Raw genomic sequence first — 144179 nt, 5'->3', positions numbered from 1 at the left:
ACAGAACACACAGAAGTTTCCAAGAAAGCTTCTTTCTCTTTGTTATCGGAGGATATTTCCTTTGGCCCTATAGTCTTCAATGGGATCCGAAATATCTGTTCTCAGATTCCACAGAAATAAGGCTAGCAAAGTGATCCACGAAATACAGATGTAACTCTCTGAGATGAATTAACAGAACACTAAGCAGTTTCTCAGAAAGCTTCTTTCCAGATTTCATCTGAGGATATTTCCTTTTTCACCATAGCCCTCTATGGGCTTCCAAATATCACTTTGCCAATTCCACAAGAATTGTCTTAGCGAAAGGCTTCTTGAGGGGAAAGCTGTAACTCTGTGAGATGATTTCACAGAACACAAAGAAGTTTCTCAGAAACCTTCTTTCTCTTTGTTATTAGAAGACATTTCCTTTGGCCCTATAGTCTTCAAAGGGATCCGAAATATCTGTTCTCAGATTCCACAGAAATAAGGCTAGCAAAGAGATCCACGAAATACAGATGTAACTCTGTGAGATGAATTAACAGAACACTAAGCAGTTTCTCAGAAAGCTTCTTTACAGATTTCATCTGATGATATTTCCTTTTTCACCATTGCCCTGTAAGGGCTTCCAAATATCACTTTGCCAATTCCACAAGAACTGTCCTAGCGAAAGGCTTCTTGAGGGGAAAGCTGTAACTCTGTGAGATGATTTCACAGAACACAAAGAAGTTTCTAAAAAAGCTTCTTTCTCTTTGAAATCGGAGGATATTTCCTTTGTCCCTATAGTCTTCAAAGGGATCTGATATACCTGTTCTCAGATTCCACAGAAATAAGGCTAGCAAAGAGATCCACGAAATACAGATGTAACTCTGTGAGATGAATGAACAGAACACTAAGCAGTTTCTCAGAAAACTTCTTTCCAGGTACATCTGAGGATATTTCCTTTTTCACCATAGCCCTCTATGGGCTTCCAAATTTCACTTTGCCAATTCCACAAGAAGTGTCTTAGCGAAAGGCTTCTTGAGGGGAAAGCTGTAACTGTGAGATGATTTCACAGAACACAAAGAAGTTTCTCAGAAAGCTTCTTTCTCTTTGTTAACGGAAGACATTTCCTTTGGCCCTATAGTCTTCAAAGGGATCCGAAATATCTGTTCTCAGATTCCACAGAAATAAGGCTAGCAAAGAGATCCACGAAATACAGATGTAACTCTGTGAGATGAATGAACAGAACACTAAGCAGTTTCTCAGAAAGCTTTTTTCCAGATTTCATCTGAGGATATTTCCTTTTTCACCGTACCCCTCTATCGGCTTCCAAATATCACTTTGCCAATTCCACAAGAACTGTCTTAGCGAAAGTCTTCTTGAGGGGAAAGTTGTAACTCTATGAGATGATTTCACAGAACACAAAGAAATTTCTCAGAAAGCTTCTTTCTCTTTGTTATCGGAGGATATTTCCTTTGGCCCTATACACTCCAAAGGGATTGGAAATATCTGTTCTCAGATTCCACAGAAATAAGGCTAGCAAAGAGATCCACGAAATACAGATGTAACTCTGTGAGATGAATTAACAAAACACTAAGCAGTTTCTCAGAAAGCTTCTTTCCAGATATCGTCTGAGGATATTACCTTTTTCACCATAGCCCTCTATGGGCTTCCAAATATCACTTTGCCAATTCCACAAGAACTGTCTTAGCCAAAGGCTTCTTGAGGGGAAAGCTGTAACTCTGTGAGATGATTTCACAGAACACAAAGAAGTTTCTCAGAAAGCTTCTTTCTCTTTGTTATCGGAGGATATTTCCTTTGGCCCTATAGACTTCAAAGGGATCCGAAATATCTGTTCTCAGTTTCCTCAGAAATAAGGCTAGCAAACAGATCCACAAAATACAGATGTAACTCTGTGAGATGAATTAACAGAACACTAAGCCGTTTCTCAGAAAGCTTCTTTCCAGATTTCATCTGAGGATATTTCCTTTTTCACCGTAGCCCTCTATGGGCTTCCAAATATCACTTTGCCAATTCCACAAGAACTGTCTTAGCGAAAGGCTTCTTGAGGGGAAAGCTGTAACTCTGTGAGATGATTTCTCAGAACGCAAAGAAGTTTCTCAGAAAGCTTCTTTCTCTTTGTTATCGGAGGATATTTCCTTTGGCCCTATAGTCTTCAATGGGATCCGAAATATCTGTTCTCAGATTCCACAGAAATAAGGCTAGCAAAGAGATCCACGAAATACAGATGTAACTCTGTGACATGAATTAACAGAACACTAAGCAGTTTCTCAGAAAGCTTCTTTCCAGATTTCATCTGAGGATATTTCCTTTTTCACCATAGCCCTCTATGGGCTTCCAAATATCACTTTGCCAATTCCACAGGAACTGTCGTAGCGAATGGCTTCTTGAGGGGAAAGCTGTAACTCTGTGAGATGATTTCACAGAACACAAAGAAGTTTCTAAAAAAGCTTCTTTCTCTTTGTAATCGGAGGATATTTCCTTTGGCCCTATAGTCTTCAAAGGGATCTGAAATACCTGTTCTCAGCTTCCACAGAAATAAGGCTAGCAAAGAGATCCACGAAATACAGATGTAACTCTCTGAGACGAATTAACAGAACACTAAGCAGTTTCTCAGAAAGCTTCTTTCCAGATTTAATCTGAGGATATTTCCTTTTTCACCATAGCCCACTATGGGCTTCCAAATATCACTTTGGCAATTCCACAAGAACTGTCTTAGCGAAAGGCTTCTTGAGGGGAAAGCTGTAACTCTGTGAGATGATTTCACAGAACACAAAGAAGTTTCTCAGAAAGCTTCTTTCTCTTTGTTATCGGAGGATATTTCCTTTGGCCGTATACTCTTCAAAGGGATCCGAAATATCTGTTCTCAGATTCCACAGAAATAAGGCTAGCAAAGATATCCACGAAATACAGATGTAACTCTGTGAGATGAATTAACAGAACACTAAGCAGTTTCTTAGAAAGCTTCTTTACAGATTTCATCTGATGATATTTCCTTTTTCACCATTGCCCTCTATGGGCTTCCAAATATCACTTTGCCAATTCCACAAGAACTGTCGTAGCGAAAGGCTTCTTGAGAGGAAAACTGTAACTCTTTGAGATGATTTCACAGAACACAAAGAAGTTTCTAAAAAAGATTCTTTCTCTTTGTAATCGGAGGATATTTCCTTTGTCCCTATAGTCTTCGAAGGGATCTGAAATACCTGTTCTCAGATTCCACAGAAATAAGGCTAGCAACGAGATCCACGACATACAGATGTAACTCTGTGAGATGAATGAACAGAACACTAAGCAGTTTCTCAGAAAGCTTCTTTCCAGATTTCATCTGAGGATATTTCCTTTTTCACCATAGCCCTCTATGGGCTTCCAAATATCACTTTGCCAATTCCACAAGAACTGTCTTAGTGAAAGTCTTCTTGAGGGGAAAGCTGTAACTCTGTGAGATGATTTCACAGAACACAAAGAAGTTTCTCAGAAAGCTTCTTTCTCTTTGTTATCGGAGGTTATTTCCTTTGGCCCTATAGTCTTCAAAGGGATCCGAAATATCTGTTCTCAGATTCCACAGAAATAAGGCTAGCAAAGATATCCACGAAATACAGATGTAACTCTGGGAGATGAATTAACAGAACACTAAGCAGTTTCTCAGAAAGCTTCTTTCCAGATTTCATCTGAGGATATTTCCTTTTTCACCATAGCCCTCTATGGGATTCCAAATATCACTTTGCCAATTCCCCAAGAACTGTCTTAGCGAAAGGCTTCTTGAGGGGAAAGCTGTAACTCTGTGAGATGATTTCACAGAACACAAAGAAGTTTCTGAGAAAGCTTCTTTCTCTTTGTAATCGGAGGATATTTCCTTTGGCCCTATAGTCTTCAAAGGGATCTGAAATACCTGTTCTCAGCTTCCACAGAAATAAGGCTACCAAAGATATCGTCGAAGTACAGATGTAACTCTGTGAGATGAATTAACAGAACACTAAGCAGTTTCTCAGAAAGCTTCTTTCCAGATTTCATCTGATGATATTTCCTTTTTCACCATAGCCCTCTATGGGCTTCCAAATATCACTTTGCCAATTCCACAAGAACTGTCTTAGCGAAAGGCTTCTTGAGGTGAAAGCTGTAACTGTGTGAGATGATTTCACAGAACACAAAGAAGTTTCTCAGAAAGCTTCTTTCTCTTTGTTATCGGAGGATATTTCCTTTGGCCCTATAGTCTTCAAAGGAATCCGAAATATCTCTTCTCAGATTCCACAAAAATAAGGCTAGCAAAGAGATCGACGAAATACAGATGTAACTCTGTGAGATGAATTAACAGAGCACGAAGCAGTTTCTCAGAAAGCTTCTTTCCAGATTTCATTGGAGGATATTTCCTTTTTCACCATAGCCCTATATGGGCTTCCAAATATCACTTTGCCAATTCCACAAGAACTGTCTTAGCGAAAGGCTACTTGAGGTGAAAGCTGTAACTCTGTGAGATGATTTCACAGAACACAAAGAAGTTTCTCAGAAAGCTTCTTTCTCTTTGTTATCGGATGATATTTCCTTTGGCCCTATAGTCTTCAAAGGGATCCGAAATATGTGTTCTCAGATTCCACAGAAATAAGGCTAGCAAAGAGATCCACGAAATACAGATGTAACTCTGTGAGATGAATTAACAGAACACCAAGCAGTTTCTCAGAAAGCTTCTTTCCAGATTTCATCTGAGGATATTTCCTTTTTCACCATAGCCCTCTATGGGCTTCCAAATATCACTTTGCCAATTCCACAAGAACTGTCTCAGCGAAAGGCTTCTTGAGGGGAAAGCTGTAACTCTTTGAGATGATTTCACAGAACACAAAGAAATTTCTCAGAAAGCTTCTTTCTGTTTGTTATCGGAGGATATTTCCTTTGGCCCTATAGTCTTCAAAGGGATCCGAAATATCTGTTCTCAGATTAAACAGAAATAAGGCTACCAAAGAGATCGTCGAAGTACAGATGTAACTCTGTGAGATGAATTAACAGAACACTAAGCAGTTTCTCAGAAAGCTTCTTTCCAGATTTCATCTGAGGATATTTCCTTTTTCACCATAGCCCTCTATGGGCTTCCAAATGTCACTTTGCCAATTCCACAAGAACTGTCTTAGCGAAAGGCTACTTGAGGTGAAAGCTGTAACTCTGTGAGATGATTTCACAGAACACAAAGAAGTTTCTCAGAAAGCTTCGTTCTTTTTGTTATCGTAGGATATTTCCTTTGGCCCTATAGTCTTCAAGGGAATCCGAAATATCTGTTCTCAGATTCCACAGAAATAAGGCTAGCAAAGGGATCGACGAAATACAGATGTAACTCTGTGAGATGAATTAACAGAACACGAAGCAGTTTCTCAGAAAGCTTCTTTCCAGATTTCATCTGAGGATATTTCCTTTTTCACCGTACCCCTCTATGGGCTTCCAAATATCACTTTGCCAATTCCACAAGAACTGTCTTAGCGAAAGGCTTCTTGAGGAGAAAGCTGTAACTCTGTGAGATGATTTCACAGAACACAAAGAAGTTTCTCGGAAAGCTTCTTTCTCTTTGTTATCGGAGGATATTTCCTTTGGCCCTATAGTCTTCAAAGGGATCCGAAATATCTGTTCTCAGATTCCACAGAAATAAAGCTAGCAAAGAGATTCACGAAATACAGATGTAACTCTGTGAGATTAATTAACAGAACATCAAGCAGTTTCTCAGAAAGCTTCTTTCCAGATTTCATCTGAGGACATTTCTATTTTCACCGTAGCCCTCTATGGGCTTCCAAATATCACTTTGCCAATTCCACATGAACTGTCTTAGCGAAAGGCTTCTTGAGGGGAAAGCTGTAACTCTGTGAGATGATTTCACAGAACACAAAGAAGTTTCTCGGAAAGCTTCTTTCTCTTTGTTATCGGAGGATATTTCCTTTGGCCCTATAGTCTTCAAAGGGATCCGAAATATCTGTTCTCAGATTCCACAGAAATAAAGCTAGCAAAGAGATTCACGAAATACAGATGTAACTCTGTGAGATGAATTAACAGAACACTAAGCAGTTTCTCAGAAAGCTTCTTTCCAGATTTCTACTGAGGATATTTCCCTTTTCACCATAGTCGTCTACGGGCTTCAAATATCACTTTGTCAATTCCACAAGAACTGTCTTAGCAAAAGGCTTCTTGAGGGGAAAGCTGTAACTCTGTGAGATGATTTCACAGAACAAAAAGAAGTTTCTCTGAAAGCTTCTTTCTCTTTGTTATCGGAGGATATTTCCTTTGGCCCTATAGTCTTCAAAGGGATCCGAAATACGTGTTCTCAGATTCCACAGAAATAGGCTAGCAAAGAGATCCACGAAATACAGATGTAACTCTGTGAGATGAATTAACAGAACACCAAGCAGTTTCTCAGAAAGCTTCTTTCCAGATTTCATCTGAGGATATTTCCTTTTTCACCATAGCCCTCTATGGGCTTCCAAATATCACTTTGCCAATTCCACAAGAACTGTCTTAGCGAAAGGCTACTTGAGGTGAAAGCTGTAACTCTGTGAGATGATTTCACAGAACACAAAGAAGTTTCTCAGATAGCTTCTTTCTCTTTGTTTTTTTTTTTTTTTGTTTTTTTTTGGTTTTTTTTTTTTTTTTGAGACGGATTCTGGCTCTGTCACCCGGGCTGGAGTGCAGTGGCCGGATCTCAGCTCACTGCAAGCTCCGCCTCCCACGTTCATGACATTCTCCTGCCTCAGCCTCCCGAGTAGCTGGGATTACAGGCGCCTGCCACCTCGCCTGGATAGCTTTTTGTATTTTTTAGTAGAGACGGGGTTTCACCGTGTTAGCCAGGATGCTCTCGATCTCCTGACCTTGCAATCCGTCCGTCTCAGCTTCCCAAAGTGCTGGGATTAGAGGCTTGAGCCACCACCCCCAGCTTTCATTCTCATTGTTATCGGAGGATATTTCCTTTGGCCCTATAGTCTTCAAAGGGATCCGAAATATCTGTTCTCAGATTCCACAGAAATAAGGCTAGCAAAGAGATCGACGAAATACAGATGTAACTCTGTGAGATGAATTAAAAGAACACTAAGCAGTTTCTCAGAAAGCTTCTTTCCAGATTTCATCTGAGGATATTTCCTTTTTCACCATAGCCCTCTATGGGCTTCCAAATATCACTTTGCCAATTCCACAAGAACTGTCTTAGCGAAAGGCTTCTTGAGGGGAAAGCTGTAACTCTGTGAGATGATTTCACAGAACACAAAGAAGTTTCTCGGAAAGCTTCTTTCTCTTTGTTATCGGAGGATATTTCCTTTGGCCCTATAGTCTTCAAAGGGATCCGAAATATCTGTTCTCAGATTCCACAGAAATAAAGCTAGCAAAGAGATTCACGAAATACACATGTAACTCTGTGAGATTAATTAACAAAACATCAAGCAGTTTCTCAGAAAGCTTCTTTCCAGATTTCATCTGAGGACATTTCTATTTTCACCGTAGCCCACTATGGGCTTCCAAATATCACTTTGCCAATTCCACAAGAACTGTCTTAGCGAAAGGCTTCTTGAGGGGAAAGCTGTAACTCTGTGAGATGATTTCACAGAACACAAAGTAGTTTCTCAGAAAGCTTCTTTCTCTTTGTTATCGGAGGATATTTCCTTTGGCCCTATAGTCTTCAAAGGGATCCGAAATATCTTTTCTCAGACTCCACAGAAATAAGGCTAGCAAAGAGATCCACGAAATACAGATGTAACTCTGTGAGATGAATGAACAGAACACTAAGCAGTTTCTCAGAAAGCTTCTTTCCAGATTTCATCTGAGGATATTTCCTTTTTCACCATAGCCCTCTATGGGCTTCCAAATATCACTTTGCCAATTCCACAAGAACTGTCTTAGCGAAAGGCTTCTTGAGGTGAAAGCTGTAACTCTGTGAGATGATTTCACAGAACACAAAGAATTTTCTCAGATAGCTTCTTTCTCTTTTTTTTTTTTTTTTTTTTTTTTTTTTTTTTTTTTCTTTTTTTGAGACGGATTCTCGCTCTGTCACCCGGGCTGGAGTGCAGTGGCCGGATCTCAGCTCACTGCAAGCTCCGCCTCCCACGTTCATGACATTCTCCTGCCTCAGCCTCCCGAGTAGCTGGGATTACAGGCACCCGCCACCTCGCCTGGCTAGCTTTTTGTATTTTTTAGTAGAGACGGGGTTTCACCGTGTTAGCCAGGATGGTCTCGATCTCCTGACCTTGTAATCCGCCCGTCTCAGCTTCCCAAAGTGCTGGGATTAGAGGCTTGAGCCACCGCCCCCAGCTTTCTTTCTCATTGTTATCGGAGGATATTTCCTTTGGCCCTATAGTCTTCAAAGGGATCCGAAATATCAGTTCTCAGATTCCACAGAAATAAGGCTAGGAAAGAGATCCACGAAATACAGATGCAACACCGTGAGGTGAATTAACAGAACACCAAGCAGTTTCTCAGAAAGCTTCTTTCCAGATTTCATCTGAGGATATTTCCTTTTTCACCATAGCCCTCTATAGGCTTCCAAATATGACTTTGCCAATTCCACAAGAACTGTCTTAGCGAAAGGCGTCTTGAGGAGAAAGCTGTAACTCTGGGAGATGATTTCACAGAACACAAAGAAGTTTCTCAGAAAGCTACTTTCTCTTTGTTATCGGAGGATATTTCCTTTGGCCCTATAGACTTCAAAGGGATCCGAAATATCTGTTCTCAGTTTCCACAGAAATAAGGCTAGCAAACAGATCCACAAAATACAGATGTAACTCTGTGAGATGAATTAACAGAACACTAAGCCGTTTCTCAGAAAGCTTCTTTCCAGATTTCATCTGAGGATATTTCCTTTTTCACCGTAGCCCTCTATGGGCTTCCAAATATCACTTTGCCAATTCCACAAGAACTGTCTTAGCGAAAGGCTTCTTGAGGGGAAAGCTGTAACTCTGTGAGATGATTTCTCAGAACGCAAAGAAGTTTCTCAGAAAGCTTCTTTCTCTTTGTTATCGGAGGATATTTCCTTTGGCCCTATAGTCTTCAATGGGATCCGAAATATCTGTTCTCAGATTCCACAGAAATAAGGCTAGCAAAGAGATCCACGAAATACAGATGTAACTCTGTGAGATGAATTAACAGAACACTAAGCAGTTTCTCAGAAAGCTTCTTTCCAGATTTCATCTGAGGATATTTCCTTTTTCACCATAGCCCTCTATGTGCTTCCAAATATCACTTTGCCAATTCCACAAGAACTGTCTTAGTGAAAGGCTTCTTGAGGGGAAAGCTGTAACTCTGTGAGATGATTTCTCAGAACGCAAAGAAGTTTCTCAGAAAGCTTCTTTCTCTTTGTTATGGGAGGATATTTCCTTTGGCCCTATAGTCTTCAATGGGATCCGAAATATCTGTTCTCAGATTCCACAGAAATAAGGCTAGCAAAGAGATCCACGAAATACAGATGTAACTCTGTGAGATGAATTAACAGAACACTAAGCAGTTTCTCAGAAAGCTTCTTTCCAGATTCATCTGAGGATATTTCCTTTTTCACCATAGCCCTCTATGGGCTTCCAAATATCACTTTGCCAATTCCACAAGAAGTGTCTTAGCGAAAGGCTTCTTGAGGGGAAAGCTGTAACTCTGTGAGATGATTTCACAGAACACAAAGAAGTTTCTCAGAAAGCATCTTTCTCTTTGTTAACGGAAGGCATTTCCTTTGGCCCTATAGTCTTCAAGGGGATCCGAAATATCTGTTCTCAGATTCCACAGAAATAAGGCTAGCAAAGAGATCCACGAAATACAGATGTAACTCTGTGAGATGAATTAACAGAACACTAAGCAGTTCCTCAGAAAGCTTCTTTCCAGATTTCATCTGTGGATATTTCCTTTTTCACCATAGCCCTCTATGGGCTTCCAAATATCACTTTGCCAATTCCACAAGAACTGTCTTAACGAAAGGCTTCTTGAGGGGAAAGCTGTATCTCTGTGAGATGATTTCACAGAACACACAGAAGTTTCCAAGAAAGCTTCTTTCTCTTTGTTATCGGAGGATATTTCCTTTGGCCCTATAGTCTTCAAAGGGATCCGAAATATCTGTTCTCAGATTCCACAGAAATAAGGCTAGCAAAGAGATCCACGAAATACAGATGTAACTCTGTGAGATGAATGAACAGAACACTAAGCAGTTTCTCAGAAATCTTCTTTCCAGATTTCATCTGAGGATATTTCCTTTTTCACCATAGCCCTCTATGGGCTTCCAAATATCACTTTGCCAATTCCACAAGAACTGTCTTAGCGAAAGGCTTCTTGAGGGGAAAGCTGTAACTCTGTGAGATGATTTCTCAGAACGCAAAGAAGTTTCTCAGAAAGCTTCTTTCTCTTTCTTATCGGAGGATATCTCCTTTGGCCCTATAGTCTTCAATGGGATGTGAAATATCTGTTCTCAGATTCCACAGAAATAAGGCTTGCAAAGAGATCCACGAAATACAGATGTAACTCTGTGAGATGACTTAACAGAACACTAAGCAGTTTCTCAGAAAGCTTCTTTCCAGATTTCATCTGAGGATATTTCCTTTTTCACCATAGCCCTCTATGGGCTTCCAAATATCACTTTGCCAATTCCACAAGAACTGTTTTAGCGAAAGCCTTCTTGAGGAGAATGCTGTAACTCTGTGAGATGATTTCACAGAACACAAAGAAGTTTCTCAGAAACCTTCTTTCTCTTTGTTATTAGAAGACATTTCCTTTGGCCCTATAGTCTTCAAAGGGATCCGAAATATCTGTTCTCAGATTCCACAGAAATAAGGCTAGCAAAGAGATCCACGAAGTACAGATGTAACTCTGTGAGATGAATTAACAGAACACTAAGCAGTTTCTCAGAAAGCTTCTTTACAGATTTCATCTGATGATATTTCCTTTTTCACCATTGCCCTGTAAGGGCTTCCAAATATCACTTTGCCAATTCCACAAGAACTGTCCTAGCGAAAGGCTTCTTGAGGGGAAAACTGTAACTGTGAGGTGATTTCACAGAACACAAAGAAGTTTCTCAGAAAGCTTCTTTATCTTTGTTAACGGAAGACATTTCCTTTGGCCCTATAGTCTTCAAAGGGATCCGAAATATCTGTTCTCAGATTCCACAGAAATAAGGCTAGCAAAGAGATCCACGAAATACAGATGTAACTCTGTGAGCTGAATGAACAGAACACTAAGCAGTTTCTCAGAAAGCTTTTTTCCAGATTTCATCTGAGGATATTTCCTTTTTCACCGTACCCCTCTATCGGCTTCCAAATATCACTTTGCCAATTCCACAAGAACTGTCTTAGCGAAAGTCTTCTTGAGGGGAAAGCTGTAACTCTATGAGATGATTTCACAGAACACAAAGAAATTTCTCAGAAAGCTTCTTTCTCTTTGTTATCGGAGGATATTTCCTTTGGCCCTATACACTCCAAAGGGATTGGAAATATCTGTTCTCAGATTCCACAGAAATAAGGCTAGCAAAGAGATCCACGAAATACAGATGTAACTCTGTGAGATGAATTAACAAAACACTAAGCAGTTTCTCAGAAGGCTTCTTTCCAGATTTCATCTGAGGATATTTCCTTTTTCACCGTAGCCCTCTATGGGCTTCCAAATATCACTTTGCCAATTCCACAAGAACTGTCTTAGCGAAAGGCTTCTTGAGGGGAAAGCTGTAACTCTGTGAGATGATTTCTCAGAACGCAAAGAAGTTTCTCAGAAAGCTTCTTTCTCTTTGTTATCGGAGGATATTTCCTTTGGCCCTATAGTCTTCAAAGGGATCCGAAATATCTGTTCTCAGATTCCACAGAAATAAGGCTTGCAAAGAGATCCACGAAATACAGATGTAACTCTGTGAGATGAATTAACAGAACACTAAGCAGTTTCTCAGAAAGCTTCTTTCCATATTTCATCTGAGGATATTTCCTTTTTCACCATAGCCCTCTATGGGCTTCCAAATATCACTTTGCCAATTCCACAAGAACTGTCTTAGCGAAAGGCTTCTTGAGGGGAAAGCTGTAACTCTGTGAGATGATTTCTCAGAACGCAAAGAAGTTTCTCAGAAAGCTTCTTTCTCTTTGTTATCGGAGGATATTTCCTTTGGCCCTATAGTCTTCAATGGGATCCGAAATATCTGTTCTCAGATTCCACAGAAATAAGGCTAGCAAAGAGATCCACGAAATACAGATGTAACACTGTGAGATGAATTAACAGAACACTAAGCAGTTTCTCAGAAAGCTTCTTTCCAGATTTCATCTGAGGATATTTCCTTTTTCACCATAGCCCTCTATGTGCTTCCAAATATCACTTTGCCAATTGCACAAGAACTGTCTTAGTGAAAGGCTTCTTGAGGGGAAAGCTGTAACTCTGTGAGATGATTTCTCAGAACGCAAAGAAGTTTCTCAGAAAGCTTCTTTCTCTTTGTTATGGGAGGATATTTCCTTTGGCCCTCTAGTCTTCAATGGGATCCGAAATATCTGTTCTCAGATTCCACAGAAATAAGGCTAGCAAAGAGATCCACGAAATACAGATGTAACTCTGTGAGATGAATTAACAGAACACTAAGCAGTTTCTCAGAAAGCTTCTTTCCAGATTCATCTGAGGATATTTCCTTTTTCACCATAGCCCTCTATGGGCTTCCAAATATCACTTTGCCAATTCAACAAGAAGTGTCTTAGCGAAAGGCTTCTTGAGGGGAAAGCTGTAACTCTGTGAGATGATTTCTCAGAACGCAAAGAAGTTTCTCAGAAAGCTTCTTTCTCTTTGTTATCGGAGGATATTTCCTTTGGCCCTATAGTCTTCAATGGGATCCGAAATATCTGTTCTCAGATTCCACAGAAATAAGGCTAGCAAAGAGATTCACGAAATACAGATGTAACTCTGTGACATGAATTAACAGAACACTAAGCAGTTTCTCAGAAAGCTTCTTTACAGATTTCATCTGATGATATTTCCTTTTTCACCATTGCCCTCTATGGGCTTCCAAATATCACTTTGCCAATTCCACAAGAACTGTCTTAGGGAAAGGCTTCTTGAGGGGAAAGCTGTAACTCTGTGAGATGATTTCACAGAACACAAAGAAGTTTCTAAAAAAGCTTCTTTCTCTTTGAAATCGGAGGATATTTCCTTTGTCCCTATAGAATTCAAATGGATCTGAAATACCTGTTCTCAGATTCCACAGAAATAAGGCTAGCAAAGAGATCCACGAAATACAGATGTAACTCTGTGAGATGAATTAACAGAACACTAAGCAGTTTCTCAGAAAGCTTCTTTCCAGATTTCATCTGAGGATATTTCCTTTTTCACCATAGCCCTCTATGGGCTTCCAAATATCACTTTGCCAATTCCACAAGAACTGTCTTAGCGAAAGGCTTCTTGAAGGGAAAGCTGTAACTCTGTGAGATGATTTCACAGAACACACAGAAGTTTCCAAGAAAGCTTCTTTCTCTTTGTTATCGGAGGATATTTCCTTTGGCCCTATAGTCTTCAATGGGATCCGAAATATCTGTTCTCAGATTCCACAGAAATAAGGCTAGCAAAGAGATCCACGAAATACAGATGTAACTCTGTGAGATGAATTAACAGAACACTAAGCAGTTTCTCAGAAAGCTTCTTTCCAGATTTCATCTGAGGATATTTCCTTTTTCACCATAGCCCTCTATGGGCTTCCAAATATCACTTTGCCAATTCCACAAGAACTGTCTTAGCGAAAGGCTTCTTGAGGGGAAAGCTGTAACTCTGTGAGATGATTTCACAGAACACAAAGAAGTTTCTCAGAAACCTTCTTTCTCTTTGTTATTAGAAGACATTTCCTTTGGCCCTATAGTCTTCAAAGGGATCCGAAATATCTGTTCTCAGATTCCACAGAAATAAGGCTAGCAAAGAGATCCACGAAATACAGATGTAACTCTGTGAGATGAATTAACAGAACACTAAGCAGTTTCTCAGAAAGCTTCTTTACAGATTTCATCTGATGATATTTCCTTTTTCACCATTGCCCTGTAAGGGCTTCCAAATATCACTTTGCCAATTCCACAAGAACTGTCCTAGCGAAAGGCTTCTTCAGGGGAAAGCTGTAACTCTGTGAGATGATTTCACAGAACACAAAGAAGTTTCTAAGAAAGCTTCTTTCTCTTTGAAATCGGAGGATATTTCCTTTGGCCCTATAGTCTTCAAAGGGATCTGATATACCTGTTCTCAGATTCCACAGAAATAAGGCTAGCAAAGAGATCCACGAAATACAGATGTAACTCTGTGAGATGAATGAACAGAACACAAAGCAGTTTCTCAGAAAACTTCTTTCCAGATTCATCTGAGGATATTTCCTTTTTCACCATAGCCCTCTATGGGCTTCCAAATATCACTTTGCCAATTCCACAAGAAGTGTCTTAGCGAAAGGCTTCTTGAGGGGAAAGCTGTAACTCTGAGATGATTTCACAGAACACAAAGAAGTTTCTCAGAAAGCTTCTTTCTCTTTGTTAACGGAAGACATTTCCTTTGTCCCTATAATCTTCAATGGGATCCGAAATATCTGTTCTCAGATTCCACAGAAATAAGGCTAGCAAAGAGATCCACGAAATACAGATGTAACTCTGTGACATGAATTAACAGAACACTAAGCAGTTTCTCAGAAAGCTTCTTTACAGATTTCATCTGTTGATATTTCCTTTTTCACCATAGCCCTCTATGGGCTTCCAAATATCACTTTGCCAATTCCACAAGAACTGTCTTAGGGAAAGCCTTCTTGAGGGGAAAGCTGTAACTCTGTGAGATGATTTCACAGAACAGAAAGAAGTTTCTAAAAAACTTCTTTCTCTTTGTAATCGGAGGATATTTCCTTTGTCCCTATAGTCTTCAAAGGGATTTGAAATACCTGTTCTCAGATTCCACAGAAATAAGGCTAGCAAAGAGATCCACGAAATACAGATGTAACTCTGTGAGATGAATGAACAGAACACTAAGCAGTTTCTCAGAAAGCTTCTTTCCAGATTTCATCTGAGGATATTTCCTTTTTCACCATAGCCCTCTTTGGGCTTCCAAATATCACTTTGCCAATTACACAAGAACTGTCTTAGTGAAAGGCTTCTTGAGGGGAAAGCTGTAACTCTGTGAGATGATTTCACAGAACACAAAGAAGTTTCTCAGAAAGCTTCTTTCTCTTTGTTATCGGAGGTTATTTCCTTTGGCCCTATAGTCTTCAAAGGGATCCGAAATATCCGTTCTCAGATTCCACAGAAATAAGGCTAGCAAAGAGATCCACGAAATACAGATGTAACTCTGTGAGATGAATAAACAGAACACTAAGCAGTTTCTCAGAAAGCTTCTTTCCAGATTTCATCTGAGGATATTTCCTTTTTCACCATAGCCCTCTATGGGATTCCAAATATCACTTTGCCAATTACAGAAGAACTGTCCTAGCGAAAGGCTTCTTGAGTGGAAAGCTGTAACTCTGTGAGATGATTTCTCAGAACGCAAAGAAGTTTCTGAGAAAGCTTCTTTCTCTCTGTTATGGGAGGGTATTTGCTTTGGCCCCATAGTCTTCAATGGGATCCGAAATATCTGTTCTCAGATTCCACAGAAATAAAGCTAGCAAAGAGATCCACGAAATACAGATGTAACTCTGTGACATGAATTAACAGAACACTAAGCAGTTTCTCAGAAAGCTTCTTTACAGATTTCATCTGATGATATTTCCTTTTTCACCATTGCCCTTATGGGCTTCCAAATATCACTTTGCCAATTCCACAAGAACTGTCTTAGGGATAGGCTTCTTGAGGGGAAAGCTGTAACTCTGTGAGATGATTTCACAGAACACAAAGAAGTTTCTAAAAAAGCTTCTTTCTCTTTGTAATCGGAGGATATTTCCTTTGTCCCTATAGAATTCAAAGGGATCTGAAATACCTGTTCTCAGATTCCACAGAAATAAGGCTAGCAAAGAGATCCCCGAAATACAGATGTAATTCTGTGAGATGAATTAACAGAACACTAAGCAGTTTCTCAGAAATCTTCTTTCCAGATTTCATCTGAGGATATTTCCTTTTTCACCATAGCCCTCTATGGGCTTCCAAATATCACTTTTCCAATTCCACAAGAACTGTCTTAGTGAAAGGCTTCTTGAGGGGAAAGCTGTAACACTGTGAGATGATTTCTCAGAACGCAAAGAAGTTTCTCAGAAAGCTTCTTTCTATTTGTTTTGGGAGGATATTTCCTTTGGCCCTATAGTCTTCAATGGGATCCGAAATATCTGTTCTCAGATTCCACAAAAATAAGGCTAGCAAAGAGATCCACGAAATACAGATGTAACTCTGCGACATGAATTAACAGAACACTAAGCAGTTTCTCAGAAAACTTCTTTACAGATTTCATCTGATGATAATTCCTTTTTCACCATTGCCCTCTATGGGCTTCCAAATATCACTTTGCCAATTCCACAAGAACTGTCTTAGGGAAAGGCTTCTTGAGGGGAAAGCTGTAACTCTGTGAGATGATTTCACAGAACACAAAGAAGTTTCTTAAAAAGCTTCTTTCTCTTTGTAATCGGAGGATATTTCCTTTGTCCCTATAGTCTTAAAAGGGATCTGACATACCTGTTCTCAGATTCCACAGAAATAAGGCTATCAAAGAGATCCACGAAATACAGATGTAACTCTGTGACATGAATGAACAGAACACTAAGCAGTTTCTCAGAAAGCTTCTTTCCAGATTTCATCTGAGGATATTTACTTTTTCACCATAGCCCTCTAGGGGCTTCCAAATATAACTTTGCCAATTCCACAAGAACTGTCTCAGCGAATGGCTTCTTGATGGGAAAGCTGTAACTCTGTGAGATGATTTCTCAGAACACACAGAAGTTTCCAAGAAAGCTTCTTTCTCTTTGTTATGGGAGGATATTTCCTTTGGCCCTATAGTCTTCAATGGGATCCGAAATATCTGTTCTCAGATTCCACAGAAATAAGGCTAGCAAAGAGATCCACGAAATACAGATGTAACTCTGTGAGATGAATTAACAGAACACCAAGCAGTTTCTCAGAAAACTTCTTTCAGGATTCATCTGAGGATATTTCCTTTTTCACCATTGCCCTCTATGGGCTTCCAAATATCTCTTTGCCAATTCCACAAGAAGTGTCTTAGCGAAAGGCTTCTTGAGGGGAAAGCTGTAACTCTGTGAGATGATTTCACAGAACACAAAGAAGTTTCTCAGAAAGCTTCTTTCTCTTTGTTAACGGAAGACATTTCCTTTGGCCCTATAGTCTTCAATGGGATCCGAAATATCTGTTCTCAGATTCCACAGAAATAAGGCTAGCAAAGAGATACAAGAAATACAGATGTAACTCTGTGACATGAATTAACAGAACACTAAGCAGTTTCTCAGAAAGCTTCTTTACAGATTTCATCTGATGATATTTCCTTTTTCACCATTGCCCTCTATGGGCTTCCAAATATCACTTTGCCAATTCCACAAGAACTGTCTTAGGGAAAGGCTTCTTGAGGGGAAAGCTGTAACTCTGTGAGATGATTTCACAGAACACAAAGAAGTTTCTAAAAAAGCTTCTTTCTCTTTGTAATCGGAGGATATTTCCTTTGTCCCTATAGTCTTCAAAGGGATCTGAAATACCTGTTCTCAGATTCCACAGAAATAAGGCTAGCAAAGAGATCCACGAAATACAGATGTAACTCTGTGAGATGAATGAACAGAACACTAAGCAGTTTCTCAGAAAGCTTCTTTCCAGATTTCATCTGAGGATATTTCCTTTTTCACCATAGCCCTCTATGGGCTTCCAAATATCACTTTGCCAATTCCACAAGAACTGTCCTAGCGAAAGGCTTCTTGAGGGGAAAGCTGTAACTCTGTGAGATGATTTCTCAGAACGCAAAGAAGTTTCTCAGAAAGCTTCTTTCTCTTTGTTATCGGAGGATATTTCCTTTGGCCCTATAGTCTTCAATGGGATCCGAAATATCTGTTCTCAGATTCCACAGAAATAAGGCTAGCAAAGAGATCCACGAAATACAGATGTAACTCTGTGAGATGAATTAACAGAACACTAAGCAGTTTCTCAGAAAGCTTCTTTCCAGATTTCATCTGAGGATATTTCCTTTTTCACCAAAGCCCTCTATGGGCTTCCAAATATCACTTTGCCAATTCCACAGGAACTGTCTTAGCGAAAGTCTTCTTGAGGGGAAAGCTGTAACTCTGTGAGATGATTTCACAGAACACACAGAAGTTTCCAAGAAAGCTTCTTTCTCTTTGTTATCGGAGGATATTTCCTTTGGCCCTATAGTCTTCATTGGGATCCGAAATATCTGTTCTCAGATTCCACAGAAATAAAGCTAGCAAAGAGATCCACGAAATACAGATATTACTCTGTGAGATGCATTAACAGAACACTAAGCAGTTTCTCAGAGAGCTTCTTTCCAGATTTCATCTGAGGATATTTCCTTTTTCACCATAGCCCTCTATGGGCTTCCAAATATCACTTTGCCAATTCCACAAGAAGTGTCTTAGGGAAAGGCTTCTTGAGGGGAAAGCTGTAACTCTGTGAGATGATTTCACAGAACACAAAGAAGTTTCTCAGAAACCTTCTTTCTCTTTGTTAACGGAAGACATTTCCTTTGTCCGTATAGTCTTCAATGGGATCCGAAATATCTGTTCTCAGATTCCACAGAAATAAGGCTAGCAAAGAGATCCACGAAATACAGATGTAACTCTGTGACATGAATTAACAGAACACTAAGCAGTTTCTCAGAAAGCTTCTTTACAGATTTCATCTGATGATAATTCCTTTTTCACCATTGCCCTCTATGGGCTTCCAAATATCACTTTGCCAATTCCACAAGAACTGTCTTAGGGAAAGGCTTCTTGAGGGGAAAGCTGTAACTCTGTGAGATGATTTCACAGAACACAAAGAAGTTTCTAAAAAAGCTTCTTTCTCTTTGTAATCGGAGGATATTTCCTTTGTCCCTATAGTCTTCAAAGGGATCTGAAATACCTGTTCTCAGATTCCACAGAAATAAGGCTAGCAAAGAGATCCACGAAATACAGATGTAACTCTGTGAGATGAATTAACAGAACACTAAGCAGTTTCTCAGAAAGCTTCTTTCCAGATTTCATCTGAGGATATTTCCTTTTTCACCATAGCCCTCTATGGGATTCCAAATATCACTTTGCCAGTTCCACAAGAACTGTCCTAGCGAAAGGCTTCTTGAGGGGAAAGCTGTAACTCTGTGAGATGATTTCTCAGAACGCAAAGAAGTTTCTCAGAAAGCTTCTTTCTCTTTGTTATCGGAGGATATTTCCTTTGGCCCTATAGTCTTCAATGGGATCCGAAATATCTGTTCCCAGATTCCACAGAAATAAGGCTAGCAAAGAGATCCACGAAATACAGATGTAACTCTGTGAGATGAATTAACAGAACACTAAGCAGTTTCTCAGAAATATTCTTTCCAGATTTCATCTGAGGATATTTCCTTTTTCACCATAGCCCTCTATGGGCTTCCAAATATCACTTTGCCAATTCCACAAGAAGTGTCTTAGCGAAAGGCTTCTTGAGGGGAAAGCTGTAGCTCTGTGAGATGATTTCACAGAACACACAGAAGTTTCCAAGAAAGCTTCTTTCTCTTTGTTATGGGAGGGTATTTCCTTTGGCCCTGTAGTCTTCAATGGGATCCGAAATATCTCTTCTCAGATTCCACAGAAATAAGGCTAGCAAAGAGATCCACGAAATACAGATATAACTCTGTGACATGAATTAACAGAACACTAAGCAGTTTCTCAGAAAGCTTCTTTCGAAATTCATCTGAGGATATTTCCTTTTTCACAATAGCCCTCTATGGGCTTCCAAATATCACTTTGCCAATTCCACAAGAAGTGTCTTAGCGAAAGGCTTCTTGAGGGGAAAGCTGTAATTCTGTGAGATGATTTCACAGAACACAAAGAAGTTTCTCAGAAAGCTTCTTTCTCTTTGTTAACGGAAGACATTTCCTTTGGCCCTATAGTCTTCAATGGGATCCGAAATATCTGTTCTCAGATTCCACAGAAATAAGGCTAGCAAAGAGATCCACGAAATACAGATGTTACTCTGTGACATGAATTAACAGAACACTAAGCAGTTTCTCAGAAAGCTTCTTTTCAGATTTCATCTGATGATAATTCCTTTTTCACCATTGCCCTCTATGGGCTTCCAAATATCACTTTGCCAATTCCACAAGAACTGTCCTAGCGAAAGGCTTCTTGAGGGGAAAGCTGTAACTCTGTGAGATGATTTCACAGAACACAAAGAAGTTTCTAAGAAAGCTTCTTTCTCTTTGTAATCGGAGGATATTTCCTTTGTCCCTATAGTCTTCAAAGAGATCTGATATACCTGTTCTCAGATTCCACAGAAATAAGGCTAGCAAAGAGATCCACGAAATACAGATGTAACTCTGTGAGATGAATGAACAGAACACTAAGCAGTTTCTCAGAAAGCTTCTTTCCAGATTTCATCTGAGGATATTTCCTTTTTCACCATAGCCCTCTATGGGCTTCCAAATATCACTTTGCCAATTCCACAAGAACTGTCTTAGCGAAAGGCTTCTTGAGGGGAAAGCTGTAACTCTGTGAGATGATTTCTCAGAACGCAAAGAAGTTTCTCAGAAAGCTTCTTTCTCTTTGTTATTGGAGGATATTTCCTTTGGCCCAATAGTCTTCAGTGGGATCCGAAATATCTGTTCTCAGATTCCACAGAAATAAGGCTAGCAAAGAGATCCACGAAATACAGATGTAACTCTGTGAGATGAATTAACAGAACACTAAGCAGTTTCTCAGAAAACTTCTTTCCAGATTCATCTGAGGATATTTCCTTTTTCACCATAGCCCTCTATGGGCTTCCAAATATCACTTTGCCAATTCCACAAGAAGTGTCTTAGCGAAAGGCTTCTTGAGGGGAAAGCTGTAACTCTGTGAGATGACTTCACAGAACACAAAGAAGTTTCTCAGAAAGCATCTTTCTCTTTGTTAACGGAAGGCATTTCCTTTGGCCCTATAGTCTTCAATGGGATCCGAAATATCTGTTCTCAGATTCCACAGAAATAAGGCTACCAAAGAGATCCACGAAATACAGATGTAATTCTGTGACATGAATTAACAGAACACTAAGCAGTTTCTCAGAAAGCTTCTTTACACATTTCATCTGATGATATTTCCTTTTTCACCATTGCCCTCTAAGGGCTTCCAAATATCACTTTGCCAATTCCACAAGAACTGTCTTAGGGAAAGGCTTCTTGAGGGGAAAGCTGTAACTCTGTGAGATGATTTCACCGAACACAAAGAAGTTTCTAAAAAAGCTTCTTTCTCTTTGTAATCGGAGGATATTTCCTTTGTCCCTATAGAATTCAAAGGGATCTGAAATACCTGTTCTCAGATTCCACAGAAATAAGGCTAGCAAAGAGATCCACGAAATACAGATGTAACTGTGTGAGATGAATTAACAGAACACTAAGCAGTTTCTCACAAAGCTTCTTTCCAGATTTCATCTGAGGATATTTCCTTTTTCAGCATAGCCCTCTATGGGCTTCCAAATATCACTTTGCCAATTCCACAAGAACTGTCTTAGTGAAAGGCTTCTTGAGGGGAAAGCTGTAACTCTGTGAGATGATTTCTCAGAACGCAAAGAAGTTTCTCAGAAAGCTTCTTTCTCTTTGTTATGGGAGGATATTTCCTTTGGCCCTATAGTCTTCAATGGGATCCGAAATATCTGTTCTCAGATTCCACGGAAATAAGGCTAGCAAAGAGATCCACGAAATACAGATGTAACTCTGTGAGATGAATTAACAGAACACTAAGCAGTTTCTCAGAAAGCTTCTTTCCAGATTTCATCTGAGGATATTTCCTTTTTCACCATAGCCCTCTATGGGCTTCCAAATATCACTTTGCCAATTCCACAATAACTGTCTTAGCGAAAGGCTTCTTGGGAAGAAAGCTGTAACTCTGTGAGATGATTTCACAGAACACACAGAAGTTTCCATGAAAGCTTCTTTCTCTTTGTTATGGGAGGGTATTTCCTTTGGCCCTATAGTCTTCAATGGGATCCGAAATATCTGTTCTCAGATTCCACAGAAATAAGGCTAGCAAAGAGATCCACGAAATACAGATGTAACTCTGTGACATGAATTAACAGAACACTAAGCAGTTTCTCAGAAAGCTTCTTTCCAGATTTCATCTGAGGATAATTCCTTTTTCACCATAGCTCTCTATGGGCTTCCAAATATCACTTTGCCAATTCCACAAGAAATGTCTTAGCGAAAGGCTTCTTGAGGGGAAAACTGTAACTCTGTGAGATGATTTCACGGAACACAAAGAAGTTTCTCAGAAAGCTTCTTTCTCTTTGTTATCGGAGGATATTTCCTTTGGCCGTATAGTCTTCAAAGGGAACCGAAATATCTGTTCTCAGATTCCACAGAAATAAGGCTAGCAAAGAGATCCACGAAATACAGATGTAACTCTGTGAGATGAATTAACAGAACACTAAGCAGTTTCTCAGAAAGCTTCTTTCCAGATTCATCTGAGGATATTTCCTTTTTCACCATAGCCCTCTATGGGCTTCCAAATATCACTTTGCCAATTCCACAAGAAGTGTCTTAGCGAAAGGCTTCTTGAGGGGAAAGCTGTAACTCTGTGAGATGATTTCACAGAACACAAAGAAGTTTCTCAGAAAGCATCTTTCTCTTTGTTAACGGAAGGCATTTCCTTTGGCCCTCTAGTCTTCAATGGGATCAGAAATATCTGTTCTCAGATTCCACAGAAATAAGGCTAGCAAAGAGATCCACGAAATACAGATGTAACTCTGTGAGATGAATTAACAGAACACTAAGCAGTTTCTCAGAAAGCTTCTTTCCAGATTTCATCTGAGGATATTTCCTTTTTCACCATAGCCCTCTATGGGCTTCCAAATATCACTTTGCCAATTCCACAAGAACTGTCTTAACGAAAGGCTTCTTGAGGGGAAAGCTGTAACTCTGTGAGATGATTTCACAGAACACACAGAAGTTTCCAAAAGCTTCTTTCTCTTTGTTATCGGAGGATATTTCCTTTGGCCCTATAGTCTTCAAAGGGATCCGAAATATCTGTTCTCAGATTCCACAGAAATAAGGCTAGCAAAGAGATCCACGAAATACAGATGTAACTCTGTGAGATGAATGAACAGAACACTAAGCAGTTTCTCAGAAAGCTTCTTTCCAGATTTCATCTGAGGATATTTCCTTTTTCACCATAGCCCGCTATGGGCTTCCAAATATCACTTTGCCAATTCCACAAGAACTGTCTTAGCGAAAGGCTTCTTGAGGGGAAAGCTGTAACTCTGTGAGATGATTTCTCAGAACGCAAAGAAGTTTCTCAGAGAGCTTCTTTCTCTTTGTTATCGGAGGATATTTCCTTTGGCCCTATAGTCTTCAAAGGGATCCGAAATATCTGTTCTCAGATTCCACAGAAATAAGGCTAGCAAAGAGATCCACGAAATACAGATGTAACTCTGTGAGATGAATTAACAGAACACTAAGCAGTTTCTCAGAAAGCTTCTTTACAGATTTCATCTGATGATATTTCCTTTTTCACCATTGCCCTGTAAGGGCTTCCAAATATCACTTTGCCAATTCCACAAGAACTGTCCTAGCGAAAGGCTTCTTGAGGGGAAAGCTGTAACTCTGTGAGATGATTTCACAGAACACAAAGAAGTTTCTAAGAAAGCTTCTTTCTCTTTGTAATCGGAGGATATTTCCTTTGTCCCTATAGTCTTCATAGGGATCTGATATACCTCTTCTCAGATTCCAGAGAAATAAGGCTAGCAAAGTGATCCACGAAATACAGATGTAACTCTGTGAGATGAATTAACAGAACACTAAGCAGTTTCTCAGAAAGCTTCTTTCCAGATTTCATCTGAGGATATTTCCTTTTTCACCATAGCCTTCTATGGGCTTCCAAATATCACTTTGCCAATTCCACAAGAACTGTCTTAGCGAAAGGCTTCTTGAGGGGAAAGCTGTAACTCTGTGAGATGATTTCACAGAACACAAAGAAGTTTCTCAGAAAGCTTCTTTCTCTTTGTTATCGGTGGTTATTTCCTTTGGCCCTGTAGTCTTCAAAGGTATCCGAAATATCAGTTCTCAGATACCACAGAAATAAGGCTAGCAAAGAGATCCACGAAATACAGATGTAACTCTGTGAGATGAATTAACAGAACACTAAGCAGTTTCTCAGAAAGCTTCTTTCCAGATTTCATCTGAGGATATTTCCTTTTTCACCATAGCCCTCTAAGGAATTCCAAATATCACTTTGCCAATTCCACAAGAACTGTCCTAGCGAAAGGCTACTTGAGGGGAAAGCTGTAACTCTGTGAGATGATTTCTCAGAACGCAAAGAAGTTTCTCAGAAAGCTTCTTTCTCTTTGTTATCGGAGGATATTTCCTTTGGCCCTATAGTCTTCAAAGGGATCCGAAATATCTGTTCTCAGATTCCACAGAAATAAGGCTTGCAAAGAGATCCACGAAATACAGATGTAACTCTGTGAGATGAGTTAACAGAACTCTAAGCAGTTTCTCAGAAAGCTTCTTTCCAGATTTCATCTGAGGATATTTCCTTTTTCACCATAGCTCTCTATGGGCTTCGAAATATCACTTTGACAATTCCACAAAAACTGTCTTAGCGAAAGGCTTCTTGAGGGGAAAGCTGTAACTCTGTGAGATGATTTCACAGAACACACAGAAGTTTCCAAGAAAGCTTCTTTCTCTTTGTTATGGGAGGGTATTTTCTTTGGCCCTATAGTCTTCAATGGGATCCGAAATATCTGTTCTCAGATTCCACAGAAATAAGGCTAGCAAAGAGATCCACGAAATACAGATATCACTCTGTGACATGAATTAACAGAACACTAAGCAGTTTCTCAGAAAGCTTCTTTCCAGATTCATCTGAGGATATTTACTTTTTCACAATAGCCCTCTATGGGCTTCCAAATATCACTTTGCCAATTTCACAAGAAGTGTCTTAGCGAAAGGCTTCTTGAGGGGAAAGCTGTAACTCTGTGAGATGATTTCACAGAACACAAAGAAGTTTCTCAGAAAGCTTCTTTCTCTTTGTTAACGGAAGACATTTCCTTTGGCCCTATAGTCTTCAATGGGATCCGAAATATCTGTTCTCAGATTCCACAAAAATAAGGCTAGCGAAGAGATCCACGAAATACAGATGTAACTCTGCGACATGAATTAACAGAACACTAAGCAGTTTCTCAGAAAGCTTCTTTCCAGATTTCATCTGAGGATATTTCCTTTTTCACCATAGCCCTCTATGGGCTTCCAAATATCACTTTGCCAATTCCACAAGAACTGTCTTAGCGAAAGGCTTCTTGAGGAGAAAGCTGTAACTCTGTGAGATGATTTCACAGAACACACAGAAGTTTCCAAGAAAGCTTCTTTCTCTTTGTTATGGGAGGATATTTTATTTGGCCCTATAGTCTTCAATGGGATCCGAAATATCTGTTCTCAGATTCCACAGAAATAAGGCTAGCAAAGAGATCCACGAAATACAGATGTAACTCTGTGACATGAATTAACAGAACACTAAGCAGTTTCTCAGAAAGCTTCTTTCCAGATTTCATCTGAGGATATTTCCTTTTTCACCATAGCCCTCTATGGGCTTCCAAATATCACTTTTCCAATTCCACAAGAACTGTCTTAGCGAAAGGCTTCTTGAGGGGAAAGCTGTAACTCTGTGAGATGATTTCACGGAACACAAAGAAGTTTCTCAGAAAGCTTCTTTCTCTTTGTTATCGGAGGATATTTCCTTTGGCCGTATAGTCTTCAAAGGGAACCGAAATATCTGTTCTCAGATTCCACAGAAATAAGGCTAGCAAAGAGATCCACGAAATACAGATGTAACTCTGTGAGATGAATTAACGGAACACTAAGCAGTTTCTCAGAAAGATTCTTTCCAGATTCATCTGAGGATATTTCCTTTTTCACCATAGCCCTCTATGGGCTTCCAAATATCACTTTGCCAATTCCACAAGAACTGTCTTAGCGAAAGGCTTCTTGAGGGGAAAGCTGTAACTCTGTGAGATGATTTCTCAGAATGCAAAGAAGTTTCTCAGAAAGCTTCTTTATCTTTGTTATTGGAGGATATTTCCTTTGGCCCTATAGTCTTCAAAGGGAACCAAAATATCTGTTCTCAGATTCCACATAAATAAGGCTAGCAAAGAGATCCACGAAATACAGATGTAACTCTGTGAGATGAATTAACAGAACACTAAGCAGTTTCTCAGAAAACTTCTTTCCAGATTCATCTGAGGATATTTCTTTTTTCACCATAGCCCTCTGTGGGCTTCCAAATATCACTTTGCCAATTCCACAAGAAGTGTCTTAGCGAAAGGCTTCTTGAGGGGAAAGCTGTAACTCTGTGAGATGATTTCACAGAACACAAAGAAGTTTCTCAGAAAGCATCTTTCTCTTTGTTAACGGAAGGCATTTCCTTTGGCCCTCTAGTCTTCAATGGGATCAGAAATATCTGTTCTCAGATTCCACAGAAATAAGGCTAGCAAAGAGATCCACGAAATACAGATGTAACTCTGTGAGATGAATTAACAGAACACTAAGCAGTTTCTCAGAAAGCTTCTTTCCAGATTCATCTGAGGATATTTCCTTTTTCACCATAGCCCTCTATGGGCTTCCAAATATCACTTTGCCAATTCCACAAGAAGTGTCTTAGCGAAAGGCTTCTTGAGGGGAAAGCTGTAACTCTGTGAGATGATTTCACAGAACACAAAGAAGTTTCTCAGAAAGCATCTTTCTCTTTGTTAACGGAAGGCATTTCCTTTGGCCCTCTAGTCTTCAATGGGATCAGAAATATCTGTTCTCAGATTCCACAGAAATAAGGCTAGCAAAGAGATCCACGAAATACAGATGTAACTCTGTGAGATGAATTAACAGAACACTAAGCAGTTTCTCAGAAAGCTTCTTTCCAGATTTCATCTGAGGATATTTCCTTTTTCACCATAGCCCTCTATGGGCTTCCAAATATCACTTTGCCAATTCCACAAGAACTGTCTTAACGAAAGGCTTCTTGAGGGGAAAGCTGTAACTCTGTGAGATGATTTCACAGAACACACAGAAGTTTCCAAAAGCTTCTTTCTCTTTGTTATCGGAGGATATTTCCTTTGGCCCTAAAGTCTTCAAAGGGATCCGAAATATCTGTTCTCAGATTCCACAGAAATAAGGCTAGCAAAGAGATCCACGAAATACAGATGTAACTCTGTGAGATGAATGAACAGAACACTAAGCAGTTTCTCAGAAAGCTTCTTTCCAGATTTCATCTGAGGATATTTCCTTTTTCACCATAGCCCGCTATGGGCTTCCAAATATCACTTTGCCAATTCCACAAGAACTGTCTTAGCGAAAGGCTTCTTGAGGGGAAAGCTGTAACTCTGTGAGATGATTTCTCAGAACGCAAAGAAGTTTCTCAGAGAGCTTCTTTCTCTTTGTTATCGGAGGATATTTCCTTTGGCCCTATAGTCTTCAAAGGGATCCGAAATATCTGTTCTCAGATTCCACAGAAATAAGGCTAGCAAAGAGATCCACGAAATACAGATGTAACTCTGTGAGATGAATTAACAGAACACTAAGCAGTTTCTCAGAAAGCTTCTTTACAGATTTCATCTGATGATATTTCCTTTTTCACCATTGCCCTGTAAGGGCTTCCAAATATCACTTTGCCAATTCCACAAGAACTGTCCTAGCGAAAGGCTTCTTGAGGGGAAAGCTGTAACTCTGTGAGATGATTTCACAGAACACAAAGAAGTTTCTAAGAAAGCTTCTTTCTCTTTGTAATCGGAGGATATTTCCTTTGTCCCTATAGTCTTCATAGGGATCTGATATACCTCTTCTCAGATTCCAGAGAAATAAGGCTAGCAAAGTGATCCACGAAATACAGATGTAACTCTGTGAGATGAATTAACAGAACACTAAGCAGTTTCTCAGAAAGCTTCTTTCCAGATTTCATCTGAGGATATTTCCTTTTTCACCATAGCCTTCTATGGGCTTCCAAATATCACTTTGCCAATTCCACAAGAACTGTCTTAGCGAAAGGCTTCTTGAGGGGAAAGCTGTAACTCTGTGAGATGATTTCACAGAACACAAAGAAGTTTCTCAGAAAGCTTCTTTCTCTTTGTTATCGGTGGTTATTTCCTTTGGCCCTGTAGTCTTCAAAGGTATCCGAAATATCAGTTCTCAGATACCACAGAAATAAGGCTAGCAAAGAGATCCACGAAATACAGATGTAACTCTGTGAGATGAATTAACAGAACACTAAGCAGTTTCTCAGAAAGCTTCTTTCCAGATTTCATCTGAGGATATTTCCTTTTTCACCATAGCCCTCTAAGGAATTCCAAATATCACTTTGCCAATTCCACAAGAACTGTCCTAGCGAAAGGCTACTTGAGGGGAAAGCTGTAACTCTGTGAGATGATTTCTCAGAACGCAAAGAAGTTTCTCAGAAAGCTTCTTTCTCTTTGTTATCGGAGGATATTTCCTTTGGCCCTATAGTCTTCAAAGGGATCCGAAATATCTGTTCTCAGATTCCACAGAAATAAGGCTTGCAAAGAGATCCACGAAATACAGATGTAACTCTGTGAGATGAGTTAACAGAACTCTAAGCAGTTTCTCAGAAAGCTTCTTTCCAGATTTCATCTGAGGATATTTCCTTTTTCACCATAGCTCTCTATGGGCTTCGAAATATCACTTTGACAATTCCACAAAAACTGTCTTAGCGAAAGGCTTCTTGAGGGGAAAGCTGTAACTCTGTGAGATGATTTCACAGAACACACAGAAGTTTCCAAGAAAGCTTCTTTCTCTTTGTTATGGGAGGGTATTTTCTTTGGCCCTATAGTCTTCAATGGGATCCGAAATATCTGTTCTCAGATTCCACAGAAATAAGGCTAGCAAAGAGATCCACGAAATACAGATATCACTCTGTGACATGAATTAACAGAACACTAAGCAGTTTCTCAGAAAGCTTCTTTCCAGATTCATCTGAGGATATTTACTTTTTCACAATAGCCCTCTATGGGCTTTCAAATATCACTTTGCCAATTTCACAAGAAGTGTCTTAGCGAAAGGCTTCTTGAGGGGAAAGCTGTAACTCTGTGAGATGATTTCACAGAACACAAAGAAGTTTCTCAGAAAGCTTCTTTCTCTTTGTTAACGGAAGACATTTCCTTTGGCCCTATAGTCTTCAATGGGATCCGAAATATCTGTTCTCAGATTCCACAAAAATAAGGCTAGCGAAGAGATCCACGAAATACAGATGTAACTCTGCGACATGAATTAACAGAACACTAAGCAGTTTCTCAGAAAGCTTCTTTCCAGATTTCATCTGAGGATATTTCCTTTTTCACCATAGCCCTCTATGGGCTTCCAAATATCACTTTGCCAATTCCACAAGAACTGTCTTAGCGAAAGGCTTCTTGAGGAGAAAGCTGTAACTCTGTGAGATGATTTCACAGAACACACAGAAGTTTCCAAGAAAGCTTCTTTCTCTTTGTTATGGGAGGATATTTTATTTGGCCCTATAGTCTTCAATGGGATCCGAAATATCTGTTCTCAGATTCCACAGAAATAAGGCTAGCAAAGAGATCCACGAAATACAGATGTAACTCTGTGACATGAATTAACAGAACACTAAGCAGTTTCTCAGAAAGCTTCTTTCCAGATTTCATCTGAGGATATTTCCTTTTTCACCATAGCCCTCTATGGGCTTCCAAATATCACTTTTCCAATTCCACAAGAACTGTCTTAGCGAAAGGCTTCTTGAGGGGAAAGCTGTAACTCTGTGAGATGATTTCACGGAACACAAAGAAGTTTCTCAGAAAGCTTCTTTCTCTTTGTTATCGGAGGATATTTCCTTTGGCCGTATAGTCTTCAAAGGGAACCGAAATATCTGTTCTCAGATTCCACAGAAATAAGGCTAGCAAAGAGATCCACGAAATACAGATGTAACTCTGTGAGATGAATTAACGGAACACTAAGCAGTTTCTCAGAAAGATTCTTTCCAGATTCATCTGAGGATATTTCCTTTTTCACCATAGCCCTCTATGGGCTTCCAAATATCACTTTGCCAATTCCACAAGAACTGTCTTAGCGAAAGGCTTCTTGAGGGGAAAGCTGTAACTCTGTGAGATGATTTCTCAGAATGCAAAGAAGTTTCTCAGAAAGCTTCTTTATCTTTGTTATTGGAGGATATTTCCTTTGGCCCTGTAGTCTTCAAAGGGAACCAAAATATCTGTTCTCAGATTCCACATAAATAAGGCTAGCAAAGAGATCCACGAAATACAGATGTAACTCTGTGAGATGAATTAACAGAACACTAAGCAGTTTCTCAGAAAACTTCTTTCCAGATTCATCTGAGGATATTTCTTTTTTCACCATAGCCCTCTGTGGGCTTCCAAATATCACTTTGCCAATTCCACAAGAAGTGTCTTAGCGAAAGGCTTCTTGAGGGGAAAGCTGTAACTCTGTGAGATGATTTCACAGAACACAAAGAAGTTTCTCAGAAAGCTTCTTTCTCTTTGTTAACGGAAGACATTTCTTTGGCCCTATAATCTTCAATGGGATCCGAAATATCTGTTCTCAGATTCCACAGAAATAAGGCTATCAAAGAGATCCAAGAAATACAGATGTAACTCTGTGACATGAATTAACAGAACACTAAGCAGTTTCTCAGAAAGCTTCTTTACAGATTTCATCTGATGATATTTCCTTTTTCACCATTGCCCTGTAAGGGCTTCCAAATATCACTTTGCCAATTCCACAACAACTGTCTTAGGGAAAGGGTTCTTGTGGGGAAAGCTGTAACTCTGTGAGATGATTTCACAGAACATAAAGAAGTTTCTAAAAAAGCTTCTTTCTCTTTGTAATCGGAGGATATTTCCTTTGTCCCTATAGTCTTCAAAGGGATCTGAAATACCTGTTCTCAGATTCCACAGAAATAAGGCTAGCAAAGAGATCCACGAAATACAGATGTAACTCTGTGAGGTGAATGAACAGAACACTAAGCAGTTTCTCAGAAAGCTTCTTTCCAGATTTCATCTGAGGATATTTCCTTTTTCACCATAGCCCTCTATGGGCTTCCAAATATCACTTTGCCAATTCCACAAGAACTGTCTTAGTGAAAGGCTTCTTGAGGGGAAAGCTGTAACTCTGTGAGATGATTTCACAGAACACAAAGAAGTTTCTCAGAAAGCTTCTTTCTCTTTGTTATCGGAGGTTATTTCCTTTGGCCCTGTAGTCTTAAAAGGGATCCGAAATATCAGTTCTCAGATACCACAGAAATAAGGCTAGCAAAGAGATCCACGAAATACAGATGTAACTCTGTGAGATGAATTAACAGAACACTAATCAGTTTCTCAGAAAGCTTCTTTCCAGATTTCATCTGAGGATATTTCCTTTTTCACCATAGCCCTCTATGGGCTTCCAAATATCACTTTGACAATTCCAAAAGAACTGTCTTAGCGAAAGGCTTCTTGAGGGGAAAGCTGTAACTCTGTGAGATGATTTCACAGAACACACAGAAGTTTCCAAGAAAGCTTCTTTCTCTTTGTTATGGGAGGGTATTTCCTTTGGCCCTATAGTCTTCAATGGGATCCGAAATATCTGTTCTCAGATTCCACAGAAATAAGGCTAGCAAAGAGATCCACGAAATACAGATATAACTCTGTGACATGAATTAACAGAACACTAAGGAGTTTCTCAGAAAGCTTCTTTCCAGATTCATCTGAGGATATTTCCTTTTTCACCATAGCCCTCAATGGGCTTCCAAATATCACTTTGCCAATTCCACAAGAAGTGTCTTAGCGAAAGGCTTCTTGAGGGGAAAGCTGTAACTCTGTGAGATGATTTCTCAGAACGCAAAGAAGTTTCTCAGAAAGCTTCTTTCTCTTTGTTATTGGAGGATATTTCCTTTGGCCCTATAGTCTTCAAAGGGAACCAAAATATCTGTTCTCAGATTCCACAGAAATAAGGCTAGCAAAGAGATCCACGAAATACAGATGTAACTCTGTGAGATGAATTAACAGAACACTAAGCAGTTTCTCAGAAAACTTCTTTCCAGATTCATCTGAGGATATTTCCTTTTTCACCATAGCCCTCTGTGGGCTTCCAAATATCACTTTGCCAATTCCACAAGAAGTGTCTTAGCGAAAGGCTTCTTGAGGGGAAAGCTGTAACTCTGTGAGATGATTTCACAGAACACAAAGAAGTTTCTCAGAAAGCTTCTTTCTCTTTGTTAACGGAAAACATTTCTTTGGCCCTATAATCTTCAATGGGATCCGAAATATCTGTTCTCAGATTCCACAGAAATAAGGCTAGCAAAGAGATCCAAGAAATACAGATGTAACTCTGTGACATGAATTAACAGAACACTAAGCAGTTTCTCAGAAAGCTTCTTTACAGATTTCATCTGATGATATTTCCTTTTTCACCATTGCCCTGTAAGGGCTTCCAAATATCACTTTGCCAATTCCACAAGAACTGTCTTAGGGAAAGGCTTCTTGTGGGGAAAGCTGTAACTCTGTGAGATGATTTCACAGAACATAAAGAAGTTTCTAAAAAAGCTTCTTTCTCTTTGTAATCGGAGGATATTTCCTTTGTCCCTATAGTCTTCAAAGGGATCTGAAATACCTGTTCTCAGATTCCACAGAAATAAGGCTAGCAAAGAGATCCACGAAATACAGATGTAACTCTGTGAGGTGAATGAACAGAACACTAAGCAGTTTCTCAGAAAGCTTCTTTCCAGATTTCATCTGAGGATATTTCCTTTTTCAGCATAGCCCTCTATGGGCTTCCAAATATCACTTTGCCAATTCCACAAGAACTGTCTTAGTGAAAGGCTTCTTGAGGGGAAAGCTGTAACTCTGTGAGATGATTTCACAGAACACAAAGAAGTTTCTCAGAAAGCTTCTTTCTCTTTGTTATCGGAGGTTATTTCCTTTGGCCCTGTAGTCTTAAAAGGGATCCGAAATATCAGTTCTCAGATACCACAGAAATAAGGCTAGCAAAGAGATCCACGAAATACAGATGTAACTCTGTGAGATGAATTAACAGAACACTAATCAGTTTCTCAGAAAGCTTCTTTCCAGATTTCATCTGAGGATATTTCCTTTTTCACCATAGCCCTCTATGGGCTTCCAAATATCACTTTGACAATTCCAAAAGAACTGTCTTAGCGAAAGGCTTCTTGAGGGGAAAGCTGTAACTCTGTGAGATGATTTCACAGAACACACAGAAGTTTCCAAGAAAGCTTCTTTCTCTTTGTTATGGGAGGGTATTTCCTTTGGCCCTATAGTCTTCAATGGGATCCGAAATATCTGTTCTCAGATTCCACAGAAATAAGGCTAGCAAAGAGATCCACGAAATACAGATATAACTCTGTGACATGAATTAACAGAACACTAAGCAGTTTCTCAGAAAGCTTCTTTCCAGATTCATCTGAGGATATTTCCTTTTTCACCATAGCCCTCTATGGGCTTCCAAATATCACTTTGCCAATTCCACAAGAAGTGTCTTAGCGAAAGGCTTCTTGAGGGGAAAGCTGTAACTCTGTGAGATGATTTCACAGAACACAAAGAAGTTTCTCAGAAAGCTTCTTTCTCTTTGTTAACGGAAGACATTTCCTTTGGCCCTATAGTCTTCAATGGGATCCGAAATATCTGTTCTCAGATTCCACAAAAATAAGGCTAGCGAAGAGATCCACGAAATACAGATGTAACTCTGCGACATGAATTAACAGAACACTAAGCAGTTTCTCAGAAAGCTTCTTTCCAGATTTCATCTGAGGATATTTCCTTTTTCACCATAGCCCTCTAGGGGATTCCAAATATCACTTTGCCAATTCCACAAGAACTGTCTTAGCGAAAGGCTTCTTGAGGAGAAAGCTGTAACTCTGTGAGATGATTTCACAGAACACACAGAAGTTTCCAAGAAAGCTTCTTTCTCTTTGTTATGGGAGGATATTTCCTTTGGCCCTATAGTCTTCAAAGGGATCCGAAATATCTGTTCTCAGATTCCACAGAAATAAGGCTAGCAAAGAGATTCACGAAATACAGATGTAACTCTGTGAGATGAATTAACAGAACACTAAGCAGTTTCTCAGAAAGCTTCTTTCCAGATTCATCTGAGGATATTTCCTTTTTCACCATAGCCCTCTATGGGCTTCCAAATATCACTTTGCCAATTCCACAAGAACTGTCTTAGCGAAAGGCTTCTTGAGGGGAAAGCTGTAACTCTGTGAGATGATTTCACGGAACACAAAGAAGTTTCTCAGAAAGCTTCTTTCTCTTTGTTATCGGAGGATATTTCCTTTGGCCGTATAGTCTTCAAAGGGAACCGAAATATCTGTTCTCAGATTCCACAGAAATAAGGCTAGCAAAGAGATCCACGAAATACAGATGTAACTCTGTGAGATGAATTAACGGAACACTAAGCAGTTTCTCAGAAAGATTCTTTCCAGATTCATCTGAGGATATTTCCTTTTTCACCATAGCCCTCTATGGGCTTCCAAATATCACTTTGCCAATTCCACAAGAACTGTCTTAGCGAAAGGCTTCTTGAGGGGAAAGCTGTAACTCTGTGAGATGATTTCTCAGAATGCAAAGAAGTTTCTCAGAAAGCTTCTTTATCTTTGTTATTGGAGGATATTTCCTTTGGCCCTATAGTCTTCAAAGGGAACCAAAATATCTGTTCTCAGATTCCACATAAATAAGGCTAGCAAAGAGATCCACGAAATACAGATGTAACTCTGTGAGATGAATTAACAGAACACTAAGCAGTTTCTCAGAAAACTTCTTTCCAGATTCATCTGAGGATATTTCTTTTTTCACCATAGCCCTCTGTGGGCTTCCAAATATCACTTTGCCAATTCCACAAGAAGTGTCTTAGCGAAAGGCTTCTTGAGGGGAAAGCTGTAACTCTGTGAGATGATTTCACAGAACACAAAGAAGTTTCTCAGAAAGCTTCTTTCTCGTTGTTAACGGAAGACATTTCTTTGGCCCTATAATCTTCAATGGGATCCGATATATCTGTTCTCAGATTCCACAGAAATAAGGCTAACAAAGAGATCCAAGAAATACAGATGTAACTCTGTGACATGAATTAACAGAACACTAAGCAGTTTCTCAGAAAGCTTCTTTACAGATTTCATCTGATGATATTTCCTTTTTCACCATTGCCCTGTAAGGGCTTCCAAATATCACTTTGCCAATTCCACAACAACTGTCTTAGGGAAAGGGTTCTTGTGGGGAAAGCTGTAACTCTGTGAGATGATTTCACAGAACATAAAGAAGTTTCTAAAAAAGCTTCTTTCTCTTTGTAATCGGAGGATATTTCCTTTGTCCCTATAGTCTTCAAAGGGATCTGAAATACCTGTTCTCAGATTCCACAGAAATAAGGCTAGCAAAGAGATCCACGAAATACAGATGTAACTCTGTGAGGTGAATGAACAGAACACTAAGCAGTTTCTCAGAAAGCTTCTTTCCAGATTTCATCTGAGGATATTTCCTTTTTCACCATAGCCCTCTATGGGCTTCCAAATATCACTTTGCCAATTCCACAAGAACTGTCTTAGTGAAAGGCTTCTTGAGGGGAAAGCTGTAACTCTGTGAGATGATTTCACAGAACACAAAGAAGTTTCTCAGAAAGCTTCTTTCTCTTTGTTATCGGAGGTTAATTCCTTTGGCCCTGTAGTCTTAAAAGGGATCCGAAATATCAGTTCTCAGATACCACAGAAATAAGGCTAGCAAAGAGATCCACGAAATACAGATGTAACTCTGTGAGATGAATTAACAGAACACTAATCAGTTTCTCAGAAAGCTTCTTTCCAGATTTCATCTGAGGATATTTCCTTTTTCACCATAGCCCTCTATGGGCTTCCAAATATCACTTTGACAATTCCAAAAGAACTGTCTTAGCGAAAGGCTTCTTGAGGGGAAAGCTGTAACTCTGTGAGATGATTTCACAGAACACACAGAAGTTTCCAAGAAAGCTTCTTTCTCTTTGTTATGGGAGGGTATTTCCTTTGGCCCTATAGTCTTCAATGGGATCCGAAATATCTGTTCTCAGATTCCACAGAAATAAGGCTAGCAAAGAGATCCACGAAATACAGATATAACTCTATGACATGAATTAACAGAACACTAAGGAGTTTCTCAGAAAGCTTCTTTCCAGATTCATCTGAGGATATTTCCTTTTTCACCATAGCCCTCAATGGGCTTCCAAATATCACTTTGCCAATTCCACAAGAAGTGTCTTAGCGAAAGGCTTCTTGAGGGGAAAGCTGTAACTCTGTGAGATGATTTCTCAGAACGCAAAGAAGTTTCTCAGAAAGCTTCTTTCTCTTTGTTATTGGAGGATATTTCCTTTGGCCCTATAGTCTTCAAAGGGAACCAAAATATCAGTTCTCAGATTCCACAGAAATAAGGCTAGCAAAGAGATCCACGAAATACAGATGTAACTCTGTGAGATGAATTAACAGAACACTAAGCAGTTTCTCAGAAAACTTCTTTCCAGATTCATCTGAGGATATTTCCCTTTTCACCATAGCCCTCTGTGGGCTTCCAAATATCACTTTGCCAATTCCACAAGAAGTGTCTTAGCGAAAGGCTTCTTGAGGGGAAAGCTGTAACTCTGTGAGATGATTTCACAGAACACAAAGAAGTTTCTCAGAAAGCTTCTTTCTCTTTGTTAACGGAAAACATTTCTTTGGCCCTATAATCTTCAATGGGATCCGAAATATCTGTTCTCAGATTCCACAGAAATAAGGCTAGCAAAGAGATCCAAGAAATACAGATGTAACTCTGTGACATGAATTAACAGAACACTAAGCAGTTTCTCAGAAAGCTTCTTTACAGATTTCATCTGATGATATTTCCTTTTTCACCATTGCCCTGTAAGGGCTTCCAAATATCACTTTGCCAATTCCACAAGAACTGTCTTAGGGAAAGGCTTCTTGTGGGGAAAGCTGTAACTCTGTGAGATGATTTCACAGAACATAAAGAAGTTTCTAAAAAAGCTTCTTTCTCTTTGTAATCGGAGGATATTTCCTTTGTCCCTATAGTCTTCAAAGGGATCTGAGATACCTGTTCTCAGATTCCACAGAAATAAGGCTAGCAAAGAGATCCAAGAAATACAGATGTAACTCTGTGAGGTGAATGAACAGAACACTAAGCAGTTTCTCAGAAAGCTTCTTTCCAGATTTCATCTGAGGATATTTCCTTTTTCAGCATAGCCCTCTATGGGCTTCCAAATATCACTTTGCCAATTCCACAAGAACTGTCTTAGTGAAAGGCTTCTTGAGGGGAAAGCTGTAACTCTGTGAGATGATTTCACAGAACACAAAGAAGTTTCTCAGAAAGCTTCTTTCTCTTTGTTATCGGAGGTTATTTCCTTTGGCCCTGTAGTCTTAAAAGGGATCCGAAATATCAGTTCTCAGATACCACAGAAATAAGGCTAGCAAACAGATCCACGAAATACAGATGTAACTCTGTGAGATGAATTAACAGAACACTAATCAGTTTCTCAGAAAGCTTCTTTCCAGATTTCATCTGAGGATATTTCCTTTTTCACCATAGCCCTCTATGGGCTTCCAAATATCACTTTGACAATTCCAAAAGAACTGTCTTAGCGAAAGGCTTCTTGAGGGGAAAGCTGTAACTCTGTGAGATGATTTCACAGAACACACAGAAGTTTCCAAGAAAGCTTCTTTCTCTTTGTTATGGGAGGGTATTTCCTTTGGCCCTATAGTCTTCAATGGGATCCGAAATATCTGTTCTCAGATTCCACAGAAATAAGGCTAGCAAAGAGATCCACGAAATACAGATATAACTCTGTGACATGAATTAACAGAACACTAAGCAGTTTCTCAGAAAGCTTCTTTCCAGATTCATCTGAGGATATTTCCTTTTTCACCATAGCCCTCTATGGGCTTCCAAATATCACTTTGCCAATTCCACAAGAAGTGTCTTAGCGAAAGGCTTCTTGAGGGGAAAGCTGTAACTCTGTGAGATGATTTCACAGAACACAAAGAAGTTTCTCAGAAAGCTTCTTTCTCTTTGTTAACGGAAGACATTTCCTTTGGCCCTATAGTCTTCAATGGGATCCGAAATATCTGTTCTCAGATTCCACAAAAATAAGGCTAGCGAAGAGATCCACGAAATACAGATGTAACTCTGCGACATGAATTAACAGAACACTAAGCAGTTTCTCAGAAAGCTTATTTCCAGATTTCATCTGAGGATATTTCCTTTTTCACCATAGCCCTCTAGGGGATTCCAAATATCACTTTGCCAATTCCACAAGAACTGTCTTAGCGAAAGGCTTCTTGAGGAGAAAGCTGTAACTCTGTGAGATGATTTCACAGAACACACAGAAGTTTCCAAGAAAGCTTCTTTCTCTTTGTTATGGGAGGATATTTCCTTTGGCCCTATAGTCTTCAAAGGGATCCGAAATATCTGTTCTCAGATTCCACAGAAATAAGGCTAGCAAAGAGATCCACGAAATACAGATGTAACTCTGTGAGATGAATTAACAGAACACTAAGCAGTTTCTCAGAAAGCTTCTTTCCAGATTCATCTGAGGATATTTCCTTTTTCACCATAGCCCTCTATGGGCTTCCAAATATCACTTTGCCAATTCCACAAGAAGTGTCTTAGCGAAAGGCTTCTTGAGGGGAAAGCTGTAACTCTGTGAGATGATTTCACAGAACACAAAGAAGTTTCTCAGAAAGCATCTTTCTCTTTGTTAACGGAAGGCATTTCCTTTGGCCCTATAGTCTTCAATGGGATCCGAAATATCTGTTCTCAGATTCCACAGAAATAAGGCTAGCAAAGAGATCCACGAAATACAGATGTAACTCTGTGGGATGAATTAACAGAACACTAAGCAGTTTCTCAGAAAGCTTCTTTCCAGATTTCATCTGAGGATATTTCCTTTTTCACCATAGCCCACTATGGGCTTCCAAATATCACTTTGCCAATTCCACAGGAACTGTCTTAGCGAAAGGCTTCTTGAGGGGAAAGCTGTAACTCTGTGAGATGATTTCTCAGACGCAAAGAAGTTTCTCAGAAACCTTCTTTCTCTTTGTTATTGGAAGACATTTCCTTTGGCCCTATAGTCTTCAAAGGGATGCGAAATATCTGTTCTCAGATTCCACAGAAATAAGTCTAGCAAAGAGATCCACGAAATACAGATGTTACTCTGTGAGATGAATTAACAGAACACTAAGCAGTTTCTCAGAAAGCTTCTTTCCAGATTTCATCTGAGGATATTTCCTTTTTCACCATAGCCCTCTATGGGCTTCCAAATATCACTTTGCCAATTCCACAAGAAGTGTCTTAGCGAAAGGCTTCCTGAGGGGAAAGCTGTAACTCTGTGAGATGATTTCACCGAACACAAAGAAGTTTCTCAGAAACCTTCTTTCTCTTTGTTATTGGAAGACATTTCCTTTGGCCCTATAGTCTTCAATGGGATCCGAAATATCTGTTCTCAGATTCCACAGAAATAAGGCTAGCAAAGAGATCCACGAAATACAGATGTAACTCTGTGAGGGGAATTAACAGAACACTAAGCAGTTTCTCAGAAAGCTTCTTTACAGATTTCATCTGATGATATTTCCTTTTTCACCATTGCCCTGTAAGGGCTTCCAAATATCACTTTGCCAATTCCACAAGAACTGTCCTAGCGAAAGGCTTCTTGAGGGGAAAGCTGTAACTCTGTGAGATGATTTCCCAGAACACAAAGAAGTTTCTAAGAAAGCTTCTTTCTCTTTATAATGGAAGGATATTTCCTTTGTCCCTATAGTCTTCAAAGGTATCTGATATACCTGTTCTCAGATTCCACAGAAATAAGGCTAGCAAAGAGATCCACGAAATACAGATGTAACTCTGTGAGATGAATGAACAGAACACTAAGCAGTTTCTCAGAAAGCTTCTTTCCAGATTTCATCTGAGGATATTTCCTTTTTCACCATAGCCCTCTATGGGCTTCCAAATATCACTTTGCCAATTCCACAAGAACAGTCTTAGCGAAAGGCTTCTTGAGGGGAAAGCTGTAACTCTGTGAGATGATTTCTCAGAACGCAAAGAAGTTTCTCAGAAAGCTTCTTTCTCTTTGTTATTGGAGGATATTTCCTTTGGCCCTATAGTCTTCAAAGGGAACCGAAATATCTGTTCTCAGATTCCACAGAAATAAGGCTAGCAAAGAGATCCACGAAATACAGATGTAACTCTGTGAGATGAATTAACAGAACACTAAGCAGTTTCTCAGAAAGCTTCTTTCCAGATTCATCTGAGGATATTTCCTTTTTCACCATAGCCCTCTATGGGCTTCCAAATATCACTTTGCCAATTCCACAAGAAGTGTCTTAGCGAAAGGCTTCTTGAGGGGAAAGCTGTAACTCTGTGAGATGATTTCACAGAACACAAAGAAGTTTCTCAGAAAGCTTCTTTCTCTTTGTTAACGGAAGACATTTCCTTTGGCCCTATAGTCTTCAATGGGATCCGAAATATCTGTTCTCAGATTCCACAAAAATAAAGCTAGCAAAGAGATCCACGAAATACAGATGTAACTCTGTGACATGAATTAACAGAACACTAAGCAGTTTCTCAGAAAACTTCTTTACAGATTTCATCTGATGATAATTACTTTTTCACCATTGCCCTCTATGGGCTTCCAAGTATCACTTTGCCAATTCCACAAGAACTGTCTTAGGGAAAGGCTTCTTGAGGGGAAAGCTGTAACTCTGTGAGATGATTTCACAGAACACAAAGAAGTTTCTAAAAAAGCTTCTTTCTCTTTGTATTCGGAGGTTATTTCCTTTGTCCCTATAGTCTTCAAAGGGATCTGAAATACCTGTTCTCAGATTCCACAGAAATAAGGCTAGCAAAGAGATCCACGAAATACAGATGTAACTCTGTGAGATGAATTAACAGAACACTAAGCAGTTTCTCAGAAAGCTTCTTTCCAGATTTCATCTGAGGATATTTCCTTTTTCACCATAGCCCTCTATGGTATTCCAAATATCACTTTGCCAATTCCACAAGAACTGTCCTAGCGAAAGGCTTCTTGAGGGGAAAGCTGTAACTCTGTGAGATGATTTCTCAGAACGCAAAGAAGTTTCTCAGAAAGCTTCTTTCTCTTTGCTTTCGGAGGATATTTCCTTTGGCCCTATAGTCTTCAATGGGATCCGAAATATCTGTTCTCAGATTCCACAGAAATAAGGCTAGCAAAGAGATCCACGAAATACAGATGTAACTCTGTGAGATGAATTAACAGAACACTAAGCAGTTTCTCAGAAAGCTTCTTTCCAGATTTCATCTGAGGATATTTCCTTTTTCACCATAGCCCTCTATGGGCTTCCAAATATCACTTTGCCAATTCCACAAGAACTGTCTTAGCGAAAGGCTTCTTGAGGAAAAAGCTGTAACTCTGTGAGATGATTTCACAGAACACACAGAAGTTTCCAAGAAAGCTTCTTTCTCTTTGTTATGGGAGGATATTTCCTTTGGCCCTATAGTCTTCAAAGGGATCCGAAATATCTGTTCTCAGATTCCACAGAAATAAGGCTAGCAAAGAGATCCACGAAATACAGATGTAACTCTGTGAGATAAATTAACAGAACACTAAGCAGTTTCTCAGAAAGCTTCTTTCCAGATTCATCTGAGGATATTTCCTTTTTCACCATAGCCCTCTATGGGCTTCCAAATATCACTTTGCCAATTCCACAAGAAGTGTCTTAGCGAAAGGCTTCTTGAGGGGAAAGCTGTAACTCTGTGAGATGATTTCACAGAACACAAAGAAGTTTCTCTGAAAGCATCTTTCTCTTTGTTAACGGAAGGCATTTCCTTTGGCTGTATAGTCTTCAATGGGATCCGAAATATCTGTTCTCAGATTCCACAGAAATAAGGCTAGCAAAGAGATCCACGAAATACAGATGTAACTCTGTGAGATGAATTAACAGAACACTAAGCAGTTTCTCAGAAAGCTTCTTTCCAGATTTCATCTGAGGATATTTCCTTTTTCACCATAGCCCTCTATGGGCTTCCAAATATCACTTTGCCAATTCCACAAGAAGTGTCTTAGCGAAAGGCTTCTTGAGGGGAAAGCTGTAACTCTGTGAGATGATTTCACAGAACACAAAGAAGTTTCTCAGAAACCTTCTTTCTCTTTGTTATTGGAAGACATTTCCTTTGGCCCTATAGTCTTCAATGGGATCCGAAATATCTGTTCTCAGATTACACAGAAATAAGGCTAGCAAAGAGATCCACGAAATACAGATGTAACTCTGTGAGATGATTTAACAGAACACTAAGCAGTTTCTAAGAAAGCTTCTTTACAGATTTCATCTGATGATATTTCCTTTTTCACCATTGCCCTGTAAGGTCTTCCAAATATCACTTTGCCAATTCCACAAGAACTGTCCTAGCGAAAGGCTTCTTGAGGGGAAAGCTGTAACTCTGTGAGATGATTTCACAGAACACAAAGAAGTTTCTAAGAAAGCTTCTTTCTCTTTATAATCGAAGGATATTTCCTTTGTCCCTATAGTCTTCAAAGGGATCTGATATACCTGTTCTCAGATTCCACAGAAATAAGGCTAGCAAAGAGATCCACGAAATACAGATGTAACTCTGTGAGATGAATGAACAGAACACTAAGCAGTTTCTCAGAAAGCTTCTTTCCAGATTTCATCTGAGGATATTTCCTTTTTCACCATAGCCCTCTATGGGCTTCCAAATATCACTTTGCCAATTCCACAAGAACTGTCTTAGCGAAAGGCTTCTTGAGGGGAAAGCTGTAACTCTGTGTGATGATTTCTCAGAACGCAAAGAAGTTTCTCAGAAAGCTTCTTTCTCTTTGTTATTGGAGGGTATTTCCTTTGGCCCTATAGTCTTCAAAGGGAACCGAAATATCTGTTCTCAGATTCCACAGAAATAAGGCTAGCAAAGAGATCCACGAAATACAGATGTAACTCTGTGACATGAATTAACAGAACAATAAGCAGTTTCTCAGAAAACTTCTTTCCAGATTCATCTGAGGATATTTCCTTTTTCACCATAGCCCTCTATGGGCTTCCAAATATCACTTTGCCAATTCCACAAGAAGTGTCTTAGCGAAAGGCTCCTTGAGGGGAAAGCTGTAACTCTGTGAGATGATTTCACAGAACACCAAGAAGTTTCTCAGAAAGCTTCTTTCTCTTTGTTAACGGAAGACATTTCCTTTGGCCCTATAATCTTCAATGGGATCCGAAATATCTGTTCTCAAATTCCACAGAAATAAGGCTAGCAAAGAGATCCACGAAATACAGATGTAACTCTGTGAGTTGAATGAACAGAACACTAAGCAGTTTCTCAGAAAGCTTCTTTCCAGATTTCATCTGAGGATATTTCCTTTTTCACCATAGCCCACTATGGGCTTCCAAATATTACTTTTCCAATTCCACAAGAACTGTCTTAGTGAAAGGCTTCTTGAGGGGAAAGCTGTAACTCTGTGAGATGATTTCTCAGAACCCAAAGAAGTTTCTCAGAAAGCTTCTTTCTCTTTGTTATGGGAGGATATTTCCTTTGGCCCTATAGTCTTCAATGGGATCCGAAATATCTGTTCTCAGATTCCACAGAAATAAGGCTAGCAAAGAGATCCACGAAATACAGATGTAACTCTGTGAGATGAATTAACAGAACACTAAGCAGTTTCTCAGAAAGCTTCTTTCCAGATTTCATCTGAGGATATTTCCTTTTTCACCATAGCCCTCTATGGGCTTCCAAATATCACTTTGCCAATTCCACAAGAACTGTCTTAGCGAAAGGCTTCTTGAGGAAAAAGCTGTAACTCTGTGAGATGATTTCACAGAACACACAGAAGTTTCCAAGAAAGCTTCTTTCTCTTTGTTATGGGAGGATATTTCCTTTGGCCCTATAGTCTTCAATGGCATCCGAAATATCTGTTCTCAGATTCCACAGAAATAAGGCTAGCAAAGAGATCCACGAAATACAGATGTAACTCTGTGACATGAATTAACAGAACACTAAGCAGTTTCTCAGAAAGCTTCTTTCCAGATTCATCTGAGGATATTTCCTTTTTCACCATAGCCCTCTATGGGCTTCCAAATATCACTTTGCCAATTCCACAAGAAGTGTCTTAGCGAAAGGCTTCTTGAGGGGAAAGCTGTAACTCTGTGAGATGATTTCACAGAACACAAAGAAGTTTCTCTGAAAGCATCTTTCTCTTTGTTAACGGAAGGCATTTCCTTTGTCCCTATAGTCTTCAAAGGGATCTGAAATACCTGTTCTCAGATTCCACAGAAATAAGGCTAGCAAAGAGATCCACGAAATACAGATGTAACTCTGTGACATGAATTAACAGAACACTAAGCAGTTTCTCAGAAAGCTTCTTTCCAGATTTCATCTGAGGATATTTCCTTTTTCACAATAGCCCTCTATGGGCTTCCAAATATCACTTTGCCAATTCCACAAGAAGTGTCTTAGCGAAAGGCTCCTTGAGGGGAAAGCTGTAACTCTGTGAGATGATTTCACAGAACACAAAGAAGTTTCTCAGAAAGCATCTTTCTCTTTGTTAACGGAAGGCATTTCCTTTGACCCTATATTCTTCAATGGGATCCGAAATATCTGTTCTCAGATTCCACAGAAATAAGGCTAGCAAAGAGATCCACGAAATGCAGATGTAACTCTGTGGAATGAATTAACAGAACACTAAGCAGTTTCTCAGAAAGCTTCTTTCCAGATTTCATCTGAGGATATTTCCTTTTTCACCATAGCCCTCTATGGGCTAACAAGTATCACTTTGCCAATTCCACAAGAACTGTCTTAACGAAAGGCTTCTTGAGGAGAAAGCTGTAACTCTGTGAGATGATTTCACAGAACACACAGAAGTTTCCAAGAAAGCTTCTTTCTCTTTGTTATCGGAGGATATTTCCTTTGGCCCTATAGTCTTCAAATGGATCCGAAATATCTGTTCTCAGATTCCACAGAAATACGGCTAGCAAAGAGATCCACGAAATACAGATGTAACTCTCTGAGATGAATGAACAGAACACTAAGCAGTTTCTCAGAAAGCTTCTTTCCAGATTTCATCTGAGGATATTTCCTTTTTCACCATAGCCCTCTATGGGCTTCCAAATATCACTTTGCCAATTCCACAAGAACTGTCTTAGCGAAAGGCTTCTTGAGGGGAAAGCTGTAACCCTGTGAGATGATTTCTCAGAACGAAAAGTAGTTTCTCAGAAAGCTTCTCTCTCTTTGTTATCGGAGGATATTTCCTTTGGCCCTATAGTCTTCAATGGGATGTGAAATATCTGTTCTCAGATTCCACAGAAATAAGGCTTGCACAGAGATCCACGAAATACAGATGTAACTCTGTGAGATGAATTAACAGAACACTAAGCAGTTTCTCAGAAAGCTTCTTTCCAGATTTCATCTGAGGATATTTCCTTTTTCACCATAGCCCTCTGTGGGCTTCCAAATATCACTTTGCCAATTCCACAAGAACTGTTTTAGCGAAAGGCTTCTTGAGGGGAATGCTTTAACTCTGTGAGATGATTTCACAGAACACACAGAAGTTTCCAAGAAAACTTCTTTCTCTTTGTTATGGGAGGATATTTCCTTTGGCCCTATAGTCTTCAATGGGATCCGAAATATCTGTTCTCAGATTCCACAGAAATAAGGCTAGCAAAGAGATCCACGAAATACAGATATAACTCTGTGACATGAATTAACAGAACACTAAGCAGTTTCTCAGAAAGCTTCTTTCCAGATTCATCTGAGGATATTTCCTTTTTCACCATAGCCCTCTATGGGCTTCCAAATATCACTTTGCCTATTCCACAAGAAGTGTCTTAGCGAAAGGCTTCTTGAGGGGAAAGCTGTAACTCTGTGAGATGATTTCACAGAACACAAAGAAGTTTCTCTGAAAGCATCTTTCTTTTTGTTAACGGAAGGCATTTCCTTTGGCCCTATATTCTTCAATGGGATCCGAAATATCTGTTCTCAGATTCCACAGAAATAAGGCTAGCAAAGAGATCCACGAAATACAGATGTAACTCTGTGACATGAATTAACAGAACACTAAGCAGTTTCTCAGAAAGCTTCTTTACAGATTTCATCTGATGATATTTCCTTTTTCACCATTGCCCTCTATGGGCTTCCAAATATCACTTTGCCAATTCCACAAAACTGTCTTAGGAAAAGGCTTCTTGAGGGGAAAGCTGTAACTCTGTGAGATGATTTCACAGAACACAAAGAAGTTTCTAAAAAAGCTTCTTTCTCTTTGTAATCGGAGGATATTTCCTTTGTCCCTATAGAATTCAAAGGGATCTGAAATACCTGTTCTCAGATTCCACAGAAATAAGGCTAGGAAAGAGATCCACGAAATACAGATGTAACTCTGTCAGATGAATGAACAGAACACTAAGCAGTTTCTCAGAAAGCTTCCTTCCAGATTTCATCTGAGGATATTTCCTTTTTCACCATAGCCCTCTATGGGCTTCCAAATATCACTTTGCCAATTCCACAAGAACTGTCTTAGTGAAAGTCTTCTTGAGGGGAAAGCTGTAACTCTGTGAGATGATTTCACAGAACACAAAGAAGTTTCTCAGAAAGCTTCTTTCTCTTTGTTATCGGAGGTTATTTCCTTTGGCCCTATAGTCTTCAAAGGGATCAGAAATATCTGTTCTCAGATTCCACAGAAATAAGGCTAGCAAAGAGATCTACGAAATACAGATGTAACTCTGTGAGATGAATTAACAGAACACTAAGCAGTTTCTCAGAAAGCTTCTTTCCAGATTTCATCTGAGGATATTTCCTTTTTCATCATAGCCCTCTATGGGCTTCCAAATATCACTTTGCCAATTCCACAAGAAGTGTCTTAGCGAAAGGCTTCTTGAGGGGAAAGCTGTAACTCTGTGAGATGATTTCACAGAACACAAAGAAGTTTCTCAGACACCTTCTTTCTCTTTGTTATTGGAAGACATTTCCTTTGGCCCTATACTCTTCAATGGGATCCGAAATATCTGTTCTCAGATTCCACAGAAATAAGGCTAGCAAAGCGATCCACGAAATACAGATGTAACTCTGTGATATGAATTAACAGAACACTAAGCAGTTTCTCAGAAAGCTTCTTTCCAGATTTCATCTGAGGATATTTCCTTTTTCACCATAGCCCTCTGTGGCTTCCAAATATCACTTTGCCAATTCCACAAGAACTGTTTTAGCGAAAGGCTTCTTGAGGGGAATGCTGTAACTCTGTGAGATGATTTCACAGAACACACAGAAGTTTCCAAGAAAACTTCTTTCTCTTTGTTATGGGAGGATATTTCCTTTGGCCCTATAGTCTTCAATGGGATCCGAAATATCTGTTCTCAGATTCCACAGAAATAAGGCTAGCAAAGAGATCCACGAAATACAGATATAACTTTGTGACATGAATTAACAGAACACTAAGCAGTTTCTCAGAAAGCTTCTTTCCAGATTCATCTGAGGATATTTCCTTTTTCACCATAGCCCTCTATGGGCTTCCAAATATCACTTTGCCTATTCCACAAGAAGTGTCTTAGCGAAAGGCTTCTTGAGGGGAAAGCTGTAACTCTGTGAGATGATTTCACAGAACACAAAGAAGTTTCTCTGAAAGCATCTTTCTCTTTGTTAACGGAAGGCATTTCCTTTGGCCCTATATTCTTCAATGGGATCCGAAATATCTGTTCTCAGATTCCACAGAAATAAGGCTAGCAAAGACATCCACGAAATACAGATGTAACTCTGTGACATGAATTAACAGAACACTAAGCAGTTTCTCAGAAAGCTTCTTTACAGATTTCATCTGATGATATTTCCTTTTTCACCATTGCCCTCTAAGGGCTTCCAAATATCACTTTGCCAATTCCACAAAACTGTCTTAGGAAAAGGCTTCTTGAGGGGAAAGCTGTAACTCTGTGAGATGATTTCACAGAACACAAAGAAGTTTCTAAAAAAGCTTCTTTCTCTTTGTAATCGGAGGATATTTCCTTTGTCCCTATAGAATTCAAAGGGATCTGAAATACCTGTTCTCAGATTCCACAGAAATAAGGCTAGCAAAGAGATCCACGAAATACAGATGTAACTCTGTCAGATGAATGAACAGAACACTAAGCAGTTTCTCAGAAAGCTTCTTTCCAGATTTCATCTGAGGATATTTCCTTTTTCACCATAGCCCTCTATGGGCTTCCAAATATCACTTTGCCAATTCCACAAGAACTGTCTTAGTGAAAGTCTTCTTTAGGGGAAAGCTGTAACTCTGTGAGATGATTTCACAGAACACAAAGAAGTTTCTCAGAAAGCTTCTTTCTCTTTGTTATCGGAGGTTATTTCCTTTGGCCCTATAGTCTTCAAAGGGATCAGAAATATCTGTTCTCAGATTCCACAGAAATAAGGCTAGCAAAGAGATCTACGAAATACAGATGTAACTCTGTGAGATGAATTAACAGAACACTAAGCAGTTTCTCAGAAAGCTTCTTTCCAGATTTCATCTGAGGATATTTCCTTTTTCATCATAGCCCTCTATGGGCTTCCAAATATCACTTTGCCAATTCCACAAGAAGTGTCTTAGCGAAAGGCTTCTTGAGGGGAAAGCTGTAACTCTGTGAGATGATTTCACAGAACACAAAGAAGTTTCTCAGACACCTTCTTTCTCTTTGTTATTGGAAGACATTTCCTTTGGCCCTATACTCTTCAATGGGATCCGAAATATCTGTTCTCAGATTCCACAGAAATAAGGCTAGCAAAGCGATCCACGAAATACAGATGTAACTCTGTGATATGAATTAACAGAACACTAAGCAGTTTCTCAGAAAGCTTCTTTCCAGATTTCATCTGATTATATTTCCTTTTTCACCATAGCCCTCCATGGGCTTCCAAATATCACTTTGCCAATTCCACAAGAACTGTCTTAGCGAAAGGCTTCTTGAGGGGAAAGCTGTAACTCTGTGAGATGATTTCTCAGAACACAAAGAAGTTTCTAAGAAAGCTTCTTTCTCTTTGTAATCGGAGGATATTTCCTTTGTCCCTATAGTTTTTAAAGGGATCTGATATACCTGTTCTCAGATTCCACAGAAATAAGGCTAGCAAAGAGATCCACGAAATACAGATGTAACTCTGTGAGATGAATTAAGAGAACACTAAGCAGTTTCTCAGAAAGCTTCTTTCCAGATTTCATCGGAGGATATCTCCTTTTTCACCATAGCCCTCTATGGGCCCCCAAATATCACTTTGCCAATTCCACAAGAACTGTCTTAGCGAAAGACTTCTTGATGGGAAAGCTGTAACTCTGTGAGATGATTTCTCAGAACACAAAGAAGTTTCTCAGAAAGCTTCTTTCTCTTTGTTATCGGAGGATATTTCCTTTGGCCCTATAGTCTTCAAAGGGATCCGAAATATCTGTTCTCAGATTCCACAGAAATAAGGCTTGCAAAGAGATCCACGAAATACAGATGTAACTCTGTGAGATGAATTAACAGAACACTAAGCATTTTCTCAGAAAGCTTCTTTCCAGATTCATCTGAGGATATTTCCTTTTTCACCTTAGCCCTCTATGGGCTTCCAAATATCACTTTGCCAATTCCACAAGAAGTGTCTTCGCGAAAGGCTTCTTGAGGGGAAAGCTGTAATTCTGTGAGATGATTTCTCAGAACGCAAAGAAGTTTCTCAGAAAGCTTCTTTCTCTTTGTTATCGGAGGATATTTCCTTTGGCCCTATAGTCTTCAATGGGATCCGAAATATCTGTTCTCAGATTCCACAGAAATAAGGCTAGCAAAGAGATCCACGAAATACAGATGTAATTCTGTGAGATGAATGAACAGAATACTAAGCAGTTTCTCAGAAAGCTTCTTTCCAGATTTCATCTGAGGATATTTCCTTTTTCACCATAGCCCTCTATGGGCTTTCAAATATCACTTTGCCAATTCCACAACAACTGTCCTAGCGAAAGGCTTCTTGAGGGGAAAGCTGTAACTCTGTGAGATGATTTCACAGAACGCAAAGAAGTTTCTCAGTAAGCTTCTTTCTCTTTGTTATCGGAGGATATTTCCTTTGGCCCTATAGTCTTCAATGGGATCCGAAATATCTGTTCTCAGATTCCACAGAAATAAGGCTAGCAAAGAGATCCACGAAATACAGATGTAACTCTGTGAGATGAATTAACAGAACACTAAGCAGTTTCTCAGAAAGCTTCTTTCCAGATTTCATCTGAGGATATTTCCTTTTTCACCATAGCCCTCTATGGGCTTCCAAATATCACTTTGCCAATTCCACAAGAACTGTCTTAGCGAAAGACTTCTTGAGGGGAAAGCTGTAACTCTGTGAGATGATTTCACAGAACACACAGAGGTTTCCAGGAAAGCTTCTTTCTCTTTGTTATCGGAGGATATTTCCTTTGGCCCTATAGTCTTCAATGGGATCCGAAATATCTGTTCTCAGATTCCACAGATAAGGCTAGCAAAGAGATCCACGAAATACAGATGTAACTCAGTGAGATGAATGAACAGAACACTAAGCAGTTTCTCAGAAAGCTTCTTTCCAGATTTCATGTGAGTATATTTCCTTTTTCACCATAGCCCTCTATGGGCTTCCAAATATCACTTTGCCAATTCCACAAGAAGTGTCTTAGCGAAAGGCTTCTTGAGGGGAAAGCTGTAACTCTGTGAGATGATTTCACAGAACACAAAGAAGTTTCTCAGAAACCTTCTTTCTCTTTGTTATGGGAAGACATTTCCTTTGGCACTATAGTCTTCAAAGGGATCCGAAATATCTGTTCTCAGATTCCACAGAAATAAGGCTAGCAAAGAGATCCACGAAATACAGATGTAACTCTGTGAGATGAATTAACAGAACACTAAGCAGTTTCTCAGAAAGCTTCTTTCCAGATTTCATCTGATGATATTTCCTTTTTCACCATTGCCCTCTATGGGCTTCCAAATATCACTTTGCCAATTCCACAAGAACCGTCTTAGCGAAAGGCTTCTTGAGGGGAAAGCTGTAACTCTGTGAGATGATTTCACAGAACACAAAGAAGTTTCTAAGAAAGCTTCTTTCTCTTTGTAATCGGAGGATATTTCCTTTGTCCCTATAGTACTCAAAGGGATCTGATATACCTGTTCTCAGATTCCCCAGAAATAAGGCTAGCAAAGAGATCCACGAAATACAGATGTAACTCTGTGAGATGAATGAACAGAACACTAAGCAGTTTCTCAGAAAGCTTCTTTCCAGATTTCATCGGAGGATATCTCCTTTTTCACCATAGCCCTCTATGGGCCCCCAAATATCACTTTGCCAATTCCACAAGAACTGTCTTAGCGAAAGACTTCTTGATGGGAAAGCTGTAACTCTGTGAGATGATTTCTCAGAACACAAAGAAGTTTCTCAGAAAGCTTCTTTCTCTTTGTTATCGGAGGATATTTCCTTTGGCCCTATAGTCTTCAAAGGGATCCGAAATATCTGTTCTCAGATTCCACAGAAATAAGGCTTGCAAAGAGATCCACGAAATACAGATGTAACTCTGTGAGATGAATTAACAGAACACTAAGCATTTTCTCAGAAAGCTTCTTTCCAGATTCATCTGAGGATATTTCCTTTTTCACCTTAGCCCTCTATGGGCTTCCAAATATCACTTTGCCAATTCCACAAGAAGTGTCTTCGCGAAAGGCTTCTTGAGGGGAAAGCTGTAATTCTGTGAGATGATTTCTCAGAACGCAAAGAAGTTTCTCAGAAAGCTTCTTTCTCTTTGTTATCGGAGGATATTTCCTTTGGCCCTATAGTCTTCAATGGGATCCGAAATATCTGTTCTCAGATTCCACAGAAATAAGGCTAGCAAAGAGATCCACGAAATACAGATGTAATTCTGTGAGATGAATGAACAGAATACTAAGCAGTTTCTCAGAAAGCTTCTTTCCAGATTTCATCTGAGGATATTTCCTTTTTCACCATAGCCCTCTATGGGCTTTCAAATATCACTTTGCCAATTCCACAACAACTGTCCTAGCGAAAGGCTTCTTGAGGGGAAAGCTGTAACTCAGTGAGATGATTTCACAGAACGCAAAGAAGTTTCTCAGTAAGCTTCTTTCTCTTTGTTATCGGAGGATATTTCCTTTGGCCCTATAGTCTTCAATGGGATCCGAAATATCTGTTCTCAGATTCCACAGAAATAAGGCTAGCAAAGAGATCCACGAAATACAGATGTAACTCTGTGAGATGAATTAACAGAACACTAAGCAGTTTCTCAGAAAGCTTCTTTCCAGATTTCATCTGAGGATATTTCCTTTTTCACCATAGCCCTCTATGGGCTTCCAAATATCACTTTGCCAATTCCACAAGAACTGTCTTAGCGAAAGACTTCTTGAGGGGAAAGCTGTAACTCTGTGAGATGATTTCACAGAACACACAGAGGTTTCCAGGAAAGCTTCTTTCTCTTTGTTATCGGAGGATATTTCCTTTGGCCCTATAGTCTTCAATGGGATCCGAAATATCTGTTCTCAGATTCCACAGATAAGGCTAGCAAAGAGATCCACGAAATACAGATGTAACTCAGTGAGATGAATGAACAGAACACTAAGCAGTTTCTCAGAAAGCTTCTTTCCAGATTTCATGTGAGTATATTTCCTTTTTCACCATAGCCCTCTATGGGCTTCCAAATATCACTTTGCCAATTCCACAAGAAGTGTCTTAGCGAAAGGCTTCTTGAGGGGAAAGCTGTAACTCTGTGAGATGATTTCACAGAACACAAAGAAGTTTCTCAGAAACCTTCTTTCTCTTTGTTATGGGAAGACATTTCCTTTGGCACTATAGTCTTCAAAGGGATCCGAAATATCTGTTCTCAGATTCCACAGAAATAAGGCTAGCAAAGAGATCCACGAAATACAGATGTAACTCTGTGAGATGAATTAACAGAACACTAAGCAGTTTCTCAGAAAGCTTCTTTCCAGATTTCATCTGATGATATTTCCTTTTTCACCATTGCCCTCTATGGGCTTCCAAATATCACTTTGCCAATTCCACAAGAACCGTCTTAGCGAAAGGCTTCTTGAGGGGAAAGCTGTAACTCTGTGAGATGATTTCACAGAACACAAAGAAGTTTCTAAGAAAGCTTCTTTCTCTTTGTAATCGGAGGATATTTCCTTTGTCCCTATAGTACTCAAAGGGATCTGATATACCTGTTCTCAGATTCCCCAGAAATAAGGCTAGCAAAGAGATCCACGAAATACAGATGTAACTCTGTGAGATGAATGAACAGAACACTAAGCAGTTTCTCAGAAAGCTTCTTTCCAGATTTCATCGGAGGATATCTCCTTTTTCACCATAGCCCTCTATGGGCCCCCAAATATCACTTTGCCAATTCCACAAGAACTGTCTTAGCGAAAGACTTCTTGATGGGAAAGCTGTAACTCTGTGAGATGATTTCTCAGAACACAAAGAAGTTTCTCAGAAAGCTTCTTTCTCTTTGTTATCGGAGGATATTTCCTTTGGCCCTATAGTCTTCAAAGGGATCCGAAATATCTGTTCTCAGATTCCACAGAAATAAGGCTTGCAAAGAGATCCACGAAATACAGATGTAACTCTGTGAGATGAATTAACAGAACACTAAGCATTTTCTCAGAAAGCTTCTTTCCAGATTCATCTGAGGATATTTCCTTTTTCACCTTAGCCCTCTATGGGCTTCCAAATATCACTTTGCCAATTCCACAAGAAGTGTCTTCGCGAAAGGCTTCTTGAGGGGAAAGCTGTAATTCTGTGAGATGATTTCTCAGAACGCAAAGAAGTTTCTCAGAAAGCTTCTTTCTCTTTGTTATCGGAGGATATTTCCTTTGGCCCTATAGTCTTCAATGGGATCCGAAATATCTGTTCTCAGATTCCACAGAAATAAGGCTAGCAAAGAGATCCACGAAATACAGATGTAATTCTGTGAGATGAATGAACAGAATACTAAGCAGTTTCTCAGAAAGCTTCTTTCCAGATTTCATCTGAGGATATTTCCTTTTTCACCATAGCCCTCTATGGGCTTTCAAATATCACTTTGCCAATTCCACAACAACTGTCCTAGCGAAAGGCTTCTTGAGGGGAAAGCTGTAACTCTGTGAGATGATTTCACAGAACGCAAAGAAGTTTCTCAGTAAGCTTCTTTCTCTTTGTTATCGGAGGATATTTCCTTTGGCCCTATAGTCTTCAATGGGATCCGAAATATCTGTTCTCAGATTCCACAGAAATAAGGCTAGCAAAGAGATCCACGAAATACAGATGTAACTCTGTGAGATGAATTAACAGAACACTAAGCAGTTTCTCAGAAAGCTTCTTTCCAGATTTCATCTGAGGATATTTCCTTTTTCACCATAGCCCTCTATGGGCTTCCAAATATCACTTTGCCAATTCCACAAGAACTGTCTTAGCGAAAGACTTCTTGAGGGGAAAGCTGTAACTCTGTGAGATGATTTCACAGAACACACAGAGGTTTCCAGGAAAGCTTCTTTCTCTTTGTTATCGGAGGATATTTCCTTTGGCCCTATAGTCTTCAATGGGATCCGAAATATCTGTTCTCAGATTCCACAGATAAGGCTAGCAAAGAGATCCACGAAATACAGATGTAACTCAGTGAGATGAATGAACAGAACACTAAGCAGTTTCTCAGAAAGCTTCTTTCCAGATTTCATGTGAGTATATTTCCTTTTTCACCATAGCCCTCTATGGGCTTCCAAATATCACTTTGCCAATTCCACAAGAAGTGTCTTAGCGAAAGGCTTCTTGAGGGGAAAGCTGTAACTCTGTGAGATGATTTCACAGAACACAAAGAAGTTTCTCAGAAACCTTCTTTCTCTTTGTTATGGGAAGACATTTCCTTTGGCACTATAGTCTTCAAAGGGATCCGAAATATCTGTTCTCAGATTCCACAGAAATAAGGCTAGCAAAGAGATCCACGAAATACAGATGTAACTCTGTGAGATGAATTAACAGAACACTAAGCAGTTTCTCAGAAAGCTTCTTTCCAGATTTCATCTGATGATATTTCCTTTTTCACTATTGCCCTCTATGGGCTTCCAAATATCACTTTGCCAATTCCACAAGAACCGTCTTAGCGAAAGGCTTCTTGAGGGGAAAGCTGTAACTCTGTGAGATGATTTCACAGAACACAAAGAAGTTTCTAAGAAAGCTTCTTTCTCTTTGTAATCGGAGGATATTTCCTTTGTCCCTATAGTACTCAAAGGGATCTGATATACCTGTTCTCAGATTCCCCAGAAATAAGGCTAGCAAAGAGATCCACGAAATACAGATGTAACTCTGTGAGATGAATGAACAGAACACTAAGCAGTTTCTCAGAAAGCTTCTTTCCAGATTTCATCTGAGGATATTTCCTTTTTCATCATTGCCCTCTATGGTCTTCCAAATATCAATTTGCCAATTCCACAAGAACTGTCTTAGCGAAAGGCTTCTTGAGGGGAAAGCTGTAACTCTGTGAGATTATTTCTCAGAACGCAAAGAAGTTTCTCAGAAAGCTTCTTTCTCTTTGTTATCAGAGGATATTTCCTTTGGCCCTATAGTCTTCAATGGGATCCGAAATATCTGTTCTCAGATTCCACAGAAATAAGGCTTGCAAAGAGATCCACGAAATACAGATGTAACTCTGTGAGATGAATTAACAGAACACTAAGCAGGTTCTCAGAAAGCTTCTTTCCAGATTTCATCTCAGGATATTTCCTTTTTCACCATAGCCCTCTATGGGCTTCCAAATATCACTTTGCCAATTCCACAAGAAGTGTCTTAGCGAAAGGCTTCTTGAGGGGAAAGCTGTAACTCTGTGAGATGATTTCACAGAACACAAAGAAGTTTCTCAGAAACCTTCTTTCTCTTTGTTAACGGAAGACATTTCCTTTGGCCCTATAGTCTTCAAAGGGATCCGAAATATCTGTTCTCAGATTCCACAGAAATAAGGCTAGCAAAGAGATCCACGAAATACAGATGTAACTCTGTGAGATGAATTAAGAGAACACTAAGCAGTTTCTCAGAAAGCTTCTTTCCAGATTTCATCGGAGGATATCTCCTTTTTCACCATAGCCCTCTATGGGCCCCCAAATATCACTTTGCCAATTCCACAAGAACTGTCTTAGCGAAAGACTTCTTGATGGGAAAGCTGTAACTCTGTGAGATGATTTCTCAGAACACAAAGAAGTTTCTCAGAAAGCTTCTTTCTCTTTGTTATCGGAGGATATTTCCTTTGGCCCTATAGTCTTCAAAGGGATCCGAAATATCTGTTCTCAGATTCCACAGAAATAAGGCTTGTAAAGAGATCCACGAAATACAGATGTAACTCTGTGAGGTGAATTAACAGAACACTAAGCATTTTCTCAGAAAGCTTCTTTCCAGATTCATCTGAGGATATTTCCTTTTTCACCTTAGCCCTCTATGGGCTTCCAAATATCACTTTGCCAATTCCACAAGAAGTGTCTTCGCGAAAGGCTTCTTGAGGGGAAAGCTGTAATTCTGTGAGATGATTTCTCAGAACGCAAGGAAGTTTCTCAGAAAGCTTCTTTCTCTTTGTTATCGGAGGATATTTCCTTTGGCCCTATAGTCTTCAATGGGATCCGAAATATCTGTTCTCAGATTCCACAGAAATAAGGCTAGCAAAGAGATCCACGAAATACAGATGTAATTCTGTGAGATGAATGAACAGAATACTAAGCAGTTTCTCAGAAAGCTTCTTTCCAGATTTCATCTGAGGATATTTCCTTTTTCACCATAGCCCTCTATGGGCTTTCAAATATCACTTTGCCAATTCCACAACAACTGTCCTAGCGAAAGGCTTCTTGAGGGGAAAGCTGTAACTCTGTGAGATGATTTCACAGAACGCAAAGAAGTTTCTCAGTAAGCTTCTTTCTCTTTGTTATCGGAGGATATTTCCTTTGGCCCTATAGTCTTCAATGGGATCCGAAATATCTGTTCTCAGATTCCACAGAAATAAGGCTAGCAAAGAGATCCACGAAATACAGATGTAACTCTGTGAGATGAATTAACAGAACACTAAGCAGTTTCTCAGAAAGCTTCTTTCCAGATTTCATCTGAGGATATTTCCTTTTTCACCATAGCCCTCTATGGGCTTCCAAATATCACTTTGCCAATTCCACAAGAAGTGTCTTAGCGAAAGGCTTCTTGAGGGGAAAGCTGTAACTCTGTGAGATGATTTCACAGAACACAAAGAAGTTTCTCAGAAACCTTCTTTCTCTTTGTTATGGGAAGGCATTTCCTTTGGCACTATAGTCTTCAAAGGGATCCGAAATATCTGTTCTCAGATTCCACAGAAATAAGGCTAGCAAAGAGATCCACGAAATACAGATGTAACTCTGTGAGATGAATTAACAGAACACTAAGCAGTTTCTCAGAAAGCTTCTTTCCAGATTTCATCTGATGATATTTCCTTTTTCACCATTGCCCTCTATGGGCTTCCAAATATCACTTTGCCAATTCCACAAGAACCGTCTTAGCGAAAGGCTTCTTGAGGGGAAAGCTGTAACTCTGTGAGATGATTTCACAGAACACAAAGAAGTTTCTAAGAAAGCTTCTTTCTCTTTGTAATCGGAGGATATTTCCTTTGTCCCTGTAGTCCTCAAAGGGATCTGATATACCTGTTCTCAGATTCCCCAGAAATAAGGCTAGCAAAGAGATCCACGAAATACAGATGTAACTCTGTGAGATGAATGAACAGAACACTAAGCAGTTTCTCAGAAAGCTTCTTTCCAGATTTCATCTGAGGATATTTCCTTTTTCATCATAGCCCTCAATGGGCTTCCAAATATCACTTTGCCAATTCCACAAGAACTGTCTTAGCGAAAGGCTTCTTGAGGGGAAAGCTGTAACTCTGTGAGATGATTTCTCAGAACGCAAAGAAGTTTCTCAGAAAGCTTCTTTCTCTTTGTTATCGGAGGATATTTCCTTTGGCCCTATAGTCTTCAATGGGATCCGAAATATCTGTTCTCAGATTCCACAGAAATAAGGCTTGCAAAGAGATCCACGAAATACAGATGTAACTCTGTGAGATGAATTAACAGAACACTAAGCAGGTTCTCAGAAAGCTTCTTTCCAGATTTCATCTGAGGATATTTCCTTTTTCACCATAGCCCTCTACGGGCTTCCAAATATCACTTTGCCAATTCCACAAGAACTGTCTTAGCGAAAGGCTTCTTGAGGGGAAAGCTGTAACTCTGTGAGATGATTTCACAGAACACACAGAAGTTTCCAAGAAAGCTTCTTTCTCTTTGTTATGGGAGGATATTTCCTTTGGCCCTATAGTCTTCAATGGGATCCGAAATATCTGTTCTCAGATTCCACAGAAATAAGGCTAGCAAAGAGATCCACGAAATACAGATGTAACTCTGTGAGATGAATTAACAGAACACTAAGCAGTTTCTCAGAAAGCTTCTTTCCAGATTTCATCTGAGGATATTTCCTTTTTCACCATAGCCCTCTATGGGCTTCCAAATATCACTTTGCCAATTCCACAAGAACTGTCTTAGCGAAAGGCTTCTTGAGGGGAAAGCTGTAACTCTGTGAGATGATTTCACAGAACACAAAGAAGTTTCTCAAAAAGCTTCTTTCTCTTTGTAATCGGAGGATATTTCCTTTGTCCCTATAGTCTTCAAAGGGATCTGATATACCTGTTCTCAGATTCCACAGAAATAAGGCTAGCAAAGAGATCCATGAAATACAGATGTAACTCTGTGAGATGAATGAACAGAACACTAAGCAGTTTCTCAGAAAGCTTCTTTCAAGATTTCATCTGAAGATATTTCCTTTTTCACCATAGCCCTCTATGGGCTTCCAAATATCACTATGCTAATTCCACAACACCTGTCCTAGCGAAAGGCTTCTTGAGGGGAAAGCTGTAACTCTGTGAGATGATTTCTCAGAACGCAAAGAAGTTTCTCAGAATGCTTCTTTCTCTTTGTTATCGGAGGATATTTCCTTTGGCCCTATAGTCTTCAATGGGATCCGAAATATCTGTTCTCAGATTCCACAGAAATAAGGCTAGCAAAGAGATCCACGAAATACAGATGTAACTCTGTGAGATGAATGAACAGAACACTAAGCAGTTTCTCAGAGAGCTTCTTTCCAGATTTCATCTGAGGATATTTCCTTTTTCACCATAGCCCTCTATGGGTTTCCAAATATCACTTTGCCAATTCCACAAGAACTGTCTTAGCGAAAGGCTTCTTGAGGGGAAAGCTGTAACTCTGTGAGATGATTTCACAGAACACACAGAAGTTTCCCGGAAAGCTTCTTTCTCTTTGTTATCGGAGGATATTTCCTTTGGCCCTATAGTCTTCATTGGGATCCGAAATATCTGTTCTCAGATTCCACAGAAATAAGGCTAGCAAAAAGATCCACGAAATACAGATGTAACTCTGTGAGATGAATGAACAGAACACTAAGCAGTTTCTCAGAAAGCTTCTTTCCAGATTTCATCTGAGGATATTTCCTTTTTCACCATAGCCCTCTATGGGCTTCCAAATATCACTTTGCCAATTCCACAAGAAGTGTCTTAGCGAAAGGCTTCTTGAGGGGAAAGCTGTAACTCTGTGAGATGATTTCACAGAACACAAAGAAGTTTCTCAGAAACCTTCTTTCTCTTTGTTAACGGAAGACATTTCCTTTGGCCCTATAGTCTTCAAAGGGATCCGAAATATCTGTTCTCAGATTCCACAGAAATAAGGCTAGCAAAGAGATCCACGAAATACAGATGTAACTCTGTGAGATGAATTAACAGAACACTAAGCAGTTTCTCAGAAAGCTTCTTTACAGATTTCATCTGATGATATTTCCTTTTTCACCATTGCCCTCTTTGGGCTTCCAAATATCACTTTGCCAATTCCACAAGAACCGTCTTAGCAAAAGGCTTCTTGAGGGGAAAGCTGTAACTCTTTGAGATGATTTCACAGAACACAAAGAAGTTTCTAAGAAAGCTTCTTTCTCTTTGTAATCGGAGGATATTTCCTTTGTCCCTATAGTCCTCAAAGGGATCTGATATACCTGTTCTCAGATTCCCCAGAAATAAGGCTAGCAAAGAGATCCACGAAATACAGATGTAACTCTGTGAGATGAATGAACAGAACACTAAGCAGTTTCTCAGAAAGCTTCTTTCCAGATTTCATCTGAGGATATTTCCTTTTTCATCATAGCCCTCTATGGGATTCCAAATATCACTTTGCCAATTCCACAAGAACTGTCCTAGCGAAAGGCTTCTTGAGGGGAAAGCTGTAACTCTGTGAGATGATTTCTCAGAATGCAAAGAAGTTTCTCAGAAAGCTTCTTTCTCTTTGTTATCGGAGGATACTTCCTTTGGCCCTATAGTCTTCAATGGGATCCGAAATATCTGTTCTCAGATTCCACAGAAATAAGGCTAGCAAAGAGATCCACGAAATACAGATGTAACTCTGTGAGATGAATTAACAGAACACTAAGCAGTTTCTCAGAAAGCTTCTTTCCAGATTTCATCTGAGGATATTTCCTTTTTCACCATAGCCCTCTATGGGCTTCCAAATATCACTTTGCCAATTCCACAAGAACTGTCTTAGCGAAAGGCTTCTTGAGGTGAAACCTGTAACTCTGTGAGATGATTTCACAGAACACAAAGAAGTTTCTAAAAAAGCTTCTTTCTCTTTGTAAGCGGAGGATATTTCCTTTGTCCCTAGAGTCTTCAAAGGGATCTGAAATACCTGTTCTCAGATTCCACAGAAATAAGGCTAGCAAAGAGATCCACGAAATACAGATGTAACTCTGTGAGATGAATTAAGAGAACACTAAGCAGTTTCTCAGAAAGCTTCTTTCCAGATTTCATCTGAGGATATTTCCTTTTTCACCATAGCCCTCTATGGGCTTCCAAATATCACTTTGCCAATTCCACAAGAAGTGTCTTAGCGAAAGGCTTCTTGAGGGGAAAGCTGTAACTCTGTGAGATGATTTCACAGAACACAAAGAAGTTTCTCAGAAAGCTTCTTTCTCTTTGTTAACGGAACACATTTCCTTTGGCCCTATAGTCTTCAATGGGATCCGAAATATCTGTTCTCAGATTCCACAGAAAAAAGGCTAGCAAAGAGATCCACGAAACACAGATGTAACTCTGTGACATGAATTAACAGAACACTAAGCAGTTTCTCAGAAAGCTTCTTTACAGATTTCATCTGACGATATTTCCTTTTTCACCGTAGCCCTCTATGGGCTTCCAAATATCACTTTGCCAATTCCACAAGAACTGTCTTAGCGAAAGGCTTCTTGAGAGGAAAGCTCTAACTCTGTGAGATGATGTCACAGAACACAAAGAAGTTTCTAAAAAAGCTTCTTTCCCTTTGTAAGCGGAGGATATTTCCTTTGTCCCTAGAGTCTTCAAAGGGATCTGAAATACCTGTTCTCAGATTCCACAGAAATAAGGCTAGCAAAGAGATCCACGAAATACAGATGTAACTCTGTGAGATGAATTAACAGAACACTAAGCAGTTTCTCAGAAAGCTTCTTTCCAGATTTCATCTGAGGATATTTCCTTTTTCACCATAGCCCTCTAGGGGTTCCAGATATCACTTTGCCAATTCCACAAGAAGGGTCTTAGCGAAAGGATTCTTGAGGGGAAAGCTGTAACACTGTGAGATGATTTCTCAGAACGCAAAGAAGTTTCTCAGAAAGCTTCTTTCTCTTTGTTATCGGAGGATATTTCCTTTGGCCCTATAGTCTTCAATGGGATCCGAAATATCTGTTCTCAGATTCCACAGAAATAAGGCTAGCAAAGAGATCCACGAAATACAGATGTAACTCTCTGAGATGAATTAACAGAACACTAAGCAGTTTCTCAGAAAGCTTCTTTCCAGATTTCATCTGAGGATATTTCCTTTTTCACCATAGCCCTCTAGGGGTTCCAAATATCACCTTGCCAATTCCACAAGAAGGGTCTTAGCGAAAGGATTCTTGAGGGGAAAGCTGTAACTCTGTGAGATGATTTCACAGAACACAAAGAAGTTTCTCAGAAACCTTCTTTCTCTTTGTTATTGGAAGACATTTCCTTTGGCCCTATAGTCTTCAATGGGATCCGAATTATCTGTTTTCAGATTCCACAGAAATAAGGCTACCAACGAGATCCACGAAATACAGATGTAACTCTGTGAGATGAATTAACCGAACACTAAGCAGTTTCTCAGAAAGCTTCTTTCCAGATTTCATCTGAGGATATTTCCTTTTTCACCATAGCCCTCTATGGGCTTCCAAATATCACTTTGCCAGTTCCACAAGAACTGTCTTAGCGAAAGGCTTCTTGAGGGGAAAGCTGTAACTCTGTGAGATGATTTCACGGAACACAAAGAAGTTTCTCAGAAAGCTTCTTTCTCTTTGTTATCGGAGGATATTTCCTTTGGCCGTATAGTCTTCAAAGGGAACCGAAATATCTGTTCTCAGATTCCACAGAAATAAGGCTAGCAAAGAGATCCACGAAATACGGATGTAACTCTGTGTGATGAATTAACAGAACACTAAGCAGTTTCTCAGAAAGCTTCTTTCCAGATTTCATCTGAGGATATTTCCTTTTTCACCATAGCCCTCTATGGGCTTCCAAATATCACTTTGCCAGTTCCCCAAGAACTGTCTTAGCGAAAGGCATCTTGAGGGGAAAGCTGTAACTCTGTGAGATGATTTCACAGAACACAAAGAAGTTTCTGAGAAAGCTTCTTTCTCTTTGTAATCGGAGGATATTTCCTTTCTCCCTATATTCTTCAAAGGGATCTGAAATACCTGTTCTCAGCTTCCACAGAAATAAGGCTACCAAAAGAGATCCACGAAATACAGATGTAACTCTGTGAGATGAATGAACAGAACACTAAGCAGTTTCTCAGAAAGCTTCTTTCCAGATTTCATCTGAGGATATTTCCTTTTTCACCATAGCCCACTAAGGGCTTCCAAATATCACTTTGCTAATTCCACAAGAACTGTCTTAGGGAAAGGCTTCTTGAGGGGAAAGCTGTAACTCTGTGAGATGATTTTACAGAACACAAAGAAGTTTCTCAGAAAGCTTCTTTCTCTTTGTTATCGGAGGATAATTCCTTTGGCCCTATACACTTCAAAGGGATCCGAAATATCTGTTCTCAGATTCCACAGAAATAAGGCTAGCAAAGATATTCACGAAATACAGATGTAACTCGGTGAGATGAATTAACAGAACACTAAGCAGTTTCTCAGAAAGCTTCTTTCCAGATTTCATCTGAGGATATTTCCTTTTTCACCGTAGCCCTCTACGGGCTTCCAAATATCACTTTGCCAATTCCACAAGAACTGTCTTAGCGAAAGGCTTCTTGAGGGGAAAGCTGTAACTCTGTGAGATGAGTTCACAGAACACAAAGAAGTTTCTCAGAAAGCTTCTTTCTCTTTGTTATCGGAAGATATTTCCTTTGGCCCTATAGTCTTCAAAGGGATCCGAAATATCTGTTCTCAGATTCCACAGAAATAAGGCTAGCAAAGAGATCCACGAAATACAGATGTAACTCTGTGAGATGAATGAACAGAACACTAAGCAGTTTCTCAGAAAGCTTCTTTACAGATTTCATCTGATGATATTTCCTTTTTCACCATTGCCCTCTATGGGCTTCCAAATATCAATTTGCCAATTCCACAAGAACTGTCTTAGCGAAAGTCTTCTTGAGGGGAAAGCTGTAACTCTGTGAGATGATTTCACAGAACACAAAGAAGTTTCTAAGAAAGCTTCTTTCTCTTTGTAATCGGAGGATATTTCCTTTGTCCTTATAGTCTTCAAAGGGATCTGAAATTCCTGTTCTCAGATTCCACAGAAATAAGGCTAGCAAAGAGATCCACGAAATACAGATGTAACTCTGTGTGATGAATGAACAGAACACTAAGCAGTTTCTCAGAAAGCTTCTTTCCAGATTTCATCTGAGGATATTTCCTTTTTCACCACAGCCCTCTAGGGGCTTCCAAATATCACTTTGCCAATTCCACAAGAACTGTCTTAGCGAAAGGCTTCTTGAGGGGAATGCTGTAACTCTGTGAGATGATTTCACAGAACACAAAGAAGTTTCTCAGAAAGCTTCTTTCTCTTTGTTATCGGAGGTTATTTCCTTTGGCCCTATAGTCTTCAAAGGGATCCGAAATATCTGTTCTCAGATTCCACAGAAATAAGGCTAGCAAAGATATCCACGAAATACAGATGTAACTCTGTGAGATGAATTAAAAGAACACTAAGCAGTTTCTCAGAAACCTTCTTTCCAGATTTCATCTGAGGATATTTCCTTTTTCACCATAGCCCTCTATGGGATTCCAAATATCACTTTGCCAATTCCACAAGAAGTGTCCTAGCGAAAGGCTTCTTGAGGCGAAAGCTGTAACTCTGTGAGATGATTTCTCAGAACGCAAAGAAGTTTCTCAGAAAGCTTCTTTCTCTTTGTTATCGGAGGATATTTCCTTTGGCCCTATAGTCTTCAAAGGGATCAGAAATATCTGTTCTCAGATTCCACAGAAATAAGGCTAGCAAAGAGATCTACGAAATACAGATGTAACTCTGTGAGATGAATTAACAGAACACTAAGCAGTTTCTCAGAAAGCTTCTTTCCAGATTTCATCTGAGGATATTTCCTTTTTCATCATAGCCCTCTATGGGCTTCCAAATATCACTTTGCCAATTCCACAAGAAGTGTCTTAGCGAAAGGCTTCTTGAGGGGAAAGCTCTAACTCTGTGAGATGATTTCACAGAACACAAAGAAGTTTCTCAGACACCTTCTTTCTCTTTGTTATTGGAAGACATTTCCTTTGGCCCTATACTCTTCAATGGGATCCGAAATATCTGTTCTCAGATTCCACAGAAATAAGGCTAGCAAAGCGATCCAAGAAATACAGATGTAACTCTGTGATATGAATTAACAGAACACTAAGCAGTTTCTCAGAAAGCTTCTTTCCAGATTTCATCTGATTATATTTCCTTTTTCACCATAGCCCTCTATGGGCTTCCAAATATCACTTTGCCAATTCCACAAGAACTGTCTTAGCGAAAGGCTTCTTGAGGGGAAAGCTGTAACTCTGTGAGATGATTTCTCAGAACACAAAGAAGTTTCTAAGAAAGCTTCTTTCTCTTTGTAATCGGAGGATATTTCCTTTGTCCCTATAGTTTTTAAAGGGATCTGATATACCTGTTCTCAGATTCCACAGAAATAAGGCTAGCAAAGAGATCCACGAAATACAGATGTAACTCTGTGAGATGAATTAAGAGAACACTAAGCAGTTTCTCAGAAAGCTTCTTTCCAGATTTCATCGGAGGATATCTCCTTTTTCACCATAGCCCTCTATGGGCCCCCAAATATCACTTTGCCAATTCCACAAGAACTGTCTTAGCGAAAGACTTCTTGATGGGAAAGCTGTAACTCTGTGAGATGATTTCTCAGAACACAAAGAAGTTTCTCAGAAAGCTTCTTTCTCTTTGTTATCGGAGGATATTTCCTTTGGCCCTATAGTCTTCAAAGGGATCCGAAATATCTGTTCTCAGATTACACAGAAATAAGGCTTGCAAAGAGATCCACGAAATACAGATGTAACTCTGTGAGATGAATTAACAGAACACTAAGCATTTTCTCAGAAAGCTTCTTTCCAGATTCATCTGAGGATATTTCCTTTTTCACCTTAGCCCTCTATGGGCTTCCAAATATCACTTTGCCAATTCCACAAGAAGTGTCTTCGCGAAAGGCTTCTTGAGGGGAAAGCTGTAATTCTGTGAGATGATTTCTCAGAACGCAAAGAAGTTTCTCAGAAAGCTTCTTTCTCTTTGTTATCGGAGGATATTTCCTTTGGCCCTATAGTCTTCAATGGGATCCGAAATATCTGTTCTCAGATTCCACAGAAATAAGGCTAGCAAAGAGATCCACGAAATACAGATGTAATTCTGTGAGATGAATGAACAGAATACTAAGCAGTTTCTCAGAAAGCTTCTTTCCAGATTTCATCTGAGGATATTTCCTTTTTCACCATAGCCCTCTATGGGCTTTCAAATATCACTTTGTCAATTCCACAACAACTGTCCTAGCGAAAGGCTTCTTGAGGGGAAAGCTGTAACTCTGTGAGATGATTTCACAGAACGCAAAGAAGTTTCTCAGTAAGCTTCTTTCTCTTTGTTATCGGAGGATATTTCCTTTGGCCCTATAGTCTTCAATGGGATCCGAAATATCTGTTCTCAGATTCCACAGAAATAAGGCTAGCAAAGAGATTGACGAAATACAGATGTAACTCTGTGAGATGAATTAACAGAACACTAAGCAGTTTCTCAGAAAGCTTCTTTCCAGATTTCATCTGAGGATATTTCCTTTTTCACCATAGCCCTCTATGGGCTTCCAAATATCACTTTGCCAATTCCACAAGAACTGTCTTAGCGAAAGACTTCTTGAGGGGAAAGCTGTAACTCTGTGAGATGATTTCACAGAACACACAGAGGTTTCCAGGAAAGCTTCTTTCTCTTTGTTATCGGAGGATATTTCCTTTGGCCCTATAGTCTTCAATGGGATCCGAAATATCTGTTCTCAGATTCCACAGATAAGGCTAGCAAAGAGATCCAGGAAATACAGATGTAACTCAGTGAGATGAATGAACAGAACACTAAGCAGTTTCTCAGAAAGCTTCTTTCCAGATTTCATGTGAGTATATTTCCTTTTTCACCATAGCCCTCTATGGGCTTCCAAATATCACTTTGCCAATTCCACAAGAAGTGTCTTAGCGAAAGGCTTCTTGAGGGGAAAGCTGTAACTCTGTGAGATGATTTCACAGAACACAAAGAAGTTTCTCAGAAACCTTCTTTCTCTTTGTTATGGAAAGACATTTCCTTTGGCACTATAGTCTTCAAAGGGATCCGAAATATCTGTTCTCAGATTCCACAGAAATAAGGCTAGCAAAGAGATCCACGAAATACAGATGTAACTCTGTGAGATGAATTAACAGAACACTAAGCAGTTTCTCAGAAAGCTTCTTTCCAGATTTCATCTGATGATATTTCCTTTTTCACCATTGCCCTCTATGGGCTTCCAAATATCACTTTGCCAATTCCACAAGAACCGTCTTAGCGAAAGGCTTCTTGAGGGGAAAGCTGTAACTCTGTGAGATGATTTCACAGAACACAAAGAAGTTTCTAAGAAAGCTTCTTTCTCTTTGTAATCGGAGGATATTTCCTTTGTCCCTATAGTACTCAAAGGGATCTGATATACCTGTTCTCAGATTCCCCAGAAATAAGGCTAGCAAAGAGATCCACGAAATACAGATGTAACTCTGTGAGATGAATGAACAGAACACTAAGCAGTTTCTCAGAAAGCTTCTTTCCAGATTTCATCTGAGGATATTTCCTTTTTCATCATTGCCCTCTATAGGCTTCCAAATATCAATTTGCCAATTCCACAAGAACTGTCTTAGCGAAAGGCTTCTTGAGGGGAAAGCTGTAACTCTGTGAGATGATTTCTCAGAACGCAAAGAAGTTTCTCAGAAAGCTTCTTTCTCTTTGTTATCAGAGGATATTTCCTTTGGCCCTATAGTCTTCAATGGGATCCGAAATATCTGTTCTCAGATTCCACAGAAATAAGGCTTGCAAAGAGATCCACGAAATACAGATGTAACTCTGTGAGATGAATTAACAGAACACTAAGCAGGTTCTCAGAAAGCTTCTTTCCAGATTTCATCTGAGGATATTTCCTTTTTCACCATAGCCCTCTACGGGCTTCCAAATATCACTTTGCCAATTCCACAAGAACTGTCTTAGCGAAAGGCTTCTTGAGGGGAAAGCTGTAACTCTGTGAGATGATTTCACAGAACACACAGAAGTTTCCAAGAAAGCTTCTTTCTCTTTGTTATGGGAGGATATTTCCTTTGGCCCTATAGTCTTCAATGGGATCCGAAATATCTGTTCTCAGATTCCACAGAAATAAGGCTAGCAAAGAGATCCACGAAATACAGATGTAACTCTGTGAGATGAATGAACAGAACACTAAGCAGTTTCTCAGAAAGCTTCTTTCCAGATTTCATCTGAGGATATTTTCTTTTTCACCATAGCCCTCTATGGGCTTCCAAATATCACTTTGCCAATTCCACAAGAACTGTCTTAGCGAAAGGCTTCTTGAGGGGAAAGCTGTAACTCTGTGAGATGATTTCACAGAACACAAAGAAGTTTCTCAAAAAGCTTCTTTCTCTTTGTAATCGGAGGATATTTCCTTTGTCCCTATAGTCTTCAAAGGGATCTGATATACCTGTTCTCAGATTCCACAGAAATAAGGCTAGCAAAGAGATCCATGAAATACAGATGTAACTCTGTGAGATGAATGAACAGAATACTAAGCAGTTTCTCAGAAAGCTTCTTTCCAGATTTCATCTGAGGATATTTCCTTTTTCACCATAGCCCTCTATGGGCTTTCAAATATCACTTTGCCAATTCCACAACAACTGTCCTAGCGAAAGGCTTCTTGAGGGGAAAGCTGTAACTCTGTGAGATGATTTCACAGAACGCAAAGAAGTTTCTCAGTAAGCTTCTTTCTCTTTGTTATCGGAGGATATTTCCTTTGGCCCTATAGTCTTCAATGGGATCCGAAATATCTGTTCTCAGATTCCACAGAAATAAGGCTAGCAAAGAGATCCACGAAATACAGATGTAACTCTGTGAGATGAATGAACAGAACACTAAGCAGTTTCTCAGAAAGCTTCTTTCCAGATTTCATCTGAGGATATTTCCTTTTTCACCATAGCCCTCTATGGGCTTCCAAATATCACTTTGCCAATTCCACAAGAACTGTCTTAGCGAAAGGCTTCTTGAGGGGAAAGCTGTAACTCTGTGAGATGATTTCACAGAACACACAGAAGTTTCCCGGAAAGCTTCTTTCTCTTTGTTTTCGGAGGATATTTCCTTTGGCCCTATAGTCTTCATTGGGATCCGAAATATCTGCTCTCAGATTCCACAGAAATAAGGCTTGTAAAGAGATCCACGAAATACAGATGTAACTCTGTGAGGTGAATTAACAGAACACTAAGCAGTTTCTCAGAAAGCTTCTTTCCAGATTCATCTGAGGATATTTCCTTTTTCACCTTAGCCCTCTATGGGCTTCCAAATATCACTTTGCCAATTCCACAAGAAGTGTCTTAGCGAAAGGCTTCTTGAGGGGAAAGCTGTAACTCTGTGAGATGATTTCACAGAACACAAAGAAGTTTCTCAGAAAGCTTCTTTCTCTTTGTTATCGGAGGATATTTCCTTTGGCCCTATAGTCTTCAATGGGATCCGAAATATCTGTTCTCAGATTCCACAGAAATAAGGCTAGCAAAGAGATCCACGAAATACAGATGTAATTCTGTGAGATGAATGAACAGAATACTAAGCAGTTTCTCAGAAAGCTTCTTTCCAGATTTCATCTGAGGATATTTATTTTTCACCATAGCCCTCTATGGGCTTTCAAATATCACTTTGCCAATTCCACAACAACTGTCCTAGCGAAAGGCCTCTTGAGGGGAAAGCTGTAACTCTGTGAGATGATTTCACAGAACGCAAAGAAGTTTCTCAGTAAGCTTCTTTCTCTTTGTTATCGGAGGATATTTCCTTTGGCCCTATAGTCTTCAATGGGATCCGAAATATCTGTTCTCAGATTCCACAGAAATAAGGCTAGCAAAGAGATCCACGAAATACAGATGTAACTCTGTGAGATGAATTAACAGAACACTAAGCAGTTTCTCAGAAAGCTTCTTTCCAGATTTCATCTGAGGATATTTCCTTTTTCACCATAGCCCTCTATGGGCTTCCAAATATCACTTTGCCAATTCCACAAGAACTGTCTTAGCGAAAGACTTCTTGAGGGGAAAGCTGTAACTCTGTGAGATGATTTCACAGAACACACAGAAGTTTCCAGGAAAGCTTCTTTCTCTTTGTTATCGGAGGATATTTCCTTTGGCCCTATAGTCTTCAATGGGATCCGAAATATCTGTTCTCAGATTCCACAGATAAGGCTAGCAAAGAGATCCACGAAATACAGATGTAACTCAGTGAGATGAATGAACAGAACACTAAGCAGTTTCTCAGAAAGCTTCTTTCCAGATTTCATCTGAGTATATTTCCTTTTTCACCATAGCCCTCTATGGGCTTCCAAATATCACTTTGCCAATTCCACAAGAAGTGTCTTAGCGAAAGGCTTCTTGAGGGGAAAGCTGTAACTCTGTGAGATGATTTCACAGAACACAAAGAAGTTTCTCAGAAACCTTCTTTCTCTTTGTTATGGGAAGACATTTCCTTTGGCACTATAGTCTTCAAAGGGATCCGAAATATCTGTTCTCAGATTCCACAGAAATAAGGCTAGCAAAGAGATCCACGAAATACAGATGTAACTCTGTGAGATGAATTAACAGAACACTAAGCAGTTTCTCAGAAAGCTTCTTTCCAGATTTCATCTGATGATATTTCCTTTTTCACCATTGCCCTCTATGGGCTTCCAAATATCACTTTGCCAATTCCACAAGAACCGTCTTAGCGAAAGGCTTCTTGAGGGGAAAGCTGTAACTCTGTGAGATGATTTCACAGAACACAAAGAAGTTTCTAAGAAAGCTTCTTTCTCTTTGTAATCGGAGGATATTTCCTTTGTCCCTATAGTCCTCAAAGGGATCTGATATACCTGTTCTCAGATTCCCCAGAAATAAGGCTAGCAAAGAGATCCACGAAATACAGATGTAACTCTGTGAGATGAATGAACAGAACACTAAGCAGTTTCTCAGAAAGCTTCTTTCCAGATTTCATCTGAGGATATTTCCTTTTTCATCATAGCCCTCTATGGGCTTCCAAATATCACTTTGCCAATTCCACAAGAACTGTCTTAGCGAAAGGCTTCTTGAGGGGAAAGCTGTAACTCTGTGAGATGATTTCACAGAACACAAAGAAGTTTCCAAGAAAGCTTCTTTCTCTTTGTTATGGGAGGATATTTCCTTTGGCCCTATAGTCTTCAATGGGATCCGAAATATCTGTTCTCAGATTCCACAGAAATAAGGCTAGCAAAGAGATCGACGAAATACAGATGTAACTCTGTGAGATGAATTAACAGAACACTAAGCAGTTTCTCAGAAAGCTTCTTTCCAGATTTCATCTGAGGATATTTCCTTTTTCACCATAGCCCTCTATGGGCTTCCAAATATCACTTTGCCAATTCCACAAGAACTGTCTTAGCGAAAGGCTTCTTGAGGGGAAAGCTGTAACTCTGTGAGATGATTTCACAGAACACAAAGAAGTTTCTCAAAAAGCTTCTTTCTCTTTGTAATCGGAGGATATTTCCTTTGTTCCTATAGTCTTCAAAGGGATCTGATATACCTGTTCTCAGATTCCACAGAAATAAGGCTAGCAAAGAGATCCATGAAATACAGATGTAACTCTGTGAGATGAATGAACAGAACACTAAGCAGTTTCTCAGAAAGCTTCTTTCAAGATTTCATCTGAAGATATTTCCTTTTTCACCATAGCCCTCTATGGGCTTCCAAATATCACAATGCTAATTCCACAACAACTGTCCTAGCGAAAGGCTTCTTGAGGGGAAAGCTGTAACTCTGTGAGATGATTTCTCAGAACGCAAAGAAGTTTCTCAGAATGCTTCTTTCTCTTTGTTATCGGAGGATATTTCCTTTGGCCCTATAGTCTTCAATGGGATCCGAAATATCTGTTCTCAGATTCCACAGAAATAAGGCTAGCAAAGAGATCCACGAAATACAGATGTAACTCTGTGAGATGAATGAACAGAACACTAAGCAGTTTCTCAGAAAGCTTCTTTCCAGATTTCATCTGAGGATATTTCCTTTTTCACCATAGCCCTCTATGGGTTTCCAAATATAACTTTGCCAATTCCACAAGAACTGTCTTAGCGAAAGGCTTCTTGAGGGGAAAGCTGTAACTCTGTGAGATGATTTCACAGAACACACAGAAGTTTCCCGGAAAGCTTCTTTCTCTTTGTTATCGGAGGATATTTCCTTTGGCCCTATAGTCTTCATTGGGATCCGAAATATCTGTTCTCAGATTCCACAGAAATAAGGCTAGCAAAAAGATCCACGAAATACAGATGTAACTCTGTGAGATGAATGAACAGAACACTAAGCAGTTTCTCAGAAAGCTTCTTTCCAGATTTCATCTGAGGATATTTCCTTTTTCACCATAGCCCTCTATGGGCTTCCAAATATCACTTTGCCAATTCCACAAGAAGTGTCTTAGCGAAAGGCTTCTTGAGGGGAAAGCTGTAACTCTGTGAGATGATTTCACAGAACACAAAGAAGTTTCTCAGAAACCTTCTTTGTCTTTGTTAACGGAAGACATTTCCTTTGGCCCTATAGTCTTCAAAGGGATCCGAAATATCTGTTCTCAGATTCCACAGAAATAAGGCTAGCAAAGAGATCCACGAAATACAGATGTAACTCTGTGAGATGAATTAACAGAACACTAAGCAGTTTCTCAGAAAGCTTCTTTACAGATTTCATCTGATGATATTTCCTTTTTCACCATTGCCCTCTTTGGGCTTCCAAATATCACTTTGCCAATTCCACAAGAACTGTCTTAGCAAAAGGCTTCTTGAGGGGAAAGCTGTAACTCTTTGAGATGATTTCACAGAACACAAAGAAGTTTCTAAGAAAGCTTCTTTCTCTTTGTAATCGGAGGATATTTCCTTTGTCCCTATAGTCCTCAAAGGGATCTGATATACCTGTTCTCAGATTCCCCAGAAATAAGGCTAGCAAAGAGATCCACGAAATACAGATGTAACTCTGTGAGATGAATGAACAGAACACTAAGCAGTTTCTCAGAAAGCTTCTTTCCAGATTTCATCTGAGGATATTTCCTTTTTCATCATAGCCCTCTATGGGATTCCAAATATCACTTTGCCAATTCCACAAGAACTGTCCTAGCGAAAGGCTTCTTGAGGGGAAAGCTGTAACTCTGTGAGATGATTTCTCAGAATGCAAAGAAGTTTCTCAGAAAGCTTCTTTCTCTTTGTTATCGGAGGATACTTCCTTTGGCCCTATAGTCTTCAATGGGATCCGAAATATCTGTTCTCAGATTCCACAGAAATAAGGCTAGCAAAGAGATCCACGAAATACAGATGTAACTCTGTGAGATGAATTAACAGAACACTAAGCAGTTTCTCAGAAAGCTTCTTTCCAGATTTCATCTGAGCATATTTCCTTTTTCACCATAGCCCTCTATGGGCTTCCAAATATCACTTTGCCAATTCCACAAGAACTGTCTTAGCGAAAGGCTTCTTGAGGTGAAAGCTGTAACTCTGTGAGATGATTTCACAGAACACAAAGAAGTTTCTAAAAAAGCTTCTTTCTCTTTGTAAGCGGAGGATATTTCCTTTGTCCCTAGAGTCTTCAAAGGGATCTGAAATACCTGTTCTCAGATTCCACAGAAATAAGGCTGGCAAAGAGATCCACGAAATACAGATGTAACTCTGTGAGATGAATTAACAGAACACTAAGCAGTTTCTCAGAAAGCTTCTTTCCAGATTTCATCTGAGGATAATTCCTTTTTCACCATAGCCCTCTATGGGCTTCCAAATATCACTTTGCCAATTCCCCAAGAACTGTCTTAGCGAAAGGCATCTTGAGGGGTAAGCTGTAACTCTGTGAGATGATTTCACAGAACACAAAGAAGTTTCTGAGAAAGCTTCTTTCTCTTTGTAATCGGAGGATATTTCCTTTGTCCCTATAGTCTTCAAAGGGATCTGAAATACCTGTTCTCAGCTTCCACAGAAATAAGGCTAGCAAAGAGATCCAAGAAATACAGATGTAACTCTGTGAGATGAATTAACAGAACACTAAGCAGTTTCTCAGAAAGCTTCTTTCCAGATTTCATCTGAGGATATTTCCTATTTCACCATAGCCCTCTATGGGATTCCAAATATCACTTTGCCAATTCCACAAAAACTGTCCTAGCGAAAGGCTTCTTGAGGGGAAAGCTGTAACTCTGTGAGATGATTTCTCAGAACGCAAAGAAGTTTCTCAGAAAGCTTCTTTCTCTTTGTTATCGGAGGATATTTCCTTTGGCCCTATAGTCTTCAATGGGATCCCAAATATCTGTTCTCAGATTCCACAGAAATAAGGCTAGCAAAGAGATCCACGAAATACAGATGTAACTCTGTGAGATGAATTAACAGAACACTAAGCAGTTTCTCAGAAAGCTTCTTTCCAGATTTCATCTGATGATATTTCCTTTTTCACCACTGCCCTCTATGGGCTTCCAAATATCACTTTGCAAATTCCACAAGAACTGTCTTAGCGAAAGGCTTCTTGAGGGGAAAGCTGTAACTCTGTGAGATGATTTCACAGAACACAAAGAAGTTTCTCAGAAAGCTTCTTTCTCTTTGTAATCGGAGGATATTTCCTTTGTCCTTATAGTCTTCAAAGGGATCTGAAATACCTGTTCTCAGATTCCACAGAAATAAGGCTAGCAAAGAGATCCACGAAATACAGATGTAACTCTGTGAGATGAATGAACAGAACACTAAGCAGTTTCTCAGAAAGCTTCTTTCCAGATTTCATCTGAGGATATTTCCTTTTTCACCACAGCCCTCTAGGGGCTTCCAAATATCACTTTGCCAATTCCACAACTACTGTCTTAGCGAAAGGCTTCTTGAGGGGAATGCTGTAACTCTGTGAGATGATTTCACAGAACACAAAGAAGTTTCTCAGAAAGCTTCTTTCTCTTTGTTATCGGAGGATAATTCCTTTGGCCCTATACACTTCAAAGGGATCCGAAATATCTGTTCTCAGATTCCACAGAAATAAGGCTAGCAAAGATATTCACGAAATACAGATGTAACTCTGTGAGATGAATTAACAGAACACTAAGCAGTTTCTCAGAAAGCTTCTTTCCAGATTTCATCTGAGGATATTTCCTTTTTCACCGTAGCCCTCTACGGGCTTCCAAATATCACTTTGCCAATTCCACAAGAACTGTCTTAGCGAAAGGCTTCTTGAGGGGAAAGCTGTAACTCTGTGAGATGAGTTCACAGAACACAAAGAAGTTTCTCAGAAAGCTTCTTTCTCTTTGTTATCGGAAGATATTTCCTTTGGCCCTATAGTCTTCAAAGGGATCCGAAATATCTGTTCTCAGATTCCACAGAAATAAGGCTAGCAAAGAGATCCACGAAATACAGATGTAACTCTGTGAGATGAATGAACAGAACACTAAGCAGTTTCTCAGAAAGCTTCTTTACAGATTTCATCTGATGATATTTCCTTTTTCACCATTGCCCTCTATGGGCTTCCAAATATCACTTTGCAAATTCCAAAAGAACTGTCTTAGCGAAAGTCTTCTTGAGGGGAAAGCTGTAACTCTGTGAAATGATTTCACAGAACACAAAGAAGTTTCTAAGAAAGCTTCTTTCTCTTTGTTATCGGAGGTTATTTCCTTTGGCCCTATAGTCTTCAAAGAGATCCGAAATATCTGTTCTCAGATTCCACAGAAATAAGGCTAGCAAAGATATCCACGAAATACAGATGTAACTCTGTGAGATGAATTAAAAGAACACTAAGCACTTTCTCAGAAACCTTCTTTCCAGATTTCATCTGAGGATATTTCCTTTTTCACCATAGCCCTCTATGGGATTCCAAATATCACTTTGCCAATTCCACAAGAAGTGTCCTAGCGAAAGGCTTCTTGAGGGGAAAGCTGTAACTCTGTGAGATGATTTCTCAGAACGCAAAGAAGTTTCTCAGAAAGCTTCTTTCTCTTTGTTATCGGAGGATATTTCCTTTGGCCCTATAGTCTTCAATGGGATCCGAAATATCTGTTCTCAGATTCCACAGAAATAAGGCTAGCAAAGAGATCCACGAAATACAGACGTAACTCTGTGAGATGAATTAACAGAACACTAAGCAGTTTCTCAGAAAGCTTCTTTCCAGATTTCATCTGAGGATAATTCCTTTTTCACCATAGCCCTCTATGGGCTTCCAAATATCACTATGCCAATTCCCCAAGAACTGTCTTAGCGAAAGGCATCTTAAGGGGAAAGCTGTAACTCTGTGAGATGATTTCACAGAACACAAAGAAGTTTCTGAGAAAGCTTCTTTCTCTTTGTAATCGGAGGATATTTCCTTTGTCCCTATAGTCTTCAAAGGGATCTGAAATACCTGTTCTCAGCTTCCACAGAAATAAGGCTAGCAAAGAGATCCAAGAAATACAGATGTAACTCTGTGAGATGAATTAACAGAACACTAAGGAGTTTCACAGAAAGCTTCTTTCCAGATTTCATCTGAGGATATTTCCTATTTCACCATAGCCCTCTATGGGATTCCAAATATCACTTTGCCAGTTCCACAAAAACTGTCATAGCGAAAGGCTTCTTGAGGGGAAAGCTGTAACTCTGTGAGATGATTTCTCAGAACGCAAAGAAGTTTCTCAGAAAGCTTCTTTCTCTTTGTTATCGGAGGATATTTCCTTTGGCCCTATAGTCTTCAATGGGATCCGAAATATCTGTTCTCAGATTCCACAGAAATAAGGCTAGCGAAGAGATCCACGAAATACAGATGTAACTCTGTGAGATGAATTAACAGAACACTAAGCAGTTTCTCAGAAAGCTTCTTTCCAGATTTCATCTGATGATATTTCCTTTTTCACCATTGCCCTCTATGGGCTTCCAAATATCACTTTGCAAATTCCACAAGAACTGTCTTAGCGAATGGCTTCTTGAGGGGAAAGCTGTAACTCTGTGAGATGATTTCACAGAACACAAAGAAGTTTCTAAGAAAGCTTCTTTCTCTTTGTAATCGGAGGATATTTCCTTTGTCCTTATAGTCTTCAAAGGGATCTGAAATACCTGTTCTCAGATTCCACAGAAATAAGGCTAGCAAAGAGATCCACGAAATACAGATGTAACTCTGTGAGATGAATGAACAGAACACTAAGCAGTTTCTCAGAAAGCTTCTTTCCAGATTTCATCTGAGGATATTTCCTTTTTCACCACAGCCCTCTAGGGGCTTCCAAATATCACTTTGCCAATTCCACAAGAACTGTCTTAGCGAAAGGCTTCTTGAGGGGAATGCTGTAACTCTGTGAGATGATTTCACAGAACACAAAGAAGTTTCTCAGAAAGCTTCTTTCTCTTTGTTATCGGAGGTTATTTCCTTTGGCCCTATAGTCTTCAAAGGGATCCGAAATATCTGTTCTCAGATTCCACAGAAATAAGGCTAGCAAAGATATCCACGAAATACAGATGTAACTCTGTGAGATGAATTAAAAGAACACTAAGCAGTTTCTCAGAAACCTTCTTTCCAGATTTCATCTGAGGATATTTCCTTTTTCACCATAGCCCTCTATGGGATTCCAAATATCACTTTGCCAATTCCACAAGAAGTGTCCTAGCGAAAGGCTTCTTGAGGGGAAAGCTGTAACTCTGTGAGATGATTTCTCAGAACGCAAAGAAGTTTCTCAGAAAGCTTCTTTCTCTTTGTTATCGGAGGATATTTCCTTTGGCCCTATAGTCTTCAATGGGATCCGAAATATCTGTTCTCAGATTCCACAGCAATAAGGCTAGCAAAGAGATCCACGAAATACATACGTAACTCTGTGAGATGAATTAACAGAACACTAAGCAGTTTCTCAGAAAGCTTCTTTCCAGATTCATCTGAGGATATTTCCTTTTTCACCATAGCCCTCTATGGGCTTCCAAATATCACTTTGCCAGTTCCACAAGAACTGTCTTAGCGAAAGGCTTCTTGAGGGGAAAGCTGTAACTCTGTGAGATGATTTCACGGAACACAAAGAAGTTTCTCAGAAAGCTTCTTTCTCTTTGTTATCGGAGGATATTTCCTTTGGCCGTATAGTCTTAAAAGGGAACCGAAATATCTGTTCTCAGATTCCACAGAAATAAGGATAGCAAAGAGATCCACGAAATACAGACGTAACTCTGTGAGATGAATTAACCGAACACTAAGCAGTTTCTCAGAAAGCTTCTTTCCAGATTTCATCTGAGGATATTTCCTTTTTCACCATAGCCCTCTATGGGCTTCCAAATATCACTTTGCCAGTTCCACAAGAACTGTCTTAGCGAAAGGCTTGTTGAGGGGAAAGCTGTAACTCTGTGAGATGATTTCACGGAACTCAAAGAAGTTTCTCAGAAAGCTTCTTTCTCTTTGTTATCGGAGGATATTTCCTTTGGCCCTATAGACTTCAATGGGATCCGAAATATCTGTTCTCAGATTCCACAGAAATAAGGCTAGCAAAGAGATCCACGAAATACGGATGTAACTCTGTGTGATGAATTAACAGAACACTAAGCAGTTTCTCAGAAAGCTTCTTTCCAGATTTCATCTGAGGATATTTCCTTTTTCACCATAGCCCTCTATGGGCTTCCAAATATCACTTTGCCAATTCCCCAAGAACTGTCTTAGCGAAAGGCATCTTGAGGGGAAAGCTGTAACTCTGTGAGATGATTTCACAGAACACAAAGAAGTTTCTGAGAAAGCTTCTTTCTCTTTGTAATCGGAGGATATTTCCTTTGTCCCTATAGTCTTCAAAGGGATCTGAAATACCTGTTCTCAGCTTCCACAGAAATAAGGCTACCAAAAGAGATCCACGAAATACAGATGTAACTCTGTGAGATGAATTAACAGAACACTAAGCAGTTTCTCAGAAAGCTTCTTTCCAGATTTCATCTGAGGATATTTCCTTTTTCACCATAGCCCACTGTGGGCTTCCAAATATCACTTTGCTAATTCCACAAGAACTGTCTTAGCGAAAGGCTTCTTGAGGGGAAAGCTGTAACTCTGTGAGATGATTTCACAGAACACAAAGAAGTTTCTCAGAAAGCTTCTTTCTCTTTGTTATCGGAGGATAATTCCTTTGGCCCTATACACTTCAAAGGGATCCGAAATATCTGTTCTCAGATTCCACAGAAATAAGGCTAGCAAAGATATTCACGAAATACAGATGTAACTCTGTGAGATGAATTAACAGAACACTAAGCAGTTTCTCAGAAAGCTTCTTTCCAGATTTCATCTGAGGATATTTCCTTTTTCACCGTAGCCCTCTACGGGCTTCCAAATATCACTTTGCCAATTCCACAAGAACTGTCTTAGCGAAAGGCTTCTTGAGGGGAAAGCTGTAACTCTGTGAGATGAGTTCACAGAACACAAAGAAGTTTCTCAGAAAGCTTCTTTCTCTTTGTTATCGGAAGATATTTCCTTTGGCCCTATAGTCTTCAAAGGGATCCGAAATATCTGTTCTCAGATTCCACAGAAATAAGGCTAGCAAAGAGATCCACGAAATACAGATGTAACTCTGTGAGATGAATGAACAGAACACTAAGCAGTTTCTCAGAAAGCTTCTTTACAGATTTCATCTGATGATATTTCCTTTTTCACCATTGCCCTCTATGGGCTTCCAAATATCACTTTGCAAATTCCAAAAGAACTGTCTTAGCGAAAGTCTTCTTGAGGGGAAAGCTGTAACTCTGTGAAAGGATTTCACAGAACACAAAGAAGTTTCTAAGAAAGCTTCTTTCTCTTTGTAATCGGAGGATATTTCCTTTGTCCTTATAGTCTTCAAAGGGATCTGAAATACCTGTTCTCAGATTCCACAGAAATAAGGCTAGCAAAGAGATCCACGAAATACAGATGTAACTCTGTGTGATGAATGAAGAGAACACTAAGCAGTTTCTCAGAAAGCTTCTTTCCAGATTTCATCTGAGGATATTTCCTTTTTCACCACAGCCCTCTAGGGGCTTCCAAATATCACTTTGCCAATACCACAAGAACTGTCTTAGCGAAAGGCTTCTTGAGGGGAGTGCTGTAACTCTATGAGATGATTTCACAAAACACAAAGAAGTTTCTCAGAAAGCTTCTTTCTCATTGTTATCGGAGGTTATTTCCTTTGGCCCTATAGTCTTCAAAGAGATCCGAAATATCTGTTCTCAGATTCCACAGAAATAAGGCTAGCAAAGATATCCACGAAATACAGATGTAACTCTGTGAGATGAATTAAAAGAACACTAAGCAGTTTCTCAGAAAGCCTCTTTCCAGATTTCATCTGAGGATATTTCCTTTTTCACCATAGCCCTCTATGGGATTCCAAATATCACTTTGCCAATTCCACAAGAAGTGTCCTAGCGAAAGGCTTCTTGAGGGGAAAGCTGTAACTCTGTGAGATGATTTCTCAGAACGCAAAGAAGTTTCTCAGAAAGCTTCTTTCTCTTTGTTATCGGAGGATATTTCCTTTGGCCCTATAGTCTTCAATGGGATCCGAAATATCTGTTCTCAGATTCCACAGAAATAAGGCTAGCAAAGAGATCCACGAAATACAGACGTAAATCTGTGAGATGAATTAACAGAACACTAAGCAGTTTCTCAGAAAGCTTCTTTCCAGATTTCATCTGAGGATAATTCCTTTTTCACCATAGCCCTCTATGGGCTTCCAAATATCACTTTGCCAATTCCCCAAGAACTGTCTTAGCGAAAGGCATCTTAAGGGGAAAGCTGTAACTCTGTGAGATGATTTCACAGAACACAAAGAAGTTTCTGAGAAAGCTTCTTTCTCTTTGTAATCGGAGGATATTTCCTTTGTCCCTATAGTCTTCAAAGGGATCTGAAATACCTGTTCTCAGCTTCCACAGAAATAAGGCTAGCAAAGAGATCCACGAAATACAGATCTAACTCTGTGAGATGAATTAACAGAACACTAAGCAGTTTCACAGAAAGCTTCTTTCCAGATTTCATCTGAGGATATTTCCTATTTCACCATAGCCCTCTATGGGATTCCAAATATCACTTTGCCAATTCCACAAAAACTGTCCTAGCGAAAGGCTTCTTGAGGGGAAAGCTGTAACTCTGTGAGATGATTTCTCAGAACGCAAAGAAGTTTCTCAGAAAGCTTCTTTCTCTTTGTTATCGGAGGATATTTCCTTTGGCCCTATAGTCTTCAATGGGATCCGAAATATCTGTTCTCAGATTCCACAGAAATAAGGCTAGCGAAGAGATCCACGAAATACAGATGTAACTCTGTGAGATGAATTAACAGAACACTAAGCAGTTTCTCAGAAAGCTTCTTTCCAGATTTCATCTGATGATATTTCCTTTTTCACCATTGCCCTCTATGGGCTTCCAAATATCACTTTGCAAATTCCACAAGAACTGTCTTAGCGAATGGCTTCTTGAGGGGAAAGCTGTAACTCTGTGAGATGATTTCACAGAACACAAAGAAGTTTCTAAGAAAGCTTCTTTCTCTTTGTAATCGGAGGATATTTCCTTTGTCCTTATAGTCTTCAAAGGGATCTGAAATACCTGTTCTCAGATTCCACAGAAATAAGGCTAGCAAAGAGATCCACGAAATACAGATGTAACTCTGTGAGATGAATGAACAGAACACTAAGCAGTTTCTCAGAAAGCTTCTTTCCAGATTTCATCTGAGGATATTTCCTTTTTCACCACAGCCCTCTAGGGGCTTCCAAATATCACTTTGCCAATTCCACAAGAACTGTCTTAGCGAAAGGCTTCTTGAGGGGAATGCTGTAACTCTGTGAGATGATTTCACAGAACACAAAGAAGTTTCTCAGAAAGCTTCTTTCTCTTTGTTATCGGAGGTTATTTCCTTTGGCCCTATAGTCTTCAAAGGGATCCGAAATATCTGTTCTCAGATTCCACAGAAATAAGGCTAGCAAAGATATCCACGAAATACAGATGTAACTCTGTGAGATGAATTAAAAGAACACTAAGCAGTTTCTCAGAAACCTTCTTTCCAGATTTCATCTGAGGATATTTCCTTTTTCACCATAGCCCTCTATGGGATTCCAAATATCACTTTGCCAATTCCACAAGAAGTGTCCTAGCGAAAGGCTTCTTGAGGGGAAAGCTGTAACTCTGTGAGATGATTTCTCAGAACGCAAAGAAGTTTCTCAGAAAGCTTCTTTCTCTTTGTTATCGGAGGATATTTCTTTGGCCCTATAGTCTTCAATGGGATCCGAAATATCTGTTCTCAGATTCCACAGAAATAAGGCTAGCAAAGAGATCCACGAAATACAGATGTAACTCTGTGAGATGAATGAACAGAACACTACGCAGTTTCTCAGAAAGCTTCTTTCCAGATTTCATCTGAGGATATTTCCTTTTTCACCATAGCCCTCTATGGGCTTCCAAATATCACTTTGCCAATTCCACAAGAACTGTCTTAGCGAAAGGCTTCTTGAGGAGAAAGCTGTAACTCTGTGAGATGATTTCACAGAACACACAGAAGTTTCCAAGAAAGCTTCTTTCTCTTTGTTATGGGAGGATATTTCCTTTGGCCCTATAGTCTTCAATGGGATCCGAAATATCTGTTCTCAGATTCCACAGAAATAAGGCTAGCAAAGAGATCCACGAAATACAGATGTAACTGTGTGACATGAATTAACAGAACACTAAGCAGTTTCTCAGAAAGCTTCTTTCCAGATTTCATCTGAGGATATTTCCTTTTTCACCATAGCCCTCTATGGGCTTCCAAATATCACTTTGCCAATTCCACAAGAACTGTCTTAGCGAAAGGCTTCTTGAGGGGAAAGCTGTAACTCTGTGAGATGATTTCACGGAACACAAAGAAGTTTCTCAGGAAGCTTCTTTCTTTGTTATCGGAGGATATTTCCTTTGGCCCTATAGTCTTCAATGGGATCCGAAATATCTGTTCTCAGATTCCACAGAAATAAGGCTAGCAAAGAGATCCACGAAATACAGATGTAACTCTGTGAGATGAATTAACAGAACACTAAGCAGTTTCTCAGAAAGCTTCTTTCCAGATTTCATCTGAGGATATTTCCTTTTTCACCATAGCCCTCTATGGGCTTCCAAATATCACTTTGCCAATTCCACAAGAAGTGTCTTAGCGAAAGGCTTCTTGAGGGGAAAGCTGTAACTCTGTGAGATGATTTCACAGAACACAAAGAAGTTTCTCAGAAAGCTTCTTTCTCTTTGTTAACGGATGACATTTCCTTTGGCCCTATAGTCTTCAATGGGATCCGAAATATCTGTTCTCAGATTCCACAGAAATAAGGCTAGCAAAGAGATCCACGAAATACAGATGTAAATCTGTGACATGAATTAACAGAACACTAAGCAGTTTCTCAGAAAGCTTCTTTCCATATTTCATCTGAGGATATTTCCTTTTTCACCATAGCCCTCTATGGGCTTCCAAATATCACTTTGCCAATTCCACAAGAACTGTCCTAGTGAAAGGCTTCTTGAGGGGAAAGCTGTAACTCTGTGAGATGATTTCTCAGAACGCAAAGAAGTTTCTCAGAAAGCTTCTTTCTCTTTGTTATCGGAGGATATTTCCTTTGGCCCTATAGTCTTCAATGGGATCCGAAATATCTGTTCTCAGATTCCACCGAAATAAGGCTAGCAAAGAGATCCACGAAATATAGATGTAACTCTGTGAGATGAATTAACAGAACACTAAGCAGTTTCTCAGAAAGCTTCTTTCAGGATTCATCTGAGGATATATCCTTTTTCACCATAGCCCTCTATGGGCTTCCCAATATCACTTTGCCAATTCTACAAGAAGTGTCTTAGCGAAAGGCTTCTTGAGGGGAAAGCTGTAACTCTGTGAGATGATTTCACGGAACACAAAGAAGTTTCTCAGAAAGCTTCTTTCTCTTTGTTAACGGAAGACATTTCCTTTGGCCCTATAGTCTTCAATGGGATCCGAAATATCTGTTCTCAGATTCCACAGAAATAAGGCTAGAAAAGAGATCCACGAAATACAGATGTAACTCTGTGAGATGAATGAACAGAACACTAAGCAGTTTCTCAGAAAGCTTCTTTCCAGATTTCATCTGAGGATATTTCCTTTTTCACCATAGCCCTCTATGGGCTTCCAAATATCACTTTGCCAATTCCACAAGAACTGTCCTAGTGAAAGGCTTCTTGAGAGGAAAGCTGTAACTCTGTGAGATGATTTCTCAGAACGGAAAGAAGTTTCTCAGAAAGCTTCTTTCTCTTTGTTATCGGAGGATATTTCCTTTGGCCCTATAGTCTTCAATGGGATCCGAAATATCTGTTCTCAGATTCCACAGAAATAAGGCTAGCAAAGAGATCCACGAAATACAGATGTAACTCTGTGAGATGAATTAACAGAACACTAAGCAGTTTCTCAGAAAGCTTCTTTCCAGATTTCATCTGAGGATATTTCCTTTTTCACCATAGCCCTCTATGGGCTTCCAAATATCACTTTGCCAATTCCACAGGAACTGTCTTAGCGAAAGGCTTCTTGAGGGGAAAGCTGTAACTCTGAGAGATGATTTCACCGAACACACAGAAGTTTCCAAGAAAGCTTCTTTCTCTTTGTTATCGGAGGATATTTCCTTTGGCCCTATAGTCTTCAATGGGATCCGAAATATCTGTTCTCAGATTCCACAGAAATAAGGCTAGCAAAGAGATCCACGAAATACAGATGTAACTCTGTGAGATGAATTAACAGAACACTAAGCAGTTTCTCAGAAAGCTTCTTTCAGGATTCATCTGAGGATATTTCCTTTTTCACCATAGCCCTCTATGGGCTTCCAAATATCACTTTGCCAATTCCACAAAAAGTGTCTTAGCGAAAGGCTTCTTGAGGGGAAAGCTGTAACTCTGTGAGATGATTTCACAGAACACAAAGAAGTTTCTCAGAAACCTTCTTTCTCTTTGTTAACGGAAGACATTTCCTTTGGCCCTATAGTCTTCAATGGGATCCGAAATATCTGTTCTCAGATTCTACAGAAATAAGGCTAGCAAAGAGATCCACGAAATAGAGATGTAACTCTGTGACATGAATTAACAGAACTCTAAGCAGTTTCTCAGAAACCTTCTTTACAGATTTCATCTGATGATATTTCCTTTTTCACCATTGCCCTCTATGGGCTTCCAAATATCACTTTGCCAATTCCACAAGAACTGTCCTAGTGAAAGGCTTCTTGAGAGGAAAGCTGTAACTCTGTGAGATGATTTCACAGAACACACAGAAGTTTCCAAGAAAGCTTCTTTCTCTTTGTTATCGGAGGATATTTCCTTTGGCCCTATAGTCTTCAATGGGATCCGAAATATCTGTTCTCAGATTCCACAGAAATAAGGCTAGCAAAGAGATCCACGAAATACAGATGTAACTCTGTGAGATGAATTAACAGAACACTAAGCAGTTTCTCAGAAAGCTTCTTTCCAGATTTCATCTGAGGATATTTCCTTTTTCACCATAGCCCTCTATGGGCTTCCAAATATCACTTTGCCAATTCCACAGGAAGTGTCTTAGCGAAAGGCTTCTTGATGGGAAAGCTGTAACTCTGTGAGATGATTTCACAGAACACAAAGAAGTTTCTCAGAAACCTTCTTTCTCTTTGTTATTGGAAGACATTTCCTTTGGCCCTATAGTCTTCAATGGGATCCGAAATATCTGTTCTCAGATTCCACAGAAATAAGGCTAGCAAAGAGATCCACGAAATACAGATGTAACTCTGTGAGATGAATTAACAGAACACTAAGCAGTTTCTCAGAAAGCTTCTTTACAGATTTCATCTGATGATATTTCCTTTTTCACCATTGCCCTGTAAGGGCTTCCAAATATCACTTTGCCAATTCCACAAGAACTGTCCTAGCGAAAGGCTTCTTAAGGGGAAAGCTGTAACTCTGTGAGATGATTTCACAGAACACAAAATGTTTCTAAGAAAGCTTCTTTCTCTTTGTAATCGGATTATATTTCCTTTGTCCCTATAGTCTTCAAAGGGATCTGATATACCTGTTCTCAGATTCCACAGAAATAAGGCTAGCAAAGAGATCCACGAAATACAGATGTAACTCTGTGAGATGAATGAACAGAACACTAAGCAGTTTCTCAGAAAGCTTCTTTCCAGATTTCATCTGAGGATATTTCCTTTTTCACCATAGCCCTCTATGGGCTTCCAAATATCAGTTTGCCAATTCCACAAGAACTGTCTTAGCGAAAGGCTTGTTGAGGGGAAAGCTGTAACTCTGTGAGATGATTTCTCAGAACGCAAAGAAGTTTCTAAAAAAGCTTCTTTCTCTTTGTAATCGGAGGATATTTCCTTTGTCCCTATAGTCTTCAAAGGGATCTGAAATACCTGTTCTCAGATTCCACAGAAATAAGGCTAGCAAAGAGATCCACGAAATACAGATGTAACTCTGTGAGATGAATTAACAGAACACTAAGCAGTTTCTCAGAAAGCTTCTTTCCAGATTTCATCTGAGGATATTTCCTTTTTCACCATAGCCCTCTATGGGCTTCCAAATATCACTTTGACATTTCCACAAGAACTGTCTTAGCGAAAAGCTTCTTGAGGGGAAAGCTGTAACTCTGTGAGATGATTTCACAGAACACAAAGAAGTTTCCAAGAAAGCTTCTTTCTCTTTGTTATGGGAGGGTATTTCCTTTGGCCCTATAGTCTTCAATGGGATCCGAAATATCTGTTCTCAGATTCCACAGAAATAAGGCTAGAAAGAGATCCACGAAATACAGATATAACTCTGTGAGATGAATGAACAGAACACTCAGCAGTTTCTCAGAAAACTTCTTTCCAGATTTCATCTGAGGATATTTCCTTTTTCAGCATAGCCCTCTATGGGCTTCCAAATATCATTTTGCCCATTCCACAAGAAGTGTCTTAGCGAAAGGCTTCTTGAGGGGAAAGCTGTAACTCTGTGACATGATTTCACAGAACACAAAGAAGTTTATCAGAAAGCTTCTTTCTCTTTGTTAACGGAAGACATTTCCTTTGGCCCTATAGTCTGCAATGGGATCCGAAATATCTGTTCTCAGATTCCACAAAAATAAGGCTAGCGAAGAGATCCACGAAACACAGATGTAACTCTGCGACATGAATTAACAGAACACTAAGCAGTTTCTCAGAAAGCTTCTTTCCAGATTTCATCTGAGGATATTTCCTTTTTCACCATAGCCCTCTATGGGCTTCCAAATATCACTTTGCCAATTCCACAAGAACTGTCTTAGCGAAAAGCTTCTTGAGGAGAAAGCTGTAACTCTGTGAGATGATTTCACAGAACACACAGAAGTTTCCATGAAAGCTTCTTTCTCTTTGTTATGGGAGGATATTTCCTTTGGCCCTATAGTCTTCAATGGGATCCGAAATATCTGTTCTCAGATTCCACAGAAATAAGGCTAGCAGAGAGATCCACGAAATACAGATGTAACTCTGTGAGATGAATTAACAGAACACTAAGCAGTTTCTCAGAAAGCTTCTTTCAGGATTCATCTGAGGATATTTCCTTTTTCACCATAGCCCTCTATGGGATTCCAAATATCACTTTGCCAATTCCACAAGAAGTGTCTTAGCGAAAGGCTTCTTGAGGGGAAAGCTGTAACTCTGTGAGATGATTTCACAGAACACAAAGAAGTTTCTCAGAAACCTTCTTTCTCTTTGTTAACGGAAGACATTTCCTTTGGCCCTATAGTCTTCAATGGGATCCGAAATATCTGTTCTCAGATTCCACAGAAATAAGGCTAGCAAAGAGATCCACGAAATAGAGATGTAACTCTGTGACATGAATTAACAGAACACTAAGCAGTTTCTCAGAAACCTTCTTTACAGATTTCATCTGATGATATTTCCTTTTTCACCATTGCCCTCTATGGGCTTCCAAATATCACTTTGCCAATTCCACAAGAACTGTCCTAGTGAAAGGCTTCTTGAGAGGAAAGCTGTAACTCCGTGAGATGATTTCACAGAACACACAGAAGTTTCCAAGAAAGCTTCTTTCTCTTTGTTATCGGAGGATATTTCCTTTGGCCCTATAGTCTTCAATGGGATCCGAAATATCTGTTCTCAGATTCCACAGAAATAAGGCTAGCAAAGAGATCCACGAAATACAGATGTAACTCTGTGAGATGAATTAACAGAACACTAAGCAGTTTCTCAGAAAGCTTCTTTCCAGATTTCATCTGAGGATATTTCCTTTTTCACCATAGCCCTCTATGGGCTTCCAAATATCACTTTGCCAATTCCACAAGAAGTGTCTTAGCGAAAGGCTTCTTGATGGGAAAGCTGTAACTCTGTGAGATGATTTCACAGAACACAAAGAAGTTTCTCAGAAACCTTCTTTCTCTTTGTTATTGGAAGACATTTCCTTTGGCCCTATAGTCTTCAATGGGATCCGAAATATCTGTTCTCAGATTCCACAGAAATAAGGCTAGCAAAGAGATCCACGAAATACAGATGTAACTCTGTGAGATGAATGAACAGAACACTAAGCAGTTTCTCAGAAAGCTTCTTTCCAGATTTCATCTGAGGATATTTCCTTTTTCACCATAGCCCTCTATGGGCTTCCAAATATCACTTTGCCAATTCCACAAGAACTGTCTTAGCGAAAGGCTTCTTGAGGGGAAAGCTGTAACTCTGTGAGATGATTTCTCAGAACGCAAAGAAGTTTCTAAAAAAGCTTCTTTCTCTTTGTAATCGGAGGATATTTCCTTTGTCCCTATAGTCTTCAAAGGGATCTGAAATACCTGTTCTCAGATTCCACAGAAATAAGGCTAGCAAAGAGATCCACGAAATACAGATATAATTCTGTGAGATGAATTAACAGAACACTAAGCAGTTTCTCAGAAAGCTTCTTTCCATATTTCATCTGAGGATATTTCCTTTTTCACCATAGCCCTCTATGGGCTTCCAAATATCACTTTGACAATTCCACAAGAACTGTCTTAGCGAAAGGCTTCTTGAGGGGAAAGCTGTAACTCTGTGAGATGATTTCACAGAACACACAGAAGTTTCCAAGAAAGCTTCTTACTCTTTGTTATGGGAGGGTATTTCCTTTGGCCCTATAGTCTTCAATGGGATCCGAAATATCTGTTCTCAGATTCCACAGAAATAAGGCTAGAAAGAGATCCACGAAATACAGATATAACTCTGTGAGATGAATGAACAGAACACTAAGCAGTTTCTCAGAAATCTTCTTTCCAGATTTCATCTGAGGATATTTCCTTTTTCAGCATAGCCCTCTATGGGCTTCCAAATATCACTTTGCCCATTCCACAAGAAGTGTCTTAGCGAAAGTCTTCTTGAGGGGAAAGCTGTAACTCTGTGACATGATTTCACAGGACACAAAGAAGTTTATCAGAAAGCTTCTTTCTCTTTGTTAACGGAAGACATTTCCTTTGGCCCTATAGTCTGCAATGGGATCCGAAATATCTGTTCTCAGATTCCACAAAAATAAGGCTAGCGAAGAGATCCACGAAATACAGATGTAACTCTGCGACATGAATTAACAGAACACTAAGCAGTTTCTCAGAAAGCTTCTTTCCAGATTTCATCTGAGGATATTTCCTTTTTCACCATAGCCCTCTATGGGCTTCCAAATATCACTTTGCCAATTCCACAAGAACTGTCTTAGCGAAAGGCTTCTTGAGGAGAAAGCTGTAACTCTGTGAGATGATTTCACAGAACACACAGAAGTTTCCATGAAAGCTTCTTTCTCTTTGTTATGGGAGGATATTTCCTTTGGCCCTATAGTCTTCAATGGGATCCGAAATATCTGTTCTCAGATTCCACAGAAATAAGGCTAGCAAAGAGATCCACGAAATACAGATGTAACTCTGTGACATGAATTAACAGAACACTAAGCAGTTTCTCAGAAAGCTTCTTTCCAGATTTCATCTGAGGATAATTCCTTTTTCACCATAGCCCTCTATGGGCTTCCAAATATCACTTTGCCAATTCCACAAGAACTGTCTTGGCGAAAGGCTTCTTGAGGGGAAAGCTGTAACTCTGTGAGATGATTTCACGGAACACAAAGAAGTTTCTCAGAAAGCTTCTTTCTCTTTGTTATCGGAGGATATTTCCTTTGGCCGTATAGTCTTCAAATGGAACCGAAGTATCTGTTCTCAGATTCCACAGAAATAAGGCTAGCAAAGAGATCCACGAAATACAGATGTAACTCTGTGAGATGAATTAACAGAACACTAAGCAGTTTCTCAGAAAGCTTCTTTCCAGATTCATCTGAGGATATTTCCTTTTCACCATAGCCCTCTATGGGCTTCCAAATATCACTTCGCCAATTCCACAAGAAGTGTCTTAGCGAAAGGCTTCTTGAGGGGAAATCTGTAACTCTGTGAGATCATTTCACAGAACACAAAGAAGTTTCTCAGAAAGCATCTTTCTCTTTGTTAACGGAAGGCATTTCCTTTGGCCCTATAGTCTTCAATGGGATCCGAAATATCTGTTCTCAGATTCCACAGAAATAAGGCTAGCAAAGAGATCGACGAAATACAGATGTAACTCTGTGAGATGAATTAACAGAACACTAAGCAGTTTCTCAGAAAGCTTCTTTCCAGATTTCATCTGAGGATATTTCCTTTTTCACCATAGCCCTCTATGGGCTTCCAAATATCACTTTGCCAATTCCACAAGAACTGTCTTATCGAAAGGCTTCTTGAGGGGAAAGCTGTAACTCTGTGAGATGATTTCACAGAACACACAGAAGTTTCCAAAAGCTTCTTTCTCTTTGTTATCGGAGGATATTTCCTTTGGCCCTATAGTCTTCAAAGGGATCCGAAATATCTGTTCTCAGATTCCACAGAAATAAGGCTAGCAAAGAGATCCACGAAATACAGATGTAACTCTGTGAGATGAATTAACAGAACACTAACCAGTTTCTCAGAAAGCTTCTTTACAGATTTCATCTGATGATATTTCCTTTTTCACCATTGCCCTCTATGGGCTTCCAAATATCACTTTGCCAATTCCACAAGAACTGTCTTAGGGAAAGGCTTCTTGAGGGGAAAGCTGTAACTCTGTGAGATGATTTCACAGAACACAAAGAAGTTTCTAAAAAAGCTTCTTTCTCTTTGTAATCGGAGGATATTTCCTTTGTCCCTATAGTCTTCAAAGGGATCTGAAATACCTGTTCTCAGATTCCACAGAAATAAGGCTAGCAAAGAGATCCACGAAATACAGATGTAACTCTGTGAGATGAATGAACAGAACACTAAGCAGTTTCTCAGAAAGCTTCTTTCCAGATTTCATCTGAGGATAATTCCTTTTTCACCATAGCCCTCTATGGGCTTCCAAATATCACTTTGCCAATTCCACAAGAACTGTCCTAGTGAAAGGCTTCTTGAGAGGAAAGCTGTAACTCTGTGAGATGATTTCTCAGAACGCAAAGAAGTTTCTCAGAAAGCTTCTTTCTCTTTGTTATCGGAGGATATTTCCTTTGGCCCTATAGTCTTCAATGGGATCCGAAATATCTGTTCTCAGATTCCACAGAAATAAGGCTAGCAAAGAGATCCACGAAATACAGATGTAACTCTGTGAGATGAATTAACAGAACACTAAGCAGTTTCTCAGAAAGCTTCTTTCCAGATTTCATCTGAGGATATTTCCTTTTTCACCATAGCCCTCTATGGGCTTCCAAATATCACTTTGCCAATTCGACAAGAACTGTCTTAGCGAAAGGATTCTTGAGGGGAAAGCTGTAACTCTGTGAGATGATTTCTCAGAACGCAAAGAAGTTTCTCAGAAAGCTTCTTTCTCTTTCTTATCGGAGGATATTTCCTTTGGCCCTATAGTCTTCAATGGGATGTGAAATATCTGTTCTCAGATTCCACAGAAATAAGGCTTGCAAAGAGATCCACGAAATACAGATGTAACTCTGTGAGATGAATTAACAGAACACTAAGCAGTTTCTCAGAAAGCTTCTTTCCAGATTTCATCTGAGGATATTTCCTTTTTCACCATAGCCCTCTATGGGCTTCCAAATATCACTTTGCCAATTCCACAGGAACTGTCTTAGCGAAAGGCTTCTTGAGGGGAAAGCTGTAACTCTGTGAGATGATTTCACCGAACACACAGAAGTTTCCAAGAAAGCTTCTTTCTCTTTGTTATCGGAGGATATTTCCTTTGGCCCTATAGTCTTCAAAGGGATCCGAAATATCTGTTCTCAGATTCCACAGAAATAAGGCTAGCAAAGAGATCCACGAAATACAGATGTAACGCTGTGAGATGAATTAACAGAACACTAAGCAGTTTCTCAGAAAGCTTCTTTCAGGATTCATCTGAGGATATTTCCTTTTTCACCATAGCCCTCTATGGGCTTCCAAATATCACTTTGCCAATTCCACAAGAAGTGTCTTAGCGAAAGGCTTCTTGAGGGGAAAGCTGTAACTCTGTGAGATGATTTCACAGAACACAAAGAAGTTTCTCAGAAAGCTTCTTTCTCTTTGTTAACGGAAGACATTTCCTTTGGCCCTATAGTCTTCAATGGGATCCGAAATATCTGTTCTCAGATTCCACAGAAATAAGGCTAGCAAAGAGATCCACGAAATACAGATGTAACTCTGTGACATGAATTAACAGAACACTAAGCAGTTTCTCAGAAAGCTTCTTTCCATTTTTCATCTGAGGATATTTCCTTTTTCACCATAGCCCTCTATGGGCTTCCAAATATCACTTTGCCAATTCCACAAGAACTGTCCTAGTGAAAGGCTTCTTGAGAGGAAAGCTGTAACTCTGTGAGATGATTTCTCAGAAAGCAAAGAAGTTTCTCAGAAAGCTTCTTTCTCTTTGTTATCGGAGGATATTTCCTTTGGCCCTATAGTCTTCAAAGGGATCCGAAATATCTGTTCTCAGATTCCACAGAAATAAGGCTAGCAAAGAGATCCACGAAATACAGATGTAACTCTGTGAGATGAATTAACAGAACACTAAGCAGTTTCTCAGAAAGCTTCTTTCCAGATTTCATCTGAGGATATTTCCTTTTTCACCATAGCCCTCTATGGGCTTCCAAATATCACTTTGCCAATTCCACAGGAACTGTCTTAGCGAAAGGCTTCTTGAGGGGAAAGCTGTAACTCTGTGAGATGATTTCTCAGAACGCAAAGAAGTTTCCAAGAAAGCTTCTTTCTCTTTGTAATCGGAGGATATTTCCTTTGTCCCTATAGTCTTCAAAGGGATCTGAAATACCTGTTCTCAGATTCCACAGAAATAAGGCTAGCAAAGAGATCCACGAAATACAGATGTAACTCTGTGAGATGAATTAACAGAACACTAAGCAGTTTCTCAGAAAGCTTCTTTCCAGATTTCATCTGATGATATTTCCTTTTTCACCATTGCCCTCTATGGGCTTCCAAATATCACTTTGCCAATTCCACAAGAACTGTCCTAGTGAAAGGCTTCTTGAGAGGAAAGCTGTAACTCTGTGAGATGATTTCACAGAACACACAGAAGTTTCCATGAAAGCTTCTTTCTCTTTGTTATCGGAGGATATTTCCTTTGGCCCTATAGTCTTCAATGGGATCCGAAATATCTGTTCTCAGATTCCACAGAAATAAGGCTAGCAAAGAGATCCACGAAATACAGATGTAACTCTGTGAGATGAATTAACAGAACACTAAGCAGTTTCTCAGAAAGCTTCTTTCCAGATTTCATCTGAGGATATTTCCTTTTTCACCCTAGCCCTCTATGGGCTTCCAAATATCACTTTGCCAATTCCACAAGAAGTGTCTTAGCGAAAGGCTTCTTGATGGGAAAGCTGTAACTCTGTGAGATGATTTCACAGAACACAAAGAAGTTTCTCAGAAACCTTCTTTCTCTTTGTTATTGGAAGACATTTCCTTTGGCCCTATAGTCTTCAATGGGATCCGAAATATCTGTTCTCAGATTCCACAGAAATAAGGCTAGCAAAGAGATCCACGAAATACAGATGTAACTCTGTGAGATGAATTAACAGAACACTAAGCAGTTTCTCAGAAAGCTTCTTTACAGATTTCATCTGATGATATTTCCTTTTTCACCATTGCCCTGTAAGGGCTTCCAAATATCACTTTGCCTATTCCACAAGAACTGTCCTAGCGAAAGGCTTCTTGAGGGGAAAGCTGTAACTCTGTGAGATGATTTCACAGAACACAAAGAAGTTTCTAAGAAAGCTTCTTTCTCTTTGTAATCGGATTATATTTCCTTTGTCCCTATAGTCTTCAAAGGGATCTGATATACCTGTTCTCAGATTCCACAGAAATAAGGCTAGCAAAGAGATCCACGAAATACAGATGTAACTCTGTGAGATGAATGAACAGAACACTAAGCAGTTTCTCAGAAAGCTTCTTTCCAGATTTCATCTGAGGATATTTCCTTTTTCACCATAGCCCTCTATGGGCTTCCAAATATCAGTTTGCCAATTCCACAAGAACTGTCTTAGCGAAAGGCTTGTTGAGGGGAAAGCTGTAACTCTGTGAGATGATTTCTCAGAACGCAAAGAAGTTTCTAAAAAAGCTTCTTTCTCTTTGTAATCGGAGGATATTTCCTTTGTCCCTATAGTCTTCAAAGAGATCTGAAATACCTGTTCTCAGATTCCACAGAAATAAGGCTAGCAAAGAGATCCACGAAATACAGATGTAACTCTGTGAGATGAATGAACAGAACACTAAGCAGTTTCTCAGAAAGCTTCTTTCCAGATTTCATCTGAGGATATTTCCTTTTTCACCATAGCCCTCTATGGGCTTCCAAATATCACTTTGCCAATTCCACAAGAACTGTCTTAGCGAAAGGCTTCTTGAGGGGAAAGCTGTAACTCTGTGAGATGATTTCACAGAACACACAGAAGTTTCCAAGAAAGCTTCTTTCTCTTTGTTATGGGAGGGTATTTCCTTTGGCCCTATAGTCTTCAATGGGATCCGAAATATCTGTTCTCAGATTCCACAGAAATAAGGCTAGAAAGAGATCCACGAAATACAGATATAACTCTGTGAGATGAATGAACAGAACACTAAGCAGTTTCTCAGAAAACTTCTTTCCAGATTTCATCTGAGGATATTTCCTTTTTCAGCATAGCCCTCTATGGGCTTCCAAATATCACTTTGCCCATTCCACAAGAAGTGTCTTAGCGAAAGGCTTCTTGAGGGGAAAGCTGTAACTCTGTGACATGATTTCACAGAACACAAAGAAGTTTATCAGAAAGCTTCTTTCTCTTTGTTAACGGAAGACATTTCCTTTGGCCCTATAGTCTGCAATGGGATCTGAAATATCTGTTCTCAGATTCCACAAAAATAAGGCTAGCGAAGAGATCCACGAAATACAGATGTAACTCTGCGACATGAATTAACAGAACACTAAGCAGTTTCTCAGAAAGCTTCTTTCCAGATTTCATCTGAGGATATTTCCTTTTTCACCATAGCCCTCTGGGCTTCCAAATATCACTTTTCCAAATCCACAAGAACTGTCTTAGCGAAAGGCTTCTTGAGGGGAAAGCTGTAACTCTGTGAGATGATTTCACAGAACACACAGAAATTTCCATGAAAGCTTCTTTCTCTTTGTTATGGGAGGATATTTCCTTTGGCCCTATAGTCTTCAATGGGATCCGAAATATCCGTTCTCAGATTCCACAGAAATAAGGCTAGCAAAGAGATCCACGAAATACAGATGTAACTCTGTGACATGAATTAAGAGAACACTAAGCAGTTTCTCAGAAAGCTTCTTTCCAGATTTCATCTGAGGATAATTCCTTTTTCACCATAGCCCTCTATGGGCTTCCAAATATCACTTTGCCAATTCCACAAGAAGTGTCTTAGCGAAAGGCTTCTTGAGGGGAAAGCTGTAACTCTGTGAGATGATTTCACGGAACACAAAGAAGTTTCTCAGAAAGCTTCTTTCTCTTTGTTATCGGAGGATATTTCCTTTTTCCGTATAGTCTTCAAATGGAACCGAAATATCTGTTCTCAGATTCCACAGAAATAAGGCTAGCAAAGAGATCCACGAAATACAGATGTAACTCTGTGAGATGAATTAACAGAACACTAAGCAGTTTCTCAGAAAGCTTCTTTCCAGATTCATCTGAGGATATTTCCTTTTTCACCATAGCCCTCTATGGGCTTCCAAATATCACTTCGCCAATTCCACAAGAAGTGTCTTAGCGAAAGGCTTCTTGAGGGGAAAGCTGTAACTCTGTGAGATGATTTCACAGAACACAAAGAAGTTTCTCAGAAAGCATCTTTCTCTTTGTTAACGGAAGGCATTTCCATTGGCCCTATAGTCTTCAATGGGATCCGAAATATCTGTTCTCAGATTCCACAGAAATAAGGCTAGCAAAGAGATCCACGAAATACAGATGTAACTCTGTGAGATGAATTAACAGAACACTAAGCAGTTTCTCAGAAAGCTTCTTTCCAGATTTCATCTGAGGATATTTCCTTTTTCACCATAGCCCTCTATGGGCTTGCAAATATCACTTTGCCAATTCCACAAGAACTGTCTTAACGAAAGGCTTCTTGAGGGGAAAGCTGTAACTCTGTGAGATGATTTCACAGAACACACAGAAGTTTCCAAAAGCTTCTTTCTCTTTGTTATCGGAGGATATTTCCTTTGGCCCTATAGTCTTCAAAGGGATCCGAAATATCTGTTCTCAGATTCCACAGAAATAAGGCTAGCAAAGAGATCCACGAAATACAGATGTAACTCTGTGAGATGAATGAACAGAACACTAAGCAGTTTCTCAGAAAGCTTCTTTCCATATTTCATCTGAGGATATTTCCTTTTTCACCATAGCCCTCTATGGGCTTCCAAATATCACTTTGCCAATTCCACAAGAACTGTCTTAGCGAAAGGATTCTTGAGGGGAAAGCTGTAACTCTGTGAGATGATTTCTCAGAACGCAAAGAAGTTTCTCAGAAAGTTTCTTTCTCTTTGTTATCGGAGGATATTTCCTTTGGCCCTATAGTCTTCAATGGGATGTGAAATATCTGTTCTCAGATTCCACAGAAATAAGGCTTTCAAAGAGATCCACGAAATACAGATGTAACTCTGTGAGATGAATTAACAGAACACTAAGCAGTTTCTCAGAAAGCTTCTTTCCAGATTTCATCTGAGGATATTTCCTTTTTCACCATACCCCTCTATGGGCTTCCAAATATCACTTTACCAATTCCCCAAGAACTGTCTTAGCGAAAGGCTTCTTGAGGGGAAAGCTGTAACTCTGTGAGATGATTTCACAGAACACACAGAAGTTACCAAGAAGGCTTCTTTCTCTTTGTTATCGGAGGATATTTCCTTTGGCCCTATAGTCTTCAATGGGATCCGAAATATCTGTTCTCAGATTCCACAGAAATAAGGCTAGCAAAGAGATCCACGAAATACAGATGTAACTCTGTGAGATGAATTAACAGAACACTAAGCAGTTTCTCAGAAAGCTTCTTTCAGGATTCATCTGAGGATATTTCCTTTTTCACCATAGCCCTCTATGGGCTTCCAAATATCACTTTGCCAATTCCACAAGAAGTGTCTTAGCGAAAGGCTTCTTGAGGGGAAAGCTGTAACTCTGTGAGATGATTTCACAGAACACAAAGAAGTTTCTCAGAAAGCTTCTTTCTCTTTGTTATCGGAGGATATTTCCTTTGGCCGTATAGTCTTCAAATGGAACCGAAATATCTGTTCTCAGATTCCACAGAAATAAGGCTAGCAAAGAGATCCACGAAATACAGATGTAACTCTGTGAGATGAATTAACAGAACACTAAGCAGTTTCTCAGAAAGCTTCTTTCCAGATTCATCTGAGGATATTTCCTTTTTCACCATAGCCCTCTATGGGCTTCCAAATATCACTTCGCCAATTCCACAAGAAGTGTCTTAGCGAAAGGCTTCTTGAGGTGAAAGCTGTAACTCTGTGAGATGATTTCACAGAACACAAAGAAGTTTCTCAGAAAGCATCTTTCTCTTTGTTAACGGAAGGCATTTCCTTTGGCCCTATAGTCTTCAATGGGATCCGAAATATCTGTTCTCCGATTCCACAGAAATAAGGCTAGCAAAGAGATCCACGAAATACAGATGTAACTCTGTGAGATGAATTAACAGAACACTAAGCAGTTTCTCAGAAAGCTTCTTTCCAGATTTCATCTGAGGATATTTCCTTTTTCACCATAGCCCTCTATGGGCTTGCAAATATCACTTTGCCAATTCCACAAGAAGTGTCTTAACGAAAGGCTTCTTGAGGGGCAAGCTGTAACTCTGTGAGATGATTTCACAGAACACACAGAAGTTTCCAAAAGCTTCTTTCTCTTTGTTATCGGAGGATATTTCCTTTGGCCCTATAGTTTTCAAAGGGATCCGAAATATCTGTTCTCAGATTCCACAGAAATAAGGCTAGCAAAGAGATCCACGAAATACAGATGTAACTCTGTGAGATGAATGAACAGAACACTAAGCAGTTTCTCAGAAAGCTTCTTTCTCTTTGTTATCGGAAGATATTTCCTTTGGCCCTATAGTCTTCAAAGGGATCCGAAATATCTGTTCTCAGATTCCACAGAAATAAGGCTAGCAAAGAGATCCACGAAATACAGATGTAACTCTGTGAGATGAATGAACAGAACACTAAGCAGTTTCTCAGAAAGCTTCTTTACAGATTTCATCTGATGATATTTCCTTTTTCACCATTGCCCTCTATGGGCTTCCAAATATCACTTTGCAAATTCCAAAAGAACTGTCTTAGCGAAAGTCTTCTTGAGGGGAAAGCTGTAACTCTGTGAAATGATTTCACAGAACACAAAGAAGTTTCTAAGAAAGCTTCTTTCTCTTTGTAATCGGAGGATATTTCCTTTGTCCTTATAGTCTTCAAAGGGATCTGAAATACCTGTTCTCAGATTCCACAGAAATAAGGCTAGCAAAGAGATCCACGAAATACAGATGTAACTCTGTGTGATGAATGAAGAGAACACTAAGCAGTTTCTCAGAAAGCTTCTTTCCAGATTTCATCTGAGGATATTTCCTTTTTCACCACAGCCCTCTAGGGGCTTCCAAATATCACTTTGCCAATTCCACAAGAACTGTCTTAGCGAAAGGCTTCTTGAGGGGAATGCTGTAACTCTGTGAGATGATTTCACAGAACACAAAGAAGTTTCTCAGAAAGCTTCTTTCTCTTTGTTATCGGAGGTTATTTCCTTTGGCCCTATAGTCTTCAAAGGGATCCGAAATATCTGTTCTCAGATTCCACAGAAATAAGGCTAGCAAAGATATCCACGAAATACAGATGTAACTCTGTGAGATGAATTAAAAGAACACTAAGCAGTTTCTCAGAAACCTTCTTTCCAGATTTCATCTGAGGATATTTCCTTTTTCACCATAGCCCTCTATGGGATTCCAAATATCACTTTGCCAATTCCACAAGAAGTGTCCTAGCGAAAGGCTTCTTGAGGCGAAAGCTGTAACTCTGTGAGATGATTTCTCAGAACGCAAAGAAGTTTCTCAGAAAGCTTCTTTCTCTTTGTTATCGGAGGATATTTCCTTTGGCCCTATAGTCTTCAATGGGATCCGAAATATCTGTTCTCAGATTCCACAGAAATAAGGCTAGCAAAGAGATCCACGAAATACAGACGTAACTCTGTGAGATGAATTAACAGAACACTAAGCAGTTTCTCAGAAAGCTTCTTTCCAGATTTCATCTGAGGATAATTCCTTTTTCACCATAGCCCTCTATGGGCTTCCAAATATCACTTTGCCAATTCCCCAAGAACTGTCCTAGCGAAAGGCTTCTTGAGGGGAAAGCTGTAACTCTGTGAGATCATTTCACAGAACACAAAGAAGTTTCTGAGAAAGCTTCTTTCTCTTTGTAATCGGAGGATATTTCCTTTGTCCCTATAGTCTTCAAAGGGATCTGAAATACCTGTTCTCAGCTTCCACAGAAATAAGGCTAGCAAAGAGATCCACGAAATACAGATGTAACTCTGTGAGATGAATTAACAGAACACTAAGCAGTTTCTCAGAAAGCTTCTTTCCAGATTTCATCTGAGGATATTTCCTATTTCACCATAGCCCTCTATGGGATTCCAAATATCACTTTGCCAATTCCACAAAAACTGTCCTAGCGAAAGGCTTCTTGAGGGGAAAGCTGTAACTCTGTGAGATGATTTCTCAGAACGCAAAGAAGTTTCTCAGAAAGCTTCTTTCTCTTTGTTATCGGAGGATATTTCCTTTGGCCCTATAGTCTTCAATGGGATCCGAAATATCTGTTCTCAGATTCCACAGAAATAAGGCTAGCAAAGAGATCCACGAAATACAGATGTAACTCTGTGAGATGAATTAACAGAACACTAAGCAGTTTCTCAGAAAGCTTCTTTCCAGATTCATCTGAGGATATTTCCTTTTTCACCATAGCCCTCTATGGGCTTCCAAATATCACTTTGCCAGTTCCACAAGAACTGTCTTAGCGAAAGGCTTCTTGAGGGGAAAGCTGTAACGCTGTGAGATGATTTCACGGAACACAAAGAAGTTTCTCAGAAAGCTTCTTTCTCTTTGTTATCGGAGGATATTTCCTTGGCCGTATAGTCTTAAAAGGGAACCGAAATATCTGTTCTCAGATTCCACAGAAATAAGGATAGCAAAGAGATCCACGAAATACAGACGTAACTCTGTGAGATGAATTAACCGAACACTAAGCAGTTTCTCAGAAATCTTCTTTCCAGATTTCATCTGAGGATATTTCCTTTTTCACCATAGCCCTCTATGGGCTTCCAAATATCACTTTGCCAGTTCCACAAGAACTGTCTTAGCGAAAGGCTTGTTGAGGGGAAAGCTGTAACTCTGTGAGATGATTTCACGGAACTCAAAGAAGTTTCTCAGAAAGCTTCTTTCTCTTTGTTATCGGAGGATATTTCCTTTGGCCCTATAGACTTCAATGGGATCCGAAATATCTGTTCTCAGATTCCACAGAAATAAGGCTAGCAAAGAGATCCACGAAATACGGATGTAACTCTGTGTGATGAATTAACAGAACACTAAGCAGTTTCTCAGAAAGCTTCTTTCCAGATTTCATCTGAGGATATTTCCTTTTTCACCATAGCCCTCTATGGGCTTCCAAATATCACTTTGCCAATTCCCCAAGAACTGTCTTAGCGAAAGGCATCTTGAGGGGAAAGCTGTAACTCTGTGAGATGATTTCACAGAACACAAAGAAGTTTCTGAGAAAGCTTCTTTCTCTTTGTAATCGGAGGATATTTCCTTTGTCCCTATAGTCTTCAAAGGGATCTGAAATACCTGTTCTCAGCTTCCACAGAAATAAGGCTACCAAAAGAGATCCGAGAAATACAGATGTAACTCTGTGAGATGAATTAACAGAACACTAAGCAGTTTCTCAGAAAGCTTCTTTCCAGATTTCATCTGAGGATATTTCCTTTTTCACCATAGCCCACTATGGGCTTCCAAATATCACTTTGCTAATTCCACAAGAACTGTCTTAGCGAAAGGCTTCTTGAGGGGAAAGCTGTAACTCTGTGAGATGATTTCACAGAACACAAAGAAGTTTCTCAGAAAGCTTCTTTCTCTTTGTTATCGGAGGATAATTCCTTTGGCCCTATACACTTCAAAGGGATCCGAAATATCTGTTCTCAGATTCCACAGAAATAAGGCTAGCAAAGATATTCACGAAATACAGATGTAACTCTGTGAGATGAATTAACAGAACACTAATCAGTTTCTCAGAAATCTTCTTTCCAGATTTCATCTGAGGATATTTCCTTTTTCACCGTAGCCCTCTACGGGCTTCCAAATATCACTTTGCCAATTCCACAAGAACTGTCTTAGCGAAAGGCTTCTTGAGGGGAAAGCTGTAACTCTGTGAGATGAGTTCACAGAACACAAAGAAGTTTCTCAGAAAGCTTCTTTCTCTTTGTTATCGGAAGATATTTCCTTTGGCCCTATAGTCTTCAAAGGGATCCGAAATATCTGTTCTCAGATTCCACAGAAATAAGGCTAGCAAAGAGATCCACGAAATACAGATGTAACTCTGTGAGATGAATGAACAGAACACTAAGCAGTTTCTCAGAAAGCTTCTTTACAGATTTCATCTGATGATATTTCCTTTTTCACCATTGCCCTCTATGGGCTTCCAAATATCACTTTGCAAATTCCAAAAGAACTGTCTTAGCGAAAGTCTTCTTGAGGGGAAAGCTGTAACTCTGTGAAATGATTTCACAGAACACAAAGAAGTTTCTAAGAAAGCTTCTTTCTCTTTGTAATCGGAGGATATTTCCTTTGTCCTTATAGTCTTCAAAGGGATCTGAAATACCTGTTCTCAGATTCCACAGAAATAAAGCTAGCAAAGAGATCCACGAAATACAGATGTAACTCTGTGTGATGAATGAAGAGAACACTAAGCAGTTTCTCAGAAAGCTTCTTTCCAGATTTCATCTGAGGATATTTCCTTTTTCACCACAGCCCTCTAGGGGCTTCCAAATATCACTTTGCCAATACCACAAGAACTGTCTTAGCGAAAGGCTTCTTGAGGGGAATGCTGTAACTCTATGAGATGATTTCACAGAACACAAAGAAGTTTCTCAGAAAGCTTCTTTCTCTTTGTTATCGGAGGTTATTTCCTTTGGCCCTATAGTCTTCAAAGAGATCCGAAATATCTGTTCTCAGATTCCACAGAAATAAGGCTAGCAAAGATATCCACGAAATACAGATGTAACTCTGTGAGATGAATTAAAAGAACACTAAGCAGTTTCTCAGAAAGCTTCTTTCCAGATTTCATCTGAGGATATTTCCTTTTTCACCATAGCCCTCTATGGGATTCCAAATATCACTTTGCCAATTCCACAAGAAGTGTCCTAGCGAAAGGCTTCTTGAGGGGAAAGCTGTAACTCTGTGAGATGATTTCTCAGAACGCAAAGAAGTTTCTCAGAAAGCTTCTTTCTCTTTGTTATCGGAGGATATTTCCTTTGGCCCTATAGTCTTCAATGGGATCCGAAATATCTGTTCTCAGATTCCACAGAAATAAGGCTAGCAAAGAGATCCACGAAATACAGACGTAACTCTGTGAGATGAATTAACAGAACACTAAGCAGTTTCTCAGAAAGCTTCTTTACAGATTTCATCTGAGGATATTTCCTTTTTCACCATAGCCCTCTATGGGCTTCCAAATATCACTTTGCCAATTCCCCAAGAACTGTCTTAGCGAAAGGCATCTTAAGGGGAAAGCTGTAACTCTGTGAGATGATTTCACAGAACACAAAGAAGTTTCTGAGAAAGCTTCTTTCTCTTTGTAATCGGAGGATATTTCCTTTGTCCTTATAGTCTTCAAAGGGATCTGAAATACCTGTTCTCAGATTCCACAGAAATAAGGCTAGCAAAGAGATCCACGAAATACAGATGTAACTCTGTGAGATGAATGAACAGAACACTAAGCAGTTTCTCAGAAAGCTTCTTTCCAGATTTCATCTGAGGATATTTCCTTTTTCACCACAGCCCTCTAGGGGCTTCCAAATATCACTTTGCCAATTCCACAAGAACTGTCTTAGCGAAAGGCTTCTTGAGGGGAATGCTGTAACTCTGTGAGATGATTTCACAGAACACAAAGAAGTTTCTCAGAAAGCTTCTTTCTCTTTGTTATCGGAGGTTATTTCCTTTGGCCCTATAGTCTTCAAAGGGATCCGAAATATCTGTTCTCAGATTCCACAGAAATAAGGCTAGCAAAGATGTCCACGAAATACAGATGTAACTCTGTGAGATGAATTAAAAGAACACTAAGCAGTTTCTCAGAAACCTTCTTTCCAGATTTCATCTGAGGATATTTCCTTTTTCACCATAGCCCTCTATGGGATTCCAAATATCACTTTGCCAATTCCACAAGAAGTGTCCTAGCGAAAGGCTTCTTGAGGGGAAAGCTGTAACTCTGTGAGATGATTTCTCAGAACGCAAAGAAGTTTCTCAGAAAGCTTCTGTCTCTTTGTTATCGGAGGATATTTCCTTTGGCCCTATAGTCTTCAATGGGATCCGAAATATCTGTTCTCAGATTCCACAGCAATAAGGCTAGCAAAGAGATCCACGAAATACAGACGTAACTCTGTGAGATGAATTAACAGAACACTAAGCAGATTCTCAGAAAGCTTCTTTCCAGATTTCATCTGAGGATATTTCCTATTTCACCATAGCCCTCTATGGGATTCCAAATATCACTTTGCCAATTCCACAAAAACTGTCCTAGCGAAAGGCTTCTTGAGGGGAAAGCTGTAACTCTGTGAGATGATTTCTCAGAACGCAAAGAAGTTTCTCAGAAAGCTTCTTTCTCTTTGTTATCGGAGGATATTTCCTTTGGCCCTATAGTCTTCAATGGGATCCGAAATATCTGTTCTCAGATTCCACAGAAATAAGGCTAGCAAAGAGATCCACGAAATACAGATGTAACTCTGTGAGATGAATTAACAGAACACTAAGCAGTTTCTCAGAAAGCTTCTTTCCAGATTCATCTGAGGATATTTCCTTTTTCACCATAGCCCTCTATGGGCTTCCAAATATCACTTTGCCAGTTCCACAAGAACTGTCTTAGCGAAAGGCTTCTTGAGGGGAAAGCTGTAACTCTGTGAGATGATTTCACGGAACACAAAGAAGTTTCTCAGAAAGCTTCTTTCTCTTTGTTATCGGAGGATATTTCCTTTGGCCGTATAGTCTTAAAAGGGAACCGAAATATCTGTTCTCAGATTCCACAGAAATAAGGATAGCAAAGAGATCCACGAAATACAGACGTAACTCTGTGAGATGAATTAACCGAACACTAAGCAGTTTCTCAGAAAGCTTCTTTCCAGATTTCATCTGAGGATATTTCCTTTTTCACCATAGCCCTCTATGGGCTTCCAAATATCACTTTGCCAGTTCCACAAGAACTGTCTTAGCGAAAGGCTTGTTGAGGGGAAAGCTGTAACTCTGTGAGATGATTTCACGGAACTCAAAGAAGTTTCTCAGAAAGCTTCTTTCTCTTTGTTATCGGAGGATATTTCCTTTGGCCCTATAGACTTCAATGGGATCCGAAATATCTGTTCTCAGATTCCACAGAAATAAGGCTAGCAAAGAGATCCACGAAATACGGATGTAACTCTGTGTGATGAATTAACAGAACACTAAGCAGTTTCTCAGAAAGCTTCTTTCCAGATTTCATCTGAGGATATTTCCTTTTTCACCATAGCCCTCTATGGGCTTCCAAATATCACTTTGCCAATTCCCCAAGAACTGTCTTAGCGAAAGGCATCTTGAGGGGAAAGCTGTAACTCTGTGAGATGATTTCACAGAACACAAAGAAGTTTCTGAGAAAGCTTCTTTCTCTTTGTAATCGGAGGTTATTTCCTTTGTCCCTATAGTCTTCAAAGGGATCTGAAATACCTGTTCTCAGCTTCCACAGAAATAAGGCTACCAAAAGAGATCCACGAAATACAGATGTAACTCTGTGAGATGAATTAACAGAACACTAAGCAGTTTCTCAGAAAGCTTCTTTCCAGATTTCATCTGAGGATATTTCCTTTTTCACCATAGCCCACTATGGGCTTCCAAATATCACTTTGCTAATTCCACAAGAACTGTCTTAGCGAAAGGCTTCTTGAGGGGAAAGCTGTAACTCTGTGAGATGATTTCACAGAACACAAAGAAGTTTCTCAGAAAGCTTCTTTCTCTTTGTTATCGGAGGATAATTCCTTTGGCCCTATACACTTCAAAGGGATCCGAAATATCTGTTCTCAGATTCCACAGAAATAAGGCTAGCAAAGATATTCACGAAATACAGATGTAACTCTGTGAGATGAATTAACAGAACACTAAGCAGTTTCTCAGAAAGCTTCTTTCCAGATTTCATCTGAGGATATTTCCTTTTTCACCGTAGCCCTCTACGGGCTTCCAAATATCACTTTGCCAATTCCACAAGAACTGTCTTAGCGAAAGGCTACTTGAGGGGAAAGCTGTAACTCTGTGAGATGAGTTCACAGAACACAAAGAAGTTTCTCAGAAAGCTTCTTTCTCTTTGTTATCGGAAGATATTTCCTTTGGCCCTATAGTCTTCAAAGGGATCCGAAATATCTGTTCTCAGATTCCACAGAAATAAGGCTAGCAAAGAGATCCACGAAATACAGATGTAACTCTGTGAGATGAATGAACAGAACACTAAGCAGTTTCTCAGAAAGCTTCTTTCTCTTTGTTATCGGAAGATATTTCCTTTGGCCCTATAGTCTTCAAAGGGATCCGAAATATCTGTTCTCAGATTCCACAGAAATAAGGCTAGCAAAGAGATCCACGAAATACAGATGTAACTCTGTGAGATGAATGAACAGAACACTAAGCAGTTTCTCAGAAAGCTTCTTTACAGATTTCATCTGATGATATTTCCTTTTTCACCATTGCCCTCTATGGGCTTCCAAATATCACTTTGCAAATTCCAAAAGAACTGTCTTAGCGAAAGTCTTCTTGAGGGGAAAGCTGTAACTCTGTGAAATGATTTCACAGAACACAAAGAAGTTTCTAAGAAAGCTTCTTTCTCTTTGTAATCGGAGGATATTTCCTTTGTCCTTATAGTCTTCAAAGGGATCTGAAATACCTGTTCTCAGATTCCACAGAAATAAGGCTAGCAAAGAGATCCACGAAATACAGATGTAACTCTGTGTGATGAATGAAGAGAACACTAAGCAGTTTCTCAGAAAGCTTCTTTCCAGATTTCATCTGAGGATATTTCCTTTTTCACCACAGCCCTCTATGGGCTTCCAAATATCACTTTGCCAATTCCACAAGAACTGTTTTAGCGAAAGGCTTCTTGAGGGGAATGCTGTAACTCTGTGAGATGATTTCACAGAACACAAAGAAGTTTCTCAGAAAGCTTCTTTCTCTTTGTTATCGGAGGTTATTTCCTTTGGCCCTATAGTCTTCAAAGGGATCCGAAATATCTGTTCTCAGATTCCACAGAAATAAGGCTAGCAAAGATATCCACGAAATACAGATGTAACTCTGTGAGATGAATTAAAAGAACACTAAGCAGTTTCTCAGAAACCTTCTTTCCAGATTTCATCTGAGGATATTTCCTTTTTCACCATAGCCCTCTATGGGATTCCAAATATCACTTTGCCAATTCCACAAGAAGTGTCCTAGCGAAAGGCTTCTTGAGGCGAAAGCTGTAACTCTGTGAGATGATTTCTCAGAACGCAAAGAAGTTTCTCAGAAAGCTTCTTTCTCTTTGTTATCGGAGGATATTTCCTTTGGCCCTATAGTCTTCAATGGGATCCGAAATATCTGTTCTCAGATTCCACAGAAATAAGGCTAGCAAAGAGATCCACGAAATACAGACGTAACTCTGTGAGATGAATTAACAGAACACTAAGCAGTTTCTCAGAAAGCTTCTTTCCAGATTTCATCTGAGGATAATTCCTTTTTCACCATAGCCCTCTATGGGCTTCCAAATATCACTTTGCCAATTCCCCAAGAACTGTCCTAGCGAAAGGCTTCTTGAGGGGAAAGCTGTAACTCTGTGAGATGATTTCACAGAACACAAAGAAGTTTCTGAGAAAGCTTCTTTCTCTTTGTAATCGGAGGATATTTCCTTTGTCCCTATAGTCTTCAAAGGGATCTGAAATACCTGTTCTCAGCTTCCACAGAAATAAGGCTAGCAAAGAGATCCACGAAATACAGATGTAACTCTGTGAGATGAATTAACAGAACACTAAGCAGTTTCTCAGAAAGCTTCTTTCCAGATTTCATCTGAGGATATTTCCTATTTCACCATAGCCCTCTATGGGATTCCAAATATCACTTTGCCAATTCCACAAAAACTGTCCTAGCGAAAGGCTTCTTGAGGGGAAAGCTGTAACTCTGTGAGATGATTTCTCAGAACGCAAAGAAGTTTCTCAGAAAGCTTCTTTCTCTTTGTTATCGGAGGATATTTCCTTTGGCCCTATAGTCTTCAATGGGATCCGAAATATCTGTTCTCAGATTCCACAGAAATAAGGCTAGCAAAGAGATCCACGAAATACAGATGTAACTGTGTGAGATGAATTAACAGAACACTAAGCAGTTTCTCAGAAAGCTTCTTTCCAGATTCATCTGAGGATATTTCCTTTTTCACCATAGCCCTCTATGGGCTTCCAAATATCACTTTGCCAGTTCCACAAGAACTGTCTTAGCGAAAGGCTTCTTGAGGGGAAAGCTGTAACTCTGTGAGATGATTTCACGGAACACAAAGAAGTTTCTCAGAAAGCTTCTTTCTCTTTGTTATCGGAGGATATTTCCTTTGGCCGTATAGTCTTAAAAGGGAACCGAAATATCTGTTCTCAGATTCCACAGAAATAAGGATAGCAAAGAGATCCACGAAATACAGACGTAACTCTGTGAGATGAATTAACCGAACACTAAGCAGTTTCTCAGAAAGCTTCTTTCCAGATTTCATCTGAAGATATTTCCTTTTTCACCATAGCCCTCTATGGGCTTCCAAATATCACTTTGCCAGTTCCACAAGAACTGTCTTAGCGAAAGGCTTGTTGAGGGGAAAGCTGTAACTCTGTGAGATGATTTCACGGAACTCAAAGAAGTTTCTCAGAAAGCTTCTTTCTCTTTGTAATCGGAGGATATTTCCTTTGTCCCTATAGTCTTCAAAGGGATCTGAAATACCTGTTCTCAGCTTCCACAGAAATAAGGCTACCAAAAGAGATCCACGAAATACAGATGTAACTCTGTGAGATGAATTAACAGAACACTAAGCAGTTTCTCAGAAAGCTTCTTTCCAGATTTCATCTGAGGATATTTCCTTTTTCACCGTAGCCCTCTACGGGCTTCCAAATATCACTTTGCCAATTCCACAAGAACTGTCTTAGCGAAAGGCTTCTTGAGGGGAAAGCTGTAACTCTGTGAGATGAGTTCACAGAACACAAAGAAGTTTCTCAGAAAGCTTCTTTCTCTTTGTTATCGGAAGATATTTCCTTTGGCCCTATAGTCTTCAAAGGGATCCGAAATATCTGTTCTCAGATTCCACAGAAATAAGGCTAGCAAAGAGATCCACGAAATACAGATGTAACTCTGTGAGATGAATGAACAGAACACTAAGCAGTTTCTCAGAAAGCTTCTTTACAGATTTCATCTGATGATATTTCCTTTTTCACCATTGCCCTCTATGGGCTTCCAAATATCACTTTGCAAATTCCAAAAGAACTGTCTTAGCGAAAGTCTTCTTGAGGGGAAAGCTGTAACTCTGTGAAATGATTTCACAGAACACAAAGAAGTTTCTAAGAAAGCTTCTTTCTCTTTGTAATCGGAGGATATTTCCTTTGTCCTTATAGTCTTCAAAGGGATCTGAAATACCTGTTCTCAGATTCCACAGAAATAAGGCTAGCAAAGAGATCCACGAAATACAGATGTAACTCTGTGTGATGAATGAAGAGAACACTAAGCAGTTTCTCAGAAAGCTTCTTTCCAGATTTCATCTGAGGATATTTCCTTTTTCACCACAGCCCTCTAGGGGCTTCCAAATATCACTTTGCCAATACCACAAGAACTGTCTTAGCGAAAGGCTTCTTGAGGGGAATGCTGTAACTCTATGAGATGATTTCACAGAACACAAAGAAGTTTCTCAGAAAGCTTCTTTCTCTTTGTTATCGGAGGTTATTTCCTTTGGCCCTATAGTCTTCAAAGAGATCCGAAATATCTGTTCTCAGATTCCACAGAAATAAGGCTAGCAAAGATATCCACGAAATACAGATGTAACTCTGTGAGATGAATTAAAAGAACACTAAGCAGTTTCTCAGAAAGCTTCTTTCCAGATTTCATCTGAGGATATTTCCTTTTTCACCATAGCCCTCTATGGGATTCCAAATATCACTTTGCCAATTCCACAAGAAGTGTCCTAGCGAAAGGCTTCTTGAGGGGAAAGCTGTAACTCTGTGAGATGATTTCTCAGAACGCAAAGAAGTTTCTCAGAAAGCTTCTTTCTCTTTGTTATCGGAGGATATTTCCTTTGGCCCTATAGTCTTCAATGGGATCCGAAATATCTGTTCTCAGATTCCACAGAAATAAGGCTAGCAAAGAGATCCACGAAATACAGACGTAACTCTGTGAGATGAATTAACAAAACACTAAGCAGTTTCTCAGAAAGCTTCTTTCCAGATTTCATCTGAGGATAATTCCTTTTTCACCATAGCCCTCTATGGGCTTCCAAATATCACTTTGCCAATTCCCCAAGAACTGTCTTAGCGAAAGGCATCTTAAGGGGAAAGCTGTAACTCTGTGAGATGATTTCACAGAACACAAAGAAGTTTCTGAGAAAGCTTCTTTCTCTTTGTAATCGGAGGATATTTCCTTTGTCCCTATAGTCTTCAAAGGGATCTGAAATACCTGTTCTCAGCTTCCACAGAAATAAGGCTAGCAAAGAGATCCAAGAAATACAGATGTAACTCTGTGAGATGAATTAACAGAACACTAAGCAGTTTCACAGAAAGCTTCTTTCCAGATTTCATCTGAGGATATTTCCTATTTCACCATAGCCCTCTATGGGATTCCAAATATCACTTTGCCAATTCCACAAAAACTGTCCTAGCGAAAGGCTTCTTGAGGGGAAAGCTGTAACTCTGTGAGATGATTTCTCAGAACGCAAAGATGTTTCTCAGAAAGCTTCTTTCTCTTTGTTATCGGAGGATATTTCCTTTGGCCCTATAGTCTTCAATGGGATCCGAAATATCTGTTCTCAGATTCCACAGAAATAAGGCTAGCGAAGAGATCCACGAAATACAGATGTAACTCTGTGAGATGAATTAACAGAACACTAAGCAGTTTCTCAGAAAGCTTCTTTCCAGATTTCATCTGATGATATTTCCTTTTTCACCATTGCCCTCTATGGGCTTCCAAATATCACTTTGCAAATTCCACAAGAACTGTCTTAGCGAATGGCTTCTTGAGGGGAAAGCTGTAACTCTGTGAGATGATTTCACAGAACACAAAGAAGTTTCTAAGAAAGCTTCTTTCTCTTTGTAATCGGAGGATATTTCCTTTGTCCTTATAGTCTTCAAAGGGATCTGAAATACCTGTTCTCAGATTCCACAGAAATAAGGCTAGCAAAGAGATCCACGAAATACAGATGTAACTCTGTGAGATGAATGAACAGAACACTAAGCAGTTTCTCAGAAAGCTTCTTTCCAGATTTCATCTGAGGATATTTCCTTTTTCACCACAGCCCTCTAGGGGCTTCCAAATATCACTTTGCCAATTCCACAAGAACTGTCTTAGCGAAAGGCTTCTTGAGGGGAATGCTGTAACTCTGTGAGATGATTTCACAGAACACAAAGAAGTTTCTCAGAAAGCTTCTTTCTCTTTGTTATCGGAGGTTATTTCCTTTGGCCCTATAGTCTTCAAAGGGATCCGAAATATCTGTTCTCAGATTCCACAGAAATAAGGCTAGCAAAGATGTCCACGAAATACAGATGTAACTCTGTGAGATGAATTAAAAGAACACTAAGCAGTTTCTCAGAAACCTTCTTTCCAGATTTCATCTGAGGATATTTCCTTTTTCACCATAGCCCTCTATGGGATTCCAAATATCACTTTGCCAATTCCACAAGAAGTGTCCTAGCGAAAGGCTTCTTGAGGGGAAAGCTGTAACTCTGTGAGATGATTTCTCAGAACGCAAAGAAGTTTCTCAGAAAGCTTCTTTCTCTTTGTTATCGGAGGATATTTCCTTTGGCCCTATAGTCTTCAATGGGATCCGAAATATCTGTTCTCAGATTCCACAGCAATAAGGCTAGCAAAGAGATCCACGAAATACAGACGTAACTCTGTGAGATGAATTAACAGAACACTAAGCAGTTTCTCAGAAAGCTTCTTTCCAGATTTCATCTGAGGATATTTCCTATTTCACCATAGCCCTCTAAGGGATTCCAAATATCACTTTGCCAATTCCACAAACACTGTCCTAGCGAAAGGCTTCTTGAGGGGAAAGCTGTAACTCTGTGAGATGATTTCTCAGAACGCAAAGAAGTTTCTCAGAAAGCTTCTTTCTCTTTGTTATCGGAGGATATTTCCTTTGGCCCTATAGTCTTCAATGGGATCCGAAATATCTGTTCTCAGATTCCACAGAAATAAGGCTAGCAAAGAGATCCACGAAATACAGATGTAACTCTGTGAGATGAATTAACAGAACACTAAGCAGTTTCTCAGAAAGCTTCTTTCCAGATTTCATCTGATGATATTTCCTTTTTCACCATTGCCCTCTATGGGCTTCCAAATATCACTTTGCAAATTCCACAAGAACTGTCTTAGCGAAAGGGTTCTTGAGGGGAAAGCTGTAACTCTGTGAGATGATTTCACAGAACACAAAGAAGTTTCTCAGAAAGCTTCTTTCTCTTTGTAATCGGAGGATATTTCCTTTGTACTTATAGTCTTCAAAGGGATCTGAAATACCTGTTCTCAGATTCCACAGAAATAAGGCTAGCAAAGAGATCCACGAAATACAGATGTAACTCTGTGAGATGAATGAACAGAACACTAAGCAGTTTCTCAGAAAGCTTCTTTCCAGATTTCATCTGAGGATATTTCCTTTTTCACCACAGCCCTCTAGGGGCTTCCAAATATCACTTTGCCAATTCCACAAGAACTGTCTTAGCGAAAGGCTTCTTGAGAGGAATGCTGTAACTCTGTGAGATGATTTCACAGAACACAAAGAAGTTTCTCAGAAAGCTTCTTTCTCTTTGTTATCGGAGGTTATTTCCTTTGGCCCTATAGTCTTCAAAGGGATCCGAAATATCTGTTCTCAGATTCCACAGAAATAAGGCTAGCAAAGATATCCACGAAATACAGATGTAACTCTGTGAGATGAATTAAAAGAACACTAAGCAGTTTCTCAGAAACCTTCTTTCCAGATTTCATCTGAGGATATTTCCTTTTTCACCATAGCCCTCTATGGGATTCCAAATATCACTTTGCCAATTCCACAAGAAGTGTCCTAGCGAAAGGCTTCTTGAGGGGAAAGCTGTAACTCTGTGAGATGATTTCTCAGAACGCAAAGAAGTTTCTCAGAAAGCTTCTTTCTCTTTGTTATCGGAGGATATTTCCTTTGGCCCAATAGTCTTCAATGGGATCCGAAATATCTGTTCTCAGACTCCACAGAAATAAGGCTAGCAAAGAGATCCACGAAATACAGACGTAACTCTGTGAGATGAATTAACAGAACACTAAGCAGTTTCTCAGAAAGCTTCTTTCCAGATTTCATCTGAGAATAATTCCTTTTTCACCATAGCCCTCTATGGGCTTCCAAATATCACTTTGCCAATTCCCCAAGAACTGTCTTAGCGAAAGGCATCTTGAGGGGAAAGCTGTAACTCTGTGAGATGATTTCACAGAACACACAGAAGTTTCCAAGAAAGCTTCTTTCTCTTTGTTAAGGGAGGGTATTTCCTTTGGCCCTATAGTCTTCAATGGGATCCGAAATATCTCTTCTCAGATTCCACAGAAATAAGGCTAGCAAAGAGATCCACGAAATACACATATAACTCTGTGAGATGAATTAACAGAACACTAAGCAGTTTCTCAGAAAGCTTCTTTCCAGATTCATCTGAGGATATTTCCTTTTTCACCATAGCCCTCTATGGGCTTCCAAATATCACTTTGCCAATTCCACAAGAAGTGTCTTAGCGAAAGGCTTCTTGAGGGGAAAGCTGTAACTCTGTGAGATGATTTCACGGAACACAAAGAAGTTTCTCAGAAAGCTTCTTTCTCTTCGTTAACGGAAGACATTTCCTTTGGCCCTATAGTCTTCAATGGGATCCGAAATATCTGTTCTCAGATTCCACAGAAATAAGGCTAGCAAAGAGATCCACGAAATACAGACGTAACTCTGTGACATGAATTAACAGAACACTAAGCAGTTTCTCAGAAAACTTCTTTACAGATTTCATCTGATGATAATTCCTTTTTCACCATTCCCCTCTATGGGCTTCCAAATATCAATTTGCCAATTCCACAAGAACTGTCTTAGGGAAAGGCTTCTTGAGGGGAAAGCTGTAACTCTGTGAGATGATTTCACAGAACACAAAGAAGTTTCTAAAAAAGCTTCTTTCTCTTTGTAATCGGAGGATATTTCCTTTGTCCCTATAGTCTTCAAAGGGATCTGAAATACCTGTTCTCAGATTCCACAGAAATAAGGCTAGCAAAGAGATCCACGAAATACAGATGTAACTCTGTGAGATGAATTAACAGAACACTAAGCAGTTTCTCAGAAAGCTTCTTTCCAGATTTCATCTGAGGATATTTCCTTTTTCACCATAGCCCTCTATGGGATTCCAAATATCACTTTGCCAATTCCACAAGAACTGTCCTAGCGAAAGGCTTCTTGAGGGGAAAGCTGTAACTCTGGAGATGATTTCTCAGAACGCAAAGAAGTTTCTCAGAAAGCTTCTTTCTCTTTGTTATCGGAGGATATTTCCTTTGGCCCTATAGTCTTCAATGGGATCCGAAATATCTGTTCTCAGATTCCACAGAAATAAGGCTAGCAAAGAGATCCACGAAATACAGATGTAACTCTGTGAGATGAATTAACAGAACACTAAGCAGTTTCTCAGAAAGCTTCTTTCCAGATTTCATCTGAGGATATTTCCTTTTTCACCATAGCCCTCTATGGGCTTCCAAATATCACTTTGCCAATTCCACAGGAACTGTCTTAGCGAAAGGCTTCTTGAGGGGAAAGCTGTAACTCTGTGAGATGATTTCACAGAACACAAAGAAGTTTCTCAGAAACCTTCTTTCTCTTTGTTAACGGAAGACATTTCCTTTGGCCCTATAGTCTTCAATGGGATCCGAAATATCTGTTCTCAGATTCTACAGAAATAAGGCTAGCAAAGAGATCCACGAAATAGAGATGTAACTCTGTGACATGAATTAACAGAACACTAAGCAGTTTCTCAGAAACCTTCTTTACAGATTTCATCTGATGATATTTCCTTTTTCACCATTGCCCTCTATGGGCTTCCAAATATCACTTTGCCAATTCCACAAGAACTGTCCTAGTGAAAGGCTTCTTGAGAGGAAAGCTGTAACTCTGTGAGATGATTTCACAGAACACACAGAAGTTTCCAAGAAAGCTTCTTTCTCTTTGTTATCGGAGGATATTTCCTTTGGCCCTATAGTCTTCAATGGGATCCGAAATATCTGTTCTCAGATTCCACAGAAATAAGGCTAGCAAAGAGATCCACGAAATACAGATGTAACTCTGTGAGATGAATTAACAGAACACTAAGCAGTTTCTCAGAAAGCTTCTTTACAGATTTCATCTGATGATATTTCCTTTTTCACCATTGCCCTGTAAGGGCTTCCAAATATCACTTTGCCAATTCCACAAGAACTGTCCTAGCGAAAGGCTTCTTAAGGGGAAAGCTGTAACTCTGTGAGATGATTTCACAGAACACAAAGAAGTTTCTAAGAAAGCTTCTTTCTCTTTGTAATCGGATTATATTTCCTTTGTCCCTATAGTCTTCAAAGGGATCTGATATACCTGTTCTCAGATTCCACAGAAATAAGGCTAGCAAAGAGATCCACGAAATACAGATGTAACTCTGTGAGATGAATGAACAGAACACTAAGCAGTTTCTCAGAAAGCTTCTTTCCAGATTTCATCTGAGGATATTTCCTTTTTCACCATAGCCCTCTATGGGCTTCCAAATATCACTTTGCCAATTCCACAAGAACTGTCTTAGCGAAAGGCTTGTTGAGGGGAAAGCTGTAACTCTGTGAGATGATTTCTCAGAACGCAAAGAAGTTTCTAAAAAAGCTTCTTTCTCTTTGTAATCGGAGGATATTTCCTTTGTCCCTATAGTCTTCAAAGGGATCTGAAATACCTCTTCTCAGATTCCACAGAAATAAGGCTAGCAAAGAGATCCACGAAATACAGATGTAACTCTGTGAGATGAATTAACAGAACACTAAGCAGTTTCTCAGAAAGCTTCTTTCCAGATTTCATCTGAGGATATTTCCTTTTTCACCATAGCCCTCTATGGGCTTCCAAATATCACTTTGACAATTCCACAAGAACTGTCTTAGCGAAAAGCTTCTTGAGGGGAAAGCTGTAACTCTGTGAGATGATTTCACAGAACACAAAGAAGTTTCCAAGAAAGCTTCTTTCTCTTTGTTATGGGAGGGTATTTCCTTTGGCCCTATAGTCTTCAATGGGATCCGAAATATCTGTTCTCAGATTCCACAGAAATAAGGCTAGAAAGAGATCCACGAAATACAGATATAACTCTGTGAGATGAATGAACAGAACACTAAGCAGTTTCTCAGAAAACTTCTTTCCAGATTTCATCTGAGGATATTTCCTTTTTCAGCGTAGCCCTCTATGGGCTTCCAAATATCACTTTGCCCATTCCACAAGAAGTGTCTTAGCGAAAGGCTTCTTGAGGGGAAAGCTGTAACTCTGTGACATGATTTCACAGAACACAAAGAAGTTTATCAGAAAGCTTCTTTCTCTTTGTTAACGGAAGACATTTCCTTTGGCCCTATAGTCTGCAATGGGATCCGAAATATCTGTTCTCAGATTCCACAAAAATAAGGCTAGCGAAGAGATCCACGAAACACAGATGTAACTCTGCGACATGAATTAACAGAACACTAAGCAGTTTCTCAGAAAGCTTCTTTCCAGATTTCATCTGAGGATATTTCCTTTTTCACCATAGCCCTCTATGGGCTTACAAATATCACTTTGCCAATTCCACAAGAACTGTCTTAGCGAAAAGCTTCTTGAGGAGAAAGCTGTAACTCTGTGAGATGATTTCACAGAACACACAGAAGTTTCCATGAAAGCTTCTTTCTCTTTGTTATGGGAGGATATTTCCTTTGGCCCTATAGTCTTCAATGGGATCCGAAATATCTGTTCTCAGATTCCACAGAAATAAGGCTAGCAAAGAGATCCACGAAATACAGATGTAACTCTGTGACATGAATTAACAGAACACTAAGCAGTTTCTCAGAAAGCTTCTTTCCAGATTTCATCTGAGGATAATTCCTTTTTCACCATAGCCCTCTATGGGCTTCCAAATATCACTTTGCCAATTCCACAAGAACTGTCTTAGCGAAAGGCTTCTTGAGGGGAAAGCTGTAACTCTGTGAGATGATTTCACGGAACACAAAGAAGTTTCTCAGAAAGCTTCTTTCTCTTTGTTATCGGAGGATATTTCCTTTGGCCGTATAGTCTTCAAATGGAACCGAAATATCTGTTCTCAGATTCCACAGAAATAAGGCTAGCAAAGAGATCCACGAAATACAGATGTAACTCTGTGAGATGAATTAACAGAACACTAAGCAGTTTCTCAGAAAGCTTCTTTCCAGATTCATCTGAGGATATTTCCTTTTTCACCATAGCCCTCTATGGGCTTCCAAATATCACTTCGCCAATTCCACAAGAAGTGTCTTAGCGAAAGGCTTCTTGAGGGGAAAGCTGTAACTCTGTGAGATGATTTCACAGAACACAAAGAAGTTTCTCAGAAAGCATCTTTCTCTTTGTTAACGGAAGGCATTTCCTTTGGCCCTATAGTCTTCAATGGGATCCGAAATATCTGTTCTCAGATTCCACAGAAATAAGGCTAGCAAAGAGATCCACGAAATACAGATGTAACTCTGTGAGATGAATTAACAGAACACTAAGCAGTTTCTCAGAAAGCTTCTTTCCAGATTTCATCTGAGGATATTTCCTTTTTCACCATAGCCCTCTATGGGCTTCCAAATATCACTTTGCCAATTCCACAAGAACTGTCTTAACGAAAGGCTTCTTGAGGGGAAAGCTGTAACTCTGTGAGATGATTTCACAGAACACGCAGAAGTTTCCAAAAGCTTCTTTCTCTTTGTTATGGGAGGATATTTCCTTTGTCCCTATAGTCTTCAAAGGGATCTGAAATATCTGTTCTCAGATTCCACAGAAATAAGGCTAGCAAAGAGATCCACGAAATACAGATGTAACTCTGTGAGATGAATGAACAGAACACTAAGCAGTTTCTCAGAAAGCTTCTTTCCAGATTTCATCTGAGGATATTTCCTTTTTCACCATAGCCCTCTATGGGCTTCCAAATATCACTTTGCCAATTCCACAAGAACTGTCTTAGTGAAAGGCTTCTTGAGGGGAAAGCTGTAACTCTGTGAGATGATTTCACAGAACACAAAGAAGTTTCTCAGAAAGCTTCTTTCTCTTTGTTAACGGAAGACATTTCCTTTGGCCCTATAGTCTTCAATGGGATCCGAAATATCTGTTCTCAGATTCCACAGAAATAAGGCTAGCAAAGAGATCCACGAAATACAGATGTAACTCTGTGACATGAATTAACAGAACACTAACCAGTTTCTCAGAAAGCTTCTTTACAGATTTCATCTGATGATATTTCCTTTTTCACCATTGTCCTCTATGGGCTTCCAAATATCACTTTGCCAATTCCACAAGAACTGTCTTAGGGAAAGGCTTCTTGAGGGGAAAGCTGTAACTCTGTGAGATGATTTCGCAGAACACAAAGAAGTTTCTAAAAAAGCTTCTTTCTCTTTGTAATCGGAGGATATTTCCTTTGTCCCTATAGTCTTCAAAGGGATCTGAAATACCTGTTCTCAGATTCCACAGAAATAAGGCTAGCAAAGATATCCACGAAATACAGATGTAACTCTGTGAGATGAATGAACAGAACACTAAGCAGTTTCTCAGAAAGCTTCTTTCCAGATTTCATCTGAGGATATTTCCTTTTTCACCATAGCCCTCTATGGGCTTCCAAATATCACTTTGCCAATTCCACAAGAAGTGTCTTAGCGAAAGGCTTCTTGAGGGGAAAACTGTAACTCTGTCAGATGATTTCTCAGAACGGAAAGAAGTTTCTCAGAAAGCTTCTTTCTCTTTGTTATCGGAGGATATTTCCTTTGGCCCTATAGTCTTCAATGGGATCCGAAATATCTGTTCTCAGATTCCACAGAAATAAGGCTAGCAAAGAGATCCACGAAATACAGATGTAACTCTGTGAGATGAATTAACAGAACACTAAGCAGTTTCTCAGAAAGCTTCTTTCCAGATTTCATCTGAGGATATTTCCTTTTTCACCATAGCCCTCTATGGGCTTCCAAATATCACTTTTCCAATTCCACAGGAACTGTCTTAGCGAAAGGCTTCTTGAGGGGAAAGCTGTAACTCTGTGAGATGATTTCACCGAACACACAGAAGTTTCCAAGAAAGCTTCTTTCTCTTTGTTATCGGAGGATATTTCCTTTGGCCCTATAGTCTTCAAAGGGATCCGAAATATGTGTTCTCAGATTCCACAGAAATAAGGCTAGCAAAGAGATCCACGAAATACAGATGTAACTCTGTGAGATGAATTAACAGAACACTAAGCAGTTTCTCAGATAGCTTCTTTCAGGATTCATCTGAGGATATTTCCTTTTTCACCATAGCCCTCTATGGGATTCCAAATATCACTTTGCCAATTCCACAAGAAGTGTCTTAGCGAAAGGCATCTTGAGGGGAAAGCTGTAACTCTGTGAGATGATTTCACAGAACACAAAGAAGTTTCTCAGAAACCTTCTTTCTCTTTGTTAACGGAAGACATTTCCTTTGGCCCTATAGTCTTCAATGGGATTCGAAATATCTGTTCTCAGATTCCACAGAAATAAGGCTAGCAAAGAGATCCACGAAATAGAGATGTAACTCTGTGACATGAATTAACAGAACACTAAGCAGTTTCTCAGAAACCTTCTTTACAGATTTCATCTGATGATATTTCCTTTTTCACCATTGCCCTCTATGGGCTTCCAAATATCACTTTGCCAATTCCACAAGAACTGTCCTAGTGAAAGGCTTCTTGAGAGGAAAGCTGTAACTCCGTGAGATGATTTCACAGAACACACAGAAGTTTCCAAGAAAGCTTCTTTCTCTTTGTTATCGGAGGATATTTCCTTTGGCCCTATAGTCTTCAATGGGATCCGAAATATCTGTTCTCAGATTCCACAGAAATAAGGCTAGCAAAGAGATCCACGAAATACAGATGTAACTCTGTGAGATGAATTAACAGAACACTAAGCAGTTTCTCAGAAAGCTTCTTTCCAGATTTCATCTGAGGATATTTCCTTTTTCACCATAGCCCTCTATGGGCTTCCAAATATCACTTTGCCAATTCCACAAGAAGTGTCTTAGCGAAAGGCTTCTTGATGGGAAAGCTTTAACTCTGTGAGATGATTTCACAGAACACAAAGAAGTTTCTCAGAAACCTTCTTTCTCTTTGTTATTGGAAGACATTTCCTTTGGCCCTATAGTCTTCAATGGGATCCGAAATATCTGTTCTCAGATTCCACAGAAATAAGGCTAGCAAAGAGATCCACGAAATACAGATGTAACTCTGTGAGATGAATGAACAGAACACTAAGCAGTTTCTCAGAAAGCTTCTTTCCAGATTTCATCTGAGGATATTTCATTTTTCACCATAGCCCTCTATGGGCTTCCAAATATCACTTTGCCAATTCCACAAGAACTGTCTTAGCGAAAGGCTTGTTGAGGGGAAAGCTGTAACTCTGTGAGATGATTTCTCAGAACGCAAAGAAGTTTCTAAAAAAGCTTCTTTCTCTTTGTAATCGGAGGATATTTCCTTTGTCCCTATAGTCTTCAAAGGGATCTGAAATACCTGTTCTCAGATTCCACAGAAATAAGGCTAGCAAAGAGATCCACGAAATACAGATATAACTCTGTGAGATGAATTAACAGAACACTAAGCAGTTTCTCAGAAAGCTTCTTTCCATATTTCATCTGAGGATATTTCCTTTTTCACCATAGCCCTCTATGGGCTTCCAAATATCACTTTGACAATTCCACAAGAACTGTCTTAGCGAAAGGCTTCTTGAGGGGAAAGCTGTAACTCTGTGAGATGATTTCACAGAACACACAGAAGTTTCCAAGAAAGCTTCTTACTCTTTGTTATGGGAGGGTATTTCCTTTGGCCCTATAGTCTTCAATGGGATCCGAAATATCTGTTCTCAGATTCCACAGAAATAAGGCTAGAAAGAGATCCACGAAATACAGATATAACTCTGTGAGATGAATGAACAGAACACTAAGCAGTTTCTCAGAAATCTTCTTTCCAGATTTCATCTGAGGATATTTCCTTTTTCAGCATAGCCCTCTATGGGCTTCCAAATATCACTTTGCCCATTCCACAAGAAGTGTCTTAGCGAAAGGCTTCTTGAGGGGAAAGCTGTAACTCTGTGACATGATTTCACAGAACACAAAGAAGTTTATCAGAAAGCTTCTTTCTCTTTGTTAACGGAAGACATTTCCTTTGGCCCTATAGTCTGCAATGGGATCCGAAATATCTGTTCTCAGATTCCACAAAAATAAGGCTAGCGAAGAGATCCACGAAATACAGATGTAACTCTGCGACATGAATTAACAGAACACTAAGCAGTTTCTCAGAAAGCTTCTTTCCAGATTTCATCTGAGGATATTTCCTTTTTCACCATAGCCCTCTATGGGCTTCCAAATATCACTTTGCCAATTCCACAAGAACTGTCTTAGCGAAAGGCTTCTTGAGGAGAAAGCTGTAACTCTGTGAGATGATTTCACAGAACACACAGAAGTTTCCATGAAAGCTTCTTTCTCTTTGTTATGGGAGGATATTTCCTTTGGCCCTATAGTCTTCAATGGGATCCGAAATATCTGTTCTCAGATTCCACAGAAATAAGGCTAGCAAAGAGATCCACGAAATACAGATGTAACTCTGTGACATGAATTAACAGAACACTAAGCAGTTTCTCAGAAAGCTTCTTTCCAGATTTCATCTGAGGATAATTCCTTTTTCACCATAGCCCTCTATGGGCTTCCAAATATCACTTTGCCAATTCCACAAGAACTGCCTTGGCGAAAGGCTTCTTGAGGGGAAAGCTGTAACTCTGTGAGATGATTTCACGGAACACAAAGAAGTTTCTCAGAAAGCTTCTTTCTCTTTGTTATCGGAGGATATTTCCTTTGGCCGTATAGTCTTCAAATGGAACCGAAGTATCTGTTCTCAGATTCCACAGAAATAAGGCTAGCAAAGAGATCCACGAAATACAGATGTAACTCTGTGAGATGAATTAACAGAACACTAAGCAGTTTCTCAGAAAGCTTCTTTCCAGATTCATCTGAGGATATTTCCTTTTCACCATAGCCCTCTATGGGCTTCCAAATATCACTTCGCCAATTCCACAAGAAGTGTCTTAGCGAAAGGCTTCTTGAGGGGAAAGCTGTAACTCTGTGAGATGATTTCACAGAACACAAAGAAGTTTCTCAGAAAGCATCTTTCTCTTTGTTAACGGAAGGCATTTCCTTTGGCCCTATAGTCTTCAATGGGATCCGAAATATCTGTTCTCAGATTCCACAGAAATAAGGCTAGCAAAGAGATCGACGAAATACAGATGTAACTCTGTGAGATGAATTAACAGAACACTAAGCAGTTTCTCAGAAAGCTTCTTTCCAGATTTCATCTGAGGATATTTCCTTTTTCACCATAGCCCTCTATGGGCTTCCAAATATCACTTTGCCAATTCCACAAGAACTGTCTTAGGGAAAGGCTTCTTGAGGGGAAAGCTGTAACTCTGTGAGATGATTTCACAGAACACAAAGAAGTTTCTAAAAAAGCTTCTTTCTCTTTGTAATCGGAGGATATTTCCTTTGTCCCTATAGTCTTCAAAGGGATCTGAAATACCTGTTCTCAGATTCCACAGAAATAAGGCTAGCAAAGAGATCCACGAAATACAGATGTAACTCTGTGAGATGAATGAACAGAACACTAAGCAGTTTCTCAGAAAGCTTCTTTCCAGATTTCATCTGAGGAAAATTCCTTTTTCACCATAGCCCTCTATGGGCTTCCAAATATCACTTTGCCAATTCCACAAGAACTGTCCTAGTGAAAGGCTTCTTGAGAGGAAAGCTGTAACTCTGTGAGATGATTTCTCAGAACGCAAAGAAGTTTCTCAGAAAGCTTCTTTCTCTTTGTTATCGGAGGATATTTCCTTTGGCCCTATAGTCTTCAATGGGATCCGAAATATCTGTTCTCAGATTCCACAGAAATAAGGCTAGCAAAGAGATCCACGAAATACAGATGTAACTCTGTGAGATGAATTAACAGAACACTAAGCAGTTTCTCAGAAAGCTTCTTTCCAGATTTCATCTGAGGATATTTCCTTTTTCACCATAGCCCTCTATGGGCTTCCAAATATCACTTTGCCAATTCCACAAGAACTGTCTTAGCGAAAGGATTCTTGAGGGGAAAGCTGTAACTCTGTGAGATGATTTCTCAGAACGCAAAGAAGTTTCTCAGAAAGCTTCTTTCTCTTTCTTATCGGAGGATATTTCCTTTGGCCCTATAGTCTTCAATGGGATGTGAAATATCTGTTCTCAGATTCCACAGAAATAAGGCTTGCAAAGAGATCCACGAAATACAGATGTAACTCTGTGAGATGAATTAACAGAACACTAAGCAGTTTCTCAGAAAGCTTCTTTCCAGATTTCATCTGAGGATATTTCCTTTTTCACCATAGCCCTCTATGGGCTTCCAAATATCACTTTGCCAATTCCACAGGAACTGTCTTAGCGAAAGGCTTCTTGAGGGGAAAGCTGTAACTCTGTGAGATGATTTCACCGAACACACAGAAGTTTCCAAGAAAGCTTCTTTCTCTTTGTTATCGGAGGATATTTCCTTTGGCCCTATAGTCTTCAAAGGGATCCGAAATATCTGTTCTCAGATTCCACAGAAATAAGGCTAGCAAAGAGATCCACGAAATACAGATGTAACGCTGTGAGATGAATTAACAGAACACTAAGCAGTTTCTCAGAAAGCTTCTTTCAGGATTCATCTGAGGATATTTCCTTTTTCACCATAGCCCTCTATGGGCTTCCAAATATCACTTTGCCAATTCCACAAGAAGTGTCTTAGCGAAAGGCTTCTTGAGGGGAAAGCTGTAACTCTGTGAGATGATTTCACAGAACACAAAGAAGTTTCTCAGAAAGCTTCTTTCTCTTTGTTAACGGAAGACATTTCCTTTGGCCCTATAGTCTTCAATGGGATCCGAAATATCTGTTCTCAGATTCCACAGAAATAAGGCTAGCAAAGAGATCCACGAAATACAGATGTAACTCTGTGACATGAATTAACAGAACACTAAGCAGTTTCTCAGAAAGCTTCTTTCCATTTTTCTTCTGAGGATATTTCCTTTTTCACCATAGCCCTCTATGGGCTTCCAAATATCACTTTGCCAATTCCACAAGAACTGTCCTAGTGAAAGGCTTCTTGAGAGGAAAGCTGTAACTCTGTGAGATGATTTCTCAGAACGGAAAGAAGTTTCTCAGAAAGCTTCTTTCTCTTTGTTATCGGAGGATATTTCCTTTGGCCCTATAGTCTTCAAAGGGATCCGAAATATCTGTTCTCAGATTCCACAGAAATAAGGCTAGCAAAGAGATCCACGAAATACAGATGTAACTCTGTGAGATGAATTAACAGAACACTAAGCAGTTTCTCAGAAAGCTTCTTTCCAGATTTCATCTGAGGATATTTCCTTTTTCACCATAGCCCTCTATGGGCTTCCAAATATCACTTTGCCAATTCCACAGGAACTGTCTTAGCGAAAGGCTTCTTGAGGGGAAAGCTGTAACTCTGTGAGATGATTTCTCAGAACGCAAAGAAGTTTCCAAGAAAGCTTCTTTCTCTTTGTAATCGGAGGATATTTCCTTTGTCCCTATAGTCTTCAAAGGGATCTGAAATACCTGTTCTCAGATTCCACAGAAATAAGGCTAGCAAAGAGATCCACGAAATACAGATGTAACTCTGTGAGATGAATTAACAGAACACTAAGCAGTTTCTCAGAAAGCTTCTTTCCAGATTTCATCTGATGATATTTCCTTTTTCACCATTGCCCTCTATGGGCTTCCAAATATCACTTTGCCAATTCCACAAGAACTGTCCTAGTGAAAGGCTTCTTGAGAGGAAAGCTGTAACTCTGTGAGATGATTTCACAGAACACACAGAAGTTTCCATGAAAGCTTCTTTCTCTTTGTTATCGGAGGATATTTCCTTTGGCCCTATAGTCTTCAATGGGATCCGAAATATCTGTTCTCAGATTCCACAGAAATAAGGCTAGCAAAGACATCCACGAAATACAGATGTAACTCTGTGAGATGAATTAACAGAACACTAAGCAGTTTCTCAGAAAGCTTCTTTCCAGATTTCATCTGAGGATATTTCCTTTTTCACCATAGCCCTCTATGGGCTTCCAAATATCACTTTGCCAATTCCACAAGAAGTGTCTTAGCGAAAGGCTTCTTGATGGGAAAGCTGTAACTCTGTGAGATGATTTCACAGAACACAAAGAAGTTTCTCAGAAACCTTCTTTCTCTTTGTTATTGGAAGACATTTCCTTTGGCCCTATAGTCTTCAATGGGATCCGAAATATCTGTTCTCAGATTCCACAGAAATAAGGCTAGCAAAGAGATCCACGAAATACAGATGTAACTCTGTGAGATGAATTAACAGAACACTAAGCAGTTTCTCAGAAAGCTTCTTTACAGATTTCATCTGATGATATTTCCTTTTTCACCATTGCCCTGTAAGGGCTTCCAAATATCACTTTGCCTATTCCACAAGAACTGTCCTAGCGAAAGGCTTCTTGAGGGGAAAGCTGTAACTCTGTGAGATGATTTCACAGAACACAAAGAAGTTTCTAAGAAAGCTTCTTTCTCTTTGTAATCGGATTATATTTCCTTTGTCCCTATAGTCTTCAAAGGGATCTGATATACCTGTTCTCAGATTCCACAGAAATAAGGCTAGCAAAGAGATCCACGAAATACAGATGTAACTCTGTGAGATGAATGAACAGAACACTAAGCAGTTTCTCAGAAAGCTTCTTTCCAGATTTCATCTGAGGATATTTCCTTTTTCACCATAGCCCTCTATGGGCTTCCAAATATCACTTTGCCAATTCCACAAGAACTGTCTTAGCGAAAGGCTTGTTGAGGGGAAAGCTGTAACTCTGTGAGATGATTTCTCAGAACGCAAAGAAGTTTCTAAAAAAGCTTCTTTCTCTTTGTAATCGGAGGATATTTCCTTTGTCCCTATAGTCTTCAAAGGGATCTGAAATACCTGTTCTCAGATTCCACAGAAATAAGGCTAGCAAAGAGATCCACGAAATACAGATGTAACTCTGTGAGATGAATGAACAGAACACTAAGCAGTTTCTCAGAAAGCTTCTTTCCAGATTTCATCTGAGGATATTTCCTTTTTCACCATAGCCCTCTATGGGCTTCCAAATATCACTTTGCCAATTCCACAAGAACTGTCTTAGCGAAAGGCTTCTTGAGGGGAAAGCTGTAACTCTGTGAGATGATTTCACAGAACACACAGAAGTTTCCAAGAAAGCTTCTTTCTCTTTGTTATGGGAGGGTATTTCCTTTGGCCCTATAGTCTTCAATGGGATCCGAAATATCTGTTCTCAGATTCCACAGAAATAAGGCTAGAAAGAGATCCACGAAATACAGATATAACTCTGTGAGATGAATGAACAGAACACTAAGCAGTTTCTCAGAAAACTTCTTTCCAGATTTCATCTGAGGATATTTCCTTTTTCAGCATAGCCCTCTATGGGCTTCCAAATATCACTTTGCCCATTCCACAAGAAGTGTCTTAGCGAAAGGCTTCTTGAGGGGAAAGCTGTAACTCTGTGACATGATTTCACAGAACACAAAGAAGTTTATCAGAAAGCTTCTTTCTCTTTGTTAACGGAAGACATTTCCTTTGGCCCTATAGTCTGCAATGGGATCTGAAATATCTGTTCTCAGATTCCACAAAAATAAGGCTAGCGAAGAGATCCACGAAATACAGATGTAACTCTGCGACATGAATTAACAGAACACTAAGCAGTTTCTCAGAAAGCTTCTTTCCAGATTTCATCTGAGGATATTTCCTTTTTCACCATAGCCCTCTATGGGCTTCCAAATATCACTTTTCCAAATCCACAAGAACTGTCTTAGCGAAAGGCTTCTTGAGGAGAAAGCTGTAACTCTGTGAGATGATTTCACAGAACACACAGAAATTTCCATGAAAGCTTCTTTCTCTTTGTTATGGGAGGAAATTTCCTTTGGCCCTATAGTCTTCAATGGGATCCGAAATATCCGTTCTCAGATTCCACAGAAATAAGGCTAGCAAAGAGATCCACGAAATACAGATGTAACTCTGTGACATGAATTAACAGAACACTAAGCAGTTTCTCAGAAAGCTTCTTTCCAGATTTCATCTGAGGATAATTCCTTTTTCACCATAGCCCTCTATGGGCTTCCAAATATCACTTTGCCAATTCCACAAGAAGTGTCTTAGCGAAAGGCTTCTTGAGGGGAAAGCTGTAACTCTGTGAGATGATTTCACGGAACACAAAGAAGTTTCTCAGAAAGCTTCTTTCTCTTTGTTATCGGAGGATATTTCCTTTTTCCGTATAGTCTTCAAATGGAACCGAAATATCTGTTCTCAGATTCCACAGAAATAAGGCTAGCAAAGAGATCCACGAAATACAGATGTAACTCTGTGAGATGAATTAACAGAACACTAAGCAGTTTCTCAGAAAGCTTCTTTCCAGATTCATCTGAGGATATTTCCTTTTTCACCATAGCCCTCTATGGGCTTCCAAATATCACTTCGCCAATTCCACAAGAAGTGTCTTAGCGAACGGCTTCTTGAGGGGAAAGCTGTAACTCTGTGAGATGATTTCACAGAACACAAAGAAGTTTCTCAGAAAGCATCTTTCTCTTTGTTAACGGAAGGCATTTCCTTTGGCCCTATAGTCTTCAATGGGATCCGAAATATCTGTTCTCAGATTCCACAGAAATAAGGATAGCAAAGAGATCCACGAAATACAGATGTAACTCTGTGAGATGAATTAACAGAACACTAAGCAGTTTCTCAGAAAGCTTCTTTCCAGATTTCATCTGAGGATATTTCCTTTTTCACCATAGCCCTCTATGGGCTTGCAAATATCACTTTGCCAATTCCACAAGAACTGTCTTAACGAAAGTCTTCTTGAGGGGAAAGCTGTAACTCTGTGAGATGATTTCACAGAACACACAGAAGTTTCCAAAAGCTTCTTTCTCTTTGTTATCGGAGGATATATCCTTTGGCCCTATAGTCTTCAAAGGGATCCGAAATATCTGTTCTCAGATTCCACAGAAATAAGGCTAGCAAAGAGATCCACGAAATACAGATGTAACTCTGTGAGATGAATGAACAGAACACTAAGCAGTTTCTCAGAAAACTTCTTTCCAGATTTCATCTGAGGATATTTCCTTTTTCACCATAGCCCTCTATGGGCTTCCAAATATCACTTTGCCAATTCCACAAGAACTGTCTTAGCGAAAGGATTCTTGAGGGGAAAGCTGTAACTCTGTGAGATGATTTCTCAGAACGCAAAGAAGTTTCTCAGAAAGTTTCTTTCTCTTTGTTATCGGAGGATATTTCCTTTGGCCCTATAGTCTTCAATGGGATGTGAAATATCTGTTCTCAGATTCCACAGAAATAAGGCTTTCAAAGAGATCCACGAAATACAGATGTAACTCTGTGAGATGAATTAAAAGAACACTAAGCAGTTTCTCAGAAAGCTTCTTTCCAGATTTCATCTGAGGATATTTCCTTTTTCACCATACCCCTCTATGGGCTTCCAAATATCACTTTACCAATTCCCCAAGAACTGTCTTAGCGAAAGGCTTCTTGAGGGGAAAGCTGTAACTCTGTGAGATGATTTCACAGAACACACAGAAGTTTCCAAGAAGGCTTCTTTCTCTTTGTTATCGGAGGATATTTCCTTTGGCCCTATAGTCTTCAAAGGGATCCGAAATATCTGTTCTCAGATTCCACAGAAATAAGGCTAGCAAAGAGATCCACGAAATACAGATGTAACTCTGTGAGATGAATTAACAGAACACTAAGCAGTTTCTCAGAAAGCTTCTTTCAGGATTCATCTGAGGATATTTCCTTTTTCACCATAGCCCTCTATGGGCTTCCAAATATCACTTTGCCAATTCCACAAGAAGTGTCTTAGCGAAAGGCTTCTTGAGGGGAAAGCTGTAACTCTGTGAGATGATTTCACAGAACACAAAGAAGTTTCTCAGAAAGCTTCTTTCTCTTTGTTATCGGAGGATATTTCCTTTGGCCGTATAGTCTTCAAATGGAACCGAAATATCTGTTCTCAGATTCCACAGAAATAAGGCTAGCAAAGAGATCCACGAAATACAGATGTAACTCTGTGAGATGAATTAACAGAACACTAAGCAGTTTCTCAGAAAGCTTCTTTCCAGATTCATCTGAGGATATTTCCTTTTTCACCATAGCCCTCTATGGGCTTCCAAATATCACTTCGCCAATTCCACAAGAAGTGTCTTAGCGAAAGGCTTCTTGAGGTGAAAGCTGTAACTCTGTGAGATGATTTCACAGAACACAAAGAAGTTTCTCAGAAAGCATCTTTCTCTTTGTTAACGGAAGCCATTTCCTTTGGCCCTATAGTCTTCAATGGGATCCGAAATATCTGTTCTCCGATTCCACAGAAATAAGGCTAGCAAAGAGATCCACGAAATACAGATGTAACTCTGTGAGATGAATTAACAGAACACTAAGCAGTTTCTCAGAAAGCTTCTTTCCAGATTTCATCTGAGGATATTTCCTTTTTCACCATAGCCCTCTATGGGCTTGCAAATATCACTTTGCCAATTCCACAAGAAGTGTCTTAACGAAAGGCTTCTTGAGGGGAAAGCTGTAACTCTGTGAGATGATTTCACAGAACACACAGAAGTTTCCAAAAGCTTCTTTCTCTTTGTTATCGGAGGATATTTCCTTTGGCCCTATAGTTTTCAAAGGGATCCGAAATATCTGTTCTCAGATTCCACAGAAATAAGGCTAGCAAAGAGATCCACGAAATACAGATGTAACTATGTGAGATGAATGAACAGAACACTAAGCAGTTTCTCAGAAAGCTTCTTTCCAGATTTCATCTGAGGATATTTCCTTTTTCACCATAGCCCTCTATGGGCTTCCAAATATCACTTTGCCAATTCCACAAGAACTGTCTTAGCGAAAGGATTCTTGAGGGGAAAGCTGTAACTCTGTGAGATGATTTCTCAGAACGCAAAGAAGTTTCTCAGAAAGTTTCTTTCTCTTTGTTATCGGAGGATATTTCCTTTGGCCCTATAGTCTTCAATGGGATGTGAAATATCTGTTCTCAGATTCCACAGAAATAAGGCTTGCAAAGAGATCCACGAAATACAGATGTAACTCTGTGAGATGAATTAGCAGAACACTAAGCAGTTTCTCAGAAAGCTTCTTTCCAGATTTCATCTGAGGATATTTCCTTTTTCACCATACCCCTCTATGGGCTTCCAAATATCACTTTGCCAATTCCCCAAGAACTGTCTTAGCGAAAGGCTTCTTGAGGGGAAAGCTGTAACTCTGTGAGATGATTTCACAGAACACACAGAAGTTTCCAAGAAAGCTTCTTTCTCTTTGTTATCGGAGGATATTTCCTTTGGCCCTATAGTCTTCAATGGGATCCGAAATATCTGTTCTCAGATTCCACAGAAATAAGGCTAGCAAAGAGATCCACGAAATACAGATGTAACTCTGTGACATGAATTAACAGAACACTAAGCAGTTTCTCAGAAAGCTTCTTTCAGGATTCATCTGAGGATATTTCCTTTTTCACCATAGCCCTCTATGGGCTTCCAAATATCACTTTGCCAATTCCACAAGAAGTGTCTTAGCGAAAGGCTTCTTGAGGGGAAAGCTGTAACTCTGTGAGATGATTTCACAGAACACAAAGAAGTTTCTCAGAAAGCTTCTTTCTCTTTGTTAACGGAAGACATTTCCTTTGGCCCTATAGTCTTCAATGGGATCCGAAATATCTGTTCTCAGATTCCACAGAAATAAGGCTAGCAAAGAGATCCACGAAATACAGATGTAACTCTGTGACATGAATTAACAGAACACTAACCAGTTTCTCAGAAAGCTTCTTTACAGATTTCATCTGATGATATTTCCTTTTTCACCATTGCCCTCTATGGGCTTCCAAATATCACTTTGCCAATTCCACAAGAACTGTCTTAGGGAAAGGCTTCTTGAGGGAAAAGCTGTAACTCTGTGAGATGATTTCTCAGAACGCAAAGAAGTTTCTCAGAAAGCTTCTTTCTCTTTGTTATGGGAGGATATTTCCTTTGGCCCTATAGTCTTCAATGGGATCCGAAATATCTGTTCTCAGATTCCACAGAAATAAGGCTAGCAAAGAGATCCACGAAATACAGATGTAACTCTGTGAGATGAATTAACAGAACACTAAGCAGTTTCTCAGAAAGCTTCTTTCCAGATTTCATCTGAGGATATTTCCTTTTTCACAATAGCCCTCTATGGGCTTCCAAATATCACTTTGCCCATTCCAAAAGAAGTGTCTTAGCGAAAGGCTTCTTGAGGGGAAAGTTGTAACTCTGTGAGATGATTTCACAGAACACACAGAAGTTTCCATGAAAGCTTCTTTCTCTTTGTTATGGGAGGATATTTCCTTTGGCCCTATAGTCTTCAAGGGGATCCGAAATATCTGTTCTCAGATTCCACAGAAATAAGGCTAGCAAAGAGATCCACGAAATACAGATGTAACTCTGTGACATGAATTAACAGAACACTAAGCAGTTTCTCAGAAAGCTTCTTTCCAGATTTCATCTGAGGATATTTCCTTTTTCAGCACATCCCTCTATGGGCTTCCAAATATCACTTTGCCAATTCCACAAGATTGTCTTAGTGAAAGGCTTCTTGAGGGGAAAGCTGTAGCTCTGTGAGATGATTTCTCAGAACGCAAAGAAGTTTCTCAGAAAGCTTCTTTCTCTTTGTTATCGGAGGATATTTCCTTTGGCCCTATAGTCTTCAATGGGATCCGAAATATCTGTTCTCAGATTCCACAGAAATAAGGCTAGCAAAGAGATCCACGAAATACAGATGTAACTCTGTGAGATGAATTAACAGAACACTAAGCAGTTTCTCAGAAAGCTTCTTTCAGAATTCATCTGAGGATATTTCCTTTTTCACCATAGCCCTCTATGGGCTTCCAAATATCACTTTGCCAATTCCACAAGAAGTGTCTTAGCGAAAGGCTTCTTGAGGGGAAAGCTGTAACTCTGTGAGATGATTTCACAGAACACAAAGAAGTTTCTCAGAAAGCTTCTTTCTCTTTGTTAACGGAAGACATTTCCTTTGGCCCTATAGTCTTCAATGGGATCCGAAATATCTGTTCTCAGATTCCACAGAAATAAGGCTAGCAAAGAGATCCACGAAATACAGATGTAACTCTGTGACATGAATTAACAGAACACTAACCAGTTTCTCAGAAAGCTTCTTTACAGATTTCATCTGATGATATATCCTTTTTAACCATTGCCCTCTATGGGCTTCCAAATATCACTTTGCCAATTCCACAAGAACTTTCTTAGGGAAAGGCTTCTTGAGGGGAAAGCTGTAACTCTGTGAGATGATTTCTCAGAACGCAAAGAAGTTTCTAAAAAAGCTTCTTTCTCTTTGTAATCGGAGGATATTTCCTTTGTCCCTATAGTCTTCAAAGGGATCTGAAATACCTGTTCTCAGATTCCACAGAAATAAGGCTAGCAAAGAGATCCACGAAATACAGATGTAACTCTGTGAGATGAATGAACAGAACACTAAGCAGTTTCTCAGAAAGCTTCTTTCCAGATTTCATCTGAGGATATTTCCTTTTTCACCATAGCCCTCTAAGGGCTTCCAGATATCACTTTGCCAATTCCACAAGAACTGTCTTAGTGAAAGGCTTCTTGAGGGGAAAGCTGTAACTCTGCGAGATGATTTCACAGAACACAAAGAAGTTTCTCAGAAAGCTTCTTTCTCTTTGTTATCGGAGGTTATTTCCTTTGGCCCTATAGTCTTCAAAGGGATCCGAAATATCAGTTCTCAGATTCCACAGAAATAAGGCTAGCAAAGAGATCCACGAAATACAGATGTAACTCTGTGAGATGAATTAACAGAACACTAAGCAGTTTCTCAGAAAGCTTCTTTCCAGATTTCATCTGAGGATATTTCCTTTTTCACCATAGCCCTCTATGGGCTTCCAAATATCACATTGCCAATTCCACAAGAACTGTCCTAGCGAAAGGCTTCTTGAGGGGAAAGCTGTAACTCTGTGAGATGATTTCTCAGAACGCAAAGAAGTTTCTCAGAAAGCTTCTTTCTCTTTGTTATGGGAGGATATTTCCTTTGGCCCTATAGTCTTCAATGGGATCCGAAATATCTGTTCTCAGATTCCACAGAAATAAGGCTAGCAAAGAGATCCAAGAAATACAGATGTAACTCTGTGAGATGAATTAACAGAACACTAAACAGTTTCTCAGAAAGCTTCTTTCCAGATTTCATCTGAGGATATTTCCTTTTTCACCATAGCCCTCTATGGGCTTCCAAATATCACTTTGCCCATTCCAAAAGAAGTGTCTTAGCGAAAGGCTTCTTGAGGGGAAAGTTGTAACTCTGTGAGATGATTTCACAGAACACAAAGAATTTTCTCAGAAAGCTTCTTTCTCTTTGTTAACGGAAGACATTTCCTTGGGCCCTATAGTCTTCAATGGGATCCGAAATATCTGTTCTCAGATTCCACAAAAATAAGGCTAGCGAAGAGATCCACGAAATACAGATGTAACTCTGCGACATGAATTAACAGAACACTAAGCAGTTTCTCAGAAAGCTTCTTTCCAGATTTCATCTGAGGATATTTCCTTTTTCACCATAGCCCTCTATGGGCTTCCAAATATCACTTTGCCAATTCCACAAGAACTGTCTTAGCGAAAGGCTTCTTGAGGAGAAAGCTGTAACTCTGTGAGATGATTTCACAGAACACACAGAAGTTTCCATGAAAGCTTCTTTCTCTTTGTTATGGGAGGATATTTCCTTTGGCCCTATAGTCTTCAATGGGATCCGAAATATCTGTTCTCAGATTCCACAGAAATAAGGCTAGCAAAGAGATCCACGAAATACAGATGTAATTCTGTGACATGAATTAACAGAACACTAAGCAGTTTCTCAGAAAGTTTCTTTAAAGATTTCATCTGATGATATTTCCTTTTTCACCATTGCCCTCTAAGCGCTTCCAAATATCACTTTGCCAATTCCACAAGAACTGTCTTAGGGAAAGGCTTCTTGAGGGGAAAGCTGTAACTCTGTGAGATGATTTCACAGAACGCAAAGAAGTATCTAAAAAAGCTTCTTTCTCTTTGTAATCGGAGGATATTTCCTTTGTCCCTATAGAATTCAAAGGGATCTGAAATACCTGTTCTCAGATTCCACAGAAGTAAGGCTAGCAAAGAGATCCACGAAATACAGATGTAACTCTGTGAGATGAATTAACAGAACACTAAACAGTTTCTCACAAAGCTTCTTTCCAGATTTCATCTGAGGATATTTCCTTTTTCAGCACAGCCCTCTATGGGCTTCCAAATATCACTTTGCCAATTCCACAAGATTGTCTTAGTGAAAGGCTTCTTGAGGGGAAAGCTGTAACTCAGTGAGATGATTTCTCAGAACGCAAAGAAGTTTCTCAGAAAGCTTCTTTCTCTTTGTTATCGGAGGATATTTCCTTTGGCCCTATAGTCTTCAATGGGATCCGAAATATCTGTTCTCAGATTCCACAGAAATAAGGCTAGCAAAGAGATCCACGAAATACAGATGTAACACTGTGAGATGAATTAAGAGAACACTAAGCAGTTTCTCAGAAAGCTTCTTTCAGGATTCATCTGAGGATATTTCCTTTTTCACCATAGCCCTCTATGGGCTTCCAAATATCACTTTGCCAATTCCACAAGAAGTGTCTTAGCGAAAGGCTTCTTGAGGGGAAAGCTGTAACTCTGTGAGATGATTTCACAGAACACAAAGAAGTTTCTCAGAAAGCTTCTTTCTCTTTGTTAACGGAAGACATTTCCTTTGGCCCTATAGTCTTCAATGGGATCCGAAATATCTGTTCTCAGATTCCACAGAAATAAGGCTAGCAAAGAGATCCACGAAATACAGATGTAACTCTGTGACATGAATTAACAGAACACTAACCAGTTTCTCAGAAAGCTTCTTTACAGATTTCATCTGATGATATTTCCTTTTTCACCATTGCCCTCTATGGGCTTCCAAATATCACTTTGCCAATTCCACAAGAACTGTCTTAGGGAAAGGCTTCTTGAGGGGAAAGCTGTAACTCTGTGAGATGATTTCTCAGAACGCAAAGAAGTTTCTAAAAAAGCTTCTTTCTCTTTGTAATCGGAGGATATTTCCTTTGTCCCTATAGTCTTCAAAGGGATCTGAAATACCTGTTCTCAGATTCCACAGAAATAAGGCTAGCAAAGAGATCCACGAAATACAGATGTAACTCTGTGAGGTGAATGAACAGAACACTAAGCAGTTTCTCAGAAAGCTTCTTTCCAGATTTCATCTGAGGATATTTCCTTTTTCACCATAGCCCTCTAAGGGCTTCCAGATATCACTTTGCCAATTCCACAAGAACTGTCTTAGTGAAAGGCTTCTTGAGGGGAAAGCTATAACTCTGCGAGATGATTTCACAGAACACAAAGAAGTTTCTCAGAAAGCTTCTTTCTCTTTGTTATCGGAGGTTATTTCCTTTGGCCCTATATTCTTCAAAGGGATCCGAAATATCAGTTCTCAGATTCCACAGAAATAAGGCTAGCAAAGAAATCCACGAAATACAGATGTAACTCTGTGAGATGAATTAACAGAACACTAAGCATTTTCTCAGAAAGCTTCTTTCCAGATTTCATCTGAGGATATTTCCTTTTTCACCATAGCCCTCTAGGGGATTCCAAATATCACTTTGCCAATTCCACAAGAACTGTCCTAGCGAAAGGCTTCTTGAGGGGAAAGCTGTAACTCTGTGAGATGATTTCACAGAACACACAGAAGTTTCCATGAAAGCTTCTTTCTCTTTGTTATGGGAGGATATTTCCTTTGGCCCTATAGTCTTCAATGGGATCCGAAATATCTGTTCTCAGATTCCACAGAAATAAGGCTAGCAAAGAGATCCACGAAATACAGATGTAATTCTGTGACATGAATTAACAGAACACTAAGCAGTTTCTCAGAAAGCTTCTTTCCAGATTTCATCTGATGATATTTCCTTTTTCACCATTGCCCTCTAAGGGCTTCCAAATATCACTTTGCCAATTCCACAAGAACTGTCTTAGGGAAAGGCTTCTTGAAGGGAAAGCTGTAACTCTGTGAGATGATTTCACAGAACGCAAAGAAGTATCTAAAAAAGCTTCTTTCTCTTTGTAATCGGAGGATATTTCCTTTGTCCCTATAGAATTCAAAGGGATCTGAAATACCTGTTCTCAGATTCCACAGAAGTAAGGCTAGCAAGGAGATCCACGAAATACAGATGTAACTCTGTGAGATGAATTAACAGAACACTAAGCAGTTTCTCAGAAAGCTTCTTTCCAGATTTCATCTGAGGATATTTCCTTTTTCACCATAGCCCTCTATGGGCTTCCAGATATCACTTTGCCAATTCCACAAGAACTGTCTTAGTGAAAGGCTTCTTGAGGGGAAAGCTGTAACTCTGCGAGATGATTTCACAGAACACAAAGAAGTTTCTCAGAAAGCTTCTTTCTCTTTGTAATCGGAGGTTATTTCCTTTGGCCCTATATTCTTCAAAGGGATCCGAAATATCAGTTCTCAGATTCCACAGAAATAAGGCTAGCAAAGAAATCCACGAAATACAGATGTAACTCTGTGAGATGAATTAACAGAACACTAAGCAGTTTCTCAGAAAGCTTCTTTCCAGATTTCATCTGAGGATATTTCCTTTTTCACCATAGCCCTCTATGGGATTCCAAATATCACTTTGCCAATTCCACAAGAACTGTCCTAGTGAAAGGCTTCTTGAGGGGAAAGCTGTAACTCTGTGAGATGATTTCTCAGAACGCAAAGAAGTTTCTCAGAAAGCTTCTTTCTCTTTGTTATGGGAGGATATTTCCTTTGGCCCTATAGTCTTCAATGGGATCCGAAATATCTGTTCTCAGATTCCACAGAAATAAGGCTAGCAAAGAGATCCACGAAATACAGATGTAACTCTGTGAGATGAATTAACAGAACACTAAGCAGTTTCTCAGAAAGCTTCTTTCCAGATTTCATCTGAGGATAATTCCTTTTTCACCATAGCCCTCTATGGGCTTCCAAATATCACTTTGCCCATTCCAAAAGAAGTGTCTTAGCGAAAGGCTTCTTGAGGGGAAAGTTGTAACTCTGTGAGATGATTTCACAGAACACAAAGAAGTTTCTCAGAAAGCTTCTTTCTCTTTGTTAACGGAAGACATTTCCTTTGGCCCTATAGTCTTCAATGGGATCCGAAATATCTGTTCTCAGATTCCACAAAAATAAGGCTAGCGAAGAGATCCACGAAATACAGATGTAACTCTGCGACATGAATTAACAGAACACTAAGCAGTTTCTCAGAAAGCTTCTTTCCAGATTTCATCTGAGGATATTTCCTTTTTCACCATAGCCCTCTATGGGCTTCCAAATATCACTTTGCCAATTCCACAAGAACTGTCTTAGCGAAAGGCTTCTTGAGGAGAAAGCTGTAACTCTGTGAGATGATTTCACAGAACACAAAGAAGTTTCCATGAAAGCTTCTTTCTCTTTGTTATGGGAGGATATTTCCTTTGGCCCTATAGTCTTCAATGGGATCCGAAATATCTGTTCTCAGATTCCACAGAAATAAGGCTAGCAAAGAGATCCACGAAATACAGATGTAACTCTGTGACATGAATTAACAGAACACTAAGCAGTTTCTCAGAAAGCTTCTTTCCAGATTTCATATGAGGATAATTCCTTTTTCACCATAGCCCTCTATGGGCTTCCAAATATCACTTTGCCAATTCCACAAGAACTGTCTTAGCGAAAGGCTTCTTGAGGGGAAAGCTGTAACTCTGTGAGATGATTTCACGGAACACAAAGCAGTTTCTCAGAAAGCTTCTTTCTCTTTGTTATCGGAGGATATTTCCTTTGGCCGTATAGTCTTCAAAGGGAACAGAAATATCTGTTTTCAGATTCCACAGAAATAAGGCTAGCAAAGAGATCCACGAAATACAGATGTAACTATGTGAGATGAATTAACAGAACACTAAGCAGTTTCTCAGAAAGCTTCTTTCCAGATTCATCTGAGGATATTTCCTTTTTCACCGTAGCCCTCTATGGGCTTCCAAATATCACTTTGCCAATTCCACAAGAAGTGTCTTAACGAAAGGCTTCTTGAGGGGAAAGCTGTAACTCTGTGAGATGATTTCACAGAACACACAGAAGTTTCCAAAAGCTTCTTTCTCTTTGTTATCGGAGGATATTTCCTTTGGCCCTATAGTCTTCAATGGGATCCGAAATATCTGTTCTCAGATTCCACAGAAATAAGGCTAGCAAAGAGATCCACGAAATACAGATGTAACTCTGTGAGATGAATTAACAGAAGACTAAGCAGTTTCTCAGAAAGCTTCTTTCCAGATTCATCTGAGGATATTTCCTTTTTCACCATAGCCCTCTATGGGCTTCCAAATATCACTTTGCCAATTCCACAAGAAGTGTCTTAGCGAAAGGCTTCTTGAGGGGAAAGCTGTAACTCTGTGTGATGACTTCACAGAACACAAAGAAGTTTCTCAGAAAGCATCTTTCTCTTTGTTAACGGAAGGCATTTCCTTTGGCCCTATAGTCTTCAATGGGATCCGAAATATCTGTTCTCAGATTCCACAGAAATAAGGCTAGCAAAGAGATCCACGAAATACAGATGTAATTCTGTGACATGAATTAACAGAACACTAAGCAGTTTCTCAGAAAGCTTCTTTACAGATTCCATCTGATGATATTTCCTTTTTCACCACTGCCCTCTAAGGGCTTGCAAATATCACTTTGCCAATTCCACAAGAACTGTCTTAGGGAAAGGCTTCTTGAGGGGAAAGCTGTAACTCTGTGAGATGATTTCACAGAACACAAAGAAGTTTCTAAAAAAGCTTCTTTCTCTTTGTAATCGGAGGTTATTTCCTTTGGCCCTATATTCTTCAAAGGGATCCGAAATATCAGTTCTCAGATTCCACAGAAATAAGGCTAGCAAAGAAATCCACGAAATACAGATGTAACTCTGTGAGATGAATTAACAGAACACTAAGCAGTTTCTCAGAAAGCTTCTTTCCAGATTTCATCTGAGGATATTTCCTTTTTCACCATAGCCCTCTATGGGATTCCAAATATCACTTTGCCAATTCCACAAGAACTGTCCTAGTGAAAGGCTTCTTGAGGGGAAAGCTGTAACTCTGTGAGATGATTTCTCAGAACGCAAAGAAGTTTCTCAGAAAGCTTCTTTCTCTTTGTTATGGGAGGATATTTCATTTGGCCCTATAGTCTTCAATGGGATCCGAAATTTCTGTTCTCAGATTCCACAGAAATAAGGCTAGCAAAGAGATCCACGAAATACAGATGTAACTCTGTGAGATGAATTAACAGAACACTAAGCAGTTTCTCAGAAAGCTTCTTTCCAGATTTCATCTGAGGATAATTCCTTTTTCACCATAGCCCTCTATGGGCTTCCAAATATCACTTTGCCCATTCCAAAAGAAGTGTCTTAGCGAAAGGCTTCTTGAGGGGAAAGTTGTAACTCTGTGAGATGATTTCACAGAACACAAAGAAGTTTCTCAGAAAGCTTCTTTCTCTTTGTTAACGGAAGACATTTCCTTTGGCCCTATAGTCTTCAATGGGATCCGAAATATCTGTTCTCAGATTCCACAAAAATAAGGCTAGCGAAGAGATCCACGAAATACAGATGTAACTCTGCGACATGAATTAACAGAACACTAAGCAGTTTCTCAGAAAGCTTCTTTCCAGATTTCATCTGAGGATATTTCCTTTTTCACCATAGCCCTCTATGGGCTTCCAAATATCACTTTGCCAATTCCACAAGAACTGTCTTAGCGAAAGGCTTCTTGAGGAGAAAGCTGTAACTCTGTGAGATGATTTCACAGAACACAAAGAAGTTTCCATGAAAGCTTCTTTCTCTTTGTTATGGGAGGATATTTCCTTTGGCCCTATAGTCTTCAATGGGATCCGAAATATCTGTTCTCAGATTCCACAGAAATAAGGCTAGCAAAGAGATCCACGAAATACAGATGTAACTCTGTGACATGAATTAACAGAACACTAAGCAGTTTCTCAGAAAGCTTCTTTCCAGATTTCATATGAGGATAATTCCTTTTTCACCATAGCCCTCTATGGGCTTCCAAATATCACTTTGCCAATTCCACAAGAACTGTCTTAGCGAAAGGCTTCTTGAGGGGAAAGCTGTAACTCTGTGAGATGATTTCACGGAACACAAAGCAGTTTCTCAGAAAGCTTCTTTCTCTTTGTTATCGGAGGATATTTCCTTTGGCCGTATAGTCTTCAAAGGGAACAGAAATATCTGTTTTCAGATTCCACAGAAATAAGGCTAGCAAAGAGATCCACGAAATACAGATGTAACTATGTGAGATGAATTAACAGAACACTAAGCAGTTTCTCAGAAAGCTTCTTTCCAGATTCATCTGAGGATATTTCCTTTTTCACCGTAGCCCTCTATGGGCTTCCAAATATCACTTTGCCAATTCCACAAGAAGTGTCTTAACGAAAGGCTTCTTGAGGGGAAAGCTGTAACTCTGTGAGATGATTTCACAGAACACACAGAAGTTTCCAAAAGCTTCTTTCTCTTTGTTATCGGAGGATATTTCCTTTGGCCCTATAGTCTTCAATGGGATCCGAAATATCTGTTCTCAGATTCCACAGAAATAAGGCTAGCAAAGAGATCCACGAAATACAGATGTAACTCTGTGAGATGAATTAACAGAAGACTAAGCAGTTTCTCAGAAAGCTTCTTTCCAGATTCATCTGAGGATATTTCCTTTTTCACCATAGCCCTCTATGGGCTTCCAAATATCACTTTGCCAATTCCACAAGAAGTGTCTTAGCGAAAGGCTTCTTGAGGGGAAAGCTGTAACTCTGTGTGATGACTTCACAGAACACAAAGAAGTTTCTCAGAAAGCATCTTTCTCTTTGTTAACGGAAGGCATTTCCTTTGGCCCTATAGTCTTCAATGGGATCCGAAATATCTGTTCTCAGATTCCACAGAAATAAGGCTAGCAAAGAGATCCACGAAATACAGATGTAATTCTGTGACATGAATTAACAGAACACTAAGCAGTTTCTCAGAAAGCTTCTTTACAGATTCCATCTGATGATATTTCCTTTTTCACCACTGCCCTCTAAGGGCTTGCAAATATCACTTTGCCAATTCCACAAGAACTGTCTTAGGGAAAGGCTTCTTGAGGGGAAAGCTGTAACTCTGTGAGATGATTTCACAGAACACAAAGAAGTTTCTAAAAAAGCTTCTTTCTCTTTGTAATCGGAGGATATTTCCTTTGTCCCTATAGAATTCAAAGGGATCTGAATTACCTGTTCTCAGATTCCACAGAAGTAAGGCTAGCAAAGAGATCCACGAAATACAGATGTAACTCTGTGAGATGAATTAACAGAACACTAAACAGTTTCTCACAAAGCTTCTTTCCAGATTTCATCTGAGGATATTTCCTTTTTCAGCACAGCCCTCTATGGGCTTCCAAATATCACTTTGCCAATTCCACAAGATTGTCTTAGTGAAAGGCTTCTTGAGGGGAAAGCTGTAACTCTGTGAGATGATTTCTCAGAACGCAAAGAAGTTTCTCAGAAAGCTTCTTTCTCTTTGTTATCGGAGGATACTTCCTTTGGCCCTATAGTCTTCAATGGGATCCGAAATATCTGTTCTCAGATTCCACAGAAATAAGGCTAGCAAAGAGATCCACGAAATACAGATGTAACTCTGTGAGATGAATTAACAAAACACTAAGCAGTTTCTCAGAAAGCTTCTTTCCAGATTTCATCTGAGGATATTTCCTTTTTCACCATAGCCCTCTATGGGCTTCCAAATATCACTTTGCCAATTCCACAGGAACTGTCTTAGCGAAAGGCTTCTTGAGGGGAAAGCTGTAACTCTGTGAGATGATTTCAAAGAACACACAGAAGTTTCCAAGAAAGCTTCTTTCTCTTTGTTATCGGAGGATATTTCCTTTGGCCCTATAGTCTTCAAAGGGAACCGAAATATCTGTTCTCAGATTCCACAGAAATAAGGCTAGCAAAGAGATCCACGAAATACAGATGTAACTCTGTGAGATGAATTACCAGAACACTAAGCAGTTTCTCAGAAAACTTCTTTCCAGATTCATCTGAGGATATTTCCTTTTTCACCATAGCCCTCTATGGGCTTCCAAATATCACTTTGCCAATTCCACAAGAAGTGTCTTAGCGAAAGGCTTCTTGAGGGGAAAGCTGTAACTCTGTGAGATGATTTCACAGAACACAAAGAAGTTTCTCAGAAAGCATCTTTCTCTTTGTTAACGGAAGGCATTTCCTTTGGCCCTATAGTCTTCAATGGGATCCGAAATATCTGTTCTCAGATTCCACAGAAATAAGGCTAGCAAAGAGATCCACGAAATACAGATGTAACTCTGTGACATGAATTAACAGAACACTAATCAGTTTCTCAGAAATCTTCTTTACAGATTTCATCTGATGATATTTCCTTTTTCACCATTGCCCTCTATGGGCTTCCAAATATCACTTTGCCAATTCCACAAGAACTGTCTTAGAGAAAGGCTTCTTGAGGGGAAAGCTGTAACTCTGTGAGATGATTTCTCAGAACGCAAAGAAGTTTCTAAAAAAGCTTCTTTCTCTTTGTAATCGGAGGATATTTCCTTTGTCCCTATAGTCTTCAAAGGGATCTGAAATACCTGTTCTCAGATTCCACAGAAATAAGGCTAGCAAAGAGATCCACGAAATACAGATGTAACTCTGTGAGATGAATGAACAGAACACTAAGCAGTTTCTCAGAAAGCTTCTTTCCAGATTTCATCTGAGGATATTTCCTTTTTCACCATAGCCCTCTATGGGCTTCCAGATATCACTTTGCCAATTCCACAAGAACTGTATTAGTGAAAGGCTTCTTGAGGGCAAAGCCGTAACTCTGCGTGATGATTTCACAGAACACAAAGAAGTTTCTCAGAAAGCTTCTTTCTCTTTGTTATCGGAGGTTATTTCCTTTGGCCCTATAGTCTTCAAAGGGATCCGAAATATCAGTTCTCAGATTCCACAGAAATAAGGCTAGCAAAGAGATCCACGAAATACAGATGTAACTCTGTGAGATGAATTAACAGAACACTAAGCAGTTTCTCAGAAAGCTTCTTTCCAGATTTCATCTGAGGATATTTCCTGTTTCACCATATAACTCTATGGGATTCCAAATATCACTTTGCCAATTCCACAAGAACTGTCCTAGCGAAAGGCTTCTTGAGGGGAAAGCTGTAACTCTGTGAGATGATTTCTCAGAACGCAAAGAAGTTTCTCAGAAAGCTTCTTTCTCTTTGTTATGGGAGGATATTTCCTTTGGCCCTATAGTCTTCAATGGGATCCGAAATATCTGTTCTCAGATTCCACAGAAATAAGGCTAGCAAAGAGATCCACGAAATACAGATGTAACTCTGTGACATGAATTAACAGAACACTAAGCAGTTTCTCAGAAAGCTTCTTTCCAGATTTCATCTGAGGATAATTCCTTTTTCACCATAGCCCTCTATGGGCTTCCAAATATCACTTTGCCAATTCCACAAGAACTGTTTTAGCGAAAGGCTTCTTGAGGGGAATGCTGTAACTCTGTGAGATGATTTCACACAACACACAGAAGTTTCCATGAAAGCTTCTTTCTCTTTGTTATGGGAGGATATTTCCTTTGGCCCTATAGTCTTCAATGGGATCCGAAATATCTGTTCTCAGATTCCACAGAAATAAGGCTAGCAAAGAGATCCACGAAATACAGATGTAACTCTGGGAGATGAATTAACAGAACACTAAGCAGTTTCTCAGAAAGCTTCTTTCCAGATTCATCTGAGGATATTTCCTTTTTCACCATAGCCCTCTATGGGCTTCCAAATATCACTTTGCCAATTCCACAAGAAGTGTCTTAGCGAAAGGCTTCTTGAGGGGAAAGCTGTAACTCTGTGAGATGACTTCACAGAACACAAAGAAGTTTCTCAGAAAGCATCTTTCTCTTTGTTAACGGAAGGCATTTCCTTTGGCCCTATAGTCTTCAATGGGATCCGAAATATCTGTTCTCAGATTCCACAGAAATAAGGCTAGCAAAGAGATCCACGAAATACAGATGTAATTCTGTGACATGAATTAACAGAACACTAAGCAGTTTCTCAGAAAGCTTCTTTACAGATTTCATCTGATGATATTTCCTTTTTCACCATTGCCCTCTAAGGGCTTCCAAAT

The sequence above is a fragment of the Macaca nemestrina genome, chromosome 15, assembly GCF_043159975.1.
Source record: "Macaca nemestrina isolate mMacNem1 chromosome 15, mMacNem.hap1, whole genome shotgun sequence".
Classification (NCBI taxonomy): Eukaryota; Metazoa; Chordata; class Mammalia; order Primates; family Cercopithecidae; genus Macaca; species Macaca nemestrina.
Note: the sequence above shows the minus strand (reverse complement) of the source record.